Source organism: Scyliorhinus torazame, chromosome 14 (assembly GCF_047496885.1).
Source record: "Scyliorhinus torazame isolate Kashiwa2021f chromosome 14, sScyTor2.1, whole genome shotgun sequence".
NCBI lineage: Eukaryota > Metazoa > Chordata > Chondrichthyes > Carcharhiniformes > Scyliorhinidae > Scyliorhinus > Scyliorhinus torazame.
This window is the reverse complement of record NC_092720.1, coordinates 104,918,480-105,062,658: the sequence shown is the minus strand read 5'-3', so window position 1 is coordinate 105,062,658 and position 144,179 is coordinate 104,918,480. Positions and strand designations below refer to the sequence as shown.

Here is a 144,179-nt window from a genome sequence, read left to right as displayed (position 1 = left end):
ATGTGGACGATATCATCATTTGGTCCACCACTCCGCAGGAACACATGCATCGTCTTCGACGTGTCTTCACCCGCATACGGCAAAATGGCCTGCGTCTCAACCGTGCGAAGTGTGCTTTCGGCCAGACGGAGCTGAAATTCCTCGGGGACCACATCTCAAGGTCCGGGGTCCGTCCCGATGCAGACAAGGTTAGCGCCATCACAGCCATGCCACGACCGGCTGACAAGAAGGCTGTCTTAAGATTCCTGGGCATGGTCAACTTCCTTGGGAAGTTCATTCCCAACCTGGCTTCTCATACAACAAACATGCGCCATCTCGTAAAAAAATCGACGGAATTCAACTGGCACCAGTCGCATCAGCGGGAATGGGAGGAGCTCAAGCACAAACTGGTCACGGCACCAGTGCTGGCCTTCTTTGACACGACTCGCCCTACAAAGATCTCAACAGACGCCAGCCAATCTGGTATTGGAGCGGTACTCCTGCAAAAAGACAGCACGTCATCATGGGCCCCGGTTGCGTATGCCTCACGAGCCATGACCCCTACCGAACAGCGCTACACGCAAATCGAAAAAGAATGCCTGGGCTTGTTAACTGGACTGGACAAGTTCCACGACTATGTGTATGGCCTGCCACGATTCACGGTCGAAACTGACCACCGCCCCCTGGTCAACATCATTAACAAAGACCTGAACGACATGACTCCTCGCCTCCAGCGCATCTTACTTAAACTCAGGAGGTACGATTTTGAACTGATCTACACTCCGGGGAAGGAACTCATAGTGGCGGACACTCTTTCCCGAGCAGTGAGCACACCACCAGATGCGGAGGGGTTCGTGCGTCAAATTGAGGCACACGTGACTCTGACAGCAGCAAATATGCCAGCTGATGATCCTTGTCTGGCCCACATACGCGCAGAGACGGCGACTGACCCTCTGCTGCAGCGAGTGATGCGCCACATGACGGAAGGGTGGCTAAAAGGGCAGTGCCCCCAGTTTTATAATGTGCGAGATGATCTCACCAATATAGACGGGGTCCTTATGAAATCGCATAGGATCGTCATTCCACACAGTGTGCGCCAGATGATTCTTCGTCAACTACACGAAGGCCACTTGGGCGTCGAAAAATGCAGACGAAGGGCCCGGGAGGCGGTATATTGGCCGGGTATTAATGAAGACATAGCCAACATGGTGCTCAACTGCACAACCTGTCAGAGGTTTCAGCCAGCGCAACCTCCGGAAACACTTCTACCACACGAGATGGTGACGTCCCCCTGGGCGAAGGTGGGTGTTGACCTATTTCACGCGCTCGGCAGAGATTACATTGTTATTATAGACTACTTCTCAAACTACCCGGAAGTCATGCCTCTCCATGATCTGACGTCGTCCGCAGTCATTGGGGCCTGCAAGGAAACGTTTGCTCGCCATGGCATTCCAAGGACTGTCATGTCAGACAATGGACCTTGTTTTGCCAGCCGTGAATGGTCGTCCTTTGCCGCAGCATATGGTTTCACTCATGTGACATCCAGCCCTCTGCATCCACAATCGAACGGGAAGGCTGAAAAGGGTGTCCACATCGCAAAGCGGCTCCTGTGCAAGGCGGCTGATGCCGGATCGGACTTTAACCTTGCCTTGCTGGCCTATCGATCGGCCCCGTTATCCACGGGCCTCTCGCCAGCGCAGCTACTAATGGGTCGCTCCCTCAGGACGACGGTACCTTCCGTCCTGGCACCGACAACAGACCATGAGGCGGTTCTTCGGAACATGCAACTGCAGCGTGATCGCCAGAAAGGTCGGTACGACACACGAGCGACGGACCTGCCCCCCCTGTCCTCCGGAGACAAAGTACGCGTCCATCAACCGTATGGTGGCTGGTCAGCACCGGCCGAAGTCCTCCGACAAGTGGCTCCCCGCTCGTTCCTGGTTCGCATGCCGGATGGTTCCGTGCGTCGCCGCAATCGGCGCGCCCTTCGCCGACTTCCACGCTCACAGCCACACAACACGCCAGATCCTCAACAGGCTTCCGAGGATGACTTTGTGGAGCTGCCACACATCACGCCCTTTCCATCGCCACCCATGGCCATGCCTGCACAGCAGCCGGTGGTTCTTGATCCACCCTTGAGGCGGTCAACCCGAATTCGTCGCAAACCCATTAGAATGGACTTATAATACAGTTCATATGTTAAATCAGTTGGACAATTTTACATGATAACCTGTTGTTGTTTATCGTTCCAGATGTCTGACTGGACAACTGTTCAAATTTTTTTTTCTTCTTCTCTCGTTCGCATTTCTGTTATGTTATGGTACAACTGGATTCATGTGACGCACTCGACATCGCCCCATGTACATAGTTCCGTCATAGACACATGCTGCACACGACACACACACACTCTTAGATGCACTCACGTCACGATCATATTTATTACCACGTAGGCACATATCTTTGTAAAAGGGGGGATGTCATGATATTCAAACACACACATCATGATGGACACACTAACAGGCAAATCAGAGTACACAACACCACAACCAATCACAGACAAGAACACCAACCACATAAAAAGCACGAGCACGACACCTGGAGGTCGGTAGGTCTGGGGAGAAGGAAACAAGAAAGAGCTGTTGAAACACCACAAGCAGGGAGCCCCCCACGTGCAGAGTGCAAAGACCAAGTTGTAAATAGTGAGTTTAAATAAAGAAGCGTTGTACCACATGCAACTGTGTTGGCTCATCTGTGTGTCAGAACACCCAACACCACAGCCCACTGCGATGTCCACCACGTCAAGGCCATGCTTATCAATAGAATAGTAATTCTCGTCCACATGATCACGGCCCAGAGGACCAGAGAATCACACTGGCCCGGAGAATATAGTGCTCAGCCCGCTGGACTGGGGCGTGAACTTTGATCCCACGGTCAGCAGGGGGCCGGAGCATCGGAACGGATAGGCACCCATCCCCAATCCCGTTTTCTTCACTAATGCGGCATTCTCCGCCTCACCTGGAACTCCGCTACCGGTGTCGCGCGGCAGAGAAATCCGCCCCTGTTTCTTGGCAGCATGGTGGCACTGTGCTGCCTCACAGCACCAGGGACCCAGGTTCAATTCCAGCCTTGAGTGACTGTGTAAAGTCCGCACGTTCTCCCGTGCCTGCGTGGGATTCCTCCGAGTGCTCCGGTTCTTCCCGCAGTCCAAAGATGTGCAGGTTAGGGGAATTAGCCATGCTAAATTCCTCCTTAGTATCCAAAAGGCTAGTCGGGGTTACGGGAAGTGGGCCTGGGTGGAGTGCTGTTTCGGAGGGTCCGTGCAGAATCGATGGGCCAAATGGCCTTCTTCTGCATTGGAGGTATTCTATGACTCTGGTGTCCACTGTATAAGTAATGAACAGATAATTTGTTTTGTACCCCAAATCTGCTAATTGCCCTTTCTCAATGAAATGTGACTTGGCTAGCTTCTATTAAGGTTTGTAAAACTATAGTCAGTCCGCAATCTTCTGATCCAGAAATGTCATTGCCATTGTAAAATCTTCCTCAAGTACAAAGAACAAAGAACAGTACAGCACAGGAACAGGCCCTTCGGCCCTCCAAGCCTGCGCCGATCTCGTGTCCTACCTAGACCAACCGCTCAATGCTTTGAGAGTCTGTAATGTCAATATCACAGTTAAAGACAAACAGAGGGAATGAAGATAATTCTCCAGCATTGTTAATGGTACTTTTATTAATGCTGTGCGGGTTTCTTTTTTCTTCCTACTTATGAACTTTGACACCAGTGTGAGTGTGCTGTTGACAAGGTACTTGAATCTCGAGAGCCTCAGCGGTCAAGGCAACATTTGGAATGGAGCTGAATGTCGCCTCACGTTCATTAGGTTAGGTTATTGTTCGGTAGCCTCCTCCAGGTTCTGAGAATTTCTCTTCCCCGTACATCTGAAATGCGTGTGAGATCAGTCACTAGTATATTTGCAGGTTCAGTCACTTCCTCATCAGCCTTCGCATCAGGGTTTGGGAAGTCAGTTTTGTGTTCTGCAATTGTCTCACTGGTCATTCTCAGAGCTCCTGTTCCTGGTTTCCCTTTCAAAACATCAGTGCCTGCACCAGATTGTCCGATGCCACCGGTGCCCTTCCTAGAATAGTCAGGTGGATTGATATCCTGGTCACTAATGGTGTATTGGTTATTGTCCTCATCCACTCACTTGTCCAAATCGTCGTGCAAGGTCCAGGATTCCCTCCTTTGACTGGTCACCATTGTCAGTGGTGCTCCGGTCTCCTTCCTCATCCATCCCTTCCTTAAAGAGAAAGGCAATTTCCAGAATGTCCTCCTATGGCTGCAGCTCTGGTGTTTCCTCTATAGAGACTAGTTCAAATAGATCTGGGCCGACTTAGTTGGTGCTGAAACTGGTGGGTAAATAAGCCGTAAATCTATACAAGCTTCTCCGCCTTAATAACATACAGAGTGTTGGGGAGTCCTCCTCCATTATATCAAAGTGCAGTAGTTGTTCCCCTTGCACTTTCAGTGGAATGCTCACTAGACTGTGGAGTTGAATTGAAAGTAGGTGGAGAAATTCAGGCTTTGGGCATCGCACCAGACAGGATTCCAGGTTCGATTCCCAGCTTGGGTCACTGTCTGTGCGGAGTCTGCACATTCTCTCTGTCTCTGCATGGGTTCCCTCTGGGTGCTCCGTTTTTGTCCCACAAGCCCCGAAAGACATGCTGTTAAGTAATTTGGACATTCTGAATTCTCCCGCCTTGTACCCGAACAGGAGCCGGAATGTGGTGACTAGGGACTTTTAATAGTAGCTTCATTGCAGTGTTAATGTAGGTCTACTTGTGACAATAAAGATAATTATTATTAAAGAATTGAGACCCCTGCTCCTGCCTGTAATTTAAAATTGATTTTGTGGCCATGGACTATGATGTTCACCGAAAGGTCCTCTTGGATTTTGCAACTTCATCCAAAAAAGGCACTTCCTGTTCCTCTGTATCTTCTATTGCCTGGATACTGCTTGATCTGATTGGTCTCTGTTATATATTTGTCCCTTTTGGCTCACCATAGAGCCCTGCTGCAGTAATGTATGCAAGAAAGTAGAGTGAGAAACAGAGAGGCAGCAGTTATGAGAGAGAACACGCCACAAAAAAGTTTCATTTGAGAATTGAGTGTCCTTGAGTGTCATTCTCCAAACACACCACAAAACTCACGACAGGATAATGGACATGTCCTTGCTAAACCACTCGGAACAAGAAGTTAAACAAAGAAAATTCAGAAAAGGGGAAACTTCTCACATGTGCATGCCACAATGCTGTCTATGGAGAACATCAGTTGGCTAGTGTGGACATGAGTAAAAGATACTCTGAAAATAGATTCTACAGCTGGCTGTGGTGAATGACAGACCAAAGTTCCTTTTTTTTTCTTTTTCGAAATATTTTTACTGAAGGCATTTTTCATATATACAAAAATACACAAACCAAACATTGGCAACAGGTAACAAAACTAACAATCCACCCTTCCCATCTCCCGCCCCCCATCCCCTAACCCTCCACCCCCTGTCACCCCAAGCCCACCTCCTTTTTTCCCTTCCCCTCCTACCTCCCCCAAACAAAACAAAACCCCATAACTCCCCCCTCCCCCCACTGATGCCTCAAATCACTTTAAGGAAGTTGCTAAATGGCTGCCACCTCAAGGTGAACCCCTCTTCCACTCTATGTATGGCGAATGTAGCATTTTCCAGGTGGAAAAAGTTATACCAGGTCACTCACCTATACCGTTGCCTTTCATGCCTCCAAATCCTGCCAACTCAACAAAATCCATCTCCGGATAATCAGGGAGGCAAAGGCTAAGACATCGGCCTCTCTCCCAACCTAGATCTTCTAACGTTCCAAATATCACCACCTCCGGAGCAGGAGCCACCCCGATGCCCAGAAATTGTGGACATTACATTGAAAACCCCTTCCAAAACTATCTCAACATCAGGTACTCCCAGAATATATGCAAATGGTTCGCCGGCCTACCAGCACACTACCCACACCAATCCTCCACTCCTGAAAAGAACTGGATCATCCTTAAGACCATCATGAGGGCTCTGTGCACCACCTTAAATTGGATGAGACTTAACCTCGCAAACGACGAAGAAGCATTCACCCTCTTCAGGGATTCTCTTCATACCCCGGCCCCCAACTCCGCCCCCAGCTCTTCCTCCACTTGCGTCTGACCTCTTCCACAGGAGCGCCCTCCCTATTCATCAGCTCTCCATATATATCCGCCACTCTCCCCTCCCCAATGTCTTCGGATATCAACTTGACATGCAGCACTGGAGCTGGCAGCTCTGGAAAGGACGGCACCACTTTTCTAACAAAGTCTCTTACCTGCAGGCACCTGAACCTGGTTCCCTTAGGTAACTGATACGTCTTCTCAAGCTCCTCCAGGCCTGCAAACGTTTCTTCCACAAACAAATCTCTGAAGTACTCTATCCCCACCTACCGTTACCCCCGGAAAAGATTGTGGAAGACCTTCCTGGAGTTCACGTTTATGTCGATGACATAGTCAGCTGGGCATCAAAATGGCAGAGCACAACAAAAGACTACGACAAACCATGCACAGGATTGAGCAGTACAGGCTCAAACTCAACAAAGACAAGTGCCAGTTCGGGGTCAAAGAGATCACCTTTTTAGGAGAAAAATGATCAGCACAAGGAGTACAGCCGGATCCTGAGAAGTTAAAAGCCATTGTCAGCATGTCTCACCCGCATGACAAGAAAGCGGTACTACATATGCTTGGAATGGTGATTTTTGTGGGAAAATCCATCCCCAACTTAGCTTCAAAATCAGTGCAGCCAGCCAGAAAGGGCTAGGAGCAGTTTTGCTACAAGAAAATGCTGACAAGATATGGCAGCCGGTTGCATACGCATCCAGGGCAAAGACAGAAACCTAGAAGCGGTGTGCCCAAATCGAGAAAGAATGTCTCGAACTAGTGGCGGGAATTGAAAACTCCCACAATTACGTTTACGGCCTGCCAATGTTCACTGTGGAGACCGATCATAGACCACTAGTATCCATTATTCGAAAGAACAAAAGTGAGATGTCAGCTTGAATCCAGAGGTTAATCATGAAGCTACAGAGGTACAACTTCAATCTAGTGTATTTGCCGGGTAAATACATAGTGGTTACGGATGCCATTTCCAGAGCAACCGACAATAAGGAGTGACAGACATCTCTGAAATATTATAGGGTCAGGTCGATCTAGTGATGGAAACCCTGCCTGTCCAAATTGATAAAGGCTGAGACAGAGAAAGATGAAACCTTGCAGAAGGTAGTCGAGCATATGAGACAGGGATGGCCCACTGACTCATGCTCCAAGTTCTGGAGTGTCAGGCACGAACTGAGCTACATCAATGGCTTTGTGCTCAGGAAAATCAGAATAGTTATTCCACAATCACTACGGAACATGATTCTCATGCAGATTCATGAAGGGCACTTGGGGATTGAGAAGGCAAGAGACGGGCCAGAGTATCAGTTTATTGGTCAGGGATCATTCAGGACATTCAACGAACAGTGGAACACTGTGAAATATGCCAAAGTATCAGAATCATCAATGCAAGCAACCATGACTGAGAGTGAGCTAGTCAATAAATCATGGATGAAGGTGGGAATTGATCTTTTTAACCTGAATGGCACCGAATACAGACTGATAATTGATTACTACAACTATCCGGAAGTAATGAAACTACCGAATTCCAGCAGTGCCAGTGTGATCCGATGTGCAAACAAAGTTTCTGCACGTCATGGCATACTGCAAATTGTCATAAATGACAACGGTGGGCAGCACGGTGGTGCAGTGGTTAGCACTGCAGCCTCACAACACCGAGGTCCCAGGTTCGATCCCGGCCCTGGGTCACTGACAATGTGGAGTTTGCACATTCTCCCCGAGTTTACGTGGGTTTCACCCCCACAACCCAAAGATGAGCAGGGTAGGTGGATTGGCCACGCTAAATTGCCCCTTAATTGGAAAAAATGAATTGGGTACTCCAAATTCTTTTTTTAATGAGTGACAACGGTCCCTGCTTTGACAGTTGAGAGTGGCAGGAGTTCGCTAGGAGATATAATTTCAAGCACATCACCTCCAGTCCACACTACCCTCAATCCAATGGGCCAGCAAAAAAAGGGGTCCACATCACGAAGACTCTGCTCAAGAAGGTCATTGCTTCACACAGAGACCCGTATCTAGCCCTGTTGGCGTATCGTACCACACCACTGAGTGGTGGATTAGCTCCAGTTCAACTGCTATTGGGTAGGAAGCTGTGGACAACACTTCCAGCATTCTTGAAGACATCCGTAATAAGGCCACAATGCAAACAATCGCTGCTCAAAAGCAGAAACAAACATACTTCCACAACCGCTCCAGCAGAATGTTGGACGGTTTGGGACCAGATGAAACTGTCAGGATTGAAAAACCACAAGGATGATCCATGACTGCCAAAGTTCCAACTACGTTGTCGTTCTCACGGATCAAGGCTCAATATTGAGACACAATCGCAGAGCGTTGCTAAAGCGAATCACCTGTTTACTCTTTAATCAAGACTGGATGATGGGGTTGCTCCTCTTCACATGCCTGAGACTATGCACACGGCCGTAGAAATGCCAAACATTGAAGCAACCAATGAGCAAGTTAGCTTACCGGAAAATAACCAGACTACCTCGTCTTCACCTCAAGCACTACGACAGTCCATCAGGGTTCGAAGACAACCTGATAGATTTAATTTATGAACATCACCAGCCTGATTATTTGAATGTATACAGAGTTATAGCAACACTTTTAGTAAAAATGTAAATACTTTATAAGACCATAAGACATAGGAGCTGAATTAGGCCACTCGGCCCATCGAGTCTGCTCCGCCATTCAATCATGGCTGATATTTTTCTCATCCCCATTCTCATGCCTTCTCCCCATAACCCCTGATCCCCTTATTGATCAAAAACCTATCTATCTCTGTCTGAAAGACACTCAGTGATTTGGCCTCCACAGCCTAATGTGGCAAAGAGTTCCACAGATTCACGTCCCTCTGGCTGAAGAAATTCATCCTCATCTCTGTTTTAAAAGATCACCCCTTTAGTCTGAGAGTGTGTCCTCGGCTTCTAGTTTTTCCTACAAGTGAAAACATCCTCTCCACGTCCACTCTATCCAGGCCTCGCAGTGTCCTGCAAGTTTCAATAAGATCCCCCCTCATCCTTCTAAACTCCAATGAGTACAGACCCAGAGTCCTCAACGTTCCTCATATGACAAGATCTTCATTCCAGGGATCATTCTTGTGAACCTCCTCTGGACCCTTTTCGAAGGCCAGCACATCCTTCCTTAGATACGGGGCCCAAAACTGCTCACAATACTCCAAATGGGGTCTGACCACACCCTAATATAGCCTCAGAAGTACATCCCTGGTCATGTATTCTAGCCCTCTCGACATGAATGCTCACATTGCATTTGCCTTCCTAACTGCCGACTGAACCTGCACGTTAACCTTAAGAGAATCGTGAACAAGGACTTCCAAGTCCCTTTGTACTTCTGATTTCCTAAGCATCTTCCCATTTAGAAAATAGTCTATGCCTCCATTTCTCCTTCCAAAGTGCATAACTTCACACTTTTCCACATTTTATTCCATCTGCCTCTTCTGTGCCCACTCTCCTAGCCTGTCCAAGTCCTTCTGCAGCCCGCCTGCTTCCTCAATACTACCTGCCCCTCTACAGATCTTTGTATCATCTGCAAACTTAACAACAGTGTCTTCAGTTCCTTCCTCCAGGTCATCAATGTATATTGTGAAAAATTGTGGACCCAGCACCAACTCCTGAGGTACACCACTAGTCACCGGCTGCCATCCTGAAAAAGACCTCTGTATCCCCACTCGCTGCCTTCTGCCAGTCTGCCAATCCTCTATCCATGCCAGGATCTTACCCTTAACACCATGGACTCTTAACTTATTTAACAGTCTCCTCTGCGGCACCTTGTCAAAGGTCTTCTCGAAATCTAAATAAATCACGTCCACTGGTTCTCCTTTGTGTAACTTCCTTGTTACTAAGGGCAGCACGGTAGCATTGTGGATAGCACAATTGCTTCACAGCTCCAGGGTCCCAGTTTCGATTCCGGCTTGGGTCACTGTCTGTGCGGAGTCTGCACATCCTCCCCGTGTCTGTGTGGGTTTCCTCTTGGTGCTCCGGTTTCCTCCCACAGTCCAAAGATGTGCAGGTTAGGTGGATTGGCCATGATAAATTGCCCTTAGTGTCCAAAATTGCCCTTAGTGTTGGGTGGGGTTACTGGGTTATGGGGATAGGGTGGAGGTGTTGACCTTGGGTAGGGTGCTCTTACCAAGAGCCGGTGCAGACTCGATGGGCCAAATGGCACCTTCTGCACTGTAAATTCTATGATACTTCCTCAAAGAACTCAAACAGATTTGTCAGACATGAGCTCCCCTTGCTGACTCAGTCCTATTTTACCATGCACTTCCAAGTACTCCGTGATCTCATCTTTAATAATGGACTCCAAAATCTTACCAATGACCAAAGTCAGGCTAACCGGCCTATAATTTCCCGTCTTCTGCCTCCCTCACTTTTTTTTTTAAATAAATGTTTTATTAAAGCTTTTCCAACCAATGTTTTTACATAACTAAGATAGAAGTTAAATAATAATAAAAATAAAAATAAACAAGAATTATTAAACAGAACAAGGTGGGTGTTGTCTTCATATAAAACTTACATTATATCAACAGTGTGACCCACCCTAGGAATCCCTCACCGAATCCAAACCTGCCTAGCGCCTCCCACAAATACTCCCACTCCACCCTGTCAAAGGCCTTCTCCGCGTCCATTGCAGCCACCACTTCCGCATCCCCCCCCCCCCTCCGAGGGCATCAGGATAATATTCAGGAGCCTCCTCACATTCGTGTTCAGCTGCCTGCCCTTAATGAAACCCGTCAGGTCCTCCCCAATCACTCCCTGGGACACAGTCCTCTATTCTGGTGGCCAGAATTTTTGCCAACAGTTTGGCGTCTACATTCAGGAGCGATATCGGCCTGTAGGACCCACACTGAAGCGGATCCTTCTCCTTCTTCAAGATAAGCGAAATCAATGCCTGCGACATCGTCGGAAGGAGGGTCCCTCTCTCCTTTGCCTCATTGAAGGTTCTTAGCAGGAGCGGGCTCAGTAGCTCCGAGAACTTCTTATAAAATTCTACAGGGAAGCCATCCGGACCCGGGGCCTTGCCCGACTGCATGCTTGCCAGCTCCCTGACTACCTCCTCCAACTCAATTGGGGCCCCCAATCCCTCCACCCGTTGCACTTCCACCCTCGGGAACCTCAACCGGTCCATAATCTGCCTCATCCCTTCCCCCTCCCCAGGGGGTTCCGACTCGTATAACTTCACGTAGAACTCCCTGAAGACTTCATTGACCCTCTCTGGGCTCAGCACCATATTGCCCTCCTTATCTCGCACTCCCCAGTCTCTCTAGCCGCCTCCCTCTTGCGCAGCTGGTGCGCCAGCATCCTACTCACCTTCTCCCCATACCCGTAGACTGCCCCTTTCACTTTCCTTAACTGTGCCTCCGCCTTCCCCGTGGTTAGCAAGTCGAACTCCGCCTGAAGTTTCTGGTGTTCATTCAGCAGCCCCCCTCTGGGGCCTCCGCGTATCTCCTGTCGACCCGGAGTATCTCTCCCACCAGCCACTCCCTCTCCGCCCTCTCCTTCCTCTCTCTGTGGGACCTGATGGAGATTAACTCTCCCCTGACGGCCACCTTCAAAGCCTCCCACACCACTGCCACCGTTACCTCCCCTGTGTCATTCGCTCCCACATAGTTCTCAATGCTCCTCCTTATCCGCTCACACACCTCCTCATCCGCCAGCAGCCCCACATCCAGTCTCCAGAGAGGGCGCAGATCCCACTCCACCCCCAGCCGCAGGTCCACCCAGTGCGGGGCATGTTCCGAGACCACAATGGCCGAGTATTCGACCCCCTCCACCCTCGGGATCAGCGCCCTACTCAACACAAAGAAGTCTATCCGCGAATAGACTTTATGGACGTGGGAGAAAAAGGAGAACTCCTTCGCCCTTGGCCGCGCAAACCTCCACGGGTCCACACCCCCATCTGGCCCATGAACTCCCACAGGGCACTGGCCGCCGCCGGCCTCTTTCCCGACCTGGACTTGGAACGGTCCAAAATCGGGTCCAAGACCGTATTAAAGTCCCCTCCCATAATCAGGTTACTTGACTCCAAGTACGGGATCTTACCCAACACGCGCCTCATGAAGTCCGCATCGTCCCAGTTTGGGACATACACATTCACTAGCACCACCCGGGCCCCCTGCAGCTTGCCACTCACCATTATGTACCTGCCTCCCTTGTCCGCCACAATGCTCCCCGCCTCAAATGCCACTCGTTTACTGACCAAAATTGCCACCCCTCTGGCCTTTGAGTCTAACCCCGAGTGAAACACCTGTCCCACCCACCCTTTCCTCAGCCTCGTCTGGTCCGCGGGCTTTAAGTGCGTCTCTTGCAACATGGCCACGTTCGCCTTCAACCCCTTTAAATGCGAGAACACGCGGGACGTCTTGACCGGCCCATTCAGGCCCCTCACGTTCCACGTGATCAGCCTGGTCGGGGGGTTGGCCACCCCCCCATCCTGCCGACCAACCATCTCCCTTTTTCGGCCAGCCCCGTGCCCCCGCCTCCCGATTCGAGCCCTCCCCTCGGTGGCCCCCTAGCCCGACTCTCCATCCATTCCCCTCACCTGACTCCCCTTCAGTCAGCACAGCAGCACCCCTTCCCCCCCCCCCAACTCCCCCCACCCCCCCCCCCCCCACCCCCCCCCCCCCCCCACCCCCCCTCTGCCAAGCATCTGCTTAGCTCTGATTTCCCCCCCACTATGCTTCCGTGTGTCAGCTCACTCATGCTGACCCCGGCCGCTCCCGCCCCTATATGCCGACCCTAAACTTGTTGCCTCCTTCGGGCCACCCAACCCCCCCTCCCCCACAGGTAGAGGGGCAAGCGCCAACCGGGACCTTCCCGTGCGCCGGACAACCCGTCCCGGGCATTTCCCACCCCCTAAAACCAAACCTCTGAAAAACAAATCAAACAACAAAACCACCAACCAAACTGGAGCAGACAAGCAAATAATCTTATGCTTTACCCGCCATCTTACCCCCGGTCCACCCCCATCCACACATTTCACCCCCATACAACTGTCCCTTAGTTCAGGTCCAGCTTCTCGTGCCTGATGAACGACCACGCCTCGTCTGGGGTATCAGAGTAATGGTGCCTATCCCGGCATGTTACCCAGAGTCTCGCCGGATGAAGGAGCCCAAACTTCACCCCTTTGCTGTGGAGGACCGCCTTAGCCCGGTTGAGCCCCGCACGCCTCCTCGCCAACTCAGCTCCCAAGTCCTGGTAGATGCAGATCTCGCCATTCTCCCACTTACTGCTCCGCTCTTTCTTCGCCCACCGCAGGACTCGCTCCCGGTCTGTCAAACGGTGAAACCGTTTCACCATGGCCCTCGGTGGCTCGTTCACCCTCGGCTTTCTGGCGAGGACCCTGTGCGCCCCATCCAGCTCCAAGGGCCGCGGGAAGGCCCCCACGCCCATCAGCATCCCCAACATCATGGTCACGTACGTGTTCGCGTCCGCCGCCTCCGCTCCTTCGGGAAGGCCCAGGATCCGCAGATTATGGCTCCAAGATCTGTACTCAAGGTCATCCAGCCTCTCTTGCCATCTCTTATGTTGCGCCTCGTGCACCTCCACCTTCACCGCCAGGCCCAGGATCTCGTCCTCATTCTCCGCCACCTTCCTCCTCACCTCCTTGATCTCCTTCTCCTGCGCCTTCTGGGCCACCACAATCTTCTCCATGGAGGCCAACATCTCCGTTTTAAGCTCCATAAAGCAGTTTTTTAAAAAATTCTTGTTGTTCTTTGGCCCACTGGGACCACACCTCCCGATCTTCTCCGGCCGCCATTTTGTCTTCCCGGACCTTCTCTACCTTTTTCCCCGCATTTGCGCATCTGCCGGTCCCACTCCTAGTTCTCTCCATGCAGCACCGAGGGGAACCTCTCCCTTGTCCGTTCCCACACCGGTCTCAGCCTCCAAATGCCGTCCCGTTCAGTGCCCCGAAATACCGACCTCGGCGGGAGCTGCCGTGAACGTGCGACCTAGCAGGTCATGGCCGCCACCGGAAGTCTCCCTCCCTCTCTTCTTAAACAGGGGTGTTACATTTGCCACTTTCCAGTCCTCTGGGCCCTCTCCTGCCTCCAGTGGTTCCTGAAAGATCATCACCAATGCCTCCACAATCTCAAGAAAGCTGGTTTAGCTCAGTGGGCTAGTCAGCTAGTTTGTGATGCAGAACAAGGTCAGCAGCGCGGGTTCTGTTCCCGTACCAGCTTACCCGAACAGGCGCCAGAATGTGGCAACTAGGGACTTTTCACAGTAACTTCATACTTGTGACAATAAAAAAAGATTATGAATCTCCTCAGCTATCTCTTTTAGAACCATGGGGTGTAGTCCATCCGGTCCAGGTGATTTATCCACCTTCAGACCTTTTGGTTTCCCCAAAACCTTCTCCTTAGTAATGGTCACTGCATTCACCTCTGCCCCCTGGTTCTCCTGGAGCTCTGGCATCCCACTGGTATCTTCCACCGTGAAGACTGATGCAAAGTAACTATTCAGTTCGTCTGCCACTTCTTTGTTTCCTATTATTACTTCTCCAGCCACATTTTCTCGTGGTCCAATGTCTATTTTTGCCTCTCTCTTACCTTTTATATATCGAAAAAAACTCTTCCTATCTTCCTTTATATTACTCCCTAGTTTGCACTCGTACTTCATCTTCTCCCCACTTATTGCTGTTCTCTGCTCGATTTTAAAGGCATCCCAATCCTCTGGCTTCCCACTAATCCTCACCACTTTGTATGCTTTTTCTTTAGCTTTTATGCTGTCCTTGACTTCCCTCATCAGCCATAGATGCCTTGTCCTCCCCTTAGCATGTTTCCTCCTCCTTGGGATGAATTTCTGTTGTGCCTCCTGAATACCCCCCAAAACTCCTGCCATTGCTGTTCCACTGTCTTCCCTGCTAGGCTCCTTTTCCAATCACCTCTGGCCAGCTCCTCCCTCATGTCTTTGTAGTTACCCTTATTTAATTGTAATACCATTACATCTGATTGCAGCTTCTCCCTCTCAAACTGCAGGGTAGATTCTATCATATTGTGGTCACTGCTCCCTAAGGGTTCATTCACCTTAAGTTCCCTAATCAAGTCTGCCTCTTTACACATCACCAAATCCAGAATTGTCTGTCACAAGCTGCTCCAAAAGACCATCTCTTAGACATTCCACAAATTCCTTTTCTTGGGATCCACTACCAACCTGATTTTCCCAGTCGACCTGCATATTGAAGTCCCCCATGATTATTGTAATATTGCCTTTTTTACATGCTTTTTCTATCTCTTGATTTATGTTCTGCCCCACATCCTGACTACTGCTATGGGGCCTGTACATAACTCCCATCAGGGTCTTTTTACCTTTGCGATTCCTCAACTCTACCCACAGAGATTCTATGCCTTCTGATCCTATATCGCTCCTTGCTATCGATTGAAGTTATACTTTGAAGCTACAAATGTATCTAAAAAGAAAAACAAACATTTTCAAAGAAAGGGGCATGTGATGATAAGTAGATTGTCATCTGTATTATCATCTGTATGTAAATCATCTGTATGTAAATAATAATATGTATATAACTGTTGTAGTTCCAGCATCCGACCACCAGATGGAGTGTTCATGCAGACACGTGACCCGGACCCACCATGTGTTCCAGGAGAAGGTGTCAGTATGCAGTTTGTAGCAGTCACACATTAGAGTAGCTCTGTAGTATCTCAGTGTACGTTAGTGTTAGACTATTTTTTCCAACTGTATTAATCTTAGACATTTTAGTAATTCATTAGTGTAGTGTTAGTAATAAATAACTTTGCTTCTAAAACAAAGTCTAATGTTCTTTGTTCACACTACAATATCAAGATTCAACATCAGCCCAATTAAAGAACATTACAGTTTGCGGAAATTCTCCGCTGCACATCCATGTCGTGATGAGGCGGGAGTCCCAACGCACGGACATGCGCACTAAAAGCATGCCACATTAAACTATCACTCCGGTTTTTTCACTTGTTTTTCTTGATGCACTGCGCTGAATGAGCAGATTGAAAACTCAAGGGGCAGCACTAACCTGGCTGGCTTGCCCCAATGTTAAGTACATTAGTACACTTTTTTATTTGCACTTTTTCTTTCAGTCCAGAATCATTGAACAGGGGCAGGAGACATCGGAGACCGTTTTTTGGGTGGGTGGATGTTTTATGATATTAGTGTTCATAAATATGTTTGAAATGTACATAACATGAAAGAAAGATATAGTTTTTAACATTAGTTTTTCATGAGGCTGTTAATTCTATTAAAAAGGTACTTTCCTGTATAAAGTGAGTTTGGAGTCACAGAAATGAAATATCTTTTTAAACTTTGGTTTCTCATGAGGATGTTAATTCCCTTAAATGAATTACAATGAATAGAATGAGTTTGGTGTGTACATAATATTCGACAATCACTCGCTAACATAATGTATAAGTGTTCATCTTGTTATGGGCGAGGCGTTTTCAGACCCCCAAAATGTATCCGGGAGTTCAACCAACCTCTCCCTTTAATGGATTTGTTGCTTTTCCTAGCACACAGCTTTTTCCCCTAGGTGTGGGATTACAATTATGGACACGTGGGTTTTTAAACACAAAACACTGTTTATTCCATGAACTCAACTTAACATCTTAAATAAACATTGGATCTCTTAACACTCCTTACTTCAAAGATAACTCAGAAAATATTGCAACAGTAAATAATTACTTAAAATGTTCCTTCAAACTTCCAAGAGACTTAACACCTTTAAACAAAATCACATCAGGTTAAAGGCTTCACTATTATAAGTTTAAATCACCCAAATGATCCAGAGATAGTCTTTCATGGCAGAGATCTAGCTCACTGCAAAACACAGACACGCCCAGCTCTTTGCCTCCAAACTGCAAAAGCAAACTGCAAAATGACTGAACTGAGTTGAGCTCACCCACTCTATGACATCACTGTTTTCTTAAAGGTACATTGCTTAAACATCCAGTTCTTAAAGGCACTCTCGCATGACACCTCCCCCCAAGAAAAAATAAATAAACCATCAACTTCAAGATGGTTTCATTTTTCATTTTTGCACCATCCACTAAGAAATGTACACAGTAAATATACCTTTTCGTTTATATAAAAAACAACACACGCAAACAGGTATAATAATATAGTCCATTTTTCTTTGTTCTTTTTCCTCCAATGGAAATCAATTTCGATTGACAGTCTCTTTGAACAAAGTCTCTGCACAATCCATCCATTCCTCTACTCCTCAGCATTTCTCTTCAGAATCAGATAATTTAGTTCAATCTGACCACAGAGTCCCTTGCAATTCTCCAATACAGGAGCATTGGCGATCACAGCTTTCAGGCAGTCAAATGCCTGTTGAAAATCCGCTGTCCATTGAATTTTTGTTACGTTTCTTCAGCAACTTCATCAGTGGAGTAATCACGCCACAAAACATTTGCACAGCTGTTCGATCAAATTAATTCATGTTAAGAGATCGCATTGCCTCCCTTCGTTTTGAGGGTATCGGAAACTCCTCACGGAAAGTGATTCGGGCTAGGTTCACCACCAAACCCGCCATCTGAAGTCGATCGAAGAACTCCATACGATGTTTTAAATGTTTTTTCAATGTCTGGAAGTTGAAAATAAAAGCAGATTGTCCCACTTTCTCCATGCAATCCTTCAATGGTGGGACAGGATAAGAGTCCGTTCTTGTAACTGCATTCATCTTTCGATAGTCCACACACAACCATTGGGTACCGTCTGGTTTAGGTACCATCACTATGGGTGAGCTCCATTGGCTGCAACCCACTTCAATTATGCCATTTTAAAGCATACTTTCAATCTCTTTGTTAACCTGTCCCAATTTTAAAGGATTAAGTCCATATGGATGTTATTTGATAGGAACAGCATTTCCCACATCTACATCATGTATAGCCATTTTAGTACTTCCCAATTTATCTCTACAAACTTGCCCATGTGATATCAATAACTCTTTCAGGTCAGTTCGTTTTTCCTCTGGAAGGTAACTTAACAATTCATCCCAATTTTTAAGAACATCCTCATTTTCCAATTAATTTGAGGTATGTGAAATTCACAGTCATCTGGATTTGGTTCGTCACTTTGAGTTAGAATCATTAAAACCTCCTTTTTCTCTCCTTCCCTTTCAAAGTACCTTTTAAGCATATTCACATGACACACTCGGTGAGTCTTCCTTCTATCTGGTGTGTTTACCACATAATTCACCTCACTTAATTTACTTTCAATCTGATATGGTCCACAAACCTAGCTTTTAAAGGCTCACCTACCACTGGTAACAACACTAAAACTTTATCCCCACTGGCAAAACTACGAACTTTGGATTTCTTGTCTGCTACCTGTTTCATCACATTTTGTGCAACTTTCAAATGTTGTCTCGCCAATTCACCTGCTCTATTTAATCGTTTCCAAAAATTGACACGTAATCCAATAGTGTAATTTCTGATTTCTCACCCACCAATTTTTCCTTAATCAATTAAAGTGGCCCTCTTACCTCATGACCAAAAATTAGTTCAAAAGGACTAAATTTGGTAGACTCATTAGGTGCATCCCTAATTGCAAACAATACGAAAGGGATTCTTTTATCCCAATCCTCTGGATAATCTTGACAATACGCCCTCAACATTGTCTTTAATGTCTGATGCCACCTTTCTCACGCTCCCTGCGATTCTGGATGGTACGCAGCTGATTTAAATTGTTTTATTCCTAAGCTATCCATAACTTCTTTGAATAACTCTGAAGTAAAATTTGTTCCTTGATCCGATTGAATTTCTGTGGGTAGTCCATATCTAGTAAAGAATTTAAGTAACTCCTCCACAATCCTTTTAGCTGTAATATTATGCACTGGAATGGCCTCTGGAAACCTAGTAGACACATCCATTACAGTCAAAAGATATTGATTCCCACTTTTTGTTTTAGGAAGCGGTCCTACACAATCGATTAGGACCCTTGTAAAAGGTTCCACAAATGCTGGAATGGGTATTAAGGGTGCTGGTTTTATCACTGCTTGAGGTTCCCCTATCACTTGACATGTGTGACATGATTGACAAAATTTAACTACATCTTTATGTAGTCCAGGCCAATAAAAATGTTTCTGGATTTTAGCTTGTGTTTTCCTTATTCCCAAATGACCTCCCACTGGTACCTCATGTGCAACTCGCAACACCTCCTTTCTATACCCTACCGGCAATACTACTTGATGAACTTTTGCCCACTTTTCATCTGCCTGCATATGTACAGGTTTCCATTTTCTCATCAAGACATCATTTTTACAGTAATAACACTCGGGAAACTCTCAGATTCCTCTTCCGTATATGCTTTCTGATATATCCGTTTTATTTCTACATCTTTCTGTTGCAACTCCGCCAATTTTCCTGAACTAAAAATATCCGCCTCATCCTCCAGCTGTTCTTGTTCTTTTTCAACCATCTGATCAAAAATCGTTTCTGATAATTGCACTTCAACTTCATCTTCACTCTTTGATTTCTCCTCTTGTCTTTAACCTGTCACTTTGCGACCTTGTTACTACACAATCCATAAAAAATCCCAGGATATTTGTCCTTCAACACTTGATTGAATTTCCACTGGCTTATCAACCACAGTAGGCATCACTCCCCCCTGCGATCCAGCTATATCATGACCCAAGATAAACTGTATTCCTGGACAAGATAGTTTATCTATTACTCCTACTACCACTTCACCACTCTTCACTGGACTTTCCAACCTTACCTTATATAATGGAATGCTACTCCTCTCACCCTGAATTCCACCTTTTCTGGCAACATTCTTCCCAAACTACATAATTCCTCATCTCTTACCATTAAAGATTGACTAGCCCATGTATCTCTTAAAATTGTGACTTCTTTACCTGCTCCTCCTGATACACATGAGTAAACATTACCCACACAAGTAAATTCTTTAAAGACATCTGGCACCTTCTTAACAATTACTTCTTGAACAGGCTGTACTATCGTTTGCACCTCCTTCGCTTCCCTTGGCTTTCCTTTACCACTCTAACAAACCCCACTGTCTTATCTTGTTTTACCACATCAGCCTTCCCAGTGCTTTTCTTCAACCACCAACACTGTGACTTTACATGGCCTAGTTTATTACAGTGAAAACATTTGAAACTTTTCATTTCTTTTCCACCCTCCTGGATTTCTTTTTTAATCTGAGGTACACTCTCTTTATTGTCTCCCATCAGATCACCTTTACCTTTACCACTTGAGTATTTCTCATGTCCCCAGTTTCTATCCCTCACTGGCTGAAACTGATGTCGGAAACCAATCTTTGATTTATGAACTAATTCATAATCATCTGCCATTTCCGCTGCTAATCTCAGTTTTAACCCTCTGTTCTTCCAAATGAGTTCTCAATACATCAGGAATTGAATTTTTAAACTCCTCTAAAAGTATAATTTCTCTGAGTGCTTCATACCTTTGGTCTATTTTCAAAGCCCTTATCCACCTATCAAAATTATTCTGTTTGAGCCTTTCAAACTCCATGTATGTTTGACCAAATTCTTTCCTTAAATTTCTGAACCTTTGTCTGCAGGCTCCAGGCACTAGTTCATATGCACTTAAGATGGATTTCTTCACCTCCTCATACGTTCCAGATACCTCCTCAGGTAGTGATGCAAACACTTCACTCGCTCTACCTACCAGCTTTGTTTGAATCAATAGCACCCACATGTCCTGTGGCCATTTCATTTGTTTAGCTACCTTCTCAAATGAAATGAAAAAGGCTTCCACTTCCTTCTCGTCAAACCTTGGCAATGCTTGGACATATTTAAATAGATTCCCACCAAGCCTTCGACTATGACTCTCTTTCTCACTATCCTCATCACTATCATCCAACTGTACGTTTCCCTTTACGTCTGCCAATTTTAACTGATTGTCATGTTTCATGGCCATTTTCTGAAGTTCAAACTCCCTCTCTTTATCTTTCTCCCTGATCTGTATCTCCCTTTCTTTTTCTTTTTGTTCAGCTAGGGTTATTCTTTCTTTTCTCCTTTCTTCTCTCTCCTTTTCTTTTTCCTCTCTCTCTCTTTCTCTCTCTTTTTCCTCTCTCTCTCTCTCTCGTATTCAAGCCGTTTGAATTCTTTCTTATGTTCCATTTGTTTAATTTGCAACTGAATTTTTGCCATTTCCAATGAGTCAAACTCTATCTCAGGCAACTTTAAATGCTTAACCACCGCCATAATTACCTCAACTTTTTGCATTTTGTCAGGTAATGTTAACTGCAATGTTTTTGCCAGATCTAACGGTCTGCTTTCCATTTCTGTCCGTAAGGTACTACATGTGACATTCTCCACCCCCAGGAGACTGTCGATGAAACACATTACATTGAAGACATCAAGAAATTACACTGTTTAATTTATCAAGAGGAAGAGCTTCCTTTCTTTAAATGTGATGATAGTGTGTGATGCACAAATGAGGATCTTCACTGTGAAGTGCCCATGGCTCATATGTCCTTGAAAGCCCAATGTTACACCGGTCCATGACAACACCAGCAGGGACTAAAGGATGGTTACTAGATGATAAGGGATATCCTTTAAGAACATGGCTTATGACACCATTCCGGAGGACCAACAATGAGGCACAGGAACGTCACAACCTGGTTCATATAGCAGCACGTCAGGTAGTGGAGAGGACAATTACTGTTTTAAAATCATGTTTTTGATGTCTGGACAGGTCAGGGGGCACATTATAGTATGCACCGTAAATAAGAACATAAGAACATAAGAACTAGGAGCAGGAGTAGGCCATCTGGCCCCTCGAGCCTGCTCCGCCATTCAACAAGATCAGGCTAATCTTTTGTGGACACAGCTCCACTTTCCGGCCTGAACACCATAACCCTTAATCCCTTTATTCTTCAAAAAACTATCTATCTTTATCTTAAAAACATTTAACGAAGGAGCCTCAACTGCTTCATTGAGCAAGGAATTCCATAGATTCACAACCCTTTGAGTGAAGAAGTTCCCCCTAAACTCAGTCCTAAATCTACTTCCCCTTATTTTGAGGCTATGCCCCCTAGTTCTGCTTTCACCCGCCAGTGGAAACAACCTGCCCGCATCTATCCTATCTATTCCCTTCATAATTTTATATGTTTCTATAAGATCCCCCAGCATCCTTCTAAATTCCAACGAGTACAGTCCCAGTCTACTCAACCTCTCCTCGTAATCCAACCCATTCAGCTCTGGGATTAACCTAGTGAATCTCCTCTGCACACCCTCCAGTGCCAGTACGTCCTTTCTCAAGTAAGGAGACCAAAACTGAACACAGTTCTCCAGGTGTGGCCTCACTAACACCTTCTCCAATTGCAGCATAACCTCCCTAGTCTTAAACTCCATCCCTCTAGCAATGAAGGACAAAATTCCATTTGCCTTCTTAATCACCTGTTGCATCTGTAAACCAACTTTTTGCGACTCATGCACTAGCACACCCAGGTCCCTCTGCACAGCAGCATGTTTTGATATTTTATCATTTAAATAATAATCCTTTTTGCTGTTATTCCTACCAAAATGGATAACCTCACATTTGTCAACATTGTATTCCATCTGCCAGACCCTAGCCCATTCACTTAACCTATCCAAATCCCTCTGCAGACTTGTGGTATCCTCTGCACTTTTTGCTTTACCACTCACCTTAGTGTTGTCTGCAAATTTGGAAACATTACACATTGCAATAGTCTCGAAGATTGTTGTAGTGTGTTGTGCCTTGCACAGCTTTGCCATTCAGTGTGGACAGAGCACTCGCCTGGAAGATGTTTTACCACAAGAAATGGACAAGCTGGCAGAAAGTAAAATGGAGCCTGATGCAAGCATACCTCCTGGTGCAGGTGTGAAAGCCAAGGCTCCAGATGATACAAGGGCAGTTTGAGGTCACATAGCAACTGCTGCTGTCGAACAATAAGCTTGTAAGATTAACAAATGAGCAGCACGGTAGCACAAGTGGCTGGCACTGTGGCTTCACAGCGCCAGGGTCCCAGGTTCGATTCCCTGCTGGGTCACTGTCTGTGCGGTGTCTGCACGTCCTCCCCGTGTGTGCATGGTTTTCCTCCGGGTGCTCCGGTTTCCTCCCACAGTCCAAAGACATGCAGGTTAAGTGGATTGGCCATGATAAATTGCTCTTAGTGTCCAAAAAGGTTAGGAGGGGTTGTTGGGTTGCGGGGATGGGTTGGAAGTAAGGGCGCTTCTCAGAATGCCATGCTCCGGAGCCTCAACAGCGGCGTCAGTGCATGCTGCTCTGCACGTAAGCATATCATTAGTGGGCCTGACCCGGTATTCTCCAGGGCCTCCGCAATACTCCGCCAGGAGGAATTACCGACGGAGTTTCACTTGTGATTTTAAAAACTGGGAAACAGGCGCCGTGGCAGGCGAGGGGGAAGAGAGGAGGACAAGCAGAGGAACGACAGTGGGCTGCTGGTCTTGCCATTGGCAGGGTAGAATGGGTGAGGGGATATGTCTGCCTAGCCCGGGAGTGGCAGTGGGGCTGATGAAGGGTGACCAGGGGATGGGCCGTGTGGTTGGAGTGACCCTCCACAGGACTGGGGTGTCCAGGCATGGACCGCCATTGTCACGGTTAGCAAGTCGGCCATCTTCTTGTGCACTCCGTTGACCACCCACTGTGCCCCATGGTTGCTCAGAGCGACACTGGCTGTATGGGTACATCCACTCCCCCCACCCTCCACCCCACCACCTTCCCCCCCTCCCCCAACTGGCTGCCGACCACTGGCGGGGCAGCACGTGGGCCACCGAAGGACAGTGGCCACAGTAGCCTCTACATGATGGCACCAGACGGGGGCCACAGAATGTACCGCTGGCATGGGAAGCACCAGCCACCAATACCCCTGGCAGCAGGGTGGGCGCCAGGATCAGAGGCCCCCACAGTGCCAGGCACTAACAGCGCCTGGGGTGTGGATGGCAGAGTGCCAGGGAGAAAGGCCGGATGTGAATGTGGGGATGGAGAAGGAGGGCGGTGGGGGGGAGGGGTGAAGAGAGGCAGACATCAGGGGGCAAGATCTACAGTGCCTGTTATGCAAGGACCTACCACACCAGACATGCCGTCGAAGACTCCAGCTGACTAAGGGGACAGTGCAACACATCTGCCAGATCATGGCATACCTGGCACCACAGGAGTATGGGGGAGCACCCCCGCTCCCGGTGACTGTCAAGGTGATGGTCGACCTGAGCTTTTACGCAATGGAGTCCTTCCAGATGCCGAGTGGGGTCCTGTTCAGAATCTCACAGAACTCGGCAGTAAGCCTCACTGAAGTTTTGATTCAACCCCTTCGCCTCAGAGACCTCGGGCAAACGCAGTTCATCACTAGTCCCCACAACGGAAACCAGATGGAACTCATTGGTGTCTCTCAAGCGATCAGAGGCCCCCAGCTACTTGCCCTTTGGGCAGCATGGTGCCCTTCACTGCTGGTGCAACCTGGGAACCTTTGCAGTGCCAGCCTTGCAACTTGACAGTGCACCTAGTGTAGCCACTTAAAATGGCTAACTCCCGATTTAAAATGGCGAACGGCAAAGGCTGATGGGAAAGTCAGCCAACAGGACAAAAACAAGCAGCTGCAGGTTGACTGTGTATTTACCTCTGGAAAGGCCAGACAAGATCGATACCGGCAACAATCAGCATAACAAAGCACCAGCCATTTGCATACTAATGAGCAATCCCCGGGAACAATGAGCAACATTTAGACACATAAAGCACTTCAAGGCCGCCCATCGATCAGGGAATCGCTCCAGCATTGGAGAAAATCGAACCAAATGATTGGGCCTTTCGTTCGCTATGAATCTGTATCAACTTCGAATCCCGCAGGCTCAGAACCCGAACGAAAGGCCATTTGTTTCCCTGATCTGGTGGGCCAGTTCCAAGTTAAGTATAGGCCTGTTAGTTGTAAGAAGTAGCTTAGACGTAGAATTTATGCATGAGTAGTGATTACTGTGTATAATAAATGTGCTTTGATTTAAATCTTACTAATTGGTGTATTGGATTATTGATCATTATTCGGACTTGAACCACGTGGTGGTATCATAAAGATATCTGGCGACTCAAGAGCAGAGGTGATAAAACAGAGCAATTAAACTAAGGCAAAGTTAGCAACATTACTTGGCGACATCCTGACGGGACCCAATCTAGAAGTGGAAAACCACTCCGGGAGAACCCAAGAATTTAAATTAGAGATCCAATTGGAAACAGAAAACCACAAGTGTTCAAGCAGTTCTGATCAATACCCATAATTCGGAAGTGTGTGTATGCATGCGTAACTAACAGGACGATAAGGTAAAACTAATAGATGTCTTGTTGCGACAAAACTGTCGGAAGTTTGTATATCAGAAAGTAGCGAAAGCCGTACCCATATTTACAGCACCGCCTTAATACCCCTGTCCCAAATTTGAAGAGCAGCATTCGGATTAAAACCCCTGTCCCAAATTTGAAGAGCAGCATTCGGATAGGAAAGATGGCAATGCAGGCAATGCAGCGCCTAATGAACCCCGAGGAATTTGCGGTCGCAGCGACCGGCTGCAATAGAGTGGGACAATGTCCCATTTGGGAGGAAGAGATCAGGAAATATCCCAAAGGGAAAAGATGGCCCCTTTGGAATGATTTCTGTGACAACGAGGAATCAGGTCCCGGGAGTATAGGACATACTTGGTGGGAGAACCTGAGCGAGATCCACAAAAAGAGCTTGGGGAAAGCTCGTAAGTCGATGGCAATCGTATCCTGCTTGGCACAATTGCGAGGCACAGAGGAGGTCGTTAGGAGGCTCCGGAAAGAAGTTGAGGGCATACATCGAATGAGCAAGGTCGATGTAAGCGAGGTAGAAAAGGAGAATTTGGAATTGAGAAGGAAGTTGCCAGCAAAAGATGTAGAGGTGGAGGATGCCAAAAGGGCACACCAGTCTTCTCTGGCGCACTTAAGCAGCTTCCAGTCTCAATATGAAAAGGCCTATCAGGACACGCAACGAGCAGTCCTGGTACATGAGGAAACGGAAAAACAGGTAGAGGCATTACAGAAACAGTGTAGTGACCTCAAGGCAGCATTAAGAGCACTCCATGCTGCCACCACAGAACAAAGACAAAGCACGCTAGATCACGCAAAGTGCCGGAAGCAGATTGCAGAGCTGCAATCACTGCTTTCTGTTCAGAAAGGTTTTCAGGAAACCTTTGGAGAAAGATTAGAAATGAAAAAAATGAAAATCGCTTATTGTCACAAGTAGGCTTCAAATGAAGTTACTGTGAAAAGCCCCTAGTCGCCACATTCCGGCGCCTGTTCAGGGAGGCTGGTACGGGAATTGAACCGTGCTGCTGGCCTGCCCTGGTCTGCTTTAATAGCCAGCGATTTAGCCCAGTGTGCTAAACCAGCCCCTGATCAGGAAGACGGCCCTGATTGGGAAGAATTGAACGAAACAGCGCAGAGATATGTTCAGGGAACATGTGCGCAGGTAAAGCCACAAAAAAGAAAAGCACCCCAACCTCCCACAGAGCAGATAGTTCACACTCCAATGAACCCTGTAACCACCCGCTGCACAGCCATAGTGGACGATGCGGAATTTTTATACTACACCCCCCCTACAGTGACCCAATTACGGGATGCGTGCGATAAGATCACACCGTTCCTCCCCACCTCAGACCCCCAACATTTCTTTGCCACAGTTAAACATCAGGCGACCATGTACGGCCTGGATGAGCGAGAGCATGTAAAGCTCACAGTTTTAAGTTTAGACCCTTCAGTAGCAGCAGCCCTTCCCGACCCACAGAACGTAGGAGGAGGCACCCTTGCAGAAATGCATACCACGATCCTGGATGCGATCGGGTATAACCAGGGTGACCCCGTAGAAGGCCTCAACAAATGTAGGCGAAAGAAATCCGAGCACCCCACAGCGTTTGCTGGACGTCTGTGGATCCAGTTTGCAGCAGTCTTTGGAGACTTAGACCGCGCCCATTTGTCCCCAGACAACAGGGCCAAATGGACCCACACCCTTATCTCCCATGCCACAGAAACAGGACAGAAAGCCTGCACGAGTTATGATCCCTCAGAGGAGGCCCATAACGAGAAGTGGGTAGTGAAAAGATTGTCCCGCGCTTGGGAGGAATCTGTTCAAAGTAAACCCGCAGTTAAGAATCCAGAGGAAAAGCAGGCCGGTGCAGATATGCAGGCAGTAAAAACACACCCGAACCCTGCATGGGTGAATGAAGGAAAGAACAGCACCCCACCCAAGTCACAGGAGTGTTACAACTGTGGACAGTTGGGACACTTCGCAAGAGAGTGCAATGCCCCTAAAAAGCCACAGAGAGCCCAGCAGACGGGCACTCTGAGTAAGAAAAAGACAGAGCACATTCATAGCGTTAGCGCCCGTTCAGATCAGACGGACTTGACCGGAGCGGACTGACGGTGTACGGGCTCCCCCAGTTGGGTTTGCGACACCCTTTGGGATAGGTCCGGATGACCGGTAGTTGCAGCGAAAAGTCGGGGACAGCCCAGCGAATTTCTCTGGGACACAGGAGGGTCCTGCACCACAATAAATTCCTCCACCCTGTTTCAAAAAGACACGTGGCCCACTACAGCCACCATCACGCTCAGCGGCTTTACAGGCCACTCATAGCAGGGACACATCACAGCCCCTGTACCCATTCAAATCGGTAACATCACCACCAAGCACCCCGTAGTTTTAGTTGACCTGCCCCACACAGCAGAACACATTCTGGGAATCGATTTCATGAATTCCCATAATATTTCATTTGATCCAGTCAACCAGTGTGTCTGGAAGATGGCAAAATCCGCAAGAGCCCCCGCAACGCTCAACATAGGAGAGTATGCAAAAAAAATTCGCGCAGTAGGCGAATTTTGGTTCAACCCAACCATGCTTAGCACGGACAAGGAGGTAAGGGCAGTTCTGCAAAAGAACAGGGCAGCATTCGCAACCCACAAGCACGACTGTGGACGGATGACTGGCTCTGTACAAATAACAGGACCTGACCCTAGACCCCAAAAACAATATGGATTTCCCCAAGAGGCAGAGGGAGAAATCTCCAAGGTAATAGAAAGCTTATTAGAGCAGGGCGTACTTAGATCAGTAGCCTCCACTAACAGTGCCCCGATTTGGCCAGTGAGAAAGCCCGATGGATCATGGCGACTGTCCATCGATTACCGGGAGCTCAACAAAATCACCCCCGCAGCAGCCCCCACAGTAGCAACAAGTCCCGAGACCATGCTCAAGCAGGGACTCAATTCCCGATTCTTTACGGTTTGGGACGTTAGTAATGGATTCTGGTCCATTCCATTGGCAAAGGCGTGCCAGTACAAATTTGCCTTCACCTTTAAAGCACAGCAGTACACATGGACATGCCTGCCACAAGGCTTCCACAACTCCCCCTCCATTTTCCACCGACAACTGGCAAATGGTTTAGTCAAATTCTCTCGCCCCGAATGTCTCGTTCAGTACGTAGACGACCTACTACTGCAGACAGACACCAAGGAAGAGTACATTGAGCTTCTGTCCGAACTCCTGGAACTATTACACTCAATCGGTTGAAAAGTCAACCCCAAAAAGGCCCAGATTTTAGAAGAAAAGGTGATATATTTGGGAACAATTATCACACATGGTAAATGTGAGATCGAGCATAAAAGGATTGACTCGATTGCTAAATTGCCCCTTCCCCAGAACGTTTCAGCCCTCCCGTCGTTTTAAGGACTGGTTGGCTACTGCCGAAACCACATTGACGGTTTCGCCAGCAAGGCAGCGCCCCTCTCAGACCTCCGAAAGAAAGGAGCCCCCTGGGAATGGCTTCCGCAGCATACGAATGCTGTGGACTCTTTAAAACAGGCACTCATAGCAGCCCTCGCACTACAAGTTCCAGACCCGCTTTCCCCTCACGCCATAGAGGTAGCTACCACAGACCGCACCCTTTCAGCCGCGCTCCTCCAGGAACGGCACGACCAGTTAAGGCCCGTAGCTTACGACTCCAGAATTTTAGATTCTGTGGAGCAGGGATTTTAAGCTTGTGAGAGGCACCTGCTCGCAGTATTCTGGCAGTCCAGTATTTTTCATATATTACCGGACTGAACCCCATTAAAATTCTCACCGAACACACCCCCACCCAACCTTTACTGGACGGACGACTCAAGGACGGTACAGTCAGCCAGATTAGAGCAGCGAGATGGAGCCTTCTCTTGCAGGGATGGGACATCACTGTTAAAAGGACAAAGACGCACACCTATTTAGCCGACAACTTACAGTGCCCCGGATCCCCCCCATGAATGCGAAATTGTCTCTCCACACCACAACACAGGCCCCTTTATTGCTAAAACACCCCCCAGGAAGATAGGTAGTTCAACCCAGAGCCCCCAGCACACGGACACGTGTGAGCCCATAAAAATCTATGTGGATGGATCTTCCACAGTCTTGGATGGGAAGCGCATAACAGGTTGCGGTATCTATGTCGAGGACTCGCAGGGACATGCCCTTGAGGAGATATCGTTGAAACTTCCAGGCCACTTAGGCACGCAGGCAGCAGAGCCCGCGGCCATCGCATATATAGTGAAACACCCAGATTCTTTCCCCAGCCGACATATACTCGGACAGCCTCTATGTCTGCAACAGCCTCATGGAATTTCTGCCCCTGTGGAAAGCAAGAGGATTTGTTTCCGCAGACGGAAAACCCCTCCCCTCAGCCCCATTGCTTTGTCACATTTTAGAGCGAGCACAGAACAGGACTTTTGGGATAGTCAAGGTTCGTAGTCACCATCGTTCCTCCCCCCCTTGGAAATGTGAAAGTTGACGCACTGGCTAAGGCAGGTTCCAGGCATGGATACTGTTGGACACCCCCCGAAGGCGCACCAGTGAGTGCAGTTCAGGTCTCACAGGCAAAGATCGAGGATCTAGTCGAGGCCCAGAAGCAGGGCAGCAATCTCAGGGAGATTGTAAAAGGAAACTATCCAGCTCCCGATGAGAGATTCAAAAATGCACTGACCACACATGACGGTGTGGTGTTAAAAGACACCCTTTATGTGGTTCCTGAACAGGACAGGAATCAACTGGTTTGTTTGTTCCATCACGGTCATGGACATCAGGGAATCGATCCCACTACAGCCCATCTCAAACAGCTTTGTTGGTGGCCGAATTTAAAGGAAGATGTAAACCATTACATCGAGAATTGTCTTATCTGCGCCCAGAATAATCCGGACAGATATGCCAAAAAGGCTCAACTCAGCCACACCCGACCCGTTAATGGCCCCTGGACTAACCTCCAGATTGATTTTTTAGGACCATTGCCCCCTTGCAGGAATGGCTATAAATATGTACTTGTGGTAATCGACACATTTACGAAATGGGTGGAAGCATTCCCAGCCCGCACAAACACGGCAAAAACCACAGCCAAGATTTTGACCCACCACATGTTTACAAGATGGGGACTCCCCCGCAGCATTGAATCCGACCAAGGTTCCCATTTTACGGGACGTGTCATGCAGAACGTCCTCACGATATTTGGCATCACCCAAAAATTCCACATAGCATACCACCCACAGTCGAGTGGTATCATGGAGCGCATGAATCGGACCCTAAACTCCACCCTCTGAAAAATGGTCCAGCAAAACAACACCACTTGGGACTCGGTCCTCCCTTTTGCGCTGATGTTTTTGCGTAACACAATTTCTACTTCCACAGGTTACACCCCACCCACCCTCATGACCAGACGCCCCATGAAAGGCACAGAATATTTATTAGGTTTGGACTTGACCAGCCCCGAAGTGACGGCCCTCACACACAAGAAAGCAGTCGAACAATTAGTGGAAAATGTTAAAACGGCTCAGCTAGCAGCCGCAGTAAAATTGGGCACCAGAAAGAAACAGAGCAAGGCTTGTTTCGACAAGACAGTGCATGCGACTGAGTACAGTATAGGACAGCAAGTTATGCTCTCTGTATATAACCCCAGCACATTCCTGTCACCAAAATACTCGGGTCCGTACTACATTGCAGATAAAGTAAGCCCTTCTGTATATAAAATAAAGTACCCCAACGGTAAGACTGCGTGGTTCCATATAAACCAGCTGAAGGCATATGGAACACAGTCGAACCACGCACACCACGTCATGCTCAACACAGCACACAACGCCCCGCCCACAGCCAACGTAACCCTACCATCCCCCAACACGTCCAGCCCAGCCACGGACTTGACCTCGACTCCACCCCCTAAATATACATTCCGCCCCGGAACGCCCACAGACTGCAGCAGCAGAGACAGCGACCATGACTCGGACGATAGCCAGAAGGTACCAGACGCCCATTCGGAACTGCCCTTCTGGTTCGAGGGAAAGAACCACTACGGCAGCCCCACCACGATGACTACATTTCTCGCCCGTTCTTGTCGGTTGCTCAGGCAGTGGAGACACGGCTTGGGACCCGCCCTGCTTGGGAACCCCCCCCCTCTGTTCAACTATGCTCGGGTAGGGGAGACACGGCATTGGTAGCCGTCCTACCCGGGGACTCCATCCAACTCTTACCCGTTGCGGCCCATACACATCTCATTTTGGCACTTTTCGTTAAAAAAGTTTTGTTTTGTTTAGGTAACCTTTAGGTTGCCAATCACATGCTAGTTACAACCTGAAACATTGGGATGGTAAATTGCGCAGTCTGCGAGACGGCTCGCACTGGTTCATTATTGGGAAGTGTGTCTTGTCCTAAAATTCGATTTTTGAAAAAAAATGAGGGAGTCACACATAGTGACCAATTATAAAGGGAGTAATTGGCACTACAGGACAGATACACTATCGTACGAGATATTAAACAAAGATAGTTACAGACACTATGCTTGTTTCCGCAGAACTCCAGAAGCTCCAGGACCGGAGAAGAGAAGAAAAGAAAAGGAAAGAGATGAGCCATGAGGACTTCCTCCACATGGATCACCCTCATGATAATGGACATTTGGTTGCGAGTGAACGCGAACCCCATGACTTCAAGCCCCCCAGCCGTTAATGTTTCACTTCCCCGCAGTACCCAGAGCCCAGTCACCAGCGACACCACATCATCTTGGTGTGCCAGGTTTATAACCTGGTACTCTCTGGCATATGTAATAGAAACCTTACTGGTATTAGCGATACTCTGCTGCATCGTGTAGACTATGCGTCTACGGAAATGGAGGAGAGCCTACCCCGCTCGAACCCCAGTACATAGGATCAGATCCCCTATTTTCGGATATGACCAGACCCCTGACCCCCGCGATCTATAATAAAGAACATTCACTTGCGTTTATTGTAAATAAAGAAATGTAAAGAACTGTGCATGAGCAAGTTGTACGATCCTGAGCTTGACTGCCAAGCCAGGAAGACTGATGTATAAACTGCTATGATTTTGTTGTATGGTTGAGGAAGTTAGGATGATGAAATGTTTAAGTGAGTGTAGTGTATTAAGGATAGTTAGAGGTTCCCAGTTTATTGTTTTGTAATGCATGTCCCTGTCTGACATAGCGCCCTTAGAATTGTTAGTTTAAAATTTTTTGCATAGCTATGGTCAGTGCAGAGGCCATGAAGGAAGTGCCCCCCCCCCCATGTCAGGGAATGGAAAGCAACATAGTTATGTGATCCTTCACACTTCGTGTCAGGATCACAAGGAGGGTATGTAGCCACTTAAAATGGCTAACTCCCGATTTAAAATGGTGAATGGCAAAGGCTGATGGGAAAGTCAGCCAACAGGACAAAAATGAGCAGCTGCAGGTTTATTGTGTATTTGCCTCTGGAAAGGCCAGACAAGATCGATACCAGCAACCATCAGCATAACAAAACACCAGCCATCTGCATACTAATGAGCAATCCCTGGGAACAATGAGCAATATTTAGACACATAAAGCAAGACCAGACTCTTTGGCGCCAGCGGAAGCCTACACAAAAGGAGGTGAACGACCAACTCAAGACCGCCCATCGATCAGGGAACCGCTCCAGCATTGGAGAAAATCGAACCAAGTGATTGGGACAAAGTCCAATCACTTGGGACCAGGTACACGGTCTGCCCCGACAGGCGGGAAGCCCCTGGGGACTATAAGAATTGAGCCCCAAGTTCAAGTCGCTCTCTTCTTCTTCGGCTCGCTTCCAGCTCTCGTCACTCTTCAGCAGCCGATCGAATCTATAAGTCTTACTTCAACGCTCGCTACGAGATAGGTGCTCTGAGCTATCAATCTGTACCAACTTCGAATCCCGCAGAACCCGAACGAAAGGTTTCCCTGACCTCGTGGGCCAGTTCCAAGTTAAGTATAGGCCTGTTAGTTGTAAGAAGTAGCTTAGATGTAGAATTTATGCATGAGTAGTGATTACTGTGTATAATAAATGTGTTTTGATTTAAATCTTACTAATCGGTGTATTGGATTATTGATCATTACTCGTATTTGAACCACGTGGCGGTATCATAAAGATACCTGGCGACTCAAGAGCAAAGGTGATAAAACAGAGCAATTAAACTAAGGCAAAGTTAGCAACACTGCCAAGATGCCCAGGTGGCACTGTTATCTGGCAAGGGCACTGCCAGGTTGGCATTGCCAAGATGCCAGGCTGGCATTTTTTGCACGTGCATGATCGGACTGGGAAGCCCGGCCTGGGTGTTTTTGGGGGGTGCGGGGAATCATGGGCTAAACGTGCACGCAAGGGGACTTTCTTCCTTTTAGGGATTATCACGCCTATATCGCACATCACCTCTTCCTGCAACATTTTGTCTCCATCGCCTCCCAGGCGAGTGAGATTGCCTGCTGTTTCAGTGAATATGCTACCCAAACATAGTTCAACTGGATGACTGATGCACCTATTCCCTTCCCTTCACTGAATAACAAACAGAAAAAAGTAACTAATTTCACTGCACTGCTGCATTTTCCAAAAGTAACAAGATCATTATTGGCAGATTTGTGGCCATCCTGAAACACATTGTTGCTCGTTTTAGCCTTAGTTTACTTATTCTAATTCTGTCACCTTTGCTCATGAGTCGCCAGGTATCTTTCTGATACCGCCACGTGGTTCAAGTCCAAGTAATGATTAATAATGCAACACGACGCTTAGTAAGAGTTAAATCAACGCTCATTTATTATATACAGCAATTAATACTTATACAATAATCCTACTTCTAGACTACTACCTACCACTAAAAGCCAATACTTAACTTTGGAAATGGCCCACCAGGTCAGGGAAACAAATGGTCTTTCGAATTGGTTCTGAGCCTGCAGGATTCAAAAGCTGGTACAAGTCGATAGTCAGGAGCGCCTATCTGGTAGCGATCGCTGGAGTAACACTTACAGTTTCTTGTAGAAAGGTCTCGAAGGTTGCGAGCAGGAAGAGAAGGGTCGAGTTGAACTTGGCCCCTATTCTTATAGTCCCCAGGGGCTTCCCGCCTCTCGGGGCGGACCTCGTACCTGGTCCCAAGTGATTGGACTTGGTCCCAATCACTTGGTTCGATATGCTCCAATACTGGAGCGATTCCTTGATTGGGGGTGGTCATTTACCTTTCTTTGTGTTAGCCGCTGCTGGCGCCGAAAGGTCTGGGTAGGCTTTCAATTGCTAATTTGTAGCAATCGTTCCCGGGGATGGCTGATTAAAATGCAGATGGCTGGACTGTTGTGATGTTGATGGCTGCAGGTATCGGTCTGGACTGACCTCCCCAGAGGCGAATACACGGTTTTACCTGCAGCTGTCCGTTTGAGTCATGTTGGCTGATTTTCCCATCAGCCTCTTCCGTTCGCCATTTTAAATCGAGGTTTGACTATTCTAATCGGGAATCAGCCATTTTACGTGGCTACAACATCCTTTGTTTCAGTATGTAACCACGAATCATGCAGTGAGCTTTTACAAAGATTTTACATGCAGTCTTTTGGAATCATAGAATTTATAGAACAGAAGGCGTCCATTTGGCCTATCAAGTCTGTGCTGGCCCTTGCAAAGAGCACCCCACTCAAGCCTATGCTGCCACCCTATCTCCGTAACCCAGTAATCCCACCTAACCTTTTTTTTGGACACTAAGGGCAATTCATCATGGCTGATCCACCTAACCTGCACATCTTTGGACTGTGGGAATAAACTGGAGCACCCGGGAGAAACCCACACACACAGGGGGTGAAAGTGCAGACTCCGCAGACAGTGACTCAAGCTGGGAATCAAACCTGGGACCCTGGAGCTGTGACGCAACTGTGCTAACCACTGTGCTACCGTGCTGCCCTGTGTACGTTTCTAGTCTTATTTTGGACGAAATAGTAATTCAACTGAAACTTGTGTTATGCTGTGCAATACATACTCCTTGTTGTGTTATGAAATTTGGAATAACACAAGCTGCCACTTGATGCAGTTTTGAGTAAAAGATGCTCCAGACTTTGAAGTGAGTTCAATGTGTTTTATTGATCTATTAGCACAGTTCTCAATGAGTTTGACTCTCTGCTAATCTAAATGTAGTAACACAGTCTAACTGAACCAGCCTGCTCTAAGCCACGTGCTGGGGTGTGATGCTGAGGATACACCCTGTCTCACTCTGTAGATGTTGGTCTGTGGAAAGAGGCGGGGTGTGAGTGCCTCACCCCTTTTATAGTGAGATACCACCCCTGAGTGTCCTGACTGCTCATTGTCGTGTCCTATTCTATGTGTTCATTAGCTGCATGTTTACATATCATGACACTCCTAATTTGGATGTTCAACAGAATATAAGGTTTTCAATTGTAAGTGACAGCTTAAGTGTGTCTCCTTCCTGCTGGTTTTTGGGCATGAGTAATGCAGAAGGAAAATTAATGATGTGCCTGTTCTTTGGAACATCAATATACTATGTGCTCAGTATTGTTCACTGGAGTGTTTTGGATGGTTTGGCACAGTAGGGCTGAACAGGAAAAATCTCTCCAGGAATGTGATAATGGACATTGCTTCCACAGCATGTCTGACAAAGTGTCCCAGCCTGCAGTAAAGAAACAGAGACACAGATGGAGGCATGAAGAAGAATGTGAGTCTACTTTTGATTCAACAATTTTATTCTTTCAAGCATATCATTTACTTCTATGCTACATTTGCAACATAAATATACGCAACAGTCATTTTTGGCTCAGGTGTACATTTCTCTTTTCTCATTTTGGTCGAAATAGTAATTTTGTTACTTTTGTCTTTTCAACTGAAACTTGTGAAATATGCTGTGAAGTACATACTCCTAATTTGGATGTTTAACAGATACAGCCATGCAGTGTTATGAGGAGGGAGAGAGGTTACCCTTTCTGTTCTGAATGATTCGTCAGCAGCATAAAGGCTGTTGGATTGCAAAAAGCAACTAATGCAATGTTAAAATGCAACTTTGACCACTTCATTACAGGATTGCAGAGTCACCACAAAGACATGAACAAGAGTGTAGGAAACTAATATATCGTTGACCTTGTGTGCAAGAATAACTGCAAGCAGCTGTGCCTTGAGTAACATAGATACTGTAAACTTTGTGACTTCAGTCCCTTTCGCAGATGGATGTTTCAACCACAAATACATTTACAAAGTGTCGTATGCGTTGGCAGTGCTTGACATCACGCTTCTCGATGGCTGGAACAGAAAGAGAAACCGTAACTGGTCCATTCTGTAAATGCATATGGCCGACAACTGTTCAATGTGGAGAGGATGGTTTTTCATTTATTAAACATTAATTTTGCACTATCTTCAACCTTTCCCATACGTATGAGTCACTCTGAGGCAAAGCAGGCTTACTTGGCAGGGGTTGTTTAGATCAGGGAATGCAGATACAATGCAGTCCCCACTTAAAAATCCAACATTCTCTCCACATATTTCTATTTCTATTACAAATTTGTATGTCCACCTTTTTTAACGGAAGCAGCCTGAGCACAATTTATTAATGTGACCCTCTCACCAGCAATGGTGCTGGGGAAGAGTTTAAGAATTTTCCATGATAAACTTGGACAGAAACATTTATGAGGGAACAAGTTACCAGGAAGTGAACAGTTACCAGGTGAACCTAATATTTTACTGCTTCCATTTTTTTGAATCAGCAATTAAGATTGCTTTTCCATAGTAAGAAACGCATTTCCTGTTTAAACATCTAAATTTGTTTTTGCACATGTTCATTTTGCAATTGTCATGACTATACTTTATATAATTATTTCTGTATAATTGATTTAAAGGAACACGGTCAACATATTACATTTTCTTTTGAGATGGTTTATCACAGCTTTTATAATGATATAATTAACCAAAAACATTATTATCTACTCTTACACAACAATGTGTTGAAGCTGCACCAGATTTCATGGGCTGGATTCTCCAATTGTGAGGCTATGTCTTCACGCCGATGTGGAAACAGAGGTGTTTTACGCCCGAAAATTCTGCGCAAAACAGCCACCGATCCGGTGTGTAGTTGGGGGCTAGCATGCCGGCAGCGTAGAGCACCCGGCTCTATCTGCCAATACGACACGGAGAATTGCCAGGTCCGTGGCCACGCATGCGCACGGCGGCCGCCTGCAGTGGCTGCGCCTTGCAATATGGTCACCGCCACTCACAGACCCAGCTTGCAAAATAGTCCCCCCCCTTTGGCCGGCTCGCACGATCCAGACCACCCCCAACAGTGCCCCCAGCACCTGATACAGTCCCCCCTGCCCGCGGATTGGCCATCCCCCGACTGTGATGCCGTTGGACTGAGTCTGCACCCGTCACGCCGAGTCCCCGACGGATGATAGCACCAGCGACCGACGCCATTGGGAACTCGGCTGGTCGGGGACAGAGCTTCGGGGGTGCCGGCCTCAGGCAACGCCCCGAGGCCGTCGATACGCCGCTTTGGAGGGGGCGGAGCATCGCGAAAGCAGCGCCGACCCCAATTTGGTCGGGAACTTTGAATATCCGGCCGATTGCCGAACGCGATTTCGCCGTCGGTGACCGGAGAATCCAGCCCCATAAGTTTCTGTCTGGTCAGAGCAACGTGAGGATTTGATAATGCAAGCCAGACCAATAACTATTTTACTTGCGAGCCCTTGCTGCTGGATAACACAATCTCTTTATATTGCCTTTTCATAAAATTTCTTACTTTTCTCTTAGAACTGTGAATTCAGCCTTCAGTAATGGCTTTTCCTGCTTCACTTGATAAGTATCAGCTTCTTTCAGTGTTATTACAAGAATGATATTTACTCACTTGGGGGTTCAAACCAGTCTGTCTGAATAGTATTGTTAGGTCACGGTGAGACACGGTGTATCAGCTCCCAAGTATCGCACTGTCCCTATTAGGTACAGTCAAGCTCCAATCAGTTTCACTTCTCTACTGCTCATTATTTCCAATTCTGGGGGTTTCATAAGGAGTTGATTCTAAGGTTTAAGTCAAAGTGCACCTCTTTTCGGTCACAGCCTTGTAATCAGACATTGAATCAGAGTGGTGGATGGTACCGTTGACTGTATTTTAATGGGTTTCAGCAGATTTCACAATTACAGTCTCACATAATAGTGGAGCTATTACTATTGCAGAGAAAAAGGCTAAAATTAAATTGCTCTTAGCCCCTTAAAGAAATTCTGTTGTCAGATTAGAACAGTTCAGCACTCGTGTCTCAGATGAGCATCATTCATGTTGGATCAGATGGAAAACCGACATACAGGGCTTACCTCTTTTTACATTCCTGCGTTTCAGCTTGTATATTTCCTTTCCATTGCACAGCCGGTGGATAAAGGTACCCAGTTGCTGCATGTTGCTGACCTGTTCTGTAACTTCCATCTCCTCCTGAATAACATATGTCTGTGGCAGGTAGGTCCCCTTCTGCGAGGATTAATAATGTGATTGTTAACTCAGATTTTCAAAGATCTGCACATTAGGACAGTTTGTTCTCCAATTAGTACATGGTTTTGCATTTTCTTTTTAAAAATAAATTTAGAGTACCCAATTCATTTTTTCCAATAAACGGGCAATTTTAGCGTGACCAATCAACCTGCACATCTTTGGGGTGTGGCGGCGAAACCCAAGCAAACACGGGGGGAAATGTGCAAAGAGCCGGGATCGAACTGGGACCTCAGCGCCGTGATGCAGCACTGTTAACAAATGCACCACCGTGCTGCCCCCATAGTTTAGCATTTTTGAGGGAGAAATTTCCTTCACCATTTTATTTTGATGCAGTCTCTCATCCTGTGATTGGCTCCACATAGGAGGCGTTGACAAGAAAAGGAGACGTTGACAAGAAAACTCATCATAAGCATCATTTACTAGAGGGGCCGAAGAACCATAACAGATAAGGCAAGGAGTGAAATAATCTGAGAGTTAAAATTGCATTTAAAATAAGCAAGTCAATACCATTGTTAAAGCAATAAACAAAGGAATTTCAATCAAATGTATTAACATTTTGTGCTACAAATCACATGGTACACTTTTAATCCTTGGATCTTCTGCAGATTTTCAATTTACAGCCCAATGTAAAACTGCCATTGTAGATCAGCTACCTATTATCAAAAGCACTCATTTAAAGTTCCACGCACTAAGTTGAAAATCTATTCTATTATTACAAAACAGAATATTTCCTATTCATACAGCATTCCATTTAATCTGTTAGTAAATCTTAAAAGGGCAAATTGAAAAAAGGTGACTGACCTTCACGTTGACCAGCAGTTCCCAGAGATTGCGAGGGGGCATTACAATGGTGGTGTTCAGTTCAATTACGTAGCATTTATCCAGAGAGATGTCATGGTAAGCAGTCAACCGCTGCAAACAAATACAAATGTAGTTGCTACTGTGAAAACGATCTCTCCTTTTCCCCGCATGGGAATCTGGACTCCACTTCGGATTTTAAAAATCACCCTCCCAGCGCAGAAAATCCCACCTCGGACAGAAAATCCATCCTGCGTTACCACACACTTAGAATTCTCATGTGCTCCTGAGATTCAATGGTCAGCAACATGGACGCAAGGTTATCACAAACCAAGGTAAGCGGGCAACTACAAATAGCACCTGTTTTTTGTATTTTCAAGGAGGGAGAAGCAAATCCTCGCAGTTTTACTTTAATGTGTTCTCGGCCTCAACTTGTGTTTTTCTCCACACAGGAAATATCAAGAAGGAGCTTCACCGCAAGCTTCAGTTACTAACAAGGCTGAAGAACAATAACAGGCCAGTCAGCAAAGTGGTGTCCCCTGAATGTTGATCTGAAACCAGCTTCTGTTAGGTTCTCTGGAGAAAGCTCACTCTTTGATTTTTTTTCCCTTCCTTCTTACGAGGAATCACCTGACATTATGAGGGGCCAAAGAGTTGAAAATGGTATGGGCGCATCTGTGTATTTCCACTAAGACACAGAGTACTCAAAGTACCATTGATAACCCTGGGACCAGACAGTGGGCAGAATTTGAGAGAGTGTTAGGCTCTGACAGGCTCTGACTGAAAACAGGAGAGCATCTCTGCAGATGCACAGCTGAGTTTCACACCAGATTTTCTGGCACTTTGTGCAAAGAAATATGGGGCGTGGTTTATGCCGCGTGTCCGGTGGGGCGGGGCCTGAAAAAGCCAGCAAGGCTGACTCCACAGCGGTCAGGGCACCGTCTTTAACGTGTGCACCGGTTTACGCTAAATATAAACTCTTTCCCACCCCCCCTCCCAGACATGGAGAACACTCCCCCCCACACAAAAGCATCTCTTTCCATCCCCCCACCTCGGAGGTATCAGGGGCTCTCTTCCCCACCCCACCACACAATTATTGGGGCCGTTTCCCCCAACCCCACACCACTGCACCTGTATCAGGGACAATGCCCCCCTCACACGCACCAGCACCCCCCACCCCCCCCAACTCAAATAAGGGACCCCACCACACAATGGGACTCCCCAGAGGACCCATCCCTGGCACTGCCCCCAGTACTGCCAGGGTGGCATTGCCAGGGGTGCATTGCAAACCTGTACTAAGGACAGGACCAGGGAGGCAGTGCCTGGGTATTCGCCCCCCCCCCCAACCGACTGAACGGTTTTTAAAGACCTCCAGCGGAATTCTCTGTCGGCGGGATCCTCCGCACCGCCAGCAGCACACCCACGCCAGTGGGTTTCCCGGCGGTGTGGTCTGGCCAAAATGAAAAATCCTATTGGCCTGCTGCTGGTACAGAGGATCCCGCTGCCAGCGAGGGCACACCGCGCAGGAAAACATGGCTGGCAAACCAGAGAATCCCGCCCCTGTTGTATGAATATTCAGTGAGACGGGATCACGTGGTGAAATGTATGGATATGTTTGTTCTGTCACCAGCGAAGAGCGGGGAAAATTAGGAAATTAGACCTTGCCGGTGAGATCTTGTTTCCTGACTCTTATGTGATTTTGCCCCCATATCGTCGTTTGCGCCCATGGCGAATATGGGCACAGAATCACAAAAGTGTGTTTGAATTCTATCAAGTCACATCACACACTACATAAATAATAATTTAAGTTTTCTTGTTGAATTTTCAAATTTTTTTTAATACTCATTCACTTACAATTTGCAACTAGCTCAGTAACTTACCCGCTGGAAGTCATGGATGATATCAGCAGCATCCCCTCCTCTGAACTGGGGCACCGGGACATTGATCAACTCAACCTGTTCATCCAGGTAAATTTTTACATCCTCTTCCAGTTGCATCCCGATTCGGAATGGGGCGTAGGCCGAATCTTCATCATACAGGACACTGCAGTGAAACATATTCTCTTGCGTGTGCTATTTAAAGAGAGGAAATGATTAAAGCCTTCAATATTGTTAGCAGCCATGAATATTGCAAATATTCACTTCGGAGTGTCTGTCATTTGCTCTCAAAACAAATACTGTGAAGGCAATATATCATATAACCTTCACCTAATTTTCTTTGTAGTGTAAATGTTAGTAGACATTAGTAGACTGACACATTATGCACCTTGCTGCTTTTCAAATGAGCATGTTGCTAGGTTGAGAAAGGCCCGGTCCCAATTTGCACGTGGGTCCTCCTGAGAGTAAGTCACTTTTAAACCATTATCTCGAGGGAAATTTGGGCTCATTACATTCTTAAATTTAAAAGGTAACTGTCATGATATTCAGATGAACATCACAGCACATACATACACACATAATGATGGACAGATCAACGGACCAATCAACACACAAAACACGACAGCCAATCACGGACAAGAGCATACACAGTACAAAGCAGGGAGCACGACGCTTCCTGGGCACTCGAGCAGGAGAGGGCTCAGGGCACAGACCTCATTGCCAGCCACTCAGAGATTCACCATGTGCTGAATACCAGAGTTTAATATGTTAATAGTTCATTGAAATAAAACTGCATTATACCATTCGCAACCGTGTTGGTTCGTCTGTGTTGCTTCATGATACCAGGAGTGATTTGACACCAACACACAAATCTGCCATCCTGCGCCATGAACACCGTCAACACACCGCAGCCGCTACAAGTCGCTGGGAACCTCGGCGTAAATTGGAAGCTGTTCAAGCAGCGCTTCCAGCTCTTTCTGGAAGCCAACTAAAGAGAGAGCGCCTCGGACACCAGAAAGATCGCCATCCTCCTCACCACCGCAGGGCAGCACGCCATCCATGTCTATAACTCCCTGGTGTCCGCGGAAGGCGAGGACAAATACAAATACAAGACGGTCCTTCTCAAGCTCGACCAACACTTCAACGTCGAGGTCAACGAGAGCTTCGAGAGGTATCTCTTCCAGCAGCGCCTACACGGTAAGGATGAATTCTTTCAGTCATTCCTTACCCATCTCCGCATCCTCGCGCAGTCTGCGGTTACGACACCACCTCCGATTCCATGATTCGGGACCAGATCGTTTTTGGGGTCGTCTCAGGCACCCTACGCCAGCAGCTTTTAAAAATAAAAGGCCTCACCTTAGCCTCCGCAATCGAAGCCCGTGTCCTGCACGAAAACGCGACTAGCCGCGATGCACAATTTCAGACGACCGAATCGGCGCGGCGTGGGTCCTACGCGGCCGGATTGGCGAGCCAGGTGCCCCACGAGGCCAAACGGGTCCTGGCGATCGAGTTCCTCCCGGCCCGCGGCCCGGACGACGTCGGCCATTTCGCGCGTTTTCGGGGCCTCCCGCGCTTGTGCGTCCCAAAACCTATGGCAACACCGAGGGACGTGATGTGCAGGCGCGTCCGACACAAGACCGAACTGCGCATGCGCAGTGGCGCAACGAACGTCATGATATCACGACGTGCGGCAACTGTGGAGCTGCACATTTTAAGCAGCAATGTCCCGCAAGAACCCAACAATGCCTACGCTGTGGCAAGGTGGGCCACTACGCTGCTTACTGTCGAGCAGCTCAACCTGTCAATCTTCCACAACTCCGACAACCCCACAGGGACGTGCGGACCATTCAGCCTCCCCATTACGAATCTTGCCCAGACGACATCCAGACCGGTGACACAGATGACCGAGACGCCTTCCGTGTTGCGGTCATTGATGGGAACCGAGTTAACACGATCAATCCAAGTGATGAATGGTATGCCACCCTGACGGTCAACCAATCGCCGATAACTTTCCGCCTGGACACTGACGCCTCCGCCAACCTCATAGCATGGTCAGCCTTCTACGCCATGAAGGTCAGACCACCAATTCGGCCGTCCCAGTGCAGGATTGTCGACTACAACGGGAACGTTATCCCGGCTATGGGATCCTGCCAGCTCCAGGTGACACACAACACACACACGGCCACACTCTCATTCGAGATAGTCGGCTCATCGAAGGATTCCCTGCTGGGTGCACAGGCATGCAAGGCTCTCCACCTCGTGCAACGAGTCCATTCTCTCTCTCCAGACGGAACGTCTGACTTCCCGGATGCAGAGTTTAACGCACAGCTCCAATCGCTCCTCGCCCACAACCAGGAGGCATTCGAGGGCATGGGAACACTGCCATACACCTATAGAATTCAGCTCAAACCAGTCGCCACCCCGGTCAGTCATGCACCTCGCAGGGTCCCTGCGCCACTCAAAGACCGCCTCAAGCAGCAGCTGCAGGATCTCCAGGACCAAGGGGTCCTATCCCGGGTCACGGAGCCCATGCCGTGGGTCAGCTCCATGGTGTGTGTCAAGAAGCCCTCCGGCGAGCTCCGGATCTGTATTGACCCAAAAGACCTCAATAACAATATTATGAGGGAACATTACCCCATACCTAAACGGGAAGAGATCACGAGTGAAATGGCCCAGGTGAAAATATTTACCAAACTGGATGCCTCTAAAGGCTTTTGGCAGATCCAACTAGATCCGTCCAGCTGAAAGACGTGCACTTTCAACACCCCTTTCGGCAGGTTCTGCTACAACAGAATGCCATTTGGCATCATCTCGGCATCCAAGGTCTTTCATCGGATCATGGAGCAGATGATGGAGGGCATCGAAGGGGTGCGTGTCTACGTGGACGACGTCATCATCTGGTCCACCACACCACAGGAGCACATTTATCGTCTCCAACGCGTCTTTGCACGCATACGCGAAAACGGCCTGCGCCTCAACCGAGCCAAGTGTTCTTTCGGCCAAACCGAGCTGAAGTTCCTGGGGGACCACATTTCCCGGTCAGGGGTCCGTCCGGATGCAGACAAGGTGAGCGCCATCACAGCCATGCCGCAGCCGGCAGACAAGAAAGCAGTACTACGCTTCCTAGGCATGGTCAACTTCCTGGGGAAGTTCATTCCCAACCTTGCCTCCCACGCGACAGCTCTGCTCCACCTCGTCAAAAAGTCCACGGAGTTCCAGTGGCAGCACACACACCAGCAGGAATGGGAGGTGCTCAAACTCAAGCTCACCACTGCACACCCGGTACTGGCGTTTTTCGACACGTCTCGTGCCACTAAAATCTCGACTGATGCCAACCAGTACGGCATGGGGGCAGTGCTGCTGCAGCGGGATGACACTGTGTCATGGGCCCCGGTCGCCTATGCCTCGCGGGCCATGACCCCCACAGAGCAGCGCTACGCGTAGATCGAAAACGAGTGCCTGGGCATGCTAACCAGTTTAGACAAGTTCCATGATTATGTGTATGGTCTCCCCGGTTCACTGTTGAAACTGACCACCGCCCCCTGGTCAGCATCATAAACAAGGACCTGAACGAGATGACCCCTCGCCTCCAGCGCATCCTACTTAAAACTCAGGAGGTATGACTCCCAACTGGTCTACACCCCAGGGAAGGACCTTATCATTGCGGATGCCCTATCGAGAGCAGTGAGCACGCCGCAAGATTCGGAGGGGTTCGTATGTCAGGTCGAGGCGCAGGTGGCCTTCACATCGGCAAATCTGCCAGCTGACGACTCCAGTCTGGCCCGTATTCGCAGAGAGACTGCGGCCGACCCCCTTCTACAACGTGTGATGCGCCACATGACGGGAGGGTGGCTCAAAGGGCAGTGCCCGCAGTTCTAAAATGTCCAAGACGACTTGGCCGTCATTGATGGTGTCCTTCTGAAGCTGGACCGGATTGTGATTCCGCACAGCATGCACAAGCAGGTTCTCGACCAACTACACGAAGGCCACCTGGGGGTCGAGAAATGCAGAAGGAGGGCTCGAGAGGCGGTATACTGGCCGGGTATCAGTGACGATATCGCCAATATGGTGCTCAACTGCCCAACCTGCCAAAGGTTTCAGCCGGCGCAACCTCCTGAAACGCTTCTGCTCCATGAGCTGGTGACGTCCCCATGGGCGAAGGTGGGTGTGGACCTCTTTCACGTGCTCGGCAGGGACTATGTCATCATCGTTGACTACTTCTCCAACTACCCAGAGGTCATACGCCTACACGATTTGACGTCGTCCGCTGTCATAAGGGCCTGCAAAGACACCTTCGCTCGCCACAGCATTCCGATGACGCTCATGTCGGACAATGGGCCCTGTTTCGCCAGCCAGGAATGGTCATCGTTTGCTGCCTCGTATGGCTTCACACACGTGACGTCTAGCCCTCTGCACCCCCAGTCCAACGGAAAGGCAGACAAGGGCGTTCACATTGTCAAGCGGCTCCTCTGTAAGGCTGCTGCTGCCGGATCGGATTTCTGCCTCGCCCTGCTGGCCTATCGCTCGGCCCCACTAGCCTCTCACCAGCCCAGCTGTTGATGGGTCGCGCCCTCAGAACTACTGTGCCTTCCATTCTTGCGCCCACAATTGACCATGCTCCGGTACTGCACAGGATGCAACTGCAGCGCGGTCGCCAGAAGAGGTCATATGACACACGGGCAACTGATCTTCCCGCCCTGACCCCTGGAGACGAAGTCCGCATCCACCTACCAGAAGGTGGCTGGTCAGCACTTGCCGAAGTTCTCCGACGCGTGGCTCCCCGCTCGTTCCTGGTTCGCATGCCTGATGGATCCGCTCGTAGGTGCAATCGCCGGGCTCTTCGCCTGCTTCCACGCTCGCTACAAGACCTTACACCGACACCGTGCCCTCCTGTTGTTCCTGATTTTGACTTGGTGGAACTGCCTGCTACCATGCCCCTTCCGTCGTCACCCGTGGCCAGGCCCGTTCCTCAGCCGGTGGTTCCAGACCTACCCTTGAGGCGGTCAACCCGAATTCGTCGCCCACCTACTAAACTGGACTTATGAGACTGTTTGTACATTGAACTCATGCAACCACTTTGTTAATATGTTTATGTTCTTATCGTTACAGGAATTCATTTTATCGTTCAACATTTCCTCGTTCTTTGTTTATGGTACAACCTCGTTGTTATGTCACACCCGACATCGCCCCTTGTATATAGTTAAGCCCCTTGTACATGCTGTAAATATTGCACACACACACATTTAGCTACACTCAGTACACATCTCTATTGATAAACACGTAGGCACATAATCCTGTAAAAAAGGGGGGATGTCATGATATTCAGATGAACATCACAGCACATACATACACACATAATGAGGGACAGGTCAACGGACCAATCAACACACAAAACACGACAGCCAATCACGGACAAGAGCATACACAGTACAAAGCAGGGAATTAATTTAGGAAATAATCCTTCTTAGTGCAAAACTGCTCATAGTCCAGTAACAATCAGCAGCAATTCGCCCATCTCGCCTAGTGGTATCACAAAGGTAACTCATGGAGGAGTTGGAAATGTCACACTGGTGACAGAAGGGGTACTTCGAAGTCTGAAGGAGTAAGAGTTTCGCATGTTCCTATTTATTAGTGCAATTTTAAACATTGTGAAAATATTCCGAAAGAATGGTCCTACGATCTTGGTAGGAATGGCTAAAATAGTAAAATCTTCCCACTCTTTCGATATGTTACTCCATCAATATCACTATAGTGTAGAAACTTTGTGTGAACTAATTGGCTGCTGCAAATACAAGCATGTATTTTCATTTTATTTGCCCACCAATTCGTAGCAACAGGGATAAGACAGCATGCTATAACTAACCAAGGAATTTTAATAGCTGATACTGTTGCCAAGAAGTAGAGAAGTTTCTTGATGTTCGTAGATGCATATCTCCACGAGTACGGAAAGCAACTCGACAGAGTACTGCTCGAGAGAGTACTGAACTTGGGGATTTGATGAGTGAAGGTATTTGGCGCTGTGAGGGAAGAGATGCTTGCCTGGATTCACTGCTGCCTGCAGCCGGTAGCGGTATTCTGATGTGGACATCAGGGAAATAAACCGGATCGGCGCCGATGCTCCAGCCCCTCGCTGGCAGTGAGATTGTGGTTTGCGCCCGTGCGCCAGTGAGAGGATGCAGATTGATGCAAATGGGTCCTAATGACCCAATCATGTCCACTTAGTGGGCCGGACACCTGAAACTCCTTGCCCGCTTGATTCTCCAGTCCTCTGGGCCGAGAATCACGTGGCCGGGGATAACTACTGGTTTTACCAGCATTGTCCTACGTGGTGGACCTCACCGTACGAAAAGAGGGTGACTCCTTAAGGGAATTGTCCCCAATGTCCACCCAAGGACCCCCCCCCACCCCCCCTCGTAATGCCAGACCTGCCCACTCCACCCACAACAGACGCTCCCATGCCCCTCCAGAGACCCCCTAATAAAGGACCCCCAGAGAGACCCCCTAAATAGGGGGCCCCAGAAACCCTCTGAATATAGGGATCCACCACATAAACCTTCTAAATAAAGGGACCCCCCACAGATCCCCCCCCCCCAGAAGAGAGACCCCGGTCCGGAAGCTGGACAGCAGTCCAGACAAGGGCAAGTGAGAAAGATTACTGTTGTAACATTCATCTGGGCATAGCTGCTGGTTCAGACACAGGAGGTACCACGTGTCAACACCTGGAAAGAGTAAACCAGAGACCTGTGTTTAAACCACTCAGATGCTTGAGCTGCAAGCCATTCATTCATTTCCCACACTGGGCTGTGATTAACAGCTTCCACAAACATAGTTTGCTTCATTCATATTTTTCATGGTTCAATATCTCTCAAGTGCTCTGACCACAATGTTCACAAACATCAACCACTTCAAAGAGTTAAGTGCTGTCAATTTCCAGCTGAGCACTTCAAAATCACTCAAGTGTGAAGGGGCAAGTGACTGGAATGCACTCTCTTTGAAATGGTTAAATGAATGATAGGGGCCGGTGGGGTCACCCCGGTACTTAGGAGATGGGGGGACCCAGAAAATCCAGGGGTGGGGAACTGATTCATGATGCAATGAGAGAGGGGGGGGGGTGCGTGGTGGGAGGCTGCTTTCGATGAAGGGGGAAATCGGTGGCCAACCATGGGACCTGACATCGAGATTCCCTCGTGAATCCCTCGTAATTCTTGCCATGCATAAATTTGAATGGCAAGGGATAATGAATTGTTTTCTGATTTGTGCTACCAGCAGGAGGACAAATCAGTTCCAATTCATTTCCTGCGGGAGAACATGGGGCTGGATTCTCTGTTTCAGTGGCTAGTGGGGCTGGATTCTCTGTTTCAGTGGCTAAGTGCTGGCTGAAACAGAGAATTTCCAGACATTTTACAATGCCAAAAGCGGCGCTGAATCCTCACCGCTCCCGTGCCAAAGACAACCTGCTCCCTGGCCGTGCATGCATACGATGACCTGCAGTGGTCGCGCCGTACAACATGGTGCCGGCCGTGCGCGTACCCGACCTGCCAAATACGGCCCCACAGGCCACCCCCCACCAGTCCTCGCGAAAACCTCCCCGACCAGCGCCACAGTTCCCGGCCGAGTGTGGCGCCGCTGGACACAGTCCACTGCCACCGGTTACAATATCGGTGTCGGGCAACGGAGAATCCCGCCCATAGTCTCCTAAACGGAGAATCCTGGTCAGGTGTTTTGGTCCTTTACAGAATAAGTCTTCCAAGAAAGGGAGAGGCAGCGAGACCTGAGAGCTGAAGTCTCAGAGACATTGGCCCATAGCCTCCGAGCACTGTAATGTAGGGAGTTAGAATCATAGAAGTTTACAGCATGGAAACAGGCCCTTCGGCCCAACCAGTCCATGCCGCCCAGTTTTTACCATTAAGCTAGTCCCAGTTGCCCGCACTTGGCCCATAACCCTCTATACCCATCTTACCCATGTAACTATCTAAATGCTTTTTAAAAGACACAATTGTACCCGCCTCTACTACTACCTCTGGCAGCCCATTCCAGACACTCACTACCCTCTGAGTGAAGAAATTGCCCCTCTGGGCCCTTCTGAAACTCTCCCCTCTCACCTTAAACCTATGCCCTCTAGTTTTAGACTCCCCTACCTTTGGGAAAAGATGTTGACTATCTACCTTATCTATGCCCATCATTATTTTATAGACCTCTATAAGATCACCCCCAAGCCTCCTACCCTCCAGGGAAAAAAGTCCCAGTCTATCCAGCCTCTCCTTATAACTCAAACCATCAAGTCCCGGCAACATCCTAGTAAATCTTTTCTGCACTCTTTCTAGTTTAATAATATCCTTTCTATAATAGGGTGACCAGAACTGCACACAGTATTCCAAGTGTGGCCGTACCAATGTCTTGTACAACTTCAACAAGACGTCCCAACTCCTGTATTCAATGTTCTGACCAATGAAACCAAGCATGCCGAATGCCTTCTTCACCACTCTGTCCACCTGCGACTCCACCTTCAAGGAGCTATGAACCTTCAAGGTTCCACCTTCAAGGAGCTATATACCTCAAAGGAGTTCTGGGAAAGTTCACCCACCAACTCCAACCCCTTACCCTGCCACTGGTATCCCGGAAATTCCTCGTAATCAGCAATCAGCCTGGAACTTCAAGCTTCCCTTGGGCAATTGACCTGCAATGAGAACCATCCAATAATGCGGTTTAAATTTCAAACTTTGGATGGTTCCGACTGTCTTACATCAATAATTACCCAGAAAAAGTTAGAATTAAAACCACTTTGAACTTCTGTGAACTATTATATTGATCCACCCTGACGCTTAGCCCCCATTCCCTGGCCAACCCCCCACACTCAAGAGACTCCCCAACCCCATGGGACACTCTCCCCTCTACCCCCCCAAATCCCCAACTACCCCACCCCTGGTGAACCATATGACATCCCCCCCCCACTAGCCACTCACGCACCTTCCACTGAGTACCCAACTCAACCACCCACTGACCACACGACATTCCCACTACCACCTGACCCACCCTTCCATTGACTACTCAACCTACTTCCCCCACTAACCATTAAATACGCACCTTCTTCCTGGCCTCTCAAAGTGGTTGGACCTTTCAACTTAACAGTTAAAAAACAGGCGCGTAGCTTACTTACCTTCGACTGAGCCCCCTCGATTGTAGGCTTCAGGAAACCACTGCACTGCACGGAATTCGCCGGCTTGTGTTGGACAGTAAGGTGAAATAGGAGCGGCTAGATTTCCAGGTGAAAAAGTACAATTGGAATGACAATCTGACTCAATTACCACTACACCGGAAGTTATAGTTCAGTAAGCAGGGAATTGCTTGTTTGGGGATTTTTTATGTTCCTTTTTCTCGAAACCAGTGTTTTTCAAACGTTTTTTTCCCGGTACCCACTTTTACCAATCGGCCGACCTTTGTGACCCATCCCGGCCCATCCTTGTCAAACACCATTTTCGCTTACCTTTAATGTGACAGGTGAGCCTGCTTAGTCCTCATGATCTCACTCCAATCAGGTTCACAGGTAATGTGCACATCGGGTGCAGAGTTCAGCTGGTTCCTTTGTGCTGTCTTCATCTTTGTGAGGACGAAAATTCCAACATCGCACATGTACGTCGTTGCGAAGGGCAATTGCAACAGAATGCTTTTTTTACTCAGCACTGGTTACTTCTCGGAGGCACTACTCCAGAATGCTGACAGCCTCATGGCCTTGTGGCGTGTTTTTAATGTGCTGTCACAGGTGAGGCAGACGTTTAGTCTCTTCATTTGAAGTTAGCTGTGTTAATAATTGACTCTGGGGTCTCAAACGCAACAGGATTTTTAACCCATCTCTTCTCGGTGATTTGGACATTCTGAATTCTCCCTCAGTGTACACGGACAGGCAACTGAGGCAGATTGTCATTCCAACTGTACTTACACTGTGGTGACTAGAGGATTTTCACTGTGGCGACTAAAGGATTTTCACAGCAACTTTATTGCAGTGTTAATGCAAGCCTACTTGTGACACTAAAAAAAATTGTTCTTATTAATCTCAAACTTCTCCTCTGAAACAAAATAAGGCTCAACGGTCTATTGACAGTTCCCTTACTAACACTGTTTTATTTGATGTGTTATAGCAGCGTGGGGAAGATTCATAGAGTCATAGATGTTTGCAGTAGTAGTTTTGGCTTGTGCACGTACTTGCCAAACTTTGGTTGACTTTTGGAAAGCATCTATTTCTTCAGTATCAAAAACAATCATCATCCTCCCCTTGCAATTTGAGGTTCAGTTTGTTTAGAATTGAAAAGATGTCTGCACGTTAAGATATAGTTAGCATCCAACTCTCATTTGCCAGTATTTCCCTACATATAACACACTTGGGTTTTGCATCCTGATTTGCATTGGCACAATTAACAAAGTCACATCTCAAAAAATTATCTTGATATTGCTTTCTTCCTGATTTCAGTTTATTCTTAATGGGTTGTTCATCAGAGTCCCTGGAGTTCTGTATACAGCTCACACCAGCACTGCTCTGTCTCCTGAGCAGTTCTCTTCAGTGGATTCAGTTGTGAGATCCTGGTCTGTTTGCGTCTCCAGCCTTCTCTTCCTTATTACAAAATTACCCACCTTCATCTCTGTGCAGTCCTGTTGCTCGCTTGCTGACAGCTACAAAATGGAGGAACCTCTCCTCCATGATTTTGCGCCCAAAGCATAGACGTACATGGCACGTGACATCAATGTACGTGCCAGGCGTGTGACTGGCCACTGCTTCTGGTGGGAAGACTCCAGAGTTTACATTTTTTTAAATAAAAATAATTTTTATTGAAGTTTTCACAAAATATCAACAACAAAATGTAAAAGGAACCCAATAGAATTAAATACAAAACAAAACAACCCCGTGTCCCCCTCCCCCTACACATAAATAATAAATGAACACCCGCCGAAACACATAGCAAACATAGCAAATATATACACCCCCTCAGATCCCCCAGTATAGACAAACAAAAATAAAATAGAACCCACCCACCCCCCGGGTTGCTGCTGCTGCTGACCATTGTCTACCGTTCTGCCAGGAAGTCTAAAAACGGTTGCCACCGCCTGAAAAACCCTTGCACCGATCCCCTTAAGGCAAATTTCACCCTCTCCAATTTAATAAACCCTGCCATATCGTTGATCCAGGATTCCACGCTTGGGGGCCACCCTGAAAACCCTCCATCTATTCTCCCTGGGACAAACCGGTGGTTCCCCCGTATCGGGGTACACACCAAGGCCCCCACTTCCCCCCTGTGCCGCCTCGATTGCCCCCAAACTTTGAGGGTAGCCGTCACCACCGGGCTCGTGGTATACCTCATTGGAGGGAGTGGCAGCGGCACCGTTGCCAGCGCCTCCAGACTCGTACCCTCACAAGACGCCGTCTCCAGCCTCTTCCATGCAGCCCCCTCCCCCTCCATCACCCACTTGCGCACCATCGCCGCATTGGAGGCCCAGTAGTACCCACAGAGGTTGGGCAGCGCCAGCCCCCCCCATCCCTACTCCGCTCCAGGAACACCCTTCTCACTCTCGGAGTCCCTCGCGCCCACACAAACCCCGTTATGCTCCTGTTGACCCATCTAAAGAAGGCCTTCGGGATAAGAATGGGGAGGCACTGGAACAGAAACAAAAACCTTGGGAGCACCGTCATCTTGACTGACTGCACCCTACCCGCCAGAGACAGCGACAATGTGGCCCACCTCTTAAACTCCTCCTCCATTTGCTCCACCAGCCTCGTGAAATTAAGTCTATGCAGGGCCCCCCAGCTCCTGGCCACCTAGACCCCCAAATACCTGAAGCTCCTCTCCGCTCTTTTTAGTGGGAGCTCGCCAACCCCCTCTCCTGGTCCCCTGGGTGAACCACGAACAACTCTCTCTTCCCCATGTTGAGCCTGTACCCTGAGAAATCCCAAACTCCCTGAGGATCCTTATTACCTCCGGCATTCCCCCCACTGGGTCCGCCACATATAGCAGCAAGTCGTCCGCATAGAGCGACACCCTATGCTCCTCCCCACCCCGCACCAGCCCCCTCCAGTTCCTTGACTCCCTCAGTGCCATAGCCAGGGGTTCAATCGCCAGTGCGAAGAGCAGGGGGGACAGGGGACACCCCTGCCTCGTCCCTCAATGCAACCAAAAGTACTCAGACCTCCTCTTATTCGTGGCCACACTCGCCATCGGGACCTCGTACAACAGCCTAACCCACCTGACGAATCCCTCCTCAAACCCAAACCGCTTCAGCATCTCCTACAAGTACCCCCACTCAGCGTCCATCGCCACCACTATCTCCCTCGCCGTCATCATAACATTCAGGAGCCTCCGCACATTCGCGTTCAACTGCCTCCCCTTCACGAACCCCGTCTGGTCTTCGTGGATGACCTGCGGCACCCAATCCTCAATCCTCGTGGCTAAGACCTTCGCCAGCACCTTGGCATCTACACTGAACAACAAATCGGTCTGTAAGACCCACACTGCAGGACATCCTTGTCCCGCTTCAGGATCAAGGAGATCAGTGCCCGGGACATCGTCGGGGGCAAAGCCCCCCCCCTCCCTTGCTTCATTGAAGGTCCTAACCAGCAACGGGCCCAACAGTCCACATATTGTTTGTAAAATTCGACCGGGAAACCGTCCGGCCCCGGTGCCTTCCCCGCCTGCATGCTCCCTATCCCTTTGGCCAGCTCCTGCAGCCCAATAGGGGCCCCCAGTCCCACCACCAGTCCCTCCTCCACCTTCGGGAACCTCAGTTGGTCCAGAAAGCGGCCCATCCCTCCCTCCTCCAGTGGGGGCTCGCACTGATACAGTTCCTCATAAAAGTCCCTGAAGACCCCATTGATGCCAACCCCACTCCGCACCACAATCCCTCGCCTATCCTTAACTCCCCCGATCTTCCGATGCTGATGCGCCAGCCTCCGACTTGCCTTTTCCCCAAATTAATAAATCACCCCCTGGGCCTGCCTCCACTGCGCCTCCGCCTTCCTGGTGGTCAACAGGTCGAATTCGGCCTGGAGGCTACGCCTCTCCCTCAACAGTCCCTCCTCCGGCACCTCCGCGTACCTCCTGTCTACCCTCACCATCTCCCCCACCAGCCTCTGCCTTTCCCTCTGCTCTCTCCTCTCCTTGTGGCCCCTAATGGAGATCAGATCTCCCCTAACCACCGCCTTCAGCGCCTCCCAGACCATCCCCACTCGGACCTCCCCGTTATCGTTGGCCTCCAGGTATCTCTCTATGCTTCCTCGGACCCGCTCGCTCACCTCCAACAGCCCCACCTCTAAGCGCCACAACGGACGCTGGTCCCTATCCTCCCCCAGCTCTTGGTCTACGCAATGCGGGGCGTGATCCAAAATGGCTATCGCCGAGTATTCGGTGTCCTCTACTCTCGCTATCAGCGCCCTGCTCATAATAAAAAAGTCGATCCGGGAATAGGCCTTATGAACGTGCGAGAAAAATGAAAATTCCCTGGCCCCTGGCCTTGCAAATCTCCCAAGGGTCCACCCCTCCTATCTGGTCCATAAACCCCCTCAGCACGTTAGCCGCCGCCTGCCTCCTACCCGTCCTAGACCTGGAGCGATCCAGTGCCGGATCCAACACCGTGAAAGTCCCCCCCCATTATCAGGCGCCCCACTCCCAAGTCCGGGATCCAACCCAACATGCGCCGCATAAAACCCGCATCATCCCAGTTCGGGGCGTACATGTTGACCAGCTCCACCCTCGCCCCTTGCATCTTACCACTTACCATTACGTAACTGCCGCCATTGTCTGTCACAATGCTCGACGCCTCGAACTACACCCTCTTTCCCACCAAGATCGCCACTCCCCCTCGATTTTTGGCATCCAGCCCCGAATGAAGCACCTGACCTACCCACCCCTTCCTCAATCTTGCCTGGTCGCCACCTTCAGGTGTGTCTCCTGGAGCATGACCACATCCGCATTCAGCCCCTTCAGGTGCGCGAACACCCGGGCCCGCTTAACCGGCCCGTTCAGTCCCCTTACGTTCCAGGTTATCAGCCGGATCAGGCCATAACCCCTCCTCGGCCAGCCACGCGCCCCACGCTCGGCCCGTTCCCCACGGAGACAGACCCATGTCCCAACCCCTCTCTACTCGCTCCAGCTCCCCCTTGATCATACCAGCAGCAACCCGTTTCCCCCCCTCCCCCCCAGCTAGGACCCCTCATAGCTGCATTGCTCCCCCATTGCACTCCCGCAAGTCAGCTGACTCCTGCTGACCCCGGCCACTCCTTCGACTTCTCCCATTGTGGGACTTCCCCTCCCCCTCCATTACCCACCAGCAGGCTCTCCACCTCCCCCTTCCATCCCCCTCCATTACCCACCAGCAGGCTCTCCACCTCCCCCTTCCATCCCAAGCGCGGGAAAAAACCCACGCTGCCCTGCCCTGGCCCCGCCCCCTCCAGCCTTCACCGCCGGAAAAAGCCAGTGCTTTCCACCTGCCCGGCCCCGCCTACTCTGTTGCAGCTCCTTTTACAGGCCCAGTCCCCTCACCCCTGACTCGGGCCTCACCCTCCCCCGCGGAGCCCCATCCTCCCTACCGGCCATCCACCCCTACTCCGTTTACTTGCCCCCCTCCAAGAGTCCACCCGACAGACCCAACTAAATCAGTGCCCAACTCACCCTAACCACCCACACCGAACCAAAAAGAAACAAGAACAAAGAAATCCCCCTCAAAATGTAACACAACAACACGCCGACCATCCCCACGCCCGACCCCCCCAACCTGACCCTCATTTTGTGTCCAGCTTCTCGGCCTGAACAAAGGCCCACGCCTCCTCCGGGGACTCAAAATAATGGTGCCGGTCCTTGTAGGTGACCCACAGACGCGCCGGCTGCAGCATGTCAAACTTCATCCCCTTCCTGTGCAGCACCGCCTTCGCCCGATTGTACCCTGCCCTTTTCTTCGCCACCTCCGCACTCCAGTCCTGATATATTCGAACCTCCGCGTTCTCCCACCTGCTGCTCCTCTCTTTCTTGGCCCACCTGAGCACACACTCCCGATCAGCGAACCGATGAAACCGCACCAGCACCGCCCGCGGCAGCTCGTTAGCCTTGGGCCTCCTCGCCAGCACTCTATGGACCCCTTCCATCTCCAGGGGCCCCTGGAAGGACCCCGCTTCCATCAGCGGGTTTAACATGGTGACCACATAGGCCCCCATGTCCGACCCCTCCATCCCCTCCGTGAGGCCCAGGATCCGCAGATTCTTCCACCTCGACCGATTCTCCATCTCCTCGAACCGTTCCTGCCATTTCTTCTGGAGCATCTCGTGCGCCTCCACCTTTACCGCTCGGCCCAAGATCTCGTCCTCGTTATCTGAGATCTTTTGTCGGACCTCGTGGATCGCCACCCCTTGGGCCGTCTGGGTCTCCAGCAGCTTATCAATAGAAGCCTCCATCGGCTCCAGCAGGTCCGCTTTGAGCTCCATGAAGCAGCGCTGGATACCCTCCTGCTGCTCCTGCGCTCACTGCATCCACGCTGCCTGGTCCCCGCCCACCGCCATCTTGCTCTTCTTCCCTCGCACTTTCTTTGGCTTCACCACCACTTTCTTAGTCGCCCCACTCCTGGTCTAAGCCATATACAGTCGGGGGAATGTTGCAGTCTTCTTCCCACACCGGGAAATGTCGGAAAAATGCCGTTGGGGGCCCTGAAAAAAGCCCAAAGGTCCGTTCCATGTGGGAGCTGCCGAACGTGCGACTTAGCTCTGCATAGCAGCAACCAGAAGTCCAGAGTTTGCATTTAAAGGCTGATGGCAGCCGGCATTCTCAGCTTAAAAGGTGGCCGCTGCGAGTATTCCTAAAAACTGGTCGCAGATGTTGGCCGCTTCTCCCGAGATCGGGAATGCCGCAATCGACCGTTCGCCGACCCTGCCAACATCCGCTCGCGACCCACCACAGGTCACGAACCCCAATTTGAAAAACCCTGGTTTAAACTACTACTCGGCAGCTATTAACATTGTATTAAATCTATTGCTTACCTTTTAAAACCACTTAATGCAACTGTAATTTGTCATTGAGTGGTATTCCTAAACTTGAATACTTTGTTTATCTGACAAAGATCAATTCAATCGAAATTTAATAATATATCACTCCCTTTGGAATATCTTTCAGAACACTAGTTCCCTCGTCTCTCAGAAGCCTTTTGTATTTAAATTAAAAAATAAACAAATCCAAAAAATATTACTTAGTAACTGCAGCCTAGCAACAAAATGATTAAACTGCCCGTTTGCAAATATGCCTCGCAAAAGTGAGACAATGTATAATTTCTGCTGTCAGTTGAATGAAGAAACTATAAATAACCACCTCTGTATCAATCTATCTTATTTGCACGCGATTAGCAGTAACTGGTTGACTCTGCTGTTGTTGGTTTTGATTAAATCAACCCAAGGAGGGAAGTATGGTGGCGCAGTGGTTAGCACTGCTGCCTCACAGTGCTGAGGACCACCAGCCACCCCACCCACCTACCATCCTACTCAGCTACAACTAATCCAACTACCACATTACCCACTTTCTCCAACTGCCCACCTACTCACTTTCCACCTCAGCCACCTGTGACCCTACCAACCTGGCACCTTACCTACCTGCCTTCTATCCATCTATCTATTCACCCATCTACCCACCCTACCATCCAACCCACCCACCTAGTCATCCACTCACCCATTCACTAATCTTCACACTGGACATTTAAACGTATCTAAGAGCTGCTAGTGCTGGAAAATATGGGTGTGTCTGGATTCACGCCCCACCCCACCCCTCCTCCTTTCCCTGCTACCCTCACATGGCCCCCAGCTCTGCCATGCAATGGAGTTCCTCGAGGAATGCTGTACTCCGTATTTCTGAAGAATTTGGGCTTGGAAGAGCTGCTGAGAAATGTGGAGCAGCATCCAGTTGTGGAAAAGCTTCAGTGGAGCTGTAATCCAACATGATTGCTACTTTGCAGGGATCTGGGCCAGTGTATCCTGAACAGCAGCAACAATCACAACTTCTACATTTCAATGTAATGCAACTTCCCAAGGCACTTCACAGCAGCATTATAAAACAAAGAAAGACATCAAGCCACATAAGGAAATATTAAATCAGATGAAGAAATGTCTGGTGAAAGAGGTAGGCTTCAAAAAGAGTCTAAAAGAAGGAAAGCGACAATAGAGGTGGATGAGTGTAGGGAGGGAATCCCAGATTTTGGAGCCGAGGCTAATAAAGGCGCAACCACAAATGGTGGAGCAATTGCATCCGGGCATGCACAAGATGGCAGAATAAGAGGAGTGGGATCGGAGGAGATTACAGAGACAGGGAGGGGCAAGGTCATGGAGAGCTTCAAAACAAGGATGAGAATTTTAAAATCAAGACGTTGCTTGGCTGGGAGCCAGTGTCGGTCAATGAGCATAGAGGTGAAAGGGGATGTCATGTCCACTACCTGCATGCCCTGTTCTGAATTTGAAACCCACTTTTATATCTTAGGCCAAAAATATGGCCGTCCAAAGGTCACCTGACATCTTTGCGGATTAAAACCACTCCTCTGTGAATCAGTGAACAGACTGATGTGAATTGATGCTCTTTCCTGAAACAAATCCAAAGGGTATTATCAAGATTGAATGGGCCAGTCTAAAACAAAGGGCGGGATTCTCCATTTGAGAGACTGTGGGCGGGAGTCTCTGTAGCCGATGCTGAAATCAAGAACGGCGATCGGGTGGAGGATGACTCCTGACGGCGAAATCAGGGCAAGCACCGACTTGACGCTGGTTCGCAATACTATGCCCCTCCAAATCGATGTCATCGGGACGCGTGCCGCGCGCAACCGCCATGCTGTTGGTACTTCATGAGCCAGTCCACCCGACAGTGTCCAGCACTGCCACACTCGGCCCAGATCCGTGCCGCTGGCCAGGGGCTTCTACTAGGGCTGGGGGGAGTGGTGGGGGGTGGCCAGGTGGTTAGGATGGGCGGGTACGCAGTCCAGCATGGCCGGTGCCATGTTTTCTGGTGTGACCGGTGCATATGTGGGGGTTGTAGGCGTGCGCGGTTGCAGCTCGTCAGCCCTACGCATGTACGGCCCGGGATCCGGCGATTCTCCAACCGTTTTCCGCACATTCAGTGGGTGTTTCACGTGGCGCTGGTGCGAGGCCCTCACCGGTATTGGAATAGGGGAGGGTTTTGTGCCAATTTTACCGTCTTGAAACACCACGGATCCTCCGTTGGCGTTGGCACTTGGCTTCAGAAACGGAGAATCCAGCCCTATGTTCTCGCTGATGGAAGCGGGGTCCTTCCAGGGGCCCCTGGAGCTGGAAGGGGTCCATAGAGTGCTGGCGAGGAGGCCCAAGGCTAAATAGCTGCCGCGGGCGGTGCTGGTTCGGTTTCATCGGTTCGCTGATCGGGAGTGTGTGCTCAGGTAGGCGGTGAGATACCAAACTGTGATTAGAATGCAGTGTTGCCTGTGATTAATGCACAGGTCTATTTTTTTAAAGGGGCAATTTAGCTTAGCCAATCCACCTACCCTGCACATCTTTGGATTGTGTGGGTGAAACCCACGCAGAGACGGGGAGAATGTGCAAACTCCACATGGACACTGACGATGGGCCGCGATCGAATCCGGGTCATCAGCGCCGTGAGGCAGCAGTGCTAACCACTGCACCACCGTGCTGCCAGTTTTTCCAAATACAATGTGTCATTAGAGTTTGACTTGTTTTCCTGTAAAGGATTTTTATCTTAATTGTATTAGTTAACTATCCACATCACATTCGTCTCCAAATTTGACTGGATATCCAAGAGAAAACCCCCCAGTGCCCTTCAGTTTAGTAAATGTCTTGCATGCATTGACTGGTAAGGCTCCAATTACTGTTATCTAATTTGCATCTACTATTGTAATGCTTCATAGTACAGACAGAGTAGTTCATTAGCCATGCTAGTTTTTATTTTCTTCATTTATGCATACATTCTTCTCCCCAGCATGCCTTTCGACAGAGCCTTTTACCTCCAATTGGTCTACTTGAAATGAGAAGTTGGAAAATTCCGAGGCCTAGGATACCTGTTATCAACAACAATCAGCCGATTAACTGATCCACAAATAATGCCAGGCCTGCTGAGTTTATCTAGTATTTTCTGTATTTAGTCGCTGATTTATCTGCAGTAGGCGAGCCCGTGAGTCATTTTTTTGTTTTGCCTCTAGGCGTTTTGCCTAGAATACTGAAGACCTGATGAATCATTGCATTCTGGTCAGAAAGATTGGAGTCAGACTGATTTGGAAGCAAATACTTCAGTCTCTGATTGTGGTTATTATGTAAGGTTGCCTTCTATTAATGCACTGGAACATTCTGGGAAAGAGGGTGGAACCTCGTTACGTCAAATATTTAAAGGGGAATGCCATTTTATTCATTTCAGAATTAATTCTTCTCTTATAAATACAATATAATGCATATATCCATATTAAATTTTGTTACTAATGAATTCTCTTTCAAGTATGAAGTTATGAAGAGAGGTTAGATAGGCTTGGGTTGTTTTCGTTGGAGCAGAGAAGATTGAGCAGCAACCTGATCGAGGTGTACAAGCTTATGAAGGGCAAGGACAGGGTGGATAGGGAGCAGCTGTTCCCCTTAGTTGAAGGGTCAGTTACGAGGGGACACAAGGTCAAGGTGAGGGGCAGGAGATTTGGGGGGGATGTGAGGGAAAACTTTTTTCGGGCGGCACATTGGCACAGTGGTCAGCATTGCTGCCTCACAGCTCCAGGGACCCAGATTCAATTCCGACCTCGGGTGACTGTGTGGAGTTTGCACTTTATCCCTGTGTCTGCGTGGGTTTCCTCCGGATGCTCCAGTTTCCTATCACAGTCCAAAGATGTGCAGGTTTGCTGGACGGGCCATGCTAAATTGCCCCTTAGTGTTTAAAAGGTTAGGTGGGGTTACTGGGTTTTGGGAATAGGGTGGACCATGGATGCTCTTTCTAAGAGACGGTGCAGACTCAATGGGACGAATGGCCTCCTTCTGCACAATAGGGATTCTATGATTCAGAGGATGGTGACAGTCTGAAATGCACTTCCTGGGAGTGTGGTAGAGGTGGTTTGCCTCACGTGCTTTAAAAAGTACCTGGCACGTTATACCATTCAAGGCTATGGGCCAAATGGGATTAGGTAGGTCGGTCAGGTATTTTTCATGTGTTGGTGCAGACTTGATGGGACTAAGGGCCTCTTCTGCACTGTGTATTTCTGTGATTCTGTGAAGTAAACAATCAACTGGAAGCTTCCAAGAGAAATATAGGGAATAGGATCAGGCAAAAGCTATTCAATCTCGGAGCCTGCTTCACCATTCAGCTGGTTCAAGACTGATCTTCCACCTCAACATCGTGGGCTGGATTCTCTGGTCCCCCGGTTTCTTGGCGGGGTGCCGTTTACTGGCAGCGGGATTCTCTACTCCCCACTTGTCAGTGAGATTTCCCATTGAATCCACCCCATGCTGCTGGAAAACCCATAGGCGGGGGTGCATTCTGGTCAGAAAGATTGGAGTCAGACTGATTTGGAAGCAGTCTCTGATTGTGGTTATTATGAAAGGTTGCCTTCTATTAATGCACTGGAACATTCTGGGACAGAGGGTTGAACCTCATTACGTCAAATATTTAAAGGGGAATGCCATTTTATTCATTTCAGAATGAATTCATCTCTTATAAATACAATATAATGCATATATCCATATTAAATTTCCCGCGCGGGAACGTGGAATTCCAGCGGCCTGAGAGTTTTGGCCCATTTTTCCATACTATCCCCAAATCCCTTTATATCTTTATTATCTAGAAATCTATCGATCTCTGTCTTGAATATATTGAATGATTGAGTCTTCCCTCTTGAACAGAGAATTTCAAAGATTCACCCAGCCTCTGAGAGAAAGAAAATCCTCTCGCCTCAGTCTGAAATAGTCCACCTCTTATTCTGAGACTGTGTGCCTCTGGTTCTAGGCCTCACAGCTGGGGGAAACATCCTTCCTGTATCTACCAGCCCGGTAAGAATTGTGACTTTAATTGAAGTCATATCTCATTCTTCTAAACTCCACAGAATATAGGTTTGGTCTTTTCATCTATCCTCATAGGACAATTCTGCCATTCCCGGGATCAGACTGGTGACCCTTTGTTGCACACCCTCTATGGCAGGTATATGTTTCCGTAAGTAAGGAGACCAGAACTGTATACAATACTCCAGGTGCTGTTTCACCAAGGCTTTATACAATTGCAGTATACTTTACTTTTGCAATAGAGGCCAACATAACATTCGCCTTCCTAATTGCCTGTTGCACCTGCATGTTAGCATTCAGTGACTTATGAACAAGGACACCTAGGCCCCTTTGGATATCAACACTTCCCAATCTCTCACTATTTAGGAAATACATTTCTGTTCTTCCTCCCAAAGTGGATTTTCCAGTCCTGTCCACAGTGGGAATTGTTGCGGGCAAGACGGAAAATTTGACAGACCAGTTGACTTAGGTAAGGAATTTTATGGTTCTGTGGCGGACAGGACCGGAAAGTCCCAGCCACTGCTTCATGTCGGGACATCTCAATGAACAGAAAAACAATTGAAAGATTATGAGTCTGATGAATAAATAATCCCATCTGGTATTTTATGCATTTCTTTATGAAAAAGCATTGCATGCTTTAGGAAAATTTTGGAGAGCCTCAAGTGATTTCAAATGAACGAAAATTAATATAATGGGCATTATAGAGGCTGTGTGGTGAACGTATTATGGGAACCATTCACCACTGTATTACATTGTACTATGTTGGTACCCATGTGGGCTCCACCTGTGGACCATTGTACCATATTACACCGCTTGTATCATGTTGGTGCCCTTGTGGGCTCCGCCCCTGGCTCCACCCCCTTGAGGGGAGGTATATAGAGCAGCTGTCCTGTAGGCGGCTCTCAGTGCAGAGCAGTCGCAGGCAGGCACTGTTCTAGTTGATTAAAGCCACTGTTCACTTCATCTCTCTGTCACGTGAGTTGATGGTCGCATCAATTTAATCAACTACAACATCGCCATGGAAGCAGCCCTCAGACCTGACCGACTGGAACTCGACCCACAGGCCGCCGAAGCCAAAGGGATTTTTTCACAGTGGCTCCAATGTTTCGAGGCCTACCTCGCCGCCTCCTCCTCGCCCTCCGTCACCGATGAACAGAAAATGAGCCTCCTCCATGCCCGGATGAGCCATCAAATCTCCGTGCAACTCGAGGAAGCGACCACATACTCAGACGCGCTCGCGATGCTGAAGCACCAATACGTGAGGCCGGTGAACGAAGTGTTTGCGCGGCATCTCCTCACCACTCGCCGCCAACGCCCCAGGGAATAGGTGGAGGAGTACCTACACGACCACAAGGTCCTCGCGCAAAGCTGCAACTACAAGGCCGTCACAGCCTCCCAACACATGGAACTCGTCGTCCGGGTCGCAAACGTGGCTGGAGTCCTGTCCAACTATGTCACACAAAGCGCCTGCTCGAGAGGGGCGCCCTCGGCTATGTCGTGGAAAACGGAGTTCTAGGGCCCGACCCCAACCGTATGCACCCCCTCCTGCAACTCCCCCTTCCCCACTGCCCCGAGGCCCTGAAAAGGTGCCTCGGGTTCTTTTCCTATTATGCCCAGTAGGTCCCCAACTATGCGGACAAAGCCCGCCCACTGATCAAAGCTACCATCGTCCCGCTGGCAGCTGTGGCACGCCTGGCCTTCAGCCGCATCAAGGCAGATATTGCCAAAGCCGCAATGTGCGCGATGGAGGAGTCCGTCCCCTTCCAGGTGGAGAGCGACGCGTCAAATGTCGCCCTCGCCGCCACCCTTAACCAGGCAGGCAGGCCAGACGCATTTTTCTCTTGTACCCTCAACGCCTCCGAAATCCAACACTCCTCAGTCGAAAAAGAAGCTCAAGCCATCGTGGAAGCTGTACGGCACTGGAGGCACTACCTCGCAGGTAGGAGGTTTACCCTCGTCACCGACCAACGGTCAGTAGCCTTCATATTCGACAGTACACAGCGGGGCAAGATCAAGAACGATAAAACCTTGAGGTGGAGCATCGAACTCTCCACTTATAATTACGATACAGTGTATCGTCCTGGGAAGCTCAATGAGCCTCCAGATGCCCTGTACCGCGGCACATGCGCCAGCGTGCAAGATGACCGACTCCGGGCCATCCGCGATGACCTCTGCCACCCGGGGGTCACCTGGCCTATCCACTACATCAAGGCCCGCAACCTTCCCTACTCTACCGAGGAGGTCAGGGCCATGGCCAGGGACTGTCAAGTCTGCACGGAGTGTAAGCCACACTCTTTTTTCGTAAAATATTTTTATTCTCCATTTTCACATTTTCTTCAGAATTTACACCCCACCAACAAACAGTAAACGGTAACAAATAAAAAGTCAATCCCCATATCAACAACGACGATCCCATCCGCCTACCACCCGAAACAACGCCCCACCTGACAATATAAGCATCAAATAAAACAAACCCTCCCACGGTGGGAAAGACAAAGGGGAAAAAAAACTAAGGAATCAGGAATCGCCTATGGTTACCATTGACCTATAGAGTCCGTCTGTCCCCCCCCCCCCCCGCTAACATTCAATGCCATCCAATCCCTGAAAGAGTACCGTAAATGACACCCATGAATTGTAAACAGCTCCCCCCACCACCCCTCCCCGGCTTCTCCCCTCCACTTCCTCTTATGAAACTCCTCCTCCAACTTTCCACCCCGGCTAGACTCATCAGAACCTGTTCTGCCAGGCTCCGATGGCACAAGCCCCTCCCCCACCTCACTCCCGTTCACTGGCTGGCTTAAAAACGACCAGCGTGGAGGCCCCCGCCCGGGTCTCTTTCCCACTTGCCTGGTCCCAGGAAAACCAAGAAATCCCCTTTAGCACACAAACCCCCAATACACACCCAAGCCCCAAAGAACCATCATTGCAAGTGAAAGTCCCACTGTAAGTTGATCACTGTGCTGCAATAATGTCTCTTCCACTTCCTTCAGCGCCTCACCTTGCTCCCGCACCTCCGCCACTGCGCTCAATACCGCCGCCCTCACCGGGGCAATCGCCTCCTCCACCAGCACTTTCAATACCATCCCCATCTCCTTCCTCATCGCCTCTATGTGTTTTGTGAACTGCCTTTCGAGTTCCACGGCCATCACCTTAGTCATTTCTTCAGCCGTGGGCAATGCAGCCTCCCCTGGTGCCCCAGCCTCCACTTTTCTTGCTGTCCCCGCGGTGACCTTTCCACTCCCCGACGGACTTTCAGTAGCTTTTTTCACGGCCGTTTCTTTACTTATTTTCGACATTTCCTTTCACTGTGCCTTCTCCCTGCTTTTGCCGCCTCCGCTGCCCCTGGGACCGGGCGTTAAACCCCGAAAATGCCGTTCCCGAACGGGAGCCCTCCAATGTGCGGCTGCCTCCTGTCCGCCGTCACCAGAGGTTCCGTAAGCCGCACTTCAATCGACCGGCTAAGGCAGGCACATCTGGTGAAGGCATCCCGGCTCTTCGAGCGCCTCAATATCGACTTCAAAGGGCCCCTCCCTTCTACCAACCGCAACACGTATTTCCTCAATGTCGTTGACGAGTGCTCCCGCTACCCCTTTGCAATCCCTTGCCCCGACATGACTGCAGCCACTGTCATTAAGACCCTACATAGTATCGTCACCTTGTTCGGTTTCCCCACTTACATCCACAGTGACCGGGGCTCCTCCTTTATGAGCGACGAACTGCGTCAGTACCTGCTCGGTAAGGGCATCGCCTCTAGCAGGACTACCAGTTACAACCCCCGGGGAAACGGACAGGTGGAGAGGGAGAACGCAACGGTATGGAAGACCGTCCTCCTGGCCCTACGGTCTAGGAATCTCCCAGCTTCCCACTGGCAGGAGGTCCTCCGCGACGCGCTCCACTCCATTAGGTCACTTCTTTGCACGGCCACGAACGAGACCCCTCATGACCGCCTATTTGTTTTCCCGAGGAATCCACCTCCAGGGTCTCGCTTCCGTCCTGGCTGAAGACACCGGGGCCCGTACTGCTCCGGAAACGCGTGAGGAGCCATACGTCCGACCCCCTGGTCGTGAGGGTCCAGCTCCTTCACACCAACCCCCAGTATGCATACGTAGCGCACCCCGACGCCGACAAGATACAGTCTCCCTCGAGGATCTGGCACCCGCAGGATCCCCTCCCCCCCCCCCAACCTACACCGAACAGCGCCCCCACCCCGAGATGGCCTCCACACCCCCTCCTATACCCCCGCCCCCCATCGCCGGCCTACAGGGATGAAGCTCCAGAAGACACGCTCCAGGAGTCCACACCTGTGCCCACATTGACGAGTTTAACACCTATGCCCGCACCGACGAGTTTGACACCCGTGCCCGCTGCAAAACCAGAGCTCAGGTGATCGCAGTGCACGATCAGGGCGCCGGACAGACTCAACTTGTGAGCCCTTCACCCCCGCCGGATATCAATTTTTTAACGGGGGTGAACGTATTATGGTAACCATTCACCACTGTATTGCATTGTACTATGCTGTTGCCCATGTGGGCTCCACCTTTAGACCATTGTATTGTATTACACCGCTTGTATCATGTTGGTGCTCTTGTGGGCTCAGCCCCTGGCTCCGGCCCCTTTAGGGGAGGTATATAGAGCAGCTGCCCTGTAGGCAGCTCTCAGTGCAGAGCAGTCGCAGGCAGGCACTGTTCTAGTTGATGAAAGCCACTGTTCACTTCAACTCTCTGTCTCGTGTGAATTGATGGTCGCATCAGGCTGTTCGTTAAAGGTTTATCATTTTGGTGTTACACAGTATGTGTGAAATTGATGTCAATAGGTTATTCGTGAAAAAAACCATTGTTAACCATTTTCTATTGAAATTCTTGAATCATAACCGCATGCTGGAGTGGGGCTAACTTCAGATGAAAACATATTGGAATTATTTCAATACCTTTTCACATGCAGTGCTATTAAATTGCCCAGTGACCTCATCAGCAATAATCAAAGCCCTGGATATTCATTATGGGAACCAAGTCACTCTTTTTGAATGGTTTAATGACTCATTGAACTGTATTCAATTCTCAAAGCGTTATTCACAACCTGCAAGGTTCTGAAACCGTACTGTTTCTGAGGTTGCAATGGACTCCAGTCTTCAAATTATTTTTGTTTGTAATTGTGTTTTCAATTGATCAATTTTCATTAACCGGCAGAATTTACTGAATCCAGCAGAGTAGAAAAAAAGAGCCATAATCCTCTGTAGGTGTAGTTACTGACCAAATTGGTAGATCAGTATTGGTAGTTCGCACAAATTGAAAGATTTTAACTTCTGTTCGGCTTAATATTTAAACACCATTAAAAACTGAGAGATGAGACTTCCGGGTGCGGCGATGACCAGCTGAGTCGCACGTTTCGGCAGCTCCCGGTGGAACGGACTTTTGGGCTCTTAATAAGAGCCCCAACGGCAATTTTAACGGCTAAAAGTACTGTGCGGTGAACCAGAAGGGAATCCCCCCTGGATACGGATGAAAAAAGGAGAGGAAGGTGGCCGGATTGTGGTGGATCCTTTAGAGCAGCGGCAAGGAAGGCAAGCAAAAACCAAGATGGCGTTGGAAGGTGGCAGTTTAATATGGGGCCCTGAACAACACGAGTTTTTTAAACGCTGCGTGGAAGAACTCAAAAAGGAAAAGAAGAAGGAGCTGTTGGCCCCGATATTACAGGCGATCGAAGGGCTAAAGGAGGAGCAAAAGACCCAGGAGCGGGAGCTTCGGGTCATGAAGGCAAAGGCTGCCGAGAATGAGGACGACATACAGGGCCTGGTGGTGAAGACGGAGATGCACGAGGCACACCATAAACGATGTGTGGAAAGGCTGGAGGCGCTGGAGAACAACGCGAGGAGGAACAACCTAAGGATTCTTGGTCTTCCTGAAGGTGCGGAGGGAGCGGACGTCGGGGCATATGTGAGCACGATGCTGCACTCGTTAATGGGAGCGGAGGCCCCGGCGGGTCCGCTGGAGGTGGAGGGAGCATACCGAGTGACGGCGCGAGGACCGAGAGCAGGAGAAATTCCTAGAGCCATAGTGGTGAGATTCCTCCGTTTTAAGGATAGAGAGATGGTCCTTAGATGGGCAAAGAAAACTCGGAGCAGTAAGTGGGAGAACGCGGTGATCCGCGTATACCAAGACTGGAGTGCGGAGGTGGCGAGAAGGAGGGCGAGCTTTAATCGGGCCAAGGCGGTGCTTCACAAAAAGAAGATAAAATTCGGAATGCTGCAACCGGCAAGACTGTGGGTCACATATCAAGGGAGGCACCACTACTTTGAGACGGCGGATGAGGCGTGGACTTTTATCGTGGAATAAAAATTGGAATGAGCGGGTTATTAAAAAAAAAGAACGTTTGAAACAAAGTGGTGGGGCGAGTATGGAGGGCGAAGAGGGGGGTAAAAAGGGGGGAAAGAGGAGTTTTATGTTATTAATCCTGCGATGTGGTAACTTTTCTCTCTTCCACAGGAGGTGGTGGGGGGAGGAAAGGAGGTGGAGGAGATGGGGTGTTAGCCATTGGGGGCGGGGCCAAGGTTCCCGCGCTATGATAATCATGGCGGGAATAGGGAAGCAGGAAGGAGGGGGCGTCGCACGGTGCGAGCCGAGGTCACGGGGGGAAGCCGAGGTCGGCCAGAGTTTGCTGACTTCTGGGAGCAACATGGGGGGTGTAACTACGCTAGTGGGGGATCTAGCGGGGGGGGTGGGAGGGGGGAATTATTGGGCTGCTGCTGCTGGGGAGAGGGGGGAGCTGGTATGGGGTGGGATGGGCGGGGGGGCACCGCCTGGGGGGGGGACATAGCTGCGTGGGAACCGGGTGAGGAGCTGGAAAAAGGGGATGGCTAATCGACAAGGGGGGGGTAAAAAGCCCCCCAACCCGGCTGATCACGTGGAACGTGAGAGGGCTGAACGGGCCGATAAAGAGGGCACGGGTACTCGCACACCTTAAGAAACTTAAGGCAGACGTGGTTATGTTACAGGAAACGCACTTGAAACTGATAGACCAGGTGAGACTACGCAAAGGTTGGGTGGGGCAGGTGTTCCATTCGGGGCTAGATGCGAAAAACAGGGGGGTGGCTATATTAGTGGGCAAGCGGGTAATGTTTGAGGCAAAGACTATAGTGGCGGATAGCGGGGGCAGATACGTGATGGTGAGTGGCAAACTACAGGGGGAGACGGTGGTTTTGGTAAACGTATATGCCCCGAACTGGGATGATGCCAATTTTATGAGGTGTATGCTAGGACGCATCCCGGACCTAGAGGTGGGAAAGTTGGTAATGGGGGGAGATTTCAATACGGTGTTGGAACCAGGGCTGGACAGGTCGAGGTCCAGGACTGGAAGGAGGCCGGCAGCAGCCAAGGTGCTTAAAGATTTTATGGAGCAGATGGGAGGAGTAGACCTGTGGAGATTTAGCAGACCTAGGAGTAAGGAGTTTTCGTTTTTCTCCTATGTCCACAAAGTCTATTCGCGAACAGACTTTTTTGTTTTGGGAAGGGCGTTGATCCCGAAGGTGAGGGGAACGGAGTATACGGCTATAGCCATTTCGGATCACGCTCCACATTGGGTGGACCTGGAGATAGGGGAGGAAACAGAAGGGCGCCCACCCTGGAGAATGGACATGGGACTAATGGCAGATGAGGGGGTGTGTCTAAGGGTGAGGGGGTGCATTGAAAAGTACTTGGAATCAATGATAATGGGGAGGTCCAGGTGGGAGTGGTCTGGGAGGCGCTGAAGGCAGTGGTTAGAGGGGAGCTGATATCAATAAGGGCACATAAAGGAAAGCAGGAGAGTAGGGAACGGGAGCGGTTGCTGCAAGAACTTCTGAGGGTGGACAGGCAATATGCGGAGGCACCGGAGGAGGGACTGTACAGGGAAAGGCAAAGGCTACACGTAGAATTTGACTTGCTGACAACGGGTACTGCAGAGGCACAGTGGAGGAAGGCACAGGGTGTACAGTACGAATATGGGGAGAAGGCGAGCAGGTTGCTGGCCCACCAATTGAGGAAAAGGGGAGCAGCGAGGGAAATAGGGGGAGTGAGGGGTGAGGAAGGAGAGATGGAGCGGGGAGCGGAGAGAGTGAATGGAGTGTTCAAGGCATTTTATAAAAGATTATACGAAGCTCAACCCCCGGATGGGAGGAAGAGAATGATGGGCTTTCTGGACCGGCTGGAATTTCCCAAGGTGGAGGAGCAGGAAAGGGTGGGACTGGGAGCACAGATTGAAATAGAGGAAGTAGTGAAAGGAATTAGGAGCATGCAGGCGGGGAAGGCTCCGGGACCGGATGGATTCCCAGTTGAATTTTACAGGAAATATGTGGACTTGCTCGCCCCGCTACTGATGAGGACCTTTAATGAGGCAAAAGAAAGGGGACAGCTGCCCCCGACTATGTCTGAGGCAACGATATCGCTTCTCCTAAAGAAGGAAAAGGACCCGCTGCAATGCGGGTCCTATAGACCTATTTCCCTCCTAAATGTAGACGCTAAGATTCTGGCCAAGGTAATGGCAATGAGGATAGAGGATTGTGTCCATGAGGACCAAACTGGGTTTGTGAAGGGGAGACAGCTGAATACGAATATACGGAGGCTGCTAGGGGTAATGATGATGCCCCCACCAGAGGGGGAAGCGGAGATAGTGGTGGCGATGGATGCCGAGAAAGCATTTGATAGAGTGGAGTGGGATTATCTGTGGGAGGTGCTGAGGAGATTTGGTATTGGAGAGGAATATGTTGGATGGGTGCAGCTGTTGTATGGGGCCCCAGTGGCGAGTGTGGTCACGAATGGACGGGGATCTGCATACTTTCGGCTCCATAGAGGGACAAGGCAGGGATGCCCTCTGTCCCCATTATTGTTTGCACTGGCGATTGAGCCCCTGGCAATAGCATTGAGGGGTTCCAAGAAGTGGAGGGGAGTACTTAGAGGAGGAGAAGAACACCGGGTATCTCTGTATGCGGATGATTTGTTGTTATATGTAGTGGGCCCGGCGGAGGGGATGCCAGAGATAATGCGGACACTTCGGGAGTTTGGAGAATTCTCAGGATATAAACTGAACATGGGGAAAAGTGAGTTGTTTGTGGTGCATCCAGGGGAGCAGAGCAGAGAAATAGAGGACTTTCCGCTGAGGAAGGTAACAAGGGACTTTCGTTACTTGGGGATCCAGATAGCCAAGAATTGGGGTACATTGCATCGGTTAAATTTAACGCGATTGGTGGAACAAATGGAGGAGGACTTCAAGAGATGGGACATGGTATCCCTGTCACTGGCAGGGAGGGTGCAGGCGGTTAAAATGGTAGTCCTCCCGAGATTCCTCTTTGTGTTTCAGTGCCTCCCGGTGGTGATCACGAAGGATTTTTTCAAAAGGATCGAAAAGAGTATCATGAGTTTTGTGTGGGCCGGGAAGACCCCGAGAGTGAGGAAGAGATTCTTACAGCGTAGTAGGGATAGGGGGGGGCTGGCACTACCGAGCCTAAGTGAGTACTACTGGGCCACCAATATCTCAATGGTGAGTAAGTGGATGGGAGAAGAGGAGGGAGCGGCGTGGAAGAGATTGGAGAGGGCGTCCTGTAGGGGGACTAGCCTACAAGCTATGGTGACGGCCCCATTGCCGTTCTCACCGAAGAAATACACCACAAGCCCGGTGGTGGTGGCGACTTTGAAAATTTGGGGACAGTGGAGACAGCATAGGGGAAAGACGGGAGCCTTGGTGGGGTCCCCGATAAGAAATAACCATAGGTTTGCCCCGGGGAGAATGGATGGGGGATTTGGAATATGGCAAAGAGCAGGAGTAACGCAACTGAAAGATCTGTTTGTGGATGGGAAGTTCGCAAGTCTGGGAGCGCGGACCGAGAAATATGGGTTGCCCCGAGGGAATGCATTCCGGTATATGCAACTGAGGGCTTTTGCGAGGCAACAGGTGAGGGAATTCCCGCAGCTCCCGACGCACGAGGTGCAGGACAGAGTGATCTCAAAGACATGGGTCGGGGACGGTAAGGTGTCAGATATATATAGGGAAATGAGGGACGAGGGGGAGATTATGGTAGATGAGCTGAAAGGGAAATGGGAAGAAGAGCTGGGGGAGGAGATTGAGGAGGGGCTGTGGGCGGATGCCCTAAGTAGGGTAAACTCATCGTCCTCGTGTGCCAGGCTAATGCCTGATTCAATTTAAGGTGTTACACAGGGCGCATATGACTGGAGCACGGCTCAGTAAATTTTTTGGGGTAGAGGATAGGTGTGCGAGATGCTCGAGAAGCCCAGCGAATCACACCCACATGTTCTGGTCATGTCCGGCACTACAGGGGTTCTGGGTGGGGGTGACAAAGGTGCTTTCGAAAGTAGTGGGGGTCCAGGTCGAACCAAGCTGGGGGTTGGCTATATTTGGGGTTGCACAAGAGCCGGGAGTACAGGAGGCGAGAGAGGCCGATGTTTTGGCCTTTGCGTCCCTAGTAGCCCGGCGCAGGATACTGTTGATGTGGAAGGAAGCCAAGCCCCCGGGGGTGGAGACCTGGATAAATGACATGGCAGGGTTTATAAAGCTGGAACGGATTAAGTTCGTCCTAAGGGGATCGGCTCAAGGGTTCACCAGGCGGTGGCAACCGTTCGTCGAATACCTCACAGAAAGATAGAGGGAATGGAAAAGAAGAAGGTAGCAGCAGCAGCCCAGGGTGGTGGGGGGGGGGGGGGGAGGAACCAGAAGGACTCTCAGGGTTGTTAATATATATGTATAATATGCATAGGTCGTTGCTATAAATAATTGTATATTGGACTGTTAAATCATATTTTTGGAGAGTATTTATCTGAGACAAGGCAGTTGCCATTTAGTTTTAGTTATATATTATTTATTCTTGGTTTATAAAACAGGTCATTGTTATTTATACTGTTATATTATTGTGTAAAGGATACACAATGTACTGTGATGGTTGACCAAAAATTTTCAATAAAATATATTTTTTTAAAAACTGAGAGATAGCATCAAGACATTGTCTTGGTTGGTCAACAATTCCTCTCCAAATGCACGAGCACTGAATTAAGAGCCGCAGATTCAAAAGTCTAAACGACAGGTGCCAATGTGATGATCAAAAATTATGTCACCCATATGTAAGGAAATAAAAAACCACTGAGCCAAAATAAATAGTCAAAATCAAGCAAGAAAGTTTTAAAATGAAAAATGCAAAAACAAATCAGTGTTTTTCTAAATAATTAATGGCAAGCAAATGGTATTCTGGGCATATTGAGTTCTGAAATACGATTCCCACAAAAGAGTGTGCCTCTCTTACCTTAAGGGAAATTTCAACACAAACATTGCCCATTAATTGTGTTTTGCTAAGGGAAGGTCTGAGGTACAGATGTAGATAATAATTACAAGAGGGCATAAGCATTTTAAATGAAAGCGTATTTACAAATGTATTTCTTCAGGGGAGGATGGAATGAGTACACACAGCACCAGTTAACTGGATCTTTATTAAACTTGCATTTGACTAGATGGGGGCAATTTTCAACTCAGGTAGTGAGCGAGTATTACGCTCCGCCTGCCCAACGTCACCAGTTGGAGGCCCCAACCATTTTCATAGGTGGGCCTCGTCTCCGTGACATTGGGGAGGACCCACTGCTCAATGAGTACTGGCAGGTATCTTGTGGATTGGGAGGAGTTAAAACTAGCAACTCATCTGTGATTCTCAGACAGAAATGCACAGAAGAATGAGTGGGGGTTAGGTAATGCTGTTGAGGTTGGGTAAGAAGAATATAAAAGAAGACAGTGGGCTCCATTTAGCTATACAAAAATCATTGGCAAAAAGATTATTGTTGGGTATTTGAGAGCAGGTTCTAGCAAATCATTTAGGGACCATTGGTTTCTATTTAGGTGTTCTATATGTCCAGTACCAATGGACATCTGAAAATGTAATTAAAGCGCTCACCTGTTTTTGGGTGATACTACTGGCACCAATTTTGGGGTCTACTTTAAAATCATTCTGACAGGGTGAAGGGCAGGGCCTCAGGTGCCTGTGGGAAATTGAAATATAATCGGCCTACAGCTCTGTTTATCAGCATGAATGCAATGGAAGGAAAATGAAAATTGACCGCCGTATGTCCTGCCAATCAATGTCACATAGTGGCAATGTTGAATCCTTTCTAAGGTGTTATTTCATTCTATTCAAACATTGTTTTCATACTTTAAGAAACATTTGTGTAGCCTATTTTCACACACACACACACACATACTGTGGGGATGTGGTGAAAGGATTCCCCAGCTGATTATCAGCCTGTTGAACATTCCTTCCATGGCCAACAAGTCCTGGTGTTGGACTTGAGCTCAGAGCTTCTAGTTCAGAGTTAGGGATGTACCACTGCACCACAGGACTTCCATCTAGAAACATTGCTCTTTCAGTCAACAAAATATATACTGTACCCGGGTAACAAAGTAGTGCTTGTAGACATAGACTGCCCCCAAGATAAGTCCAGATAGTAGAATAACCAATCCAAGTGTCAGACACCAGAAGCCACTAATGGTAGACTTCCGAGTTCTTGTCGGCAGAGTGTCCACATCCTGAAAAGAGAGGAGTGAATTATTAGTTTCTTCACCTTTTGATGGCACATGTGTTCCCCAAGGAGTCTTGTCGGTCACATGTAAAGTTACATTCCACATTCCCACTAAATCGCTCATATCTCAAGCTGCTGCTTGTAACAAGTCTTGTTCAAATTTGGAATTTACCTACCAGAGAGTCAACAGTGTTAGCAGCAGCTCTTTCCAGACCAGTCACAAATTCAAACAGCACAATCCACCAGGTAAGAACAATAGGGCAACATTTCTACGCACTTCCAGTTTTCACATTAACTTCAGTGGATGATCAGTGAAACCCCTGCAGAAAATGGTAATTATTCACACTGTTTCTCCAACCTTTCCATCAATTTCTCACTGAGAAATTGTGTATGGTCTTGTTCTATTAATTATGCTCATTAATTCTAAGCATATACATGCAAATACAATGAATTATCTTTCTTGGCTTCAAATGCTAGGGGTGAGTGGGAGCATGGTGGTGGTGGACAGAGACATCACGTAGCTCATTAACCTGAGTTTAAGCTTCCTGTTCTAGAGAGTTTTTTATTTAAGAAAGTGTACAAGATTGCGTGATAGCCCCAGTGGCCTAATGGATAAGGCACTGGCCTCCTAAGCCAGGGATTGTGGGTTCAAGTCCCATCTGGGGTGAAGCATTTTAAAAAATAAAAAGCTGCCATGTGCAACACTGACAGTCAGATTTCCTTCCAAACGATCGATCAATTTAGGCTCTTCCTCTGCAGCAAAATTTTGGGCGCAGTGGTTAGCACTGCTGCCTCATGTTGCTGAGGTCCCAGGTTCAATCCCGGCTCTGGGTCTTTGTCCGTGTGGCATTTGCACATTCTCCCTGTGCTTGCATGGGTTTCGCCCCACACCCCAAAGATGTGCAGGGTAGGCCATGCTAAATTGCCCCTTAATTGGAAAAAATTAATTGGGTGCTCTGAATTTATTTTTAAAAAAGATTGTGTACAAGGCAGACTGATGATGATGCCACAGGTGGTGTATGATGTGATGTTGTTTGTATCAAAAATTGTATGTAATAGTGCTAGTTATAGTAAAATCTACCTGATTCGCATTTTATCCACTTACAGATATAATCATTTTATTTAGTTTGCACTCTATTAGGGCACAGTAGAGGGTACAAGTTAGAACACCCTGGGCTAGTGCACAGTCAATTCCAGCCCCACTTGACCCGGAGTCGCAAAACAGATAAAATTAGATTTTAACGAATATATTCAAGGTCCTTGGCTGAGTCCAATAAACTGCAGTCACCAGGTTTGCAACTTTAACACAAATAAACCTTTTCTTATGAACAGCATTATAATTGAACTGACAGAAACATGGACCTGTCTACCTAATACCCCTTTCCCAACCCCCCCCCTTTCCTAACTATCCTTCACTCTCTACAACATTCAACCCAATTATTCTGCTCCACCATTCAATAAGTTGATAGTTGATCTGTTGAGGCTTTAACTCTACTTTCGCTCCTGCCCCCCATAGCCCTCAATGCCCTGGTAGATAAAAAATCTGTTTTACTGAGCCTTGAATTTATAACATGACCCAACCTCCCACTCTCTCTGGGGACAAGAATTCCAAAGACTAACAACCCTCTGAGAGAATACATCATACCAGTCTTAAATGGGAGATCCCATGGGCGGGATTCTCCCTTACCCGGCGGGGCGGGCCGTACCGGCGCTGAGGAGTGACGTGAACCACTCCCGCGTCAGGCCGCCCGGAAGGTGCGGAATCCTACGCACATTCAGGGGCTAGGCCGGCGCCAGCGGGGTTAGCGCTGCGCCAACCGGCGCCGAAGGGCCTCCGCCAGCCGGCATGAGTTGGCGCATGCGTGGGAGCGCCAGCGTGTGCTGATGTCATCCCAGCGCATGCGCAGGGGGGTGCTTCTCCACGCCCGCCAAGGCAGAGGTTGACAGCAGCCAGCGCAGAGGGAAAGAGTGCTCCCACGGCACAGACCTGCCCGCGGATCGGTGAGCCCCAATTCCGGGCCAGGCCACTGCGGGGGCACCCCCCAGGGCCAGATTCCCCCGCACCCCCCCCCCCCCCGAGGACTCTGCAGGCCGCTCGTAGAGCCAGGTCCCGCCGGTACAGACCTGGTTTGATTTACGCCGGCAGGATCGGCTGAAAACGGGCGGATGCTCAGCCCATCGCGGGCCGGAGAATCGCCGGGGGCGCCACTGCCAGGGGCCGCCGACCGGCACGATTCCCGTCCCCGCCAAAATCCTGGCGCCGGAGAATTCAGCAGCCGGCATCGGGGCGGGATTCACTCCGCCCCCCGGTGATTCTCCAACCCGGCGGGGGGTCGGAGAATCCCGCCCCATATTTTTAAACCGTGTACCCTGGTTCCAGATTCACCCAGAAGGAAACATCCTCTCAGCATCTACCCTGACAAGCCCCTTCAGAGTCTTGTATGTTTTAATAAGATCACCTCTCATTCTTCTGAACTCCAATGAGTATTGGCCCAACCTGCTCAACCTTCCTCATAAAACCCTTTCATCCCTGGAATCAGCCTAGTGAACCTTCTCTGAACTGTCTCCAATGTCAGTATGTCCTTCCTTAAGTAGAGATCAAAACTGTACAGAGTAATTCAGGTGTGCTCTCAGAAATGCCCTGAGCTGTTGTACAAAGACTTTTCTACATTAAAGCTCTGTATCCCGCGCATAAAGGTCAATAGTACCGTTCTAATTTCTTGCTGCACCTGCATGCTAACTTTTTGTGATTCATATACAAGAACATCCAGATTCCGCTGTACTGCAGCATTCTGCAGTCTCTCTCCATTTAAAAATATCGTGTTCTTTTATTCGTCCTGCCAAAATGGACAACATCACATTTTCCCACACTAGCCTCCAATTGCCAAATCTCTGCTGCTCACTTAACCTAGCTGCATCTCTTTGCAGATTCCTCATAACTGGTGTTCCTGCTTAACTTTGTATCAGCAGGAAGGTTGGTTGCAGCACACTCTGCCACTTCATCCAAGTCATTAATGTAGATCGGAAATAGTTCAGGCCCCAGCATTGGTCCCTGGGGAACTCCATTAGTTACAGTTTGCCAACCTGAAAAAGATCCATTTCCAGATTCTCTGTTTCCTGTTATTTAATCAATCTGATGCTTTTCTAAATACCCTGTTGCTAACTCCTTAATAATGGATTTTAGCATTTTCCAACTGACAGATTGTTAGACTAACTAGCCTGTAGTTTCATGATTTTTGTTTGCCTCATTTCTTGATTAGTGATGTTAAATGTGTGACTTTGCAATCCACAGGGATTGTTTCAGAATCTAAGGAATTATGGAAGACTACAACCAATGAATCACTATCTCTGCAGCCTATTCTTTTAAGACATTAGAATGCAGGCTATCAGGTCCAGGGACGTGTTAGCTTTTAGTCCTATTAGTTTGCCTGGTACTTTTTCTCTAGTGATCCTGATTGTTTAAATTCTTCTCTCTTTTGTCCCATGTTTTTAAAAATTATTGTTGGATGCTTTTTGTGTATTCTACCAAGAAAATGGTGACAAAACACTTGTTCAAAGTGTCTGCCATTTCCTAGTTTCCAACTATTATTCCCCAGTCTCACCCCAAAGGATCATTGCTCTCTTTAGCTACTCTTTTCCTTTTTATATACTTGTGGAAGCTCCTACTGTCTGTTCTTATACTTCTTGCTAGTTTGCTCTCAATCTCTCCCTCTTTGTTATTTCTTTAGACATTCTTTGCTAGTTTCTAAAATTTTCCCAATTTTCTGGCTTGCTGTGAAAAAAGGATATTATTTTAATATTTGGGGGGTTTAGTGTGTTTTGTTGGGGACCCTGCTTGTGTCTATGGTTGTGATTCTGCATGTATCTCCATGTGTAACTTATTTAATTAAGCTGGGAACTGAGGACTAAAAAGCTGAGGACATCAAGGACTAGGTGTGAAAGGCAGGCACTTGAAGTGAATCTGGCCAAATTGGATGCTCTACTGGGTGGCACGGTGGAGCAATAGTTAGTTCTGCTGCCTCATGGTGGCGAGGACCCAGGTTTGGTCCCGACCCCGGGTCACTGTCCGTGTGGAATTTGCACATTTTCCCTGTGTCTGCATGGGTCTCATCTCCCCAACCCAAAGATGTGCAGGATAGGTGAATTGGCCACGCTAAATTGCCCCTTAATCTGAAAGAAAATTGGATACTCAAAATTTATAAAACAAAAAAAAGTTGGATGCTCTACAAGTAAATAAGGCATGGGTAGAAATTTGCATTAGAAGATAAAGAAATGTTGTTGTATTCAGTTGTTAAATTTCAACGGTAAGTAAAAATGGTTTACAATTTGGAAACAGTCATAAATAAATAAGATAAGGTTAAATTTTATTTTGCCCAGGAAAACATCAAATATTTCTATATTCTGGGAAACGTAAATTTCAAAGAAGGGTTAAGAACAACTGACTCAAACATGAAAAGAGGCAAAAGAATATTGAAAAAGAGGGATTAGGAGCTGTGTTGAGGAATGGCTCTGCAAGATCTCCAGGAGTGTGCTCTGTGCTTGGGACAGACTTGTGAAGAAGCAAAATGAAGCAGTCTCCAGCAACATGAAAAAATGCCTGTTTCTCCAGAAGGATTTTGTTTAAAGTTCTTTGGAATTTCCACATGAGAGTGGGAATGAGAAAGAAGCCCTGTGAAAAATCTCCCCTACAGTAACTGTGGGTTTGCCTTGTGGTAATTGTCATGATATGCAGACACACACATAATAATTTACAGGCAGGCATAGACAAGCAGCTAATGGACACAGAGAACAGGACATGACCAATAAACAGGCAGGACACAGGGGTGGGATCTGACTATAAAAGACACGAGGCACTCACACTCCGCCTCTTTCCAGTGATGAACATCTAGAGAGTCAGTCAAGGGTGTTGTTACAATCTCACACCTCCACCACGTGGCTAAGAACTAGTCTGGTTCAGTCAGACAGAGTAACCACACTTAAGTTAGCAGAGTTAAACTCACAGAGAATTGTGCTATTAGTTCAATAAACCTGATTGAACTAACTTCAAGGTCTGGAGTATCTTTCTGATCTAAGCTGCATCCTGTTGCAGCCACTATTAGCCCAGTGTACCTAACACGACAGTAATATTACTGGATTTTTAAAATATAGATTCAAATTTGGAATGGGACTGTTGCTGAAAGTGGTGTTTATTTGTGAATCTAATCAAGTAGGAATCTTTTGGGGGAAAAGTTCTGCAAGACTAATTTTAACTTGTGTAAATGTAATCATAGATGCTTAAGTTTTATTTTCTTTTATTAATAAATGTTTTAATTTAATATTTAAAATCTCCAAGTGTTACTGGTATTTGTGGCTCCTGGCTTCAGTTATGTATCTTCTTGCAGTAAAAATACAAGTAGAAGGTTTGTGATAGCTTTCCAAGTTTCCCTTTGGTTTTGGTTTTGGTTTGCACAGCACTTATCATCTGCCAGATCATAACACTATCACTAATTCTTTTCTTTCAATTTCATACAATCCGCTTAACTTCCTTAGTTAGCCATGAATTTGTTTCCTTCGCATTAAGTTTTTCTTTCTTATTGGAAAGCATCTTTGTTGAGAGTTTTGAAATATCTCCTGCCTGCCATTGTTTCTCCCACCATCTTTCCTTTTAATCTATTTGCCCAGTCCGCTTTAGCCAAGGGTCATCATACCTTTGCAATTGCCCTTATTTAAGTTTAAGATTGGTGTCATGAATTGTAATTATACTATTGTGGATTTGTGTAACAAATTGTTTAAAAAGTCACATGGCTCATCTTGTGGATTCAACTGCGATCAGTCGGAAATGGGAATTAGGCTGTGCTTATCTCAAGGGTCACAAAAGACATTTGAAATTCAAAAAGCCTCGAATGGACAATGGGGTTATTTAATGTTGTGAAAACTCATGACTCCTTTGATATCAGCAGGATGTATTTCTTCCAAGCAGGAAGTACTTCTTCAGAAGATTGCAGTTTAATTCACTTCTTTGCTTTGCATTACATATCAGCCATTTTTGTGTTTTGGAATGGTATAAAAGAAGCTGGAAGAAACCATTTTGTGTGACTGTGTGGGAGGCCATACAAGTATACAGCATCAGCTAAAACAGCCATGAGCCACATGTGAAAGCATGCAAACATGCACACACACACGAGCCAAAGCCAAATTTGAACTAAAAGCTGGAATTTTATCCATTGTGAAAAGAGCCTATTTTTGAACTGTAAAGACATTGGAACAACATAGAACATACAATGCAGAAGGAGGTCATTCGGACCATCGAGTCTGCACTGACCCCTTAAGCCCTCACTCCCACCCTATCTCCGCAACCCAATAACCCCTCTTAACCTTTTTGGTCACTAAGGGCAATTTATCCTGGCCAATCCACCTAACCTGCACCTCTTTGGACTATGGGAGGAAACCGGAGCACCTGGAGGAAACCCATGCAGACATGGGGAGAATGTGCAGACTCTGCACAGACAGTGACCCAGCGAGAAATCGAACCTGGGACCCTGGCGCTGTGAAGCCACAGTGCTACTCTATGTGGAAGTCGAAAAGAGTCCAAATTGTTGGAAACCAAACTAGGAGCTACAGCAGCAAGCTTTGTTTTCTAAAAAGCACTAGTAAAAAATTAAGATGCAACCTTTGATGCTCAAGAGTTAATTCATCTGGAGGGTTTAAATTGGCACAAAGGTAAATCAGAGTACTTAGGTATGGAGCAACTAAAAGTCATAGACAAGTAGGTAATGCCCAGTAAAACAAAGTATTACAATCCCAGATCAGACCCTAACATTTGCTGTAATATCAGACAGAAACCCCAATATTTTGTTTAATTTGTAAGACTGTGAGGAAAGGACACTTCGCTCCAGGAGTGACTCCACGCACAAAATGGATATGGTGTATTAAAACAAACTTCATTATTCACAAAGTATTAAAATAACTTTAACATCATCCAGGAAATAGCTTACAATTATCAATTAAACAATGCTTAACAATAAAATGAAAAAACTCCTAACTGCTATATTTTTATCTCCAATCCAGCAAACACCATCTCAGGTCAAAACCCTCTTTTAAATTCAGTTAGTAAACACATAAATACTTGCTGTGTAGAGATGGCTTCGAGAAACTTCTTAATAATAATCTTTATTAGTGTCACAAGAAGGCTTACATTAACACTGCAATGAAATTCATGTGAAAATCCCCTAGTCGCCACACTATAGTGCCTGTTCAGGTACACGGAGGGCGAATTCAGAATGTCCAATTCACCTAACAAGTACATCTTTCAGGACTTGTGGGAGGTAACTGGAGCACCCGAAGGAAACCCAACCAGACACATGTTCACCCTGTGTCTGGGTGGGTTTCCTTCGGGTGAACATGCAGACTCCACACAGACAGTGACCCAAGCTATGAATCAAACCGGGTCTCTGGTGCTGTGAAGCAACAGTGCTAACCATCATGCTACTGCGCCAACCCTTGGAGGGAGAGGGATTGTTCAGGAAACAGCCTGCAGAATCTCGCCCGTGTCAAACTACTGTTTAACTTCCCAGCATTTAGCAAAGACCTCCTGTTCTATTCACAGCAAAATTGAAAATTAAACTCAAAACCTGACTGATTCAGCCTCTGGCTCTTCCTATTAATTACATCATCTCATTCCATATTATGACCATAATACTAAGGCTAACCACAACCCTACAATTATCTAAACTCCAGGCATGCTTATTTCCATAAACAAAATTCCATTAGCCCTATTAAGGTAAACATTGTACATGGTTGGAATGAATGATGATCTCATTTTTATGATGCTTTAATTATCCGTGTCTGCTTGCATTTTAAACCAGGATTTGTAAAACCCTTGCTTCCGTAGAGACATAAACACACTAACCCAGGTTATTAACCATTACTGCACCAGATACATATAATACAATATCATTCTGAAAATTATCACAAAAAAGACAGGACCCCAGAAAAGGTTAATGAAGGGTTTGAGACCTTCTACCACGGGTTGTTTGACTCAGAGCCTCCGGAGGAGGGTTCATCAATGAAGACATTTTTAGATGGGTTGACCTTCCCAGAGGTGGAGCAGGAGAGAAGGCAAAAGTTGGAGATGCCGATAGGGCTGGAGGAGATTATGAGCTGAATTCAGTCAATGAAGATGGGTAAAGCACCATGGGTTTCCCATTGAATTTTACGACCAGTTTGCTGGTCAGTTGGTCCCACTTCTGCTGGATATGTTTAATGATCCCGTGTCCCGGGGGGTTTTGCCAACCACACTGGCGCTGGCATCAATTTCCTTGACCCTGAAGAACAAGAACCCCATGGAATGTGTGTCATTTCGGCCTGATAAATGTTCGATGATAAATGTTGATGCTATGTTGTTGGCTAAAGTGTTGGCAATGCGTTTGGAGCCCTGCCTACCTGTGGTGATCTGAGGAGCAGACTGGATTTGTTAAGGGCCGGCAGTTGTTGGTCATCATTAGGAGGTTGTTAAATGTTGCGTTGTCGCCCTCCTTAGGGACTGAGTCAGAGTTGATTATTTCGATGGATGTGGAGAAAGCGTTCCAATAGGGGTGAGTGGCTGTACCTTTTTGAGATCCTTGGGTGGTTTTGCTTTGAGCCAAAGTTTACTTAAGGAATTAGCTTTTATAGAGGGCACCCACAGCGAGTGTATGTAGTAACGCCTTGAGCTCAGTTTATTTTCAACATCACATCATCTCCACATCATTTTCAACGGAGCAGGGATACAAGGCAGGGGTGTCTGTTGTCTCCGTTTTTGTTTGCCTGAGTGATTGAGCCACTGGCCATTGCTCTGAAGCCGTCCACCAGGTGGAGAGGGATCGATCATGCGGGGAGGAAGCACAGAGTGTCCTTACATGCAGACGATTTGTTATATATCACAGATCCATTCTCCAATGTGGGGGTGTTAATGGAATTGCTCAAGAAGTTTGACAACTTTTCGGGATACAAGCTAAAGCTGGGCAAGAGTGAATATTTTCCAGTGAGCCTCCCAGGCAGGGGATATCTATGATAATCTATGAGCTCATCTGGGGAGACTACCATTTCGTCCGCCTAGGACTAGCTTTCAGTATCTGGGAATCCAGGTGGTGCTTCATAAACTTTACTTTTCTAGTCTGGTGGATGGGGTGAAGGCCTAATTGAAAAGGTGGGATGCCCTCCCTCTGACCTCAGCAGGAAGGGTACAGATGGTGAAGGTGAATATTCTCCCAAGGTTTTTCTTTTTGTTCCAGTGTCTCTCTTCTTTCTTCCTCAGGGTTTCTTTTGCAGGGTTAATAAATTAATGTCTACTTTTATTTAGGATAAAACCTCTTGGGTTCATAGGACATTTCTGCAAAGGGTTAGGCAGTCAGGGGTTTCGCACTAATCTGCTGTGTTACGACTGAGCTGCAAATATTGATACGGTGTGGGGGTGGTTCAAGGACCTGGACTCTAAATGAGGGCAGATGGAGGAGGTTGTGCGCTTCGGGTTGGGTTTGAGTGCTCTGATTACTGCACTAATCCTGTTTTCCACTGCCCGATTCTCTTCGAGACCAGTGGTGATTGCCACTTTGAGATTTTGGAATCAGTTTAGGCAGCATTATGAACTAGGTTCCATGTCACTGCTGGCTCTGATTTACAGAGACCAATGTTTAGCCCGTTGGTGGCCATTTTTGGAGTTTCAGACTCGCCGGTGCTGCAGACGGCGATGAGGGCAGGTGTTTTAGCCTTCGCCTTCCTAATTGCCTGGAGACAAGTTCTTTTTTTTTTTTTAAAACAATTTTTAATGAGGTATTTTTGGCATAACAAACAACCACAGTACAAAAAACAATAAAGTACAAAGAACAATAATCAAAAAGCAACCACCGACATCTGTCCCTCCAAGGCCCGCCACTTTAACCCCCTACTCTATACTACCCTAAACCCCCCCCCCCCCGCTGACGATTAATTCTCCGCAAAGTCAATGAATGGTTGCCACCTCCAGGCGAACCCTGACACCGACCCTCTCAAGGCGAACTTGATCTTTTCCAGGCTGAGAAAGCTCACCATGTCGGTTAACCAGGCCTCTGACTTTGGAAGCCTAGACTCCCTCCAAGCCAGTAATATCCGTCGCCGGGCTACCAAGAAGGAAAAGGCCAGAACATCTGCCTCACTCTCCTCCTGAACACCGGGGTCTTCCAACACCCCAAAGATCGCTACCCCTGGACTCATTTCCACCCTTGTCTTCAATACCCTGGACATGACATCGACGAACCCCTGCCAATATCCCCTAAGTTTTGGGCATGCCCAGAACATGTGGACATGGTTCGCTGGTCCACCTGCACACCTGACACACTTGTCTTCCACCCCAAAAAATCTACTCATCTGGGCCGTTGTCATGTGCGCCCGGTGCACCACCTTAAACTGGATCAAGCTGAGCCTTGCGCATGTAGCGGTCGCGTTGACCCTGCTCAGCGCCTCCGCCCATTGGCCGTCTTCCATCTCACTCCCCAGTTCCTCTTCCCACTTACGCTTCAGCTCCTCTATATGCGTCTCCCCCGCCCCCATTAATTCTTGATAGATGTCCGAGATGCTCCCCTCCCCCACACATCCCCTAGACACTACCCTATCTTGAATCCCTCTTCGTGGCAGGAGTGGGAAGGATGGTACCTGCCTGCGCAGGAAGTCCCGCACCTGTAGATATCTGAAATCATTCCCTGCTGTCAGCCCGAACATCTCCTCCAGCGCCCTCAAGCTAGGGGAGCTCCCTTCCAGAAACAGGTCCCCCATCTTCCCAAACCCCGCCCTTGCCATACCCGAAATCCCCCATCTAAGCTCCCCGGAATGAACCGATAGTTGTCACATATTGGGGACCAAACCGATGCACTCACTGCACCTTCGAATCTCCTCCACTGACTCCAGATCCTCAGGGCCGCCACCACCACGGGACTGGTGGAATATCTCGCCGGCGGGAACGGCAATGGTGCCATTATCAGTGCCCCCAAGCTGGTGCCCCTGCATGAGGCTGCTTCCATCCGCTCCCAAGTCGCCCCCATCCCCACCGCCCACTTCCTTATCATCGCAATATTGGCCGCCCAGTAATAATTACTAAAATTTGGCAGGGCAAGCCCCCCCTCCCCCGATTCCTCTTGAGCATCACCTTTTTCACCCGTGGGGACTTACTCGCCCAGACAAAGCCCAAAATGATTTTGTTGATCCTCTTAAAAAAAGACCATGCTGTATGAAAATCGGGAGGCATTGGAACACAAATAAAAATCTCGGCAATATCGTCATCTTAACCCTCCCCGCCAATAACAGCACGAGCGCACCCCATCTCCGAAACACGTCCCTCATCTGCTCAACCAGCCGGGACAAGTTCAACTTGTGTAACCGGCCTCAGTCGCGCGCCGCTTGTATCCCCAGATAACTAAAGTTGTCCCTCACTAACCTGAACGGTAACTCCCCCAGCCGGCCCTCCTGACCCCTTGCCTGGACTACAAACATCTCACTCTTCGGCATATTCAGTTTGTATCCCGAAAACCCGCAAAATTCCCCCAGAATCGACATAATTTCCCTCATCCCTGCCCCTGGATCTGCTACATATAGGAGTAAGTCATCCGCATACAGTGATACCCTATGCTCCACCCACCCCCCCTCCCCCCCGCCCCCCGAACCAGCCCTTTCCAGCCCCTAGAAGCTCTCAGAGCAATTGCCAGCGGCTCTATGGCTAGCGCAAACAGCAGTGGGAGATGGGACATCCCTGTCTTGTCCCCCGGTACAGCCAAAAATAGTCCGAGGTCGTCTTGTTCATCCTTACACTAGCCTCCGGGGCCTGGTACAACAGCCTGACCCAGTCAATAAAGCCCTACCAAACCCAAACCTTCCCAGCACCTCCCATAGATAGTCCCACTCTACCCGGTCAAACGCCTTCTCTGCATCCATGGCCACAACTACCTCAACTTCCCTTCTCTCCGGGGGGCATCATAATCACATTAAGCAGCCTTCTAATATTGGCCACCAACTGCCTACCCTTGACAAATCCGGTTTGGTCCTCCATAATCACCCCCGGCAGACAATCTTCAATTCTGGAGGCCAGCACTTTGGCCAGCACCTTAGCATCCACATTAAGCAGCGCGATCAGCCTGTAGGACCCACATAGCTCCGGGTTCTTGTCCCGCTTCAATATTAACGAAATGGTGGCCTGTGACATCGTCGGGGGCAGCACCCCTCTATCCCTCGCCTCATTGAAAACCTTGACCTGCAACTGCCCTAATATCCCCGAAAATCTTTTGAAAAATTCTACCGGGAACCCACCCGGCCCCAGAGCTTTACCCGACTGCATTGCCTTCAAGCCCTCAGCTATTTCTTCGGCCCTAATCGGAGCCCCCAACTCACCCACCAGCTCCCTGCCCACCCTTGGGAAAGTCAGCCCATCCAGAAAGCGTTTCATCTCATCGGGCCCTGTGGGGGGCTCCGAGCAATAAAGTCCGCTATAAAAATCCCTGAACGCCCAGTTTAGCCCAGCCGAATTCTCTGCCAGGTTCCCATCTCCGTTGACCACCTTTTCAATTCCCCTGGCCACCTCCCTCTTCCTCAACTGCTGTGCCAGCATTCTGCTGGCCTTCTCCCCATATTCATACAGCGTCCCCCTCGCCTTTCTAAGCTGCTCCACTGCCTTGCCCATGCACAGTACCCCAAACTCTGCCTGCAGCCTCCGACGCTCCCTTAACAGTTCCACCACTGGGGTCACCGCATACCTCCTATCTATCCGTAGGATCTCCTTGATCAGTCGGTCCGTCTCTGCCCTATCCGTCCTGTCTCTATGAGGCTCGGATTGAAATGAACTCCCCTCTCACCACTGCCTTCAGCGCCTCCCAGACCACCGCTGCCGAGACTTCCCCCGTGTCATTGACCTGCAGGTAGTCCAGCATACAGTTCCTTACTCTCTCGCACACCGCCTCATCCGCCAACAGGACCACGTCCAATCGCCACTGTGGACGCTGGAAGCTCTCCTCACTAACCAATGTGGGGCATGGTCCGAATTAGTGATGGCCGAGTACCCCGTGTCCACCAGCTCCGCCAGCAGATCCCGACACAAAATGAAAAAAATCGATCCGGGAATACACTTTATGTATATGCAAGTAGAAAGAAAACTCCCTAACCGTCGGCTGCCTAAACCACCATGGATTGATCCCCCCCATCTGCTCCATGAACCCTAACAGCTCCTTTGCTATCGCTGGCACCCTCACCGCTTTCGAGCACGACCAGTTCAGGCCGTGGTCGACAACCGTCTTAAAATCCCCTCCCATCTCCAGCTTGTGCGAGTCCAAATCCGGTATCTTCCCCAGTACCCTCTTAATTAATTCAACATCGTTCCAGTTCGGCGCATAGACGTTAACCAATACCACCTTCCTCCCCTCCAGCTTACTGCTCACCATGTCATAACGGCCCTCCCCATCCAAAATATACTGCCGCTTATTAATTTAAATTGCCACCCCTCTCGTCTTAGTATCCAGCCCCGAATGGAAGATTTGACTGACCCAACCCTTCCTCAGCCTAACTTGATCTGCCACTTTCAGGTGTGCCTCTTGCAACATCACCACGTCCGCCTTCAGAGCCCTCAGATGCGCGAACACACGGGCCCTCTTGACAGGCCCATTTAGCCCTCTAACGTGTCCCCCCCAACCGCCGATCAGCCATCCCCCTTTCTGGGCCCGCCCCCCGCCCATGCGCCACACCACCGAATGCCCACCTCCAGGCAGCCCCCACCCCCGACCTCTCCGCCCCCGAACCCAAGTCCCTCCCTCGTCAGCAAAGTAACTCCCCCCCCCCCCCCCCCCCCCCTCCCCTCCCGCCCTGGCAACATCACCCGATAGCCCAACCCCTGCCCTGTATTGAACCAATGTACAACCCCCACTGTGCTGCCTGGAGACATGTTCTGCTTAGATGGAGGTCCTCAGCGTGGTTGGGGGACCTGATGGAAGTTTTGCAAGTTGAGACGGTCAAGTTTGCAATGAGGGGGTCAGTGGAAGGTTCTATTCAAGCTGACAGCCCTTCATCTCTTTTTTTCAGGGAGCTGGTTACCATCAGTTGTTAGGGATGGGGGTGTGGTGGCTGCAGTTTGTCTCTATAGTTTGATCAAGGTTTTGTTTTCTTTGAGGAGTGTGGGGTGTTGCATTCTTGTTGGTGTCATAATGAAAATCTTGTTCGAATAAAAATATTTTTTTTAACTTTAAAAAATATCGAGACATGAATTCTTCAAAATGTTGGCTGAATATTTTGAATTTAGCCTCGAGTCAGAAGCAACAGGAGAAGCTGAATCGGAACTAGACTGGGTTACTTCAGTCAAACCAAAGCTGGAAAAGATGAAAATTGAGCTGGAGTTAAAAGTCCAAGAGAAAGGAAAAGCACTCAAGCTTTGCACGCAGAAAGAAAGGCCAGCTGGTGAAAGGGAGCTAGAAATACAGGGGAATTTCCAGTTCCAGAAGTTGGAATTGAAGCCGGAAGCACAAAGACATAGAGGCCAAAGGCAGCTTGCATCTGCTCCGGGAAGTCACACTCCACCTAATGACAACCCAAATCTCTGCCTCTCCGAAACAGGATTCAAAGCTCAAAAATTCTCCAGATGTATTTCTTTTCTTTCGCCACCTCTGGACTCAGCGCCACCCTTGTTTTTAAAACCTTGGACATGACATCCGCAAACCCCTGCCAAAGTCCCCTAAGCTTTGGACATGTCCAAAACATGTGGGCATGGTTCGCCGGTCCTCCCGCACATTTTGCGCACCTGTCCTCCACCCCAAAGAATCTGCTCATCCGGGCCACTGTCAGGTGAGCCCGGTGAACAACATTAAATTGTATCAGGCTGAGCCTGGCACATGTTGCGGACGTGTTGACCTTGCTCAACCCGTCTGCCCATAGAGCATCCTCTATCTTACCTCCCAGCTCCTCCTCCCACTTACGCTTCAGCTCCTCAGTCTGCGTCTCCTCCGACCCCATAAGCTCCTTATATATGTCCGAGACCCTCCCCTCCCCTACCCACCCTCTGGAAATTACCCTATCCTGAAACCCGTCAGCGGTAGGAGCGGGAAGGTTGCTACCAGTTTACGAAGGAAGTCCCGCACCTGGAAATATCTGAATTTGCCCAAGCTTTTCCTCCAGCGCCCTCATACTCGGACAGCTCCTCTCTATGAACACATTCCCCATCCGCTCAATCCCCGCTCTCAGCCATGCCCGCAACCCCCCCATCTATATTCCCAGGGGCAAACCGGTGGTTATCACAAATTGGGGCCTGGACTGATGCTGCCACTGCACCCACATGCCGCCTCCACTGGCCCCAAACTCTCAGGGCCGCCACCACCACCACGGGGCTGGTGGAGTACCGCGCTGGCGGGAGCGGCAGAGACGCAGTTCCCAACGCCCCCAAACTGGTGCCCTTACAAGAAGCCGCCTCCATCCGCACCCACGCCAACCCCTCCCTCACCACCCACTTCCTGATCATGGCTATGTTAGCCGCCCAGTAGTAGTTGCTGAAATTTGGCAGCACCATCCCGTCCTCTCCCTGGTTCCGCTCGATCATTACCTTCCTTACCCACGGGGTCTTGCCCACCCAACCGAAGCCCGTGATCACCCAGTTGACCCGCTTAAAAAAGGATCGCGGAATAAAAATGGGGAGACATTGAAATACAAATAGGGACCTCGAGAGGATCGTCATTTTCACCGTTTGTACCCTCCCGGCCAGAGACAACGGGAGTGCGGCCCATCTCCGGAAATCGTCGTTCATTTGGTCCACTAGCCGGGCCAGATTCAATTTATGCAGCCGGTCCCATTCCTGCACCACTTGGATGCCCGGGTACCTAAAACTACCCCCTACTGACCAGAACGGCAGATCCCCCAGTGTCCCCTCGCCTGAACCACAAACATCTCACTCTTATCCATGTTTAGCTTATTCCCCGAAAACCGGCCAAATTCCCCTAAAATCTTCATGATTTCCTCCATCCCCTCTACTGGGTCCGAAACAGACAGAAGCAGGTCATCTGCATAGGGCAAAACCCTGTGCTCCACCCCCTCCCCCGGACCAGTCCCATCCTGCCCTTGAAGCTCTCGGAGCAATTGCCAATGGCTCTCTAGCCAGTGCAAACAACAGTGGGGAGAGGGGGCATCCCTGTCTCGTCCCCTGGTGAAGTCTAAAATAGTCCGAAGTTGTCCTGTTCGTCTGCACACTTGCCACAGGAGCCTGATACAGTAACCTGACCCAGTCAATAAAGCCCCTCCCGAATCCGAACCGTTCCAGTACCTCCCACAGAAAATCCCATTCTACCCGATCAAAAGCCTTTTCTGCATCCATTGTGACCACTACCTCAACCTCCCTACCTTCCGGGGGCATCATGATCACACTTACCAGCCTTCTTACATTGGCCACCAACTGCCTACCCTTAACAAACCCCGCCTGGTCCTCCCCAATAACGTCCGGAACACAGTCCTCAATCCTGGAGGATAAGATTTTGGCCAGCAACTTGGCATCCACATTCAGCGGAGAGATCGGCCTGTAGGACCCACACAGCGCCAGGTTCTTGTCCCGCTTAAGAATCAGCGAAATCATTGCCTGTGACATCGTCGGGGCAGCACCCCTCTTTCCCTAGCCTCATTAAACATCCTCAACACTCCAGATGTATTTCTAAATTCAAAGGATCCTTCTTGACTGCTTTCAGAAAAGTAGCAGATCAGCTACGTTGACCCCAGGATGTCTGCACACTGATGATCTTGGTAGGTTAACACAGAGCTTCTCCACACTGGCCCCTGAAGTGACTGGTGATTACAAACAGACTAAGGATGCAATCCTGAATGTCTATGAACTCATGCCAGAAGCATATCATTAGCAATTCAGAAATTCACATAAGAAGCCCACGCAAACGTATGTGGAATTTGAAAGAGTCAGAAACATTGCTTTTTACTGATGTGTGTGCGCTTTAAAGATAGAGGGCTGGATTCACCGCAGCCCCGCACCGAAATCGCATTTTTGAGCGGGGGGCGGAGAATCCACTTTTAATCCGAAATTGGGCCCGGCGAATCTCCGGGACCCGAGAATCGGTGTGTTCGCGGAGTTCTCCGCGCGGCTGGGGAGAGGGGGGAGGGGGGCATTGCCGGATGGCCCAGCGATCCTCTCCTCCCGACTGGCCGAGTTCCTGACGGCGTGATTCTAATCACCTATCGCCATTTGGGAAGCTCGCGTGGCGGTTGCAGACTCAGTCAGTGGCTGCCCTGGTGGGGGGCAGGGGGATCGGACATGGGGGTGGGGTCCTTATGGGTGTCCGGGGGACAGATCGGGGCGGTTGGATCTTCGGACGCGCGGCCGATCAGGGGAGCCTACATTCCTCGTCTGTTTCCGCGGTCCGAGTCCACCAGAGTGCTCGGCGCAGCCGCTGGAGGCCGTTGCCGTGCGCATGCGCGGACTCAAAACCGGAAGTGCGGGGGCCCATATCCGCAGCTAAAGCTGTGTGAATCACTCTGGGACCCTGCTAGCCCCCTGCAGTTGAGTAAATTGGCTGATCATTTTTTATAGGAAACTCCACAGTTAAACGCTAGCGTTTTTATGCCGGCGTGGGAACATAGTCCCATTTTGGGAGAATCCAGCCCAGAGTGTACTTAAGATGGAATAAGGGAATTACTGTTGTTAGAGTTCAAAATTTCCTCTATTCCAATATAAAAAATGTACCTCAAGGAACAAACGTTACCTCAGCAAGGATAGTGCCCATGAAGGCCGAGGATTATGAATTGACCCACAGGCATTGCTTAAACAGGAGCAATTGTAGATCAGTGAACACAGGGGGTGATGGGCAAACACTACTTAGTGCGAGTAAGGACACAGGCAGCAGAGCTTTGGATGACTTCAAGTTTACCAAGGGTTCAATGTTGGAGGCTGGTCAGCACGGAGTTGGAATAGTCAATTCTAGATGTAGCAAAGGAATGGATGAGGTTTTCAGCAACCGATGAGCATAGACAGGACTAGAGTCAGGCAATGATATGGAGATGAAAATAGTAGCTCTTACTGATGGTGCAGACATGTGGTCAGAAGCTTATCTCAGGGTTAAATCTCACACTGAAGCTGTAAACACTGCTGTTCAAACTCAGAAAGTTGCCAGGGAGAGGGCTTTAAGTCATTTGCAAGGAAATGGAGTTCATACCAGGGACTGAAACCAATGACTAAGTTCTTCCCAATGCTTAACTGGAGAGAATTTCTGATCAAATACTGGATGTCAGAAAGCAAGTCTGACAATTTAGACTGAGGACAAGCTGAAACAGGGGGGGGGGCGGGGGTGAGGTTTGATGTAAATGATTTTTTTTCAAAAAAGAGAAATTCAATGTTTCTCACACTGCACACACTAATTGTGATTATGTTGGATAGCTGTCGGTTTAAGATTGGTTATTAAAATGAAGACAAAATATATCAGATTCTGCATGTTAGCAAATGGATCCTGGGTTGTTAGGGCAACAGATGAGTCACCTATGGATTGGAATTTGTTGGTATTTTGAATGTTGAGATTTCAGATGTTTACCTGTGCTTGAGTGCCTTCCTTGGAAGACGGAATTCACACTCGTACATCACAGTACTTCACCGAAGGATTGTTTTACTTATAGCAGTAGTTAAAATTGAATTCCTTAAAATATCACCATGCAAAAATATACTTTAAAACATTAGAAAAAGAGCAAATGGCACCATGTTAATAAAACAAAAGTAGTTTTCAGGGATTTATAATTTGTATTGGGAAACATTAGAAATAAGGTACAGTTTTAGGTAGGTTTAATGGTATGCTTCTGTGCCTGGAAGGGACGTATAGATCGATTCATGCTGGACATAGGTGTTTGTATGTGCGGGGTTTGGTTATGGTCCAACTTGGTTTCCATTGTACGTTGAGGGCTACGGCATGAAGAGTAAATAGATAAGCCAGCAGAGGTATGCGATATTGCTTAGTAACTGGAGGTCCTGTCAGGTAAAAAGCTTTTAAGTTTTAGTCAAGTTAATTTGAGAGAAGTTGCAGCCAGATCACTGACGAGTGAATAGCTCTTAACTCTGCCAGAAGAAGCTGGACAGGCCAAGGGATTTTCAATAATTCAAGTTTCCTAAGGAACAGTCCAGATAACCAGGGAATTGGGACAGAAAGAATTTCTTAAGAAGGCTGCAGTTAAACAAAACTGGCCTTTTTCCAAGTGGCAGGCAGTGACTAGTGGGGTACCGCAGGGATCAGAACATAGCAAACGGGAAACAGAAACAGATTACTGTTCAGTAAAGTTCAGAGAGTTGAAAGGGCATTCGATCATGAGAGGCCAGAAAAATATCTGCAGTAATGCTAACGTTTCTGAGACATTACTACAGTTTACGAGATTATTTGAAATAATTGAGTAAATCAGTGGTTGGATCTCAGTGTTTGTCTAGAATCATTTAAGACAAAGAAATCCTGAAACGGGTTGGTGTAAAGTCTTGGAGTCGATTAGCTGTAAAAGTGAAGCACAAGCTCTGTTCACAAGAGTCCTTTGCAAAATGTGGACTAGATTTTGGAATGCAAACCGCTACTGGAAAGCATGATTATGAGAGAAGATTTTAAAGCATGTTTTGGGAGAGGAATTTGGAAACGCTCATATGACAATCATCCGGGGAGGGGGGGATTCTGAGGAGGCACCCACAGGCATTCACTTGGGGTTTCAGAGTGGAGCCTGAGTTTGACCACAAGCACTTTGTGTCTGTCAAAGGAGCTTTATATGTTATTGAGACAATTGTAACTTCAGATGTATTTTGGCATCCGTGTTAATCTCAAAATCGGTGTGTTGTATTGTAATCATTTTTTTCATGTTTAATAAATGTTTTATCTTGCTGTTAAAACTAATTAGCAGTCCTGTGACTCTGTTCCTCCATGTTTTATATAAAAAAGTAAAAGTTATGGTCTTTTGAGCAAGGGTTCCATTCTGGGATCTTCCTATCCAGTTATAACATCAACTGGGATCGTGCAAACCACAATACATTGTAAGCTGGCAATTTATATTAAAACTTATTGGTTTATTCAGAAAGTGCGAATTTAGCACAGAACCATTGATACAGAAGACATATTCTGAAATATGCAGCTGAATTGACAAAACTGTCATCGCTCGCTGTCATTAATGTGTAAAAGTGACAGTAAGCTCTTTCATCCACACAGTTAAATGTGGAAATTCCAAGGTTGCTGCCATTGATGTCCAATCTTCCATAGGGTGTGCTATTGTATATTTTGCAGATCCTATTAATGTAGAATCAGTGATTTGATCTTCAACCATTCTCGCTGGAAGTACCATTGCTGGAAGTACCATTGAAAATGCTATGCCTTGTTGAATGAGATGTAACTGAGAGTTTAAAAGAGCACAAAGTCAATTGAACCCCCCCCCCCCCCCCCCCCCCCCCCCCCCGTGTCTGGAAAAGGTGCGGACTGTCATTCATACACAATACCATTTAGAAATGCCATGGTTTCTAAGGCAACAAAAATATTTTATTTAACTTTCTGATATTTTATTATCTATCTTAATTCCATATGTATATTCCAGTTGTCATTTTGTTTTTTGTAAAATAATTTAAAAACGAATTGCAATCCATGCTTTTCAATTCATGGTTTGCTCTCTGTGAGAATTCTTCAACCTGATTGGCTGAGCCACTGGCTTGATCACTCCATTGGTGCTGGACATTACTGGCAGAATTCTCCCATGCCCACGTTCAATAGTGGGCTGGGGTGGAAGAATTCAGTGGAAGGGACAAAAACTGGCTTTAAGCCGGCGTGAACTTCCCGCAGGATCTTCCTCTGATGCTCATCATGCTGGATTGGGAAACCTGTTGGAGGCCAGTGTGAAACTCGTTTTCGTCCCACTAATGGGAAAGCGCCAGCAAGAAAACACAATGCTCCAAAACATGTGATGTCTGGACTCACCAAAACAATGCCTGGGGCTCCTTCCGGAGTTTGGGATGAAGGCTGACAGCATCCTGTAATGCCACAACATTAGATGGGGTGAGCATCAACAGGTGGACCTTCTAGATTCTAAGTCCTGGAGGCAGACTGTCTTCCAGCCTCAATGTTCCTGGAGATCCATCTTCTTTCTCAGGAGATCCATCTTCCAGTCGTAGACTGCTCCCAGAGATCCATCATCATTTTCAGGAGGTCCACCTTCTTTCTGCAGTATTGGGTTAGTGATGATGGGCGCCTTTTCGATAGGACACCCAAATAGGATAACCTGCCCTGCCATGGAAAACGGTGCAAAACACCCAGGTGCTTAATTATTGAGGTCGGGGCCAGAAGATTTGGTGCATTCGCCGCCTGGAAACCATTCCATGTTCCTGCCCTGTCGTGGGAAATAGTCTCAGGAAAGGAGAATTCCGCCCTACAGACCCCATGTAGATGGTCGCAGATCCGCCTAATTTTTGTGGTCATCTTTTCTCAAGGTCAGTGGGCAAGCACTATACCTTCACCACTGACTGCAAGTTCCAGATCAATGAGTATTGCACCAAGAATTACTCATTTTTAGGGTTTAATATAAATTGTACCTAATAAGAAACAATGCAAAAATTTCAATGAATTTCATTAAAGGTCGCAGAAATTATTCCCAGGAATATTGTCATCGTAACTGTGACTTCAGCAGGATCTCTGTTACCATGCATAAACAGGATGCCGGTCAAAGATGCGGTCTTGGGGTAAGACAAGCTTCGAGAAAATCCAATCCTAATGTGTTCATAAGATGATGTTCAAGCTGATGGTTATGCAAGCAACTGCCTTTGAAGGACTATAAATAAATTGGACAAGAGCCAAGTAGGTTCACAAGAAAAAGCGTGTCATTGTTATTGAAGCCAATGTGTTTCAGCTTCTGATCTGACTGCCATCTGTTCAAGCATCGACCAGCTTATAGGCAATGGGAAACTAACAGCAAGGAGTGAAGTTTGTTGGCAACTTCTAACACCCTACCCTGAAATATTGTATAGCAGCAAAATGACGGTACATCTATTTATTTCGCCATGGTGGAATAAATACGCTGTTATTAATCATTGGACTAACATAAATACATTTTTCTATTCAGGCAGAATATTTTTCAAGTCCACATTAACTGCTCAGATACTGGCATTATTGTTACATTCTAACATTGAGCCATGAAGTCATTGCAGTGTAGGAAGCCGCCATTCTGTCCATCTAGCTAATGCTGCCTCTCTATAGAACAATCTCTCTATCCCTGTAGCTCTGCAAGTGTATTTCCTTCAAGTGCCAATCCTATTTCCTAATTGTCAATCATTGTATCCACTGCTAGCACTCACAGACAATGAGTTCCAGGTTATTATCACTTGCTGTGTAAAAATGTTCTTCCTCCCTTGCCATTACATGTTCCATTGTGTCCCCGGGTCTTTGTGACATTAGCGAAGAGGAACAACTTTTTTTTTTTGCCTACCTTTATGTACCTGTCATAATCTTGTACATCGCTACCAAACCTCCCCTCAACCTCCAAGGAGATCAATTCCAGCTTCTCTAACATAACTTTGTAACCACAATCCCTCATCCCTGAAATCACTCGAGTAAATCACCTCTGCACCTACTCAAGCACCCTCATATTCTTTCCAGAACTGGATGCAATATCCTAACAGTGGCCTAACCATAGTTTTATAAAGAGTCAGCCTCACGTGAGGATGTGAGGCTGTGTGTGTGAGGATGTGAGTATGTATGAGGATGTGAGTGAGGATGTGAGAGTGTGTGTGTGAGGATATGAGGATGTGTGTGTGAGGATGTGAGTGTGTGTCTGAGTGTGTGCGGATGTGAAAGGGGCATGAGCAGGTTTGTGAGACTGAGAGAGAGAGACCTGAGTGTGTGTGAGACTGTGACAGAGAGGGACGTGAGCGTATGTGTGAATTTGAGAGAGACGTGTGTGAATGCGAGAGAATGATGTGTGTGTGTGTGAATGTGTGTGAGAGATGTGAGTGTGTATGTGATTGTGAGAGTGATGTGTGTGTGAATGTGAGAGAGACAGGTGTTTGTAAATGGGAGAGAGAGGCAAGTGTGAGAGTGAGAGAGAGACATGAGTGTGTGTATGTGTGCGTGAATGTGAGAGACATGAGTATGTGAGTGCATGTGAGAATATGATTGTAAAAAAAGGCACTTGGTAGGTCTCTAGGGGTTCTGTGGCTCGCAATGTTTGGGAAACCCTGCTATAGTCTATCACTTGATTCTTGATGAACTACACAAAACTGTAATACTATCAACTATATTTTATACATCTACCTTTGAAAACAGTGTCAGAAAGGACTGAAGGATTAGACAATGCTAAAGCAGCATAATTAAATGTGCAGTCTTCAAGCTTAGCAATAAGGGTAGTGATTTCGCTTTCTTGCTTAGAGAAACAAAAATTATTGATTGTTTAGCAAACCTGTTAACTTAACTCCTCAAAGAATGACACATCATCTGCCTTTTGTTGTGAAGATGTGTTGTATCAAATATTAATTTATGCCATCAGCCGGACATACATATGTCCTGAATTCTTTTGAAAAGCACACTTTTCCTGAACAAAGGATATTGACTAAAGCAGCTACTATATTTGATTTGTGAAGGACACAACCTTCATCTATGGAGATATAGAACACAGGAGGTCACATGAAATGAAAAAATGAAATGAAAATGAAATGAAAAGAAAATCGCTTATTGTCACAAGTAGGCTTCAAATGAAGTTACTGTGAAAAGCCCCTAGTCGCCACATTCTGCCGCCTGTTCGGGGAGGCTGGTACGGGAATTGAATCCGCGCTGCTGGCCTGCCTTGGTCTGCTTTAAAGCCAGCTATTTAGCCCTGTGCTAAACCAGCCCCATGATCTAGCTCTTGATTTTTTAAAAATATACTGGATTTTTGAATATACAGAGAGATTGTCACAAGGGCCTTACCCCACCTTTCCTTCTTATGAAACCTTTCCTGTCAAAGCATACCTGTTTGTGATTTGAAAAACCCACTAGAAGACCTCATTGCTACAGAGTTGCAAATTAGGAACTTTTCACAGTAACTTCATTGCAGTGTTAATGCAAGCCTACTTGTGACAATAAAGATTATTATTATTAGAAATTAACATTACTTTCTCCAGTGTAAGAGCCCAAGAACCAGTAGCTACTGTGGAAGGGGACCCTTCAGCTGTAAATAAGCACCTGGACACTTGGTGAATATTTTTTTTCTGAATGTACTTGTTACTTGGCCAAGTTTTTAACATCTGATATTCTGTACAATTTTATGTCTTCTTTTTGCATTCTTGGGAAGGGGGAGTTGAGGATTACATTCTGTGTATGTTCTTTTTGCACTAGTGGGAAGTTGGACAGATTTGTACATTTTAAACCTTTTGGTAATAATTTCAGAACCTTGAGTGAGTTGTAGCAATTAAACAAACTCTTTACTTTAACGAGTACCCAATTTTTTTTTTCCAATTAAGGGGCAATTTAGCATGGCCAATCCACCTAATCAGCACATCTTTGGGTTAAAACATAGAACAGTACAGCACAGAACAGGCCTTTTGGCCCTCGATGTTGCGCCGAGCTTTGTCCGAAACCAAGATCAAGATATCCCACTCCCTGTCATTCTGGTGTGCTCCATGTGCCTATCCAATTACCGCTTGAAAGTTCCTAAAGTGTCCGACTCCACTATCACAGCAGGCAGTGCATTCCACAGTCTAACCACTCTCTGAGTAAAGAACCTACCTCGGAGATCCCTCCTATATCTCGCACCCCAAACCTTATAGTTATGCCCCCTTGTAACAGCTAAATCCACCCGAGGAAATAGTCTCTGAACGTCCACTCTATCTATCCCCCTCATCATCTTATAAACCTCTATTAAGTCGCCTCTCATCCTCCTTCGCTCCAATGAGAAAAGCCCTAGCTCCCGCAACCTTTCCTCATAAGACCTACCCTCCAATCCAGGCAGCATCCTGGTAAATCTCCTTTGCACCCTTTCCAATGCTTCCACATCCTTCCTATAATGAGGTGACCAGAACTGCTCACAATACTCCAAATGTGGTCTCATCAGGGTCCTGTACTGTTGCAGCATAACCCCATGGCTCTTAACTCAAGCCCCCTGTTAATAAACGCTGACACGCTATAGGCCTTCTTCATGGTTCTATCCACTTGAGTGGCAACCTTCAGAGATCTGTGGACATGAACCCCAAGATCTCCCTGTTCCTCAGAACCCTGCCGTTGACCCTGTAATCCGCATTCGAATTTGTCCTACCAAAATGAATCACCTCGCACTTATCAGGGTTAAACTCCATCTGCCATTTTTTGGCCCAGCTCTGCATCCTATCAATGTCTCTTTGCAGCCTACAACAGCCCTCCACCTCATCCACTACTCCACCAATCTTGGTGTCATCAGCAAATTTACTGACCCACCCTTCAGCCCCCTCCTCCAAATCATTTATAAAAATCACAAATAGCAGAGGACCCAGCACTGATCCCTGTGGTACACCGCCGGTAACTGGTCTCCAGTCTGAAAATTTTCCATCCACCACCACCCTCTGTCTTCTATGTGATAGCCAGTTACTTACCCAATTGGCCAAATTTCCCTCTATCCCACACCTCCTTACCTTCTTCATGAGCCGACCATGGGGAACCTTATCAAACGCCTTACTGAAATCCATGTATGCGACATCAACTGCACTACCTTCATCTACACACTTAGTTACCTCCTCAAAGAATTCAATCAAATTTGTGAGGCAAGAATCTGTGTTAACTATCCCGGATAAAGCTGCATCTTTCCAAATGGTCATTAATCCTATCCCTCAGGACCCTTTCCATTAACTTACCGACCACCGAAGTGAGACTAACAGGCCTAATTACCAGGGTCATTTCTATTCCCTTTCTTGAACAGAGGAACAACATTTGCCACTCTCCAGTGTTCTGGCACTATCCCCGTGGACAGTGAGGACCCAAAGATCAAAGCCAAAGGCTCTGCAATCTCATCCCTTGCCTCCCAAAGAATCCTAGGATATATCCCATCTGGCCCAGGGGACTTGTCAACCCTCAGGGTTTTCAAAATTGCTATTGCTAATACATCTTCCCTCAGAACATCTACCTCCTCCAGCCTACCCGCCTGTATCACACTCTCATCCTCAAAAACATAGCCCCTCTCCTTGGCAAACACTGAAGAAAAGTATTCATTCAACACCTCTCCCATCTCTTCTGACTCCATGCACAAGTTCCCACTACGGTCCTTGACCGGCCCGAACCTCACCCTGATCATTCTTTTACTTCTCACATAAGAGTAAAAAACCTTGGGGTTTCCTTGATCCGACCCGCCAAGGGCTTCTCATGCCCACTCCTAGCTCTCCTAAGCCCTTTTAAAAATCTCATTCCTTGCTACCTTGTAACCCTCAAGCGACCTAACTGAACACTGTTTTCTCATCCTTACATATGCTTCCTTTTTCCTCTTGACAGACATTCAACCTCTTTTGTGAACCATTGTTCCCTCACACGGCCATTTCCTCCCTGCCTGACAGGAACATACCTATCAAGGACACACAGTATTTGTTCCTTGAACAAGCTCCAGTTTTAATTTGTGCCCTTCCCTGACAATTTCTGTTCCCATCTTATGCTCCCATATTCTTGCCTAATCGCATCATAATTACCCCTCCCCCAATTATAAACCTTGCCCTGCCATATGGCCCTGTCCCTCGCCAGGGACAATAGTGAAAGACACCGAATTGTGGTCACTATCTCCAAAGTGCTCTCCCACAAACAAATCTAATACTTGGCCCGGTTCATTACCCAGTACCAAATCCAATGTGGCCCCACCTCTTGTCGGCCTATCCACATATTGTGTCAGTAAACCCTCCTGCACACACTAAAAAAATTGCCCCATCCGAACTGTTCGACTTATAGAGGTTCCAATCAATATTTGGAAAGTTAAAAGTCACCCATGACAACTACCCTGAGACCTCCACACCTATCCATAATCTGCTTTGCAATTTCTTCCTCCGCATCTCTATTTCTATTTGGAGGCCTATAGAAATCCTAACAATGTGACCGCTCCTTTCCTATTTCTAACTTCACCCCATATTACCTCAGTAGGCAGATCCCCCTCGAACTGCCTTTCTGCAGCCGTTAAACTATCCTTGATTAACAATGCTACTCCTCCACCTCTTTTACCACCTTCCCTATTCTTACTGAAGCATCTATACCCCGGAACTTCCAACAACCATTCCTGTCCCTGTTCTAACCATGTCTCCGTAATGGCCACATCATCGTAGTCCCAAGTACCAATCCACGCTCCAAGTTCACATACCTTATTCCAGATGCTCCTTGCATTAAAGTAGACACACTTCAACCCACCTTCCTGCTTGCCGGTACACTCCTGCGACCTTGATACCCTCCTCAGTACCTCCCTACTCTCAACACCGGCTTCTGGGCTACAGCTCCTTTTCCCATCCCCCTGACAAATTAGTTTAAACCCCCCTGAAGAGCCGGAGCAAATTTTCCTCCCAGGGTATTGGTGCTCCTCTGGTTCAGGTGCAAACCATCTTGTTTGTACAGGTCCCACCTTCCCCAGAATGTGCTCCAATTATCCACACAACTGAAACCCTCCCTCCTACACCATTCCTGCAGCCACGTGTTTATCTGCACTCTCTTCCTGTTCCTCAACTCGCTAGCACGTGGCACCGGCAACAAACCAAAGATGATAACATGGTTTGTCCTGGCTTGCAGCTTCCATCCTAGCCCCCTAAATCCCGGTTTTAAATCACTGTCCCTACTCTTACCTATGTCATTGGTGCCGATGTGTACCACGACTTGTGACCGTTCACCCTTCCCCTTAAGGATTCTGAAAACACGGTCCGAGACATCACGGACCCTGGCACCCGGGAGGCAACATGCCATCCGTGAGTTTCCTTCGTTGCCACAGAACCGTCTATCTGTCCCTCTAACTATAGAGTCCCCAATAACTATTGCTCTCCTGCTCTCCCCCTTCCCTTCTGAGCCACAGGGACAGACTCAGTGCTGGAGATCCGGTCACCGTGACTTACCCCTGGTAAGTCCCCGACCGCCCCCCACCCCACCAGTATCCAAAGCGGTATACTTGTTACCAAGGGGAATGACCACAGGGGATCCCTGTACTGACTGCTTCCTCCCAGCCCCTCTCACCATCATCCATCTATCTTCATTCTTCAGAGTAACTACATCCCTGAAGCTTCTATCTATGACCACCTCTGCCTCCCGAATGATCCGAAGTTCATCCAGCTCCAGCTCCAGTTTCCTAACGCGGTTTCTGAGGAGCTGGAGATGGGTGCACTTCCCACAGATGAAACCAGCAGGGATACTGAGGGCGTCCCTCACCTCAAATATTCTGCAGGAGGAACATTGCACTGCCTTCCCTGCCATCCCCCTAGATAACTTGCGGTAAAAACAAGCAAAAGAAAGAGCTTACCTGATATTCACTCACCACCTTAGGTTAAAGGAGGTGGAAGGGTGGGGGACACTACAAGTGTAGTGTCTCGGGTTTAGCAACCGCCCAACTTAGATACAGGTAAAAATAAAACACTTAACCAGCACTCGCTGCGTCCTGCACTATAACAGCAATCAGCTGTTATGGGCCCGCGCAAACAATTTAAATCTGTACTACTTACCCAGCAGTCACTCTGTCCTCACTCCGACAGGATTCAGTTGGAAACCCCCAACGGTAAGTTTTTAAAAATTCACTCACCTTCCCAGCAAGCACTCAGCAACCACTGCGTCCCGCACTATAACAGGTTGTGGGGGTGAAACTCACGCAGACATGGGGAGAATGTGCAAACTCCACATGGACAATGACCTGGGGACGGGATCGAGCTCGGGTCCTCAGCGCCGTAGTCCCAGTGCTAACCACTGCATCACATGCCGCCCTTTTACTTGTTAACTTAAGGAACCTGGCAGGCTTATTTTTTGCACCGAGCTACACACAGGTAAATACATATTAAATTGTCAATACCACCTCCCTTGTAAATTCAGGTTCTGCTTATAACCAACTCAGGAGCGAGACAAAGTGAGGAGTTAGTTCATCTCTGCTGATTGGTTTGTTACACTGCATTACATTTCTTGAATTGCTGCTGTTATGTGTCCTTGTGAAAAGTACAACACTCCGAGCTTCCAGCAGCAGATGGCGTGTCAGTGGAGAACTCCTCGTCACTAATTTGGCAAAAACATTTTCTTGGCAAACACAATACAAAATCCAACAAGGGTGATTTCAGCACAGCGATAAAATTATAAAACAAGTGTACCTGAAGTCATGCGATAAGAGGAAAGCAAGCATGAGCTGCATCAAATGTAACTTGAAAGAAAGTTCCTTTCACCTTGTATTGTGTTCTGATGTTTCTTCCCTTCAAACCACACTGCATGCTGTGTAAAGTAATTATTACTAAGAAACAACTATCCTCTTATTTTATTGCCCAGGGCCTTGCTAAGATATATATTCAGAGGCTAGTTGGCACACAAGAGACACAGATTGATCGTATAAGCAAAGGGATTTACTGAGCAGCTATGATGCTGAACCATCATTTATCTGCCATCCCTACCTGCAAGTCCTTGATAAAATGATTGGCAGGCATCCAAAACTAAATTAGCATATATAAACAGTTAACGTAAATAGCATCTACAGTCCAGATATACACTGGAGCAGAAGTGGCCACAACAAGCTTCACAGCTGACAAATTTGTTTGCAAGCAGTCTCCTTCAGAATACCATGATACAATAATTAATTTGAAAGAAGATAGTTCCCCCATGTGCATAATACCTGCATCGTTAGGTTACCAATCCTCCAGTGGGGTCGTAAAGTGAAAGGTTTGCTTCAGAATAGTATACAAGATGGAACAGGCTAAAATAATTGTTCCAAAAGCACCATGGTTCTCAAATGAGGTCCTCTTAAAGTAAATGGATGCCAAGAAGGCAGCTAGCTGCCTTTGCACCAAAAGTCATGATCCCCATAGTGGTCTAAAACAGTGGAGAAGGTGGCAAGCCAGGTCAATGAATACAGTTAACCCCAAAAGTCATGATTTTAAATATGTTAGAAGTTATGACTTCTCAATCAGTCTTTTCAACTTCAGAGGGTGTGACGAGAACTTGTTTTGCATGAGATTACTCATTAGCAGTTTTTGTTTCCTTTTCCTGGGTGTAGGATAGGAATGATTTCACCGGGCCAATATCCCAGATTTACCAGATAATTCATAACAGCATCACTCATTCCCATCTACCCCGGCTGGCATAGGATACTAGCATGTAAAGACTGAGGGAAATGGTGGCCATTATTGCCAATGGCAATATCATGCCTGCAATGAAGCATTGGTGGAGGTCTGCATGTGGTCTACCTATGTCACAGCCTCCCTAGAAAAACTGAACCTTATAGGATAATGTGCCTCAAACAAATGGAAGTATAATCACGTCAGACACATGTGTCTCGGAGGGGAGTTGATGGTGTGATAACTGTACCATTGATGTAACCTGAGCAGATGATATCCCTCTTCACTCCTCTTCTTCTCCCTCTATGAAGCATAAAAACGTGCACACAGTACTATATCCAAACTATTATTTTGGGCAGCACGGTAGCACAATTGGATAGCACAGTGGCTTTACAGCGCCAGGGTACCAGGTTCGATTCCCTGTTGGGTCACTGTCTGTGCGGAGTCTACACGTTCTCTCCGTGTCTGTGTGGGTTTCCTCCGGGTGCTCCGGTTTCCTCCCACAGTCCAAAGATTGGTTAGGTGGATTGGCCATGATAAATTGCCCTTAGTGACCAAAAAGATTAGATGGGGTTATTGGGTTACGGGGATAGGGTGGAAGTGAGGGCTTAAGTGGGTCGGTGCAGACTCGATGGGCCGAATGGCCTCCTTCTGCACTGTATGTTCTATGAAAATTCAGTCAGGTGGTTTGAGTGGGAGTGGAGTAATCAGGTCCAAATTTCACAATAACCCTGATTGGCACCTACAGGGCACATAAATGAGCAGTGAACATTTTCACATCTCTTAAAATTAGCCTATTTTCTGTGAGCATTCCTCCGGTGCAAATCTTGATGCATTTCTGCCCCCCTCAGCAGCTCATTATAATACGAAAAACAGCATTTTACTGGTATCCAGCAAAGGCTGTTGAGTGCTGATGATCTGCCTTGTGGAGGGAATCAACATTCCCAATTTTGTTGCTCATACTTTTGGGTTTGATTCCGGACTTTATGCTGCTGCGCATGACAAAAAGAAAATGATTTTGCTACTTCTGTTTAAAACTATACATTATACACATTAAAAAAATTAACTATTGATTTTAAGCAGACCCTGCTTTGCTACTGCAATATTTTTTGCATTCTGATTGTAAGTGGGGCTCAACAAACCTTAATAGCACATTCCACTTTGGATTCATTTCCGGCCAGGTGACGTACATCGTCAGAAATGGACCCCAAAGGGATATTGAATTATCTGAACAAATGGGTCTCGTATCCAAAAATCTAATTGAAAAGCTGATATTAGTCTAGCCTCACAAACCAAATAAGGTCCATTGTTAGTTGATTCTACATTTGCCCACATCATAAGATTTAAGGAAGCATTTTATGTTTTGACTAAATATCTCCTGGTTGGCAGCAAGTGTAACTTATTGAAACTGCGATGATCGGGCAGTAGTGGGCGATAGAGAATCAGCAGTCCTTTGTGCTCCCTTCCTTTAAAGTCAATGAGAAAGAAAAACCAGTGAATGTAAAACAGGCTTCCTTCCTATTTGCTATCAACCGTTCTGCATTATTGTTCAATGTCCGATGTCACATGCTGCCAGCAATTAAACTCCAATTTGTCACCAGTTGGCATTAGATAATAAAATATGGACAACAGATTTTACGTGCGTAATGTGCTCAAAACCTCATAAAACTGTCATTCCTGAAACCACTGCATGTCAATGCAAAGATATCCAGTTCCAAACAGCCGAAGAAAAATACATGCGAGGACCCTGGGGCAAGAGCACTGAGCCTCTCAAAGGCAGTGATTTATGTTGAATTTAGCTTCGGGTATTCCCAAAGTATGCGCACAGCTGCTGACTGGATTTGCTTCTCATGGCATCAATGTATTGCACATCATAGCACCACAAAACATCAATTATTAGTCCATTAGGATTGATTTCAATGTTGCTAAGGCAGGCTCATTTTTCTTACACCAATTTAATATGAGGGTTTTGCTTGCAGGCACACTGAAACTCATAGTGAGCGCAGGCCATCACATCATCACTGGCCACCAGGTGCTGATTCATAAGAGAGTCAAAGGTTATGCGGGCAAGCAGGAAAATGGAGTTAAGGCCACAGTCAGATCAACCATGATCTTATTGAATAGCAGAGCGGACTCAAGAAGCCAAATGGCTCATATTTATTATGTTATGTTCTGAAGATTACTAAAAGCAGGATCTCACAACAAGCCTTGCTGAGTTACAAACCTGTTAAATTGTGCTTTCAGAGTTTGCAGGGAGCAGGGCCACAGTAGTAGATGATCATCTCAACTGCGATCTGGACAGGAGGTCATGCCCCATTGTGCTATCTCAAATGTGCAGCATTTGAGTTTAACAGACCTAAATTGAGAGCCACGTCTGTAGAGAACCACACAACCTGGCTGGCTTCCAAGCATTCTTTGAAATTTGACGGAGGGCATCATGCCATGATTGAATTACCCCTCAGAAGACGGGGTGCATTTCCCTGGATACCAACATGGATTTGGCTTGCCACAATTTTAAACAGGAAAATATAGACAGGTACTCAAAGGATTGACTGAAAGTTACCGATAAACATAAAAAGGCCATTGTCATATTACAGTATATTTGTCGACATGCTTTCACTGGGACTTTATAAACAGCCAAGTTGTGTGAATGACTAGGCCATTTCTAGAGTTAATCCTGTCCATAAATAGTTCCCTATTATAATATTTTGCATGGGAGCACTGCTGAATAATTTTTTTTTGCATATTATTCAGGATTTAACAGCACGTATCCAGGTTAATAAGGCTCTTCAACAATTCAAGAATCTAACTGGAAGTGTATGGCATAATTATTGACCTTAGCCACTGTTGTATCTGGTTAAAAAAAGACATTCTACCAAATGTATTCCTCCTTTCCTTTATTCTTTTACAATTGACTATCTCATCTCCATCATAACCTTTGAAAGTGAAGAGAGATGCCAGCACGAGACAGCAGAAGAGAAGGTATTTTGTGAAGGAGTAATGTGTAGGAGGAGAAAGAGAGAGAAGAGGGCCCAAAACATACTGAGGAAAATAGGAGCAGTGGGCTAGGGCCAATGTAGCATAGGGGATGCACACACAACTAGACGCAGATGTAAACTGAGTTACATAAACATGACAGAAATCAATATGTGGGATGAATAAGTTTTAGACTGAAGGCAAAGAGGAGGGAAAATAATAAGTCCAAGTCTGAGAGTCAGATCGAAGAGTTGCAATGGAACCCAAAAATGGGGAAGATGTCAAGAGTTGTCCTGGAGCAGAGTACCAATCAAAGTGTTAGTGGAAGTTGATCCAAAAAGGTCAGTGGATTCAGGAATGGACAGAGAATCAGTCAGGAGTCAGTGGAACTGGGTGCAGAGAAATGGTGGAGGGGGAAGGGTCTGAGAAATATCAACAGAGGAGCAGAGTCAAGACCAGAAACCAAGAGCAATTCTTGGTTGAAGAATAGAATCTGAAAGTGGAATGAAGCTTAGGTTGGAAGGAAAGAACATGAGAAATTTGGGCAAAAGACATTATCATGAGTAATTGTAACATTTTTAACAATTTTTCTTCTTTTTATTTAGTTCTTTAATATTACATTTTTCTTTCTTTCTATCACGGTGGTGCAGTGGTTAGCACTGCTGCCTCACGGCACCGAGAACCAAGGTTCGATCCCGGCCCGGGATCACTGTCCATGTGGAGTTTGCACATTCTCCCCGTGTCTGCATGGGTCTCACCCCCAATAACCCAAAGATGTGCAGGGTAGGTGCATTAGCCACACTAAATTCAGGGATTAGTATTTGGACCTTTGCTCTTTGTAGTATATATAAATGATTTGGAAGAAAATGTAACTGGTCTGATGAGTAAATTTGCAGATGACACAAAGGTTGGGGATAGCGATGAGGACTGCCAGGGGATTCAGCAGGATTTAGATCAGTTGGAGACTTGGGCAGAATGATGGGAGATGGAGTTTAATCTGGATAAATGTGAGGTAATGCATTCTGGAAGGTATAATACAGGTGGTTTAGCTCAGTGGGCTAGACAGCTGGTTTGTGATGCAGAACAAGGCCAGCAGCGCGGGTTCAATTCCCGGACCAGCTGAGAATTCTGAATTCTCCCTCTGGGTACCCGAACAGGATACGGAATGTGGTGACTAGGGGCTTTTCACAGTAGCTTCATTGCAGTGTTAATGTAAGCCTACTTGTAACAATAAAGGTTATATTTTTTTTCTTTGCTCTTTTGTACTTTGTTCTCTCTCGCTCGCTCGGTAAATGCAAACTATATCTTGAGAATGAACTCGTGAGGAAAAAAAAAAATCACCTTTTAAAATAAGGAAGAGCTCAGCATCAATAGACCAAGACACTGTCTCAGGGAAACAACTAAAATTTGGGCCTTTGATGCAATATTAGTCCTTGGTAAAATCTTTAAAGCTTTTCCCTTTAAAAATTAAGTTTCTGATTAGCGAGCATAGAGTGTCAGCTTTTATTAGTACAAACACAGATCAGAGTTTGTTAGAAATAGACTGGAACAGCTTGAGTAGAGCCAAAATGAGATTCCCACAGTCACAATCCTCAGTGACAGCAATAAAACACTGAGCTCAAAAGAAAATCGCCAAGAACAGCATTAAATAAGAGCAATTCAGCAGACCAAAAACAATGGTAGTTGTGACTTGGGACCTCCTTGTTGCTGAGATGACATCTTGAAGATCCTGCAGCACAGTAAAAGAATACTGACTTCTCAGAAATATTTTTTAACAATTAAAGTCCCGACACTGTTGCAGTGCTTGGCAATAACTTCTGCATCTTGGACCACATCAGCTTAATAGCTCTAGAATAAGCAAGACAATTTATGGACTCCATTCAGAATAAAGCAAAGGAACTGAAGATATTGGGCTGCCAGCCTGATTATTTGAAGTTATGAAGGTACAAATATATATATTTTTTTAAGAAGGTACTGATGAAATTAATGAAAAATCATCTCGGGCAGCCCTGGATGATACGGTTGGGTTCAATTCTGGCCTTGGGTGACTGTGTGGAGTTTGCACGTTCTCCCAGTGTCTGTGTGAGTTTGCTCTGCGTGCCCCGGTTTTCTCCCACAGTCCAAAGTTGTGCAGGTTAGGTCAAGGGGTTATTGGGATAAGGGGCAGGAAAGTGGGCTTGGTTGGATGCTTTGTCAGAGGGTTGGTGCAGACTCAATGGGCTGAATGGCCTCCTTCTGCACTGTAGAGATTCTATAATCCCAGCCACTGGCTGCAGGAGTTATGACTAAGAATTCCATTGTCCTAGACAGAAAGATTACAAATGGCTGGCTACTTATCTTCAACTTGCTTTAATTACCAGATCAGGCAACATGACCTGGTTGATTCAAACAATTTGTTTCTGGCTTCACCTTCCAAAGAATAGAGTGAAAAAAAATTACACTTCACGGAACATGCCCACTTTTAATATAAAGTTTGGGAATAATAAAATATGCTCCCATGCACTAGAAGTAACTTTATCCACTGTACTATTGACAAGCCAACCACAGAATCTGTGACCTTCTGAAGAATGCAATTCTGCACCATAATGAAAAATATAGTACAGGATTATTTCAGCTTTGTAAAGACTATAATCAGTAAAGAAATGTTCTTTGCTTTAATTATACAGTCACTCGGCTAGGTGGGTGGTAAAACTGCAGCAGGGAGAGCTTTTTAGTTCTTATTGAAAAGAGGTCTTGTCGAATCATAAGAAACTCTTTGCCAAGGGAGTATCACCAAGGAATCGGGTTATTCACAACTGTCCCTTTTCCATTTACTAAATCTAACATAACCTCCTTCCATTTAACAAAAGAAATTTCAAAACAATATTGATCAGCCTGCTCAAATCGCTCTGCAGACCCCTTCTCCGAGTGAGGTACTGTGAAAAATATGATGGTGAGCTGTTTGCACATCACTGCTTGAAATTGACTCCGGCAGTGTCTCGATTCCGTCAAGTTCAAACGGGTGACCATGGCGAGGCAGCTGCAGTAATTGGATCTTTAAATTGTAATATTGGTATTAATTGTTACTGACCAAATTAAATAGGGGAGAGGGTGGTGGAGTGGTAATGTCATTGCATTCGTCATCAAAAGCCCAGGCCAGTGCCCTGGGCACATAGGTTCAAACCCCACGGTTGTCACTGGTGACATTTGAATTCAGTTAGTAAAACTAGTCACAGTAAAAGTGACCGTGACACCAATAACTGATTGTTGCAAAAACCCATCTGGATCACAAATGTCTTTGATGAATGGAAATCTGCTGTCCTTATGTGGTCTGGCCTATAGGTGACTCCAGACCCACAGCAATGTGATTAGATCCTTAAATGGTCTAGCAAGTCACTCAGTTCAAGGGCAATAGGGATGGACAACAAATTCCAGCAATGCCCACATGCCATGAAATATATATATTTTAAATTAGCAAATATGCCAATGAAGACACATTCAACACTCTGAATATTTAACAGCATGCACATCCTTCAACTCTCAGAAGACACCATAGACTCAAAATGTTAACTCGGTTTTTCTCTCTCCACAGATGCGGTCAGATCTGCCAAGATTTTCTGTAACAGCATTTTCTGTTTTATTTCAGATTTCCAGCACCACAATATTTTGCTTTTATTAAGGAGAGTTGGAGAATGGCGCAGGGTCAAAAAGAGTAGCTCCTTGTTCATACTAACAGAAAATGTTCCGCACAGGAGCATGTTCAGCCTATCATTTCTATGCCAGCCAAAAAAGAGATATGCAGCCTAATCCCACTTTCCATCTTGGTCCATAGCCCTTCAGCTTACTGCGCTTCAAGGGCATATCCAAATATTTGTTTTTAAATGTGATGAGGGTTTCTGCCTCTAGCACCCTTTCAGACAATGAATTCCAACAGATGGTGAAATTTGAATTCAATAAAAATCTGGAATCAAAATGAAAATATTGCTGATTGTCATAAAAACTCATCTGGTTCACTCACGTCCTTTCGGAAAGGAAATCTGCCGTCCTTACCTGGTCTGGCCTACATGTGACTCCAGATCCACAGCAATATGGTTGACTCTTAACTGGCCCCTGAAGGGCAATTGGGATGGGCAATAAATGCTGGCACAGCCTGCGACGCCCACCTCCCATGAACAAATTTTTAAAAAGACAACAATGGTCATTTTTTAGTTCTAGATTTTTATTTGAATTTAAATTTCACCATCTGACATGGTGGGATGTGGCCCCGGGTCCCCAAAGCATCACCCTGGGTTTCTGCATTATTAGTCCAGTGACAATATCACTACACCATCGCTTCCCCCAAAATAGCATTTTGTTGTTGTTTTTATTCTGGTGCTCACATCTTCCTTCCATACTCAAGTGCTTGCAACACAACAGTGAAATCATAGGTTGATTGCATCATCACCAAGATCTTAGGAAACAACCTTTGTTGTGCAATTGCAGCTATTTATACAGATATGGAAATCTGTACATGTACATGTACTGTACAAAGAAGTCAAGGAAATTTACTGAAGAATCAGAATGGAATCTTTCAACTAACCCATTACTTTTAAATTTTCCACTCTGGTCCAAGCATTATTAGGGCAGCACGGTAGCATTGTGGATAGCACAATTGCTTCACAGCTCCAGGGTCCCAGGTTCGATTCCGGCTTGGGTCACTGTCTGTGCGGAGTCTGCACATCCTCCCCGTGTGTGCGTGGGTTTCCTCCGGGTGCTCCGGTTTCCTCCCACAGTCCAAAGATGTGCAGGTTAGGTGGATTGGCCATGATAAATTGCCCTCTGTGTCCAAAATTGCCCTTAGTGTTGGGTGGGGTTACTGGGTTATGGGGATAGGGTGAAGGTGTTGACCTTGGGTAGGGTGCTCTTTCCAAGAGCCGGTGCAGACTCGATGGGCCGAATGGCCTCCTTCTGCACTGTAAATTCTATGAAAATCGAAACTGCCCGTCAGTTCTTGGAACAGGTTCGACAATGCTTTGGCGATTCTTTTCCCCTAATTTTCCTATGTTCGGTTTCCATTCACCAAATTTTAACCAGAACAAGTTAATCTTTTTTTCACACATGAGGGCAAGGCAGTGGGATGGAGAAGAAGTGCAACATTTGATGAAGCTTTAGGTGCAGGAAAGAAATTATTGGGAAAACAGCAAGGCACCAGCAAAACAAGGAGGATTACTCATCCCTGGTGCTTTGTTTATTGAGTATGTATGTTTTCAAATACAAGCTTTTTCTTTCCCAAAATGGGCGAAAACAGTAGCTGAGAACCATTACTGGAGGGAACAGGTTTAAAGATAACTGTGACATTTCCAAGCATTATTAGGGTGGCACGGTGGCACTGTGGATAGCACTGCTGGCTCACAGCGCCAGGGACCCGGGTTCAATTCCAGCCTCGGGTGATTGTCTGTGCGGAGTTTGCACGTTCGCCCAATGTCGACATAGATTCCCTCCGGGTGCACTGGTTTCCTCTCAAAGTCCAAAGATGTTCAGGTGAGGTGGATTGGCCATGCTAAATTGGCCCTTAGTGTCCAAAAGGTTAGGTGGGAATAGGGTAGGGGCCTGGGTAGGGCGCTCTTTCCAAAGGTCGGTGAAGACTTGATGGGCTAAATGGCCTCCTTCTGCACTGTAGGGATTCTATGATGATCCTTCTATGCTTACAGCACATGCCTAAGTACGCGCATCCTGAAAAATATCAGAGCTATATCATAACTTGTGTACAGCTAAGACTAAAGGATCCTTGCGCATCCAACGTCTGAACAGGATTCCAATGAAGTGTTTGTCCTCTCAATAAGATTAAAATTAATTAGGACAGCACGGTGGCGCAGTGGCTAGCATTGCTGCCTCATTGCGCCGAGGTCCCAGGTTCGATCCCGGCTCTGGTTACTGTCAGTGTGGAGTTTGCACATTCTCCCCGTGTTTGCGTGGGTGTCACCCCCACCACCCAAAGATGTGCAGGGTCGATGGATTGGCCCCCTCCACCCAGGTTCTCGATCATTCTGCCAATGGAACAGTTTCTCCCTGACCACTGTGTGTCTTCAAGATGCTGAAGAGATGATGTTATGTCCACTCAATGTTCCAGGGAGAATGATGCCCATTGTACATGCGTATCTATACTATAAAATTGTTACTGATGTTCCTGCTCCATCTTTCGTAAAATTATTTCTTCGGATACAAAATGAATCTGAAAGTGATGGTTTGTTGCTTGAAAAACAGAGTGAGATTCTGTGGAAGTATAGATCATGTAGCTAAAATGCTACCATCAAACTTTGATTTTTGAAGCTGAATGCTCAACGCTTTCAACTGCTGTAACTTGCCATGAAATCTAAGCTAGAAGACCCCAAGTAGCTTCTGGTTAGAAAAGTCATCTAAACATAACGTGGATCCAAGCTATAGTACACATTATGCACTTACAATGGCTACAATCAACAGAACTGTACTGAAAAGGCAACACCAATACATGGGGAAGAGTGGCAGCTCTGGAACACTAGATATAAAATAATGTACTTGCTAAATCTGATGGAACGTTTGAATTGTCCAATAAAATTTAACACTTTCCCATGCAATGTTTCAGTGCTCTAATGCCTGTTATTCCGTGCAAACCTCCATCACTGTCAATGACAAGCACATAAAACCTTCCAAGGGCTCTTAGTTTAATAATCAGCTGGAAGGCCATATTTTTACAATGTCAAACTGCTGAAAAGTCTACATTATTCTAAGACACATTTAGTCCTGAGTGCTACAAGGTAAAAGATAAAGTGTACTGAACATCATCTGGAACTACTGCAGATAACCCTTCAGTAGCAGCTTATATTCTTATATTTATGTAATAACCCTTACGAGGACTACAGTCTCTCCGTGGGGCTTGTGGAGTATGGATTCCCATTGGTAATTGGGCCTTGTTATCGAGCCCTTTAAATGCTGCTCCCAGACCCGGACCAGAGTTCCGATACTCCCGGGCTGGGATATTTGTTTTGTATGCCGTGTTAGCAGCTTTGCCTTTTGAGTTAAAATAAACCTGTTTGGCCTTCTTCTTTGTGTCTCCTGGATTCCTACAATTTACGTAGCAGCTTTGACGTAATAAGGCCCCCCCAAGATGCTTCCTGGGAGCATTATGAAACTTGACACCACACCACAAAGAAATATTACGTCAGCTGACCAAACTTGGTAAAGGAAGTAGGCTTTTGGGAGTTCCACAAAGGAAGAAAGAGAAGCAGAGAGGTGTAGGGAGGGCATTCTAGAGTTTGAGCCTACCCAACTGAAGCTATCAACAGTGTAGCATGCGAAAATCAGGGATGCTCAAGAGACCATAGTTAGAGGCAGGTGTTGGAATTGTCAAGTTTAGAGTAATAGATGTGGGTTTCAGCCACAGATAAACTGAGACGGGACGAGGTTGGGCGATGTTACAGAGGTGGAAGTAGGTGGTCGTAGTAATGGTGTGAACATGAGATGGGAAGCTCATCTCAGACTCAATTGTGACACCAAGGTTGCAAACAGACTGACAATCTCAGAAGAGGACTGGAATCAGTAGCTAGGGAACTATGTTTTAAGCAGGGCTGGAAACAACGGGCGCGATTTAATGGAAATGTTTCTAAGTGTCATTTCGGGTGGGTTTTGCTGGAAGTTTCTCCCTGGTGAGTTCCCCACCACTATCTAACCACACTTAGTCATTTTTTTAAGGCCCTGGGGAATTCAGTCTGGGCGGGAATCGAGGGGTCGTTCCCGGCAAAGCCTCAGGTAGATCAGACAAGCATATATTTGAGTGCTCACTCTAATATGCAGATTTGCCAAATACTGATCCCACCTGCAGTGCAGGAAGATATTGAATAAACCCACACAAGTGTTTTGGCCTTTGCGTCCCTAGTAGCCCGGCGCAGGATACTGTTGATGTGGAAGGAAGCCAAGCCCCCGGGTGTGGAGACCTGGATAAATGACATGGCAGGGTTTATAAAGCTGAAACGGATTAAGTTCGTCCTAAGGGGATCGGCTCAAGGGTTCACCAGGCGGTGGCAACCATTCGTCGAATACCTCACAGAAAGATAGAGGGAATGGAAAAGAAGAAGGTAGCAGCAGCAGCCCGGGGGGGGGGGGGGAAGGAACCAGAAGGACTCTCAGGGTTGTTAATATAGATGTATAATATGTATAGGTCGTTGCTATAAATAATTGTATATTGGACTGTTAAAAATCATATTTTTGGAGAGTGTTTATCTGAGACAAGGCAGTTGCCATTTAGTTTTGGTTTTCGTTTTTGTTAAATATTATTTATTCTTCGTTTATAAAACAGGTCATTGTTATTTATACTGTTATATTATTGTGTAAAGGATACACAATGTACTGTGATGGTTGACCAAAAATTTTCAATAAAATATTTTTTAAAAAATAAATAAACAAACCCACACAAGTGGGCAGGTCAGTGGCCAGAATTTAATGCCCCATATCAAGGTGAGTTCGGAGGTTAGGGTGTCATTTGATCAAGTTGGAGAGTGCAGGCTAGGAACCCTGCCATCATCCTGACTCTTGCCTGTCAGGTCAAGCTCAAAGTGGGAAAGGTAGGTTAACTACTTAAGGGCCTCACCCTGCCATCGCTAGTATTCAACCAGTGGCAGGCAGAGGTCCACCATCTTTGGAAGCCACCCAGCAATCCCTGTCAACGGGTACTCTGTGCCTGATCGAGACTCAAGGTCAGGAAGCGCTATCGCCCCAATGGAAACAGTCCACATCCTTGCTTTGATACTCTCCTTCATTGCCCTCCACTCCCCACCCCTCAGTCACTGTGATTCCCACTCACACTCACTGGTGAAGATGCAGAATCCATTTTCCCTGGGTTTTCCTCTTGGCTAGCTGAGCTTCTCATTTCTGGTTGTCCCTTCCAATATCCTTTCAAACAGCCACCTGAGATCACACATTTAGCGACTATCTCCCAGTTGTCAGATTCAATGTCTGCCATCTTTATATCTTGCTTGCAGGTATCTTTGCAGTGGAAGAATTGACACCCAGGAGATCATGAAACAGTGGCCTGTTCACGTACAGCGGCTAATGTGGAACAGCAGCCTGACTGAGAACACCAAACTGCCAGTCTACAAGCCTGCATCCTCAGCAAACTCCTACCATAGTGGGGCCTGATCGACGTATGCCAGGCTGGAGCAAAGGCTGAACAGTTTCCACCTTTGCCGTCTCAGACATATCCTTTGCATCTCATGGCAGGACAAGGTCACCAACTGATAGACTCAATACTAAGCCAATGACAGCTCCGCTCACTCATTGGATGATGGCTGAATATCCAAAGGCCTTTTAATGGTGAATTAGCCAATGGGCACGACCTCCTGAGTGTCCGTACCTGTGTTACAAGGACACGTGCATGTGAGAAATGAAAATGCAGGATATTGGCAAAGATCTTGGGTATCTTTTCAGGTACCCAAGTGCCACCACATGGCCAGGTACTGTTGTGGGAGTGTGAAGTCCAACAGTAAAAGCAGAGACTGATAATGAAGATATATTGTCACTTGATCCCTCACTCGTGGTCAACAGCTCAGGTATTGACACTGTGCGTACTGCACAGGGTCAGGTAGAGGTTGGATCTGCATGTAGCGAGTCGCTGGGCCCAAGTAGCCTGAAACCTGGGCAGGAGCAAGGGCCCCGCAGAAGGCAGTTCATAGAAGGGTGAGATTGCACATGTTAAACTCCAGAGGGCACGGTCGAGGAATTTGATGAGGCAGTGTCCAGTAAAATGCTGATATGCATGCACACTTAAATGCTTGGTGCATTAAGAATTCGGCCAGAAAGCCTGTTGCTACTCTCAAGGAGCATGGAGTGCTGATTCGCCAACTTGGCACAGGGCTTTGCATTGAGCATGGAGACCATCCTTTTCAACGTGGAATGGATGCATAGTTTGTCTCTTCCGTTCGTCCTGCTCCTCCTTTTCAGTGACCTAGTCATATTCCCGGTTGCAATGTGTCTTCTTAGTGGTGAAGATGTGTGTGAGTCAGCAGACCATGATGAACTGTGACATACCCACCAGTCAGAATTTCAGGACTCATCCAAAGCAGTTCATGTCGAAGAAGCAATGCCTTCGCACACACATGTCTGCTCTACGATATTTTTTGCGGCAGCTTGGCTCTCGTTAGATGCACACTACCCACATGTGGTTGGGTTGCGTACTGGAACCACATGCCTCTCGGTCAGTGGATAGCTGTCGTCAGTCATTAGCAATTCCCTGATTTGACATGATGGTTCAAATACTGGTGGTACAGAGGGCTGGTGCAAAACAAAGGCATGGTTATGGCAACCATCATGCCAGGTATTCACCTGCATTATATGCTGAGCCTCGTGGCACACCAACTGCATATTTATGGAGAGGAACCCTTTATGGTTGGGGCGCATTGATTTATTTATTTAAATAAATTTAAAGTGTCCAATTTTCTTTTCCAATTAAAAGGGCAATTTATCATGGCCAATCCACCTAACCTGCACATCTTTGGACTGTGGGAGGAAACTGGAGCACCCGGAGGAGATCCACGCAGACACGGGGAGAACGTGCAGACTCCGCACAGTGACCCAGCAGGGGATCAAACCTGGGACCCTGGCGCTGTGAAGCCACAGTGCTATCCACTTGTGCTACCATGCTGCCCCGTGGGTTATGGGGGTGAAACACACAGACACAGGGAGAATGTGCAAGCTCCACACGGTCAGTGACCCAGGGTCGGTGCTGTGAGGCAGAGTGCTAACCACTGTGCCACTATGCCACCCACCCACCCCCTGCTGCATTTAGAAGCAGTGCATTTGATGCACCCTATACCATGGGAAGGCTCTGCTGGCTCCATCTGCTTCGGGTCATAGAGTAAATAACAAACTCCCCTCTTCTAACATAAAGAAGACCAGTCATCTCCCTTATGCAGCAGTGGATGACAAACCGGCAGATGTTACAGATGTCTCCTGCTTCAATCTGAAAGCAAATACATTCATGGCTCAGGTCACCTTCTGAGCCATTGGGAATACCAGTCTTTCCCTGCTCTGAGGTTACAGATCGATTTCAGTGAGCATCCTCTTTATGAAATGGAGACACTTGCACACTACTTTTGGCTCAAATTAAGGTAAGAGATATGCTCTCTCTGAAGACTCGTGGTGGATAAAGCCTCCTACTGAGGCACCTTAATGCCCCAACCCCCATCTTCCTCCTTCTGCATGCAGCTTGTCCTCTGCTGTGCTGTCTCTGTCAATCTCTCTGTCCTGCTACAGGTCAAGGGGGTGGTACCTACAGGACCCGCAACTGGAAGTAAGTAGTTAGACTAGAATCCTTGGAAGCCAGAACCATGTGTGACTTCACCAACTCTGAACAGCACTGGAAAACTGGTAGCAAGACTACAAATACTGGCAGGGCCAGAACAAATAAATCAGCAGCTAATCTGCGAGTGCCAGTTGATCTCTGTAAATAGTGCTCGGAGGATCGAGGCAGGTGTGTGGGTTGGGTGGGGAGAGAGGGCAGGGAACACTGATTCCTACTGCTGAGTGCAAGGACCAGCTTTGTATGCTAAGGGAGTTGCAGTGAGGTCAGAAATGGCAGCGCTGCAGTTAAATCAGTGTTACACACTGGCAAATGTCACAAACGTCCTACTCTGCATACTTCTGATACTTGCTCCAATAAGCAACACCACAATGTTGTCAGAGGTGTGCTCGCACAGCACAATGCTACCAAAGTGGCACCCACAGCACTGAAACTACAAGCGCTACAAGAGCTGAATTTTACAGTCCTATTTGGTTGCACAACTGTCTGTTTAATATTTATAGATTTTAATTCAACATATTAAAATAGGTCAGACTCAGTCAACATCTTAAGCGGAAAGCTCCATCGGCTTGACTCAGATTATAACGCAGGAGAGTAATTAAAAGTTAATTTGTTTAAGTGAAGCAATAAGATCCACTGTTGTAAGCAAGGCAAAGCTATTCATTATTTTGTACATGAAGACAAGTTGTATTGTTTGAGTTCAATGAAGCTAATTTTAACCACAGATTAGCATGTCTTCTTGCTATGAAATAAGCAGTTTAGCAATCCCACTCTGACCTCATCTTGTTTGCTCCAGAAACTTGCAAACGATTGCTTAGTACGCATGGGGGCACATGTGAAATACATCTGGATCCTCGGTGGATACTGTTGTTATACCACCCATGGCCTACGCTATTTGATAGTTAGACATGGGTAGTATAGACACTCTTAAATATAAGATGCTCAGATCACTCGGAAGTAATTAGCAGCCCCTATGTTCGAGATGAAAACCTAAACTTTTAACAGTACTTCTTCACCTGAACTGCAAACTAGCTGCTGGCTGACCTAAAGTATATTCGCCACATTTTCTGTCTATAATTCCCCATTCTTATCCTGTTTATTTCCTATGAGGTCTGGTCTGTTCCATCCTTCATTTTCTACCTCCTTTACGATACTTCGTTAAAAACCCCTCTGTAAGCAGTTGGTCTTCTGTCCTTAAGTGGCTGTGTGTGAAATCTTGTCTGGTCACGATCCTTTGAAGTATTTGGGGAATTTATTTTTAAATTTGTCCTTGAAATGGCCTTGTGCAGGCCTTGGTCGGCTGCTGCCTACAGCGGAGTGGTTTGTTCGGCCATTTTAGAGGGCGGTTAAGAGCCAAATACATTGACTTGGTTCTGGAGTCACAGATGGGCCCGATCAAGTAAGGATGCCAGATTTCCTCCGCCGAGGTGCCATCAACCAGATGTGTTCTTGCAACAATTCAGTGGTTTCATAATTTTTTCAATCCAGGTTAATTAATTGAATTTAAAATCCTCCAGGGTTGGCTTGTCTCCGGAGTATTACTCTGGGCTTCTGCATTATTAGTCCAGTAACAATACCACAATGCTGCTTTCTCCCATTACATTGTGCTACGTTAAAGATGCCATAGAAATGCAAGTTGTTGTTGATCCTGTACATTGTAGGTTTATACACATTATTAAACAGTGTGTGCGCACGGAAATCTCTTAAGTATATTTCCTCCAATACAGTTCTGCACAGAGAAACATTCCAGAAAGTGGTTTGTTATACAACATTTTGAATCATACTGCACTTCAGCTTCAGAAGATATAGGAAACAGATAAGGTCTGTACTTAACAAATGGACATCAGGGGCAAAATTCTCCGGTATCGGCACGATGTCCACCGACTGGCGCCCACAACGGCGCAAATCAGTCAGGCATCGCGCTGCCCCAAAGGTGCGGAATGCTCCTGAAGGGGCTAGGCCCGCGCCGGATGAATTTCCGCCCCGCCAGCTGGAAAGGCCTTTGGTGCCCCGCCAGCTGGCGCGGAAATGACATCTCCGGGCGGCGCATGCACGGTAGCGTTAGCGGCCGCTGACGGCATTCCCGCGCATGTGCAGTGGAGGGAGTCTCTTCCGCCTCCGCCATGGTGGAGACCGTGGCGAAGGCGGAAGGAAAAGAGTGCCCCCACGGCACAGGCCCGCCCGCGGATCGGTGGGCCCCGATCGCGGCCCAGGCCACCGTGGGGGCACCCCCCGGGGCCAGATCGCCCCGCGCACCCCCCAGGACCCCGGAGTCCGCCCGCGCCGCCTTGTCCCGCCGGTAAAGTAGGTGGTTTAATCTACGCCGGCGGGACAGGCATTTTAGCAGCAAGACTTTGGCCCCTCCGGGCTGGAGAATCGCGGGGGGGGGGGGGGGGGGGGGCCAACCGGCGTGGTGTGATTCCCGCCCCCGCCGAATATCCGGTGCCGGAGAATTCGGCAACCGGCGGGGGCGGGATTCACGCCTGCCCCCGTCGATTCTCCGACCCGGCGGGGGGTCGGAGAATCTCGCCCCAGAAAAGTACATGAAAGTAGAGGCATTATCTAGATGAAGAATCAAAGGCTACAATGAATCTGTTTTACAGTAAAGGCAAAAGAATGATAAACACAGTTATTATGTGGTGATTGCACAGGAACACTATTGGATTCACCCGTTTCTTAGTCATGGCTATTAATAATTCAGTCTGACCTTCAGATGAAACAGAACATTTTTTTGTGATAAAGTGTGCATCTTTATAACAAGGGCAGTAATTAAAACAGGTAAATTAAAAACCTACTTGTGTTGCAAACTGACATGAATCTGCAGCGCAGGTGTATTAACTGATGATAAATGGTAGAGAATTATTGAGGTCGATTGTACTTCAGATAAAAACTCCTGTTTCTTCTACAAAGCTGCCTAATAATAATAATAATATTTTATTGTCACAAGTAGGCTTACATTAACACTGTAATGAGGTTACTGTGAAAAGCTCCTCGTCGCCACATTCCGGCGCCTGTTCGGGTGCACGGAGGGAGAATTCAGAATGTCCAATCCACCTAATAGCACGTCTTTCGGGATTTGTGGAAGGAAATTGGAGTACCCGGAGGAAACACACGTAGACACAGGGAGAACATGCAGACTCTGCACATACAGTGACCCAAGCTGGGAATCGAACCTTGGACTCTGGTGCTGTGAAGCAGCAGTGCTAACCACTGTGTTACTGTGCAGCCCACGAACCAGATCATCTGGCATCATGGAATCATACCTGGCACAAAGGGAAGATGGTTGGAGGTCAATCATCTCAGCTCCAGGGCATCACTGTGGGAGTTCCTCCGGGTAGTGTCCTAGGCCCAACCATCTTCAGCTGCTTCATTAATGGCCTCCCTTCCATCAAAAGGTCAGAAGAGGGGATGTTTGCAGATGAATGCACAATGTTCAGCACCATTCACGAGTCCTCAGGCACTGAAGCAGTCCATGTCCAAATGCAGCAAGACCTGGACAATATCCAGGCTTGGGCTGACAAGTGGAAAGTTACATTCACACCGCACACTTGTCAGGCAATGAGCATCTCCAACAAGAGAGGATCTAACCACCGCCCCTTGGCACTCAGTGGCATTACTATAGCTGAATCCCCCACAATCAATAGCCTGGGGGGTTACCATTGATCAGAAACTGAACTGGACTAGCCATACAAATACTGTGACTATCAGAGCAGGTCAAAGTCTAGGAACGCTGCAGTGAGTAACTCACCGCCTGAACCCCCCATAGCCTGTCCATCGTCTACAAGGCGCAAGTCAGGAGTGTAATGGAATACTCTCCACATTCCTGGATGAGTGCAACTACAACAGAATACAGATACTCGACAAAGTAACCCACTTGACTGCTACCCCTTCCACAAATATTCAATCCTTCCACCACAAACAGCAGCAGCCATAATGCACAACAGGATTCACTGCAAGAACTCAAAGTTCCTTAGGCAGTACCTTCCAAACCCATGCCCACTATCATCTAGAAGGCCTGATACCTGAGAATGCCACCACTCTACAAGTCACTCACCATCCTGACTTGGGAATATATCACCGTTCCTTTATTGCCGCTGGATCAAAATCCTGGAACACCATCCCTAACAGCACAGTGGGTGTACCTGCACCTTGGGACTGCAGAGATTCAACACGGCAACTCACCACCACCGTCTGAAGGGCAACTAGGGATGGGCAATAAATACTGGCTTAGCCAGCGACGCCCACATCCTGTAGATGAATGAAAAGAGAAAGCTCCTATTAGGGATTGGTCATTCAATGGAGGGTTGTTACCTTCAGACTTAAATATATATTTGGAATCTTCTATTATGAAAGCTTACTGTAAAAAGCAGAACAGACCTGTCCACAGTATCACACTGATCAACTGAAACTATAATAAAATAATGGAAATGAGCATGAAATAAGGAAAGGCCATTTAGCACAGCAAAAGGATTCCTCCAAGTCATCTTAAACCATCAATCCTACACTATCAAACTTTCTTAATCTGTATGATCTTTTCATATAAAATCATTCACCCACTCTCAAAACTAAACTTTGTCAGCCTCAAAGCCTTACTCTTACTTCTTTGTTGATCATTTCAATTTACCCACCTGTAGTTGGCAAGAATTACAGATTATCCCCTGCCGTTAAGATTCATAAAGTATGCTTGGAAAACCCACTGTTTGTCCACATTAATTATGTACACTCCCTTTTAGCCAACATCATGTGATCACAAACACACTATGAAAGCAACCATCTTTGAATATTGAAGCATTTTCCTTTATCGGTCCAAAGTTATTGTTTCACTCACTGGGTACATTTCCGAGGGTGGTGTTCACACTTTGGTACCTCAACCAAGTGGATATTTTTCAAACATACATCTTTTGATTGAGTTCTAGCACATTATCCATTTACAGAGGACATCACAGCTGGGCCTGACCTTGTTCTTGCTTGACATTTACAGATATATACTTTCCATAGGAGCCAGTGGTAGATGATTAGTAGCAGGCATCCTGCACAATCTTCCACTCCTAACACAAGGATACCATCACCGATTTGTTTCACTATTCTTTCCCCCACAGATGGTACTGCAAGATTTTACATAGGTTGAACGCTGCAGTGGCATTTGGTACATGGTGGTTGCACATTTTATATGCATCTGTACTGGTTGGTACAAAATATGGTGTGTTCATAGAACCCCCATAGTGCAGAAGGTGGCCATTCGGCCCATCGAGTCTCATCGACTCTTGGAAAGAGCACCCTACCCAGACCCATGCCCCCACCCTAACCCAGTAACTCCACCTAGCCTTTTGGACACTAAGGCAAAATCTAGCATGGTCAATCCATCTAACCAGCACATCTTTAGACTGGGAGGAAACCGGAGCACCCGGAGGAAAGCCATGCAGACAAAGGGAGAAATTGTAAACTCCACACAGACAGTCATCCGAGCCAGAATAGAACGCAGGTCCCTGGCACTGTGAGACAGCAGTGCTAACCACTGTACCATCATGCCACCCATCTGTCATAGTTTCTGAAACCGCTCGTCAATCCTACATGACTCTGACCATGATATTCATTCCACCCTTGCCCTCCTAGAACTTACGTCAGCTGTTGACATAATTGACCACTCCATCCTTCTCCAACATTTCTCCTTATTCATCCAGCTTTGTGAGACTGCTTTCATCGGATTCTATTCTTATCAATCTATCAGAAATCTCCCCCAACTAAATATATGGAAGCCCAAAGACATTTTCTTTAGTCCCCAACACGAACTCTATTCGCTAGCCATCGACTCCTACCCTCTCCCTGGCAACTTTTGAGGCTGAAGCAGGCTATTCACAAACTAGGTATTATATTGAGGTGACACGGTGACACAGAAACATTTGTACAAAATCCAGGCTGACATTTCAGTTGAATACTGAGGGAATGTTGCACAGAACTTACTTTCAGATGAGATGCTAAACTAAGACCTGCGTGATTTTTCAGGTGAATATAAAACATCCCATGATGCCATTCAATGAAGAACAGCGAAGTTTAGAACATAGAACATACAGTGCAGAAGGAGGCCATTCAGCCCATCGAGTCTGCACCGACCCACTTAAGCCCTCACTGCCACCCTATCCCCGCTACCCAATAACCCCTCCTAACCTTTTTGGTCACTAAGGGCAATTTATCATGGCCAATCCACCTAACCTGCACGTCTTTGAACTGTGGGAGGAAACCGGAGCACCCAGAGGAAACCCACACAGACACGGGGAGAACGTGCAGACTCCGCACAGACAGTGACCCAGCAGGGAATCGAACCTGGGACCCAGGCGCTGTGAAGCCACAGAGCTATCCACTTGTGCTACCGTGCTGCCCAAAAGTTCACTTGGGTGTCCCAGCCAATATTTGTCCCTCAACAATAACGCCATTAAAACATGATTCTAGGGCAGCACGGTGGCGCAGTGACTAGTACAGCTGCCACACGGTGCCAAGGTCCCAGGTTCGATCCCAGCTCTGGGTCACTGGCCGTGTGGAGTTTGCACATTCTCCCCGTATTTGCCTGGGTTTCGGCCCCACAACCCAAAGATGTGCAGGGTAGGTGGATTGGACATGGTAAATTGCCCCTTAATTAGAAAAAATGAATTGGGTACTCTAAATTTTCTTTTTTTTAAAAGATTCTGATGAAAGGTCATTACCCTGAAATATTGGGTGGGATGTACCAAGCAACCTGCAGTGTGTTTTCAGCGGTGGAGGCGGCCCGCCAGCGGGAATTTCTCGTCCCACCATTGTCAATGGGATTTCCCTTTGACTGCACCCCTCGTCACTGGGAAACCCGTGCGCCGGTGGGACCATAATATCCTGTTGGCGTGAAAAGTTGGCAAATTCTGCCCATTATCTCTATTTTGTCTCCACGGATGCTGCTTGACCTTCTGAATATTTTCCAGCAGTTTCTGTTTTTATTTTGCTAAAATAACCTGTCCATTGCCTTTTGTAGGACTTTGTTGTATAATAAATTGGGTATCATGTAATAAATTGGGTATCAGGTTTCCAACAACTCTTCTATTGCCAAATTAGGGGCTAGTTTAGCACAGTGAGCCAAACAGCTGGCTTGTAATGCAGAACAATGCCAGCAGCGCGGGTTCAATTCCCGTACCGGCCTCCCCGAACAGGTGCTGGAATGTGGCGACTAGGGGCTTTTCACAGTAACTTCATTGAAGCCTACTTGTGACAATAGGCGATTATTTTTTCAATCGAACCATACTGCACATGCCCGCTCCTCTCCCATAGACACTACCCGCCTATTTATCCCTCCTACTCTATTCTAATTTCCCCCCTCCTCCCCCCACCCCCCCTGCTGACGTTCACTCTCCCGCGAAGAGGTCGATGAATGGTTGCCACCTTCGGGCGAACCCCAGTACAGATCCCCTCAAGGCAAACTTAATTTTTTCCATACCCAGAAAACTTGACATGGCCGAAAGCCATAGTTTTCGGTCTTCGGGGGTTTTGAGTCCCTCCATGCCAGCAGTATTCGCCGCCGGGCTATTAGGGAAACAACGGTCAGAACATCTGCCTCTTTCTCCCCCTGGACTCCCGGGTCTTCCGAAACACCAAAAATTGCCACCCCTGGACTGATCACCACCCTTGTTTTCAGCACCCGGGACATGACCCCTGCAAATCCCTTCCAGTACCCCCTAAGCTTAGGACATGCCCAAAACATGTGAACATGGTTCGCTGGTCCTCCCGCGCAACTAGCGCACTTGTCCTCTACCCCAAAGAATTTGCTTATCTGAGCTACCGTCATGTGGGCCCCATGAACGACCTTAAATTGAATCAGGCTGAGCCGGCACATGTTGCGGTTGAGTTTACCCTACTCAGGGCTTCCGCCCACAGCCCGTCCTCCATCTCCCCGCCGAGCTCCTCCTCCCATTTGAGTTTTAGTTCCTCCGTCTGGGACTCTTCCCCCTTCATGAGCATCTTGTAGATATCCAAGACTCTACCCTCTCCTCCTCTAGAGACGATTCTGTCCTGGATCCCTATTGGCGGGAGGTGTGGGAAGGATGGGACCTGTCTGCGTACAAAGTCCCGCATCTGTAAGTACCTAAAGTAATTTCTCCTGACCAGCCCAAGTTTCTCGTCCAAGCCCCTCAAACTCGCAAAGCTCATCTCCAGGAACATATCGCCCACCCTCCTCACCCCCACACGCCGCCATGTTCGAAACCCTCCATCCATGTTCCCAGGGGCGAATCGATGGTTATCACATATTGGAGCCCAGACAGACGCACCCACCTCCCCTACATGCCTCCTCCACTGGCCCCATATCCGCAGGGCCACCCCCATTACCGGGCTGGTGGAGTACCTGGCCGGCGACAGCAGTAGGGGAGCCGTGACCAGGGCTGCCAAACTGGTGCCCCTGCACGAAGCCGCCTCCACTCGCTCCCAGATAGACCCCGTACCCACCCAATAGGCGATTATTATTAGTATAAATTCTCCTGTCCTAACAGCACTGTGGGTGCCCCAATAACACAGGGACTGCAGCAGTTCAAGAAGGCAGTAACACACCACCACCTTCTCAAGGGCAATTAGGGATGGGCAATAGATGCTGGCCTAGCCAGTGACCTCCACATCCTATGAATGAATTAAAATAATTAAGTTTATTATGTGCATTCAACCAGTACAATAAATTCCAATATTATCACCATAAAAGGGCAATATTTACAACAGTGAACTTGAGGTCAGTGCAAACTCGATGGGCTGAATGGCCTCCTTCTGCATTGTAGGGATACTGTGGATTCTATGGAACTCATTTTCACAGAAATCATTTAGCATGGGGATTTGCCTACTGGAGCAATACCCAGTGTATTGGAATCACAGCAAAATTGAGGTTGTTCTTTCCTCCACAGGAATGCATTCCTTCTAGTCACTTATCAGTACATCGCCTTATACAGCAATAAAGACAACTCCACGAGTGAGTGGATTAAAGAAACATTTTCAATGTTTTGATTTGATTTATTATTGTCACATGTATTAGTATACAGTGAAAAGTATTGTTTCTTGCATGCTGTACAAACAATGCATACCGTACATAGGGAAGGAAGGAGAGACTGCAGAATATAATGTTACAGTTGTAGCAAGGTGTAGAGAAAAGATCAACTTAATACGAGGTAGGTCCATTCAAAAGTCTGATGGCAGTAGGGAAGAAGCTGTTCTTGAGTCGGTTGGTACGTGACCTCAAACTTTGGTACCTTTTTCCTGACGGAAGAAGGTGGAAGAGAGTAAGTCCGGGGTGCGTGAGGTCCTTAATTATGCTGGCTGCCTTTCCGAGGCAGCGGGAATTATAGATAGACTCAATGGATGGGAGGCTGGTTTCCGTGATGGACTGGGCTACATTCACGACCTTTTGTAGTTTCCTGCGGTCTTGGGCAGAGCAGGATCCACACCAATTGTGATACAACCAGAAAGAATGCTTTCTATGGTGCATCTGTAGAAGTTGATGAGAGTCGTAGCTGGCATGCCAAATTTCCTTAGTCTTCTGAGAAAGTAGAGTCGTTGGTGGGCTTTCTTAACTATAGTGTCAGCATGGGGGGACCAGGACAGGTTGTTGGTGATCTGTACACCTAAAAACTTGAAGCTCTAGACCCTTTCTACTTTGTTCCCATTGATGTAGACAGGGGCATGTTCTCCACAACGCTTCCTGAAGTCGATGACAATCTCCTTTGTTATGTTGACATTGAGGGATAGATTATTGTCATCGCATCAGTTCACCAGATTCTCTATCTCATTCGTCACTGTTTGAAATCCGACCCACTACGGTGGTGTCATCAGCAAATTTGAAAATCGAGTTGGAGGGGAATTTGGCCACACAGTCATAGGTGTATAAGGAGTATAGTAGGGGGCTGAGGACACAGCCTTGTGGGGCACCGGTGTTGAGGATGATCGTGGAGGAGGTGTTGTTGCCTATCTTTACTGATTGTGGCCTGTGGTTTCGAAAGTTCAGGATCCAGTCGCAGAGGGAGGAGCCAAGGACACGGAGGTTGGAGATGAGTTTCGTAGGAATGATGATGTTGAAGGCTGGCTGTAGTCGATGAATAGGAGTCTGACATAGGTGTCTTTGATATCTGGGTGTTCCAGGGTAGAGTGCAGGGCCATGGAGATGGCGTCTGCTGTGGACCTGTTGCAGCGGTAGGCGAACTGTAGTGGATCAAGGCAATTTGGCAGGCTGGAGTTGATTCATGCCATGACTAACCTTTCAAAGCACTTCATGGTGATGTATGTCAGAGCCACTGGATGATAGTCATTAAGGCACGCTGCTTGCCTTTTTTTTGGTACAGTGATGATGGGCGTCTTCTTGAAGCAGATAGGGACCTCAGATTGTTGTAAAGAGAAGTTAAAGATGTCTGCGAATACCCCCGCCAGCTGATCCGCGCAAGACCTGAGTGCCCATCCGGGTACCCCATCCGGGCCAGTGGCTTTCTGTGGGTTGACCTTCGAGAAGGCTGCTCTGACGTCTGCAATGGTAATCTCAGATACAAGTTCATCTGCGGCTTCTGGGGTGGAGGGCTCACTCTCACTGACCTCTTGTTCAAAGCGTGCATAGAATGCGTTGAGCTCATCAGGGAGGGGTGCATTGGAGCCAGCGATTTTACATGCCTTCATCTTGTAGCCCGTTATGTCTTGCAGACCTTGCTAGAGACGGTGGGGGTCCATGTGGCTAGTCTGGGACTCGAGCTTGGCCGGTACTGTCTTTTGGCACCTTTGATGGATTTCTTTAGATCATATCTGGCTTTCTTGTATAGGTCAGGGTCGCCTGACTTGAACACCTCAAGACCTAGACTTCAGCAAGCAGTGGATATCCCCGTTCATCCAGGGTTTCCGGTTGGGAAACACGTGGATTTGCTTCTTTGGCACACAGTCTTCTACACACTTACACAATGAAGTCAGTTACTGCAGCAGCGTATTCATTCAGGCTGGTGGCAGAGTTTTTAAATACTGACCAGTCTATAGTCAGTGTTCTAGCTTGTCATGTCAGTATAATTCGGCCAATCAGGCTTGTGCCAGCTCACTGAAAGAGCAGTTTAGCTAGTCCCACTCCTCTGCACTTTTCATGTGGTTTGCATTTTATTTTTATCTTCAGATGCTTATTCAATTCCTTTTTGAAAACCATGACTGAGACTGGCTCCACCACACTCTCAGGCCATCCAATCCCAACCTCCAGCCATTCACTGGGTAAAAGGACTTTTCCTCATGTGACGAGTGTGAGAAACGTTCATATTTTTAAAAGTTTGTATAACCCATAACACTCATATCACCTTTGATTCTTTTTACCAATCATCCTAAACCAGTGTTCTCCGATTCTCAATCCTTCCGCAATAGGATTAGTTTCTCTCTATCTATTTTGTACAGACTTTTAATGATTTTGAACACCTCAATCAAATCTCCTCTCAACATTCCCTTCTCTGAAGCGAACACTCTCAACTTCTCCAGTTTACCCAATTGCTGGAACTGAAGTCCCTTGTCCCTTTCTCATAAAACCCGTTTTGGTGCCCTCCCTAAAGTATTCACATCCTTCCTAAAGTTCAGTGCCTCAAAAGCTGCACACAAAACTTTGGCTGGGGCCAAACCAATGTTTTATCAAGGTTCATCGTTCATTGTGTGAAGTACTGGAAACCCTTTGGGTTTCATTGATTCCTTTGAAAAATCAGAAACATATCTGAACAGCGCAGCAAGAATAGATTAAGTGCAGATATCTGAATCTTAGTGCATCCGGTTTGCAGGATGTGATACTTGAATTTCAATAAAATGAAGAAAGATATTATCAGATGGCTGGACAGTTGTTTTGTGATGCAGAGCGAGGCTAGCAGAGAGGGTCCAATTCCCGTACCAGCTGATGGTATTCATGAAGGTGCCGCCTGCGCAACCTTGCCCCTCACCTGAGGGGTGGTGATCCTTAGATTAAATCACTACCAGTCAGCTCTCCCTCTCAAAGGGGAGCCTATGGCCATTTGGGACTATGGTGACTTTACTTCCTATTGTCAAATAAGTGACAATTACCAAATCTGCAATTCAACATTATTTTTTGACAATGGAAATTATTGATGTTTAGTTATTTAAACCTGAAATTAGCAACTGAACATGTTTAAAAACAAAACGAAGAAGCACTAGTTTTGTGTTTCGGTTAGATTTTGAATTTAAATGTTATACATTGCATTTGCTGGAGTGGGATGAAAGGTAAATAGTCTGCCAGGATAGTCAACACCAGAATGATCACAAAATGTATTTATTTTAAGTTTGAAACTAGCTGTTAACTTAAGATGTGATATGTTGAAAAAGGCAGAGATGAACATTATTGCAAAAGTACTGATGCGTGAAGAATAGATTTTCTTTTGCTGTAGCACCGTGTCCCTTCCTCCTAGTCCGGTTTTCTAAGAGCACCAAAGAGTCTACACCGAGTAGGTTGAAACAAAAGCTTACTTTATTTTACAACTACTATTATATAGAGCTCCAGTAGTTCCCTGCTGGGTATCTCTAGTTGGTGCCTTACTGGTCGCCTCCATTTATGCAAACTCAAGAATTGTTAAGGGTCCCCTGCCTCCTTATTGGGAGAGCTCGTATTCTGCAAGATCCATGGGGTAGTTAATCATCCCTACCTGGCAAGACCCCCCCAAAGTTCGAAGAATCCTCCGAAGACAATGGTGAAGGAGGGCACCGGACCCTTTTGGCATCTGGCTGTGCATCGTGCACCCAAGGCGCTGGATTGGGTGGCGTGTATCTCGAAGGTGAACGCCTCTTCTGACATGAACGACGTGGCGGCTGCAATTCCCGAGATTGTGGATCCGAGGGCTTCCCATCGGAGACCTCCTGCATCTCCATCTCCAAGTCCAAGCAGGCGGCCTCAGTCGTCTAGGCGTCTTGACCCCCTTGGGGTTCCACTGTCGGCTACCCAGGCAGCAGATGGGTTATAAAAGAGGTTTTCGAGGACGAGAAACCTTCCGAAGAAGCAGTCGCAGGGCCTAATATGGTCAATGTGCTTTCGCATAGTACGACTCTGGACTTGTACATGGTAAGAAACCAACCCTGTCTGGAAAAGGATAATGCCGGAAATCCACTGGGCACCTTCAGCAAAGTTTAGAACAAACACCACGTCACCTGGTACAAAGAATGCGCGCTGACCCAGGAGTAGAGTTCCTTTAACACACACACAGTTTTGTTTTAAATCAATGGAGTCTTCATGCCTGGAGTGGCGGCAAAAAGCAGGTCATGCACCCCAATCACTGACATAGTGTGTTCTGGGCGGGGGAGAGATTATGCATTTTGCAGTTGCCAGCAGTGATGTTTGAACTCCAGGGCCTCTGGTAAACAACCCATGAAAAAGAAACTGGACACAGCAACAAAGCAGCATCAAGATGATTACTTGAGGTATGGGTTATTAATTGTGTCACTGCAAATCTGGATTCAAAGTTCATGTGTGTTATATGCAAGGAAGTATTGGTAAATGAAATATTAAAACCCTCAAACTTCTAAGACATTTCAAGACTAAGCATAGCGAGATTGTGGACATACCCCTTGATTTTTTTTCAACAATGCAGTGAAATCTTAAATCATCAGCAATGTAATGTTAAACAACAAAGCAAGTGAGATTGTGAGGACCAAGCTGTCACATTAAAGGGAAGTGAAAATGGAGAGTCGCGAAGGTCAGCTGGCATGGGTTGTGAAGGTCGGCCGGCGTGGGTCCCGAAGGATGAACGATTGGTAAAAATGGGTCCCTGGCGAAAAGTTTGAAAAACACTGCCCTAGGGCGTTCACTTCCATCCCCAGTATCTCCTGCACCCCTTGCTCTACACTTTTCCAGGACAGTGGATTTTGGATGGTCTATTGCAAGGTCAGTGAAGGCTCTAACAGTTTCTTCTGAGAAACCGCATTGTTAATGCTGCAAATAGCCACGCAGGATGCTACGGATTTCAGATAGCGCAGCATCATATTGGCACAATTCTGCGATTTTACATAATTTCAACAAAAACTGAGTGACTCACCCGGTGTCCTATCGGCAGTATTAAACCAGTACCGTTGCAATATAACAGATGTGATCAGGCTAAAATGCTGCCCCATAAAGCCACAATTTCATTGAAAGTTTTAGTGTCTGGGACCACTGGATATGTAAGGCTCGTATCGCTCCGAACGTATGCGCACCCCAGGCAGCTAACAAGATGACTACTTGGCAGTCGCTCTGCGATATTGTTGGCTTGGAAAAAGTAACATAACCTCTTTGCGTACTGATTCTAATCTTCCAGTCCAGCATCAAACATGTCCAAACGTCATAAAAGAGGCATGATGAAAGCAATTTTCCAACCTGTATCCAAGAGGAATGGGGAGGTGGCTCAGCCACATCAATAGCTATCCAGTTTTTATCCTCGTTGCCAGTTATGCAAGGACAAGGAAATGTCCACACCGAGTAGGTCGAAACAAAAACTTATTTTATTTTACAATAAGTATTATATACACATCTCCAGTAGTTCCCTACTGGGTCTTCGCTAGTTGGTGCCTTACTAGCCGCCTCTATTTGCACAAACCCGAGTATTAAGGGTCACCATCCCGTTATCTAATCATCCGTACCCCGTAAGACGTGTAGGTTATAACATTCTGTGTGGGTTATAACATTCTGTGTGGGTTATAACAGCATGCCTTTTGGCTGTACTCGAACATAGTTTTGAACAACTCCAACGATAAACATTGTTGTCACTCCTGTTGTCAATGTAATGTAAAGGATGAAATAATAACCCCATTAACTACTCCAGGAGCGAAGGGGGATGGGGGGTGGGGGTGTGCGAATGGGATGTAAATAATTAGTATTAAAAATAAAGTATTCAGAATTTGTCTTGCGAAAACGAATACACCCAAAATGCGATTCGAAAATTAAAGATGCAGCAGAAATGTCCTAGAATAACCCAGTTCACGGACTGCTTTTAACCGTGACATTCTGGAAATCGCAATTCACCATTTTGTGGGTTAAGTAAAATGCTACCAGTTGAATTTAAAAAAATACAAACCCCAAAAGCTGTTTAGGTCCCCCACACCCAGAGTAACCCAGAGAGCGCTCAGTCTCTCCAGTTCATCCTGCTGTCAATATGCAGAGGCTGGAGTCGGTGAGGTGCACTGATTGCCACTTCACTGCCCCTCTTCCCTTCCCCGGGCCACTTCACTGCCCCTCTTCCCCTCCCCGGGCCACTCCACTGCCCCTTCCCCCCCCCCCCCCCCCCGTCACTTCACTGCCCCTCTCCCCCCTCTCCCCAGGGCCACTTCATTGCCCCTCTTCCCCCCCCCCCCGGGCCACTTCACTGCTCCTCTCCACCCCCCCCCCCCGCCACTTCACTGCCCCTCTCCCCCCACCCCCACCCCCTCCCCCCACCCCCTCCCCCTCTCCCCAGGGTCACTTCACTGCTCCTCTCTTTCCCCCCCCCCCCGGGCCACTTCACTGCCCCTCTCTCCCCCCCCCCTGCCACTTCACTGCCCCTCCCCCCCCCCCCTCTCCCCAGGGCCACTTCACTGCTCCTCTCTTTCCCCCCCCCCCCCCCGGGCCACTTCACTGCCCCTCTCCCTCCCCACCGGCCACTTCACTGCCCCCCCCTCCCCAGGGCCACTTCACTGCCCCTCTTTCCCCCCCCTCCCTCTCCCCTCTCCCCAGGGCCACTTCACTGCCCCCCCTCCCCAGGGCCACTTCACTGCCCCTCTTCCCCCCCCCTCTCTCTCCCCAGGGCCACTTCACTGCCCCTCTTTCCCCCCCCCCCTCCCTCCCTCTCTCTCCCCTCCCCCCCGGCCACTTCACTGCCACCCCCCCTCCCCAGGGCCACTTCACTGCCCCTCTTTCCCCCCCCCTCCCTCTCTCCCCCCCTCCCTCTCTCTCCCCCCCCCTCTCTCTCCCCAGGGCCACTTCACTGCCCCTCTTCCCCCCCCCCCCAGGGCCACTTCACTGCCCCTCTTCCCCCCCCCCCCCAGGGCCACTTCACTGTCCCTCTTTCCCCCCCCCTCCCTCTCTCCCCCCCCCTCCCTCTCTCTCCCCCCCCTCCCTCCCTCTCTCCCCCCCCCCTCCCTCCCTCTCTCCCCCCCCCTCCCTCCCTCTCTCCCCCCCCTCCCTCTCTCCCCCCCCCTCCCCTCTCTCCCCCCCCCTCCCCTCTCTCCCCCCCCCTCCCCTCTCTCCCCCCCCCTCCCCTCTCTCTCTCCCCCCCCCTCCCTCTCTCCCCCCCCCCTCCCCAGGGCCACTTCACTGCCCCTCTCCCCCCCCCCGGGGGCCACTTCGCTGCCCCTCTCCCCGCCCCTCCCCGGGGCCATTTCGCTGCCCCCCCCCCCCCGGGCCACTTCGCTGCCCCCCCCCCCCCCAGGGCCACTTCACTGCCCCTCTTCCCCCCCCCCCAGGGCCACTTCACTGTCCCTCTTTCCCCCCCCCTCCCTCTCTCCCCCCCCCCCTCCCTCTCTCTCCCCCCCCTCCCTCCCTCTCTCCCCCCCCCTCCCTCCCTCTCTCCCCCCCCCTCCCTCCCTCTCTCCCCCCCCCTCCCTCCCTCTCTCCCCCCCCCTCCCTCCTCTCTCCCCCCCCCCTCCCTCCCTCTCTCCCCCCCCCTCCCTCCCTCTCTCCCCCCCCCTCCCTCTCTCCCCCCCCCCTCCCCAGGGCCACTTCACTGCCCCTCCCCTCTCCCCCCCCCCCCGGGGGCCACTTCGCTGCCCCTCTCCCCCCCCCCCCCGGGGCCACTTCGCTGCCCCTCTCCCCGCCCCCCCCCCGGGCCACTTCACTGCCCCCCCCCCCGGGGCCACTTCACTGCCCCCCCCCCCCGGGGCCACTTCACTGCCCCCCCCCCCCCCCCCGGGGCCACTTCACTGCCCCCCCCCCCCCCCCGGGGCCACTTCACTGCCCCCCCCCCCCGGGGCCACTTCACTGCCACCCCCCCCGGGCCACTTCACTGCCCCCCCCCCCCCCCCGGGGCCACTTCACTGCCCCCCCCCCCCCCGGGGCCACTTCACTGCCCCCCCCCCCCCCCCGGGGCCACTTCACTGCCCCCCCCCCCCCCCGGGGCCACTTCACTGCCCCTCTCCCCGGTCTGGAGCTAATTACGGACACGGCTCGGAGCCGTCTGCCTGCCGAAACATCTGTCCGCCGGAGCCGGCTAAGGGATGTTTCCAGCTGTGAGGCTGTTGTCCAGTCACTGATCAAAAGCTGACTTACATCTTGGGGGATGAGGATCTCGGTTTTATCCGCTTCGCTCTCTGTCTTTTCCGGCTTCTGCCCCAGAGCCGCGGGGAGAGAGATTTTCACCATTGTTGTTTTCGGACGAGAGGTGATATATTTAAACTCTCTCTCTCGGCCGTTCCTCAGATCGTAGATTAAAAACAAAAACAATCAACACCGTCGCCGGCTGTGTGCGCTTCCTGCTTCTGGTCTCCCCTTTCGGTTTGCCGCCTGGCTTTCCGGAAGTTTCAGGGTTGTGTGTGTGTGGGAGGGAGGGAGGGGAACGCCTTTTATGCTCATTTACTGAGGTGCCCATGAGCAAGGGAAGGTGCTGATGCCAAAATGTCCACTTGCTTCCCCCACCCCCCGTTTTAGTGGCTTCCTTAGAAATTCAGCAGCATTAAAATATTTTTTTTTTGTTGCGGATGTCACTTTGCCGCGAAACCTCTTTATTTATTTCAGACAACATCAAGCACTATTAAATGTAAAAACACCTCTCTCTGCGCTGACCAAGGTGGAAGATGCGAGTGGTGGGAACTAGATGTTCAAACAGAGCTGTCTTAAGTTCACCAAGCCAACCCAATAGATAGACTTTTATCCCCCTCGAGCCCCCAATTTGTTGTGGGCCAGGGTTTAGAGAACCCCAAAGTGTATCATGGAGTTCACCTGACCCACACTGTTAATAGATTGTGGTATGGGGAGCACACGGCCAACTCTACAGGTATGGTAACAGCAGACATGGAAAAGTAATTTTTAAAGCAAAACTGTTTATTCTATGACTCAAGTTAACCTTTTTGAAACATACAGTGAACATCTTAGCAACCATCAATTCAAATAAACCCCCCAAAGAATACAACACTAAGTAATCCTTAATAACGACCCAAACAAGCATCCACAGCAGAGGGCAATAGAGCGGAGCTGCTGATTGATGTTGCAAGGGAAATTTGCATACCTCTGTCGTGGTCACCCTAACTTGAAGGTGTACCTGAGCTAAAGACCCTAGCTGTTCGAGTGAAGACAAGCATCCAGCAGAGGCCAATAGAGCGGAGCTGCTGATTGGTGTTGCAAGGGAAATTTGCATACCTCCGTCGTGGTCACCCTAATTTGAAGGTAGTTTGTGGAGGAGCAAGTGACACTTAAACCCAAAACACTTCTTCAGTGTTTCCCTCCTTACCCCCTCCTCTAACCAAAAAAAAACAACCTCTGTAAAGATCAAGAGGAAGGCTCGAGGTCAGGTAGAAGTAGAAAGAAGTTGAACCGTGACGCCACAGCCTGCAGGTAAGGATTTGCTGGTGGACTGGTAAGTAGTTTTTTGTTTATATTCCCTCAGGTACAATTAACAGTTGAGGGTCAGGTGAACTCCATGATACACTTTGGGGTTCTCTAAACCCTGGCCCACAACAAATTGGGGGCTCGAGGGGGATAAAACTCTATCTATTGGATTGGCTTTAGTGAACTTAAGACAGGGCGCAGAGGTTGCTGAGTGAGTGCTTGCTGAGAAGGGGAGTGAATAACAGGTAAGCTCTTTCTTTTTCTTTTTTTATCTAGGGGGATGGCAGGGAAGGTAGTGCAATGTTCCTCCTGCAGAATGTTTGAGGTGAGGGACACCGACAGTATCCCTGCTGATTTCATCTGTGGGAAGTGCACCCATCTCCAGCTCCTCAGAAACTGGAGCTGGAGCTGGATGAACTTTGGATCATTCGGGAGGCAGAGGTGGTCACAGATAGAAGCTTCAGGGATGTTTGTTACTCCGAAGAATAATGATAGATGGGTGACGGTCAGAGGGGCTGGGAGGAAGCAGTTAGTACAGGGATTCCCTGTGGTCGTTCCCCTTAGTAACAGGTATACCGCTTTGGATACTGTTGGGGGGGGGGGGGACTTACCAGGGATAAGCCATGGGGTGCAGGTCTCTGGCACAGAGTCTGTCCCTGTTCCTCAGAAGGGAAGGGGGGGCTTCCGGGTGCGGCGATGACCAGCTGAGTCGCACGTTTCGGCAGCTCCCTGTGAAACGGACTTTTGGGCTCTTGATAGGAGCCCCAACGGCAATTTAACGGCTGAAAACACCGTGCGGTAAACCAGAAGGGTGTTCCCCCTGGACACGGATGGAAAAAGGAGAGGAAAGTGGCCGGATTGCAGCGGATCCTTTGGAACAACGGCAAGGAAGGCAAGCAGAAACCAAGATGGCGTCGGAAGGTGGCAGTTTCATATGGGGCCCTGAACAACAAGAGTTTTTGAAACGCTGCGTGGAGGAGATAAAAAAGGAAATGAAGAAAGAGTTGTTGGCCCCGATATTACAGGCGATTGAAGGGCTGAAAGAGGAACAAAAGGACCCAGGAGCAGGAGCTTCGGGTCGTGAAGGCGAAAGCAGCAGAGAATGAAAAACGACATACAGGGCCTGGTGGTGAAGTCGGAGATACAGGAGGCACACCAGAAACGATCTGTGGAGAGGTTGGAGGCACTGGAAAATAACGCAAGGAGGAACAACTTGAGGATTCTTGCCTTCCTGAAGGTGTGGAGGGGGCGGACGTCGGGGCATATGTGAGCACGATGCTGCACTCGTTAATGGGAGTGGAGGCCCCGACGGGTCCGTTGGAGGTGGAGGGAGCATACCGAGTTATGGTGCGAGGGACCGAGAGCAGGAGAAGCTCCCAGAGCCATAGTGGTGAGATTTCTCCGTTTTAAGGATAGAGAAATGGTCCTTAGATGGGCGAAGAAAACTCGGTGTAGTAAATGGGAGAACGCGGTGATCCGCGTCTATCAAGATTGGAGTGCGGAGGTGGCGAGAAGGAGGGCGAGCTTTAATCGGGCCAAAGCGGTACTTCACAAAAAAAAGATAAAGTTTGGAATGCTGCAACCGGCAAGACTGTGGGTCACATATCAAGGGAGGCACCACTACTTTGAGACGGCGGATGAAGCGTGGACTTTTATTGTAGAAGAAAAATTGGAATGATTGGACTACGAAAATGAACGTTTGGACAAAGTGGTGGGACGAGCGGGGGGGGGGGGGGGCGAAGAGGGATTGTATGATTAATCCTGCGGTATGGTAACTTTTCTTTCTCCCACAGGTGGTGATGGGGGGAGGTGGGGAGGGAGAGGAGATGGGGCGTTGGCCATGGGAGGCGGGGGCCGAGGGAGAGGCGCGGGCTTGGTTCCCGCGCTATGATAATTATGGCGGGAATAGAGAAGCAGGAAGGAGGGGGCGCCGCACGGGGCGAGCCGTGATCACGGGGGGAAGCCGAGGTCAGCCAGAGTTTGCTGACTTCTGGGAGCAACATGGGGGGAGTAATTACGCTAGCGGGGGGTCTAGCGGGGGGGGGGGGGGGGAGGGGGGAATTACTGGGTTGCTGCTGCTGGGGAAAGGGGGGAGTGGGTGCGGGAAAGGATGGGCGGGGGGGGCACCGTCTGGGAGAAATACAGCCGCGTGGGAACTGGGCGAGAAGCTGGAAAAAGATGATGGCTAACCGGCAAGGGGGGGGGGGTGGGAAGCCCCCCAACTCGGCTGATCACGTGGAACGTGAGGGGGCTTAACGGGCCGATAAAGAGGGCACGAGTACTCGCACACCTTAAGAAACTTAAAGCAGATGTGGTCATGTTACAGGAAACGCACCTGAAACTGATAGATCAGGTTAGGTTGCGCAAAGGATGGGTAGGGCAGGTGTTCCATTCGGGGCTGGATGCGAAAAACAGGGGGGTGGCTATATTAGTGGGGAAGCGGGTAATGTTCGAGGCAAAGACTATAGTGGCGGATAACGGGGGCAGATACGTGATGGTGAGTGGCAAATTACAGGGAGAGATGGTGGTGTTGGTAAACGTGTATGCCCCAAATTGGGACGATGCCAATTTTATGAGGCGAATGCTAGGACGCATCCCAGACCTAGAGACCGGAAAGCTGATAATGGGGGGAGACTTTAACACGGTGTTGGAACCAAGGCTGGATAGGTCGAAGTCCAGGACTGGTAGGAGGCCGGCAGCAGCCAAGGTGCTTAAGGATTTTATGGAGCAGATGGGAGGGGTGGACCCGTGGAGATTCAGTAGACCTAGGAGTAAGGAGTTCTCGTTTTTCTCCTATGTCCATAAAGTCTATTCACGCATAGACTTTTTTGTGTTGGGTAGGGCATTGATCCCGAGGGTGAGGGGAACGGAATATACGGCTATAGCCATTTCGGATCATGCCCCACACTGGGTAGACTTGGAGATAGGGGAGGAAACAAGAGGGCGTCCACCCTGGAGAATGGATATGGGACTAATGGCGGATGAGGGGGTGTGCTTAAGGGTGAGGGGATGCATTGAAAAGTACTTGGAACTCAATGACAATGGGGAGGTTCAGGTGGGAGTGGTCTGGGAGGCGTTGAAGGCGGTGGTTAGGGGGGAGCTGATATTAATAAGGACACATAAAGGGAAGCAGGAGAGTAAGGAACGGGAGCGGTTGTTGCAAGAACTTTTGAGGGTGGACAGACAGTATGCGGAAGCACCGGAGGAGGGACTGTATAGGGAAAGGCAAAGGCTGCATGTGGAATTTGACTTGCTGACCACAGGCACTGCAGAGGCACAATGGAGGAAGGTGCAGGGTGTACAGTATGAATATGGAGAGAAGGCGAGCAGATTGCTGGCACACCAATTGAGGAAAAGGGGAGCAGCGAGGGAAATAGGGGGGGTGAGAGACGAAGATGGAGAGACGGAGCGGGGAGCGGAGAGAGTGAATGAAGTGTTTAAGACATTTTATAAAAAATTGTATGAAGCTCAACCCCCGGATGGGAGGGAGAGAATGATGGAGTTTTTGGATCGGCTGGAAATTCCCAAGGTGGAAGAGCAGGAAAGGATGGGATTGGGAGCACAGATCACGGTAGAAGAAGTGGTGAAAGGAATTAGGAACATGCAGACGGGAAAGGCCCCCGGGACCGGACGGATTCCCAGTTGAATTTTACAGAAAATATTTGGACTTGCTCGCCCCGCTACTGACGAGGACCTTCAACAAGGCAAAGGAAAGGGGACAACTGCCCCCGACTATGTCAGAAGCAACGATATCGCTTCTTTTAAAGAAGGAAAAGGATCCGCTACAATGCGGGTCCTACAGACCAATCTCCCTCCTCAATGTAGATGCCAAGGTCTTGGCCAAGGTAATGGCAATGAGAATAGAGGAATGTGTCCCGGGGGTGGTTCATGAGGACCAAACTGGGTTTGTGAAGGGGAGACAGCTGAACACGAACATACGGAGGTTGTTAGGGGTAATGATGATGGCCCCACCAGAGGGTGAAACGGAGATAGTAGTGGCGATGGATGCCGAGAAAGCATTTGATAGAGTGGAGTGGGATTATCTGTGGGAGGTGTTGAGGAGATTTGGGTTCGGAGAGGGGTATGTTAGATGGGTGCAGCTGTTGTATAGGGCCCCAGTGGCGAGTGTGGTCACGAATGGACGGGGATCGGCATATTTTCGGCTCCATAGAGGGACAAGGCAGGGATGTCCTCTGTCCCCATTACTGTTTGCACTGGCGATTGAGCCCCTGGCGATAGCGCTGAGAGGTTCCAAGGGATGGAGGGGAATACTTAGGGGAGGAGAAGAACACCGGGTATCTTTATATGCGGATGATCTGCTACTATATGTGGCGGATCCAGCGGAGGGGATGCCAGAAATAATGCGGATACTTGGGGAGTTTGGGGATTTTTCAGGGTATAAATTGAACATGGGAAAGAGTGAGCTGTTTGTGGTGCATCCAGGGGAGCAGAGTAGAGAAATAGAAGACCTACCGTTGAGGAAGGTAACAAGAGACTTTCGTTACCTGGGGATCCAGATAGCTAAGAATTGGGGCACATTGCACAGGCTAAATTTGACGCGGTTGGTGGAACAGATGGAGGAAGATTTCAAGAGATGGGACATGGTAGCATTGTCAATGGCAGGGAGGGTGCAGGCAGTTAAGATGGTGGTCCTCCCGAGATTCCTTTTTGTGTTTCAGTGTCTCCCGGTGGTGATCACGAAGGCTTTTTTCAAAAGGATAGAAAAGAGTATTATGGGTTTTGTTTGGGCCGGGAAGACTCCGAGAGTGAGGAAGGGATTCTTACAGCGTAGTAGGGATAGGGGGGGGCTGGCACTACCGAGCCTAAGTGAGTATTATTGGGCCGCTAATATTTCAATGGTGAGTAAGTGGATGGGAGAGGAGGAAGGAGCGGCGTGGAAGAGATTAGAGAGGGCGTCCTGTAGGGGGACCAGCCTGCAGGCTATGGTGACAGCCCCATTGCCGTTCTCACCAAGGAACTATACCACGAGTCCGGTGGTGGTAGCTACACTGAAGATTTGGGGACAGTGGAGACGACATAGGGGAAAGACCGGAGCACTGGGGGGGTCCCCGATAAGAAACAACCATAGGTTTGCCCCGGGGGAAATGGATGGGGGATATGGAATGTGGCAAAGAGCAGGTATAATGCAATTGAAAGATCTATTTGTGGATGGGAAGTTTGCGAGTCTGGGAGCGCTAACCGAGAAATATGGGTTGCCCCAAGGGAATGCATTCAGGTACATGCAATTGAGGGCTTTTGCGAGGCAGCAGGTGAGGGAATTCCCGCAGCTCCCGACACAAGAGGTGCAGGACAGAGTCATCTCAAAGAAATGGGTGGGGGACGGTAAGGTGTCGGATATATATAGGGAAATGAGAGACGAAGGGGAGACTATGATGGACGAACTAAAAGGGAAATGGGAAGAAGAGCTAGGGGAGGAGATTGAGGAGGGGATGTGGGCAGATGCCCTAAACAGGGTAAACTCGTCGTCCTCGTGCGCCAGGCTAAGCCTGATTCAGTTTAAGGTATTACACAGGGCACATATGACTGGAACACGGCTCAGTAAATTTTTTGGGGTGGAGGATAGGTGTGCGAGGTGCTCGAGAAGCCCAGCGAATCATACCCATATGTTTTGGTCATGCCCGGCACTACAGGGGTTTTGGATGGGGGTGACAAAGGTGCTTTCGAAAGTAGTAGGAGTCCGGGTCGAACCAAGCTGGGGGTTGGCTATATTTGGGGTTGCACAAGAGCCGGGAGTGCAGGAGGCGAGAGAGGCCGATGTTTTGGCCTTTGCGTCCCTAGTAGCCCGGCGCAGAATATTGCTAATGTGGAAAGAAGCCAAGCCCCCGGGGGTGGAGACCTGGATAAATGATATGGCGGGGTTCATAAAGTTAGAGCGGATTAAGTTCGTCCTAAGGGGGTCGGCTCAAGGGTTTACTAGGCGGTGCCAACCGTTCGTCGAATATCTTGCGGAAAGATAGATAGGGGAGAACAAAGAAGGCAGCAGCAGCAGCCCAGGACTTGGGGGGTGGGGGGTGGGGGGGGGGGGGGGGTGGC

The 144,179-nt window shown here is 48.1% G+C and overlaps 1 protein-coding gene and 1 non-coding gene across 2 annotated transcripts; one reads left to right on the top strand and one right to left on the bottom strand.

Annotated features, from left to right (window-relative positions):
• Nucleotides 1–36,160: 36,160 nt before the first annotated feature.
• On the bottom strand, nt 36,161–137,107 carry LOC140389931 (integral membrane protein 2C-like). The gene is made up of 6 exons (XM_072474587.1): nt 136,851–137,107; nt 75,058–75,195; nt 41,634–41,825; nt 39,757–39,867; nt 38,784–38,934; nt 36,161–36,728 (listed from the first exon to the last, which is right to left on the bottom strand). Exons 1-6 carry the CDS (start codon nt 136,941–136,943, stop codon nt 36,637–36,639), a joined length of 777 nt encoding a protein of 258 aa, XP_072330688.1. The 5' UTR covers nt 136,944–137,107; the 3' UTR covers nt 36,161–36,636.
• trnar-ccu (transfer RNA arginine (anticodon CCU)) lies at nt 75,783–75,855 on the top strand. Its single transcript has one exon. It is a non-coding gene; the product is annotated as a tRNA-Arg (tRNA).
• Nucleotides 137,108–144,179: the final 7,072 nt, after the last annotated feature.

Coding starts and splice junctions, on each gene's coding strand:
- LOC140389931 (XM_072474587.1), bottom strand. CDS start 136,943: ATGGTGAAAATCTCTCTCCCCGCGGCTCTGGGGCAGAAGCCGGAAAAG. Junction 38,935..39,756: donor AACTGCTGGTCAACGTGAAG/GTCAGTCACCTT, acceptor TAATCCTCGCAG/AAGGGGACCTACCTGCCACA. Junction 36,729..38,783: donor ACGCAGGAATGTAAAAAGAG/GTAAGCCCTGTA, acceptor TTTCTGTTCCAG/CCATCGAGAAGCGTGATGTC.